The sequence below is a fragment of the Narcine bancroftii genome, chromosome 3, assembly GCF_036971445.1.
Source record: "Narcine bancroftii isolate sNarBan1 chromosome 3, sNarBan1.hap1, whole genome shotgun sequence".
Lineage (NCBI taxonomy): Eukaryota > Metazoa > Chordata > Chondrichthyes > Torpediniformes > Narcinidae > Narcine > Narcine bancroftii.
This window is the reverse complement of record NC_091471.1, coordinates 8,798,847-8,943,025: the sequence shown is the minus strand read 5'-3', so window position 1 is coordinate 8,943,025 and position 144,179 is coordinate 8,798,847. Positions and strand designations below refer to the sequence as shown.

Genomic DNA, 144,179 nt, shown 5'->3' with positions numbered 1-144,179 from the left:
ACACTGGCCCTGCATATGCATTGTCTGTATGTATGTGTGCTATGACTGGTTGTGTGTCTGCGTGTTTTGCACTGAGGACTGGAGAACACTGTTTTGTCGGGTTGTACCTGTATAATCAGCTGACCATAAACTTGACTTGAAAAAATTGCTTAAGTTCCATAAGAACAAAATGTACAGCCGATCTATATTCCTGAATTATCTCTTTTGTTTTGATCCCTCCAGCAAAGTCTTGGATCTCATGCTCTCTCTCATATAGTTTCATTCCTCATAGCTCTCTAAGCCATATTCACTTGTAGATCAACCAGGTGCACTTGCTTGAACCATATTCAGCATCTTGTTTACAGATGTCTTTAAGCAATGTGGGTTCTTGCTTTCATTGGTTGAAGAACTGAGTAGAAGCATAAAGAGGTCATATTGCAGTTATATAAAACTTTGTTTAGGCCACACTGTCTGGTAGGAGGTCACCAATGCCCCTGAGCGGAAAGCCCTGCAAAATGCAGTGGACACAGGACATCACAGGCAAAATCCTCCCTTCCACCTGAGAACATCTTTGTGTCCTGTTAGAGAGCAGCAGCAATCATCAAGGATCCACACCACCCAGCACACGCTCTGTTCTTGCTGCTGCCATCGGAAAAGAGGTCGAGGTGCCACAAGACTTGCACCACCAGGTTCAGGGGCAGCTACTCCCCCTCCACCATCAGACCCCCCCCAACGATGAACTGAATAAGGGACTTCAGCACTTTATTGATTTTTTTGTTCTCTTTGTACTGCACAGATTGTTTATGTTTCTTTATTTGATTACATGTATATGCATCTTCTTGTGTACAGTTTTTTAAACTACCAATACATGGTCATTCTGCCTCGCCGACAGAAAAAAGAATCTCAGGATTGTACGGACTCTGACTTTGAACTGGAAGAATTGCTAGCAAATCTGGTCACCCAATTACAGGTAACAGATGGAGGCTTTGGGCAGGGTGCAGCAGAGATTTACCAGGAAGAATCAGAATTTATCGCCATGAACATGTGTTATGAAATTCGTCGAAGGGACTCTTTCTCTGGGACCATAAAGGGCACCGGGCTACATTAATGGTGGCTCATTGTCTGCCTTACGGCAGGCAGAAGGCATTTGTGCGGAATATTACTTGTTTTGCACTATTACATGACAATAAAGGAATCTTAATTTTTAAAAATTGTAGTGCAGGCAGATTACCAAGTTTACACTGCAAATCAATCAATTGGGCATCCTGCCTTTGGTTTTGCACAGCTAACAGGACACACCAGCAAAGAGCCCAGTTGTGTCTTGAAGCAGTTAAAGAAAATGTAGAACTCCTGCAGGAACAGGATTTTAGGCTCAAGATGTCAGCACTGAACTAAACTAAACTAAAACTGCTGCTTGTAAATGATTCATTCCCCTTTATTTGCTGCATTTGTGTCTATGTAAAACACCTGTAAAACATCACTGACACATTTGCTTCCATCACCTCTCTCTTAAAAATAAGCCTGCCCTGCATATCTGTTAACTTAATCGAATGTCCTTTAACTGTAAAAGCATGGCTTCTGATATATGAAACACTACAGATGCTGGAAAACAGAGCAAAAATCAATCGGCTGGAGACTTCGAACCACAGAGCATTACAGCACCCAAACAGGCCACTTCAGCCCTTCTAGTCCGTGCTGAACCATTATTCTGCGTAGCCCTACTGACCCGCATCCAGTCCATAGCCCTCCATACCTCTCCCATCCACGTACTTGACCAAATGTTAAAATTAATCCCGCATTTACCACTTCAGATTGCAGCTCATTCCACACTCCCACCACTCTCTGTGTGAAGAAGTTCCCTCTAAACTTTTCCTCTTTCACCCTTAACCTATGTCCTCTGGTTTGAATCTCACCAAGACACACGCACAGTCGAGTCGAGGTTGAAGAGTGATTTGTTGCTCTGCCTGCTCTCTTTTTATTCACTCACTGCCTCCGATGACAGGAGTGACATCATCACAGTGCCAACCTCTGAATGGCCGGTGTTCCTGCCATTTCCCACTGAGTCCTGCCATGTGTGAGGTCACACAGGACAATGGCGTTCATGTGGGGCCCTCGCGATCTCTGCGTTTGCCAGCCATTTTGTGAGCCGAGTTGTGACTCAGTTCGCGGGCCACCTCATGACCCCTCCCCCCAAAATCCAGTGATTGGAGTGTCCATTGCCGCTTTGGGTGGCCTACCTTTGTGTTGCAAGGGCTGAATCTCAACTGGCTGGCTAATGTCTGCATGGGCCAGTTTCAGGTGGTCAAGGGTGAAGATTTCCTCTTTCTGGCAGTGTCCAATGCACCTGTTATGCCTGATGACTCTATACAGCCCCTCATATGGCCATTGGAGGGGTGCCTGGTGCACTCCTTTTCACACAAAAACATATTCATAGGGGTGCAAGTCCTTGGGGATGAAAGATTAAGGCTGGCTGTGAAGTGGGGGCTGAGGAGGGGCTAGGATCCCCATCTTTCCCCTCACTGTTTCAGTGCCACCATGGGGGTTTCTGGATCCTTGGCCTCGGCCAAGAACTCCCCTGGAATTACCAAGGGTGTGCCGTAGACCATTTCTGCTGTGGAGCCATTAAAGTCCTCTCAGTGCAGTGCATTTCCCAGAAGGACCCAAGGTAGTTCATCCACCCCTTCAGCCTGGCCATCAGAGCTGCTTTTAAATGTCTGTGGAACCGCTCCACCAACCCGTTAGCCTGCAGGTGATATGCCATGGTATGGTGGAGTTGGGTTCCAAACAGTTTGGCCAGCGCCGCCCAGAGCTCCGAGGAGTTCTCCTGTTGGAGGTGAGATGTTCTGGGACTCCGAACCTGGACACCCAGGTGTGGATTAGTGCGCTGGCACAGGTCTCTATGGTTGTGTCGGCCATCGGGACTGCCTCCGACCACGTCGTGGAGATATCTCGCCTGACGGGAAAACTGGTAGTGGCCCCACAACGTGGACGTGGATGTGGCTGAACCCGCACTGGCCAAAGGCAGGAATGCCGGCCCGTCGGAGACCAGCGTTGTGATGACGTCACTCCTGTCGTCAGAGTAATAAATCAGTCTTCGACCTCAACTTGACTGTGTGTGTCGCTCTTACTCCAACCTCACTGCTGTTTTCCTTACTTCCCTAGACTCTCTGCCAGTTTTTGAATAAATATGGATGCAAGAAAAAAATAATAATTTAAGATCTCCCCATCTCTTCTGGCTCTATAACATAGCCGACCACCCTGATCATCAAGGGGACCAGTTTTGTCCCTTACTATCCTTGATGAAGGGTTCCAACCTAAAGCATCAGCTTTTCTTTTACCTTCACGGATACTGCTTGACCCGCTGAGTTCATCCAGTAAAATGTTTTTTGCATGTCCTCACGTGTGTGACATTTAGACCCCAGGGAAAAATAAAAGAATCTGATTGTCCACCTAATATATGCCTCTCATTGTTTTCTACACTTTGATCGGGTCGGCCTCCAATGCTCTAGCGAAAATAATCCAACCCTAACGCTGGGAGAAATCATGAAGAAGGCTCACCCAGCAACTATTCTTTGTGGGAGGTTTAAGGAGATTGGACATGCCACTCTTGCAAATTTCTACAGGCGTACCATTCTGACTGTTTGCATCACTGTCAGGCATGGAGGTGCCGATGCTCAGGACCAGGAAGAGGTTGCAGAGATTTGTGAGCTTGGCCAACGCCACCATCAGCATTAATCTTCACTCCATCGAGGATATCTACGAGAGGCCATGTCTCAAGAAAGCAGCCTCTATCCTCAAGGACCCTCACCATCCAGGCCAGGCCCTTTTCTCACTGCTACCATCAGGAAGGAGGTGCAGGAGTCTGAAGACGAGCACTCAGCAGCGGTTAAAGAAACAACTTCTTCCCCCCACCGCCATCAGATTTCTCAATGGACAATGAACCACAGGCACTGCCTCACTTTCTTTTCATTTCCACTAGTTTATTTTTTTAAAATGTAATTTATAGCAATTTTTGGCACCTGTGATACTGCTGCAAAATGACAAATTACACGACACGTTCATGACAATAAATTCTGATTCGCAGAACCTACTCAGAATCCACTTTTGTTGTTAGCGAACTTGGAACATTTACACTGAGCTAAATTGCTGATAAATACCTGGATCGGGTGTACTCCAACGTCCCTGGTGGGTACAATGCTGCACCATGCTCCGACTTTGGTTACTTGGATCACACATCTGTCTGCGAACCTCAGTGTACAACCGCTGGCAAAGCAAACTAGGTCCGCTCGGAAAGAGATCAATTGGGGGGGGGGGGGGGGGGACCCATGGCAGTTCTACAAGACTGCTTTGACACCATGGACTGCAGCGATTTGGTCATGAAAACATCAAGGAATACCTGAGCTCACCTACATCACCAAGTGTTTTGAGAATGTCACCGAGGTGAAATGCTTCTCAAGCAGTGTTAACCAGAAACCATGGATGAACCCAAAGGTCCAGGCACATCTCAGAGCTCGTGATACTACCTTCTGAGTGGCACTAAGATCAGCCAGGGGCTGAACTCTCCCATACAATCTGGCAGGTAAAGTAGGGGTATGCACAGCAGATCCGCACCCAGCTGTGTGGTACCAGTGACACGAGGCACATGTGGCAAAGCATCAAGACTATAATGAATCACAAGTCACCGTGTGAGTTAAAGACAACAATGCCTCCCCTCTGGAATGGCAGGTATATTTTCTATGCATGATTTGACGAGAAGAATGGGTTGATGCCGGAGAAAGCTCCATGTTACCCTGATGAACATGACCCCACCCCGGCATAGCTGTCGCTGAGGTGAGGAAAACCTTATCCAAGGTGAACCCACACAAGGCAGCGGGAACCAGAGAACATACCTGGATGGGTAATCGAGGACTGTGCAGACCAATTAACAGAGGTCTTCACGGACATCTTCAACTCCTCACTGCAGCAGTCCATCATTCCCACAGGGTGCAAGATGGTCACCATCATCCTGGTACACAAGAGAGTGACAATAATAGGCCTCAATGACTATCACCCTATGGCACTGGCCTTCACCATTATGAAATGGAACACCTCCCAGAGATGCTCAACCCATTTCAATTCGCCTGAAGAAGAAACAATTCCACAGACACTGCTATAGCCTTGTCTCTTCACTCTGTCCTGACCCACCTGGAGAATGATGCCTCATACACCAAGATGTTGTTCATCAAGTTCAGCTCAGCATTTAATATGATCATTCCCCAAGGAGAAGCTGTCCTTACTGGGACTCATAGGAACATAGGAAGTAGGAACAGGAGTAGGTGAAAAATGGCCCATCGAGCCTGCTCCGCCATTCAATACGATCATGGCTGATCTAATTTATGACCTAACTCCACCTACCTGCTTTCTCCCCATATCCCCTAATTTCTCTATCATGTAAAAATTTATCTAACCGAATTTTAAATATGCTTAATGAAGCAGCCTCAACCACTTCCCTGGTGAGAGAATTCCAAACATTCACTACTCTCTGGGAAAAACTATTTTTCCTCATCTCTGTCCTAAATCTACTTCCCCGAATCTTGAGACTGTGTCCTCTCATTTTAGTTTCCCCGGCCAGCTCCAAAAACCTTCCTCCATCTATCCTATCCATACCCTTCATAATCCTATATGTTTCTATAAGATCTCCTCTCATTCTTCTGAACTCGAGCGAATACAATCCTAGACGATTTAATCTTTCATCATAAGTCAACCCCTTCATCCCAGGAATCAATCTAGTAAACCTCCTCTGGACCGTCTCCAAAGCCAGTATATCCTTCCTCAAATATGGAGACCAGAACTGGTCACAGTACTCCAGGTGTGGTCTCACCAGTACCTTATACAGTTGCAACATGACCTCCCTACTCCTGAATTCAATTCCTCTAGCGATGAAGGCCAACATTCCATTTGCCTTCTTAATAACCTGCTGCACCTGGAACCTAACGTTTTGCGATTCAAGCACAAGCCCTCCCAAGTCCCTCTGCACAACCGCATGCTGTAGTTTTTCACCCTTTAAATAATATTCAGCTCTTTTATTTTTATTGCCAAAGTGGATAACCTCACACTTACTAACATTGTACTCCATCTGCCAGACCTTTTCCCACTCATCCAGCTTAACTATATCCCTCTGCAGACTCTCCACATCCTCATTACAGTTTGCTCTTCCACTCAATTTGGTGTCATCCGCAAACTTGGCTACATCACATTTTGTCCCCTCCTCCAAGTCATCAATGTAAATGATGAACAGTTGTGGGCCTAACACTGACTCCTGCGGCACCCCACTTACCACTCTCTGCCAACCTGAAAAACTCCCATTTCTCCTGACTCTCTGCTTCCTGTCAGACAACACCTCTCTCTGTAACAGATCTGGACTTCCGAACAGAAAGTTTCCAATCCATCTGGATTGGTAGCAGAACATCGAGCACCGTCATGCTGAGCTCTCGCGCACCTCAGCACACTCCTGTTCAAGCTACTGACCAACGACTGCATCCCAACACTCAGCTCTAACAGTATCATCAAGTTAGCAGAGGACACAAGAGTCGTTGGCCTCATCAGCAACAACGAGTCGCACTACAGATATGGAAAATCTTGTGAAATGGTACGAGAGGGACAACCAGATTCTCAACATGAACAAGATGAAGGAAATGATCATGGACTTTATGAGGACCGAAAACAACCATCCTCCACTACACATCATCAATTCTGCAGTGGAGAAGTAGAGAGCACCAAGATCCTTGGAGTTCACTTAATTTGTGACCTACTGTGGACACTCAACATCTCCTCATGAGTCAGGAAGATGCGATAGTAATTGCACTTCCTGTGAAGATTGAAGTGGGCAAGGCTTCCGGCCACTATTAAGTCAACTTACTATAGGAGCTCTATCGAGAGCATTCTGGACGGCTGCATCACAGAGTGGTATGTTTGTTATAGAGAATGGGTCAGAGGTTAATCCACAGGAGTGGCAGAGAGTATCGCTGGAGTCTTCCTCCCTGCCTCCCCCCTCCCCATTGACGTGTTGTGCCAGGATCTGAAGAAGGCATGAAAAATCATATAAAATAGTGAACATAAAACATGACAGCATAGTTCAGGTCCTTCAGCCCTTGATGTTGTGCCAACCCATATATTCCTTAATAAAAAAAAAGTACTAAATCCTCCCTACCCCATAACCCTCTATTTTACTTCCAACCATGTGCCTGTCTAAAAGTCTCTTAAATCCCCCTAATATTCAGCCTCCACCACCATCCCTGGCAAGGCATTGCAGGCACCCACAACTTTCTGTGTAAATAAATCACCCCAATGTCTCTCTTAAACTTTCCTCCCTTCATCTTGTACATATGGTATTTGCTATTCTTGGCCTTGGAAACAGGTGCTGGCTGTCCACTCTATCTAACCCTCCCTTAATCTTGTAGACCTCTATCAAATCTCCTCTCATCCTTCTAAGCTCCAAAGTGAAAAGTCCCAGCTTTGCTAATCTTGCCTCACAAGACTTATTTTCCAATCTAGGCAACATCTTGGTAAATGTCCTCTGCACCCTCTCCATAACTTCCACATCCCTCCTGTAATAAGGTGACCAGAACTGAACTCAATACTCTAAATGTGGTCTTGTGGCAGCATATTCTCTCATGGCGTACCGGCCCCGCGTGTTGCACCATGTGGCAGGGCAGCCATGGGAAGATGGCGCTATCAGGGGTTCTTCCTGATTCAAACCTCCCTCTCAGCATGTGCCTCAGGCAGTGATTATGATGAAACCACACACATGGTGACTGAGCCCACGCTGCCTTTAAAGGGGCATGCGCTAAATTCAAATAAACAGTTCTTAATGACCCTAAACGTGCAGAGCGCAACAGTGGTGACGCCAACGTGATCTGAACATGCAGCCTTGGAGGACCCACAAGCCTCATCGGCAGAATTGGTATACGGCGCGCCACTTTCCCTGCCCGGTGAGTTCTTCGCCCCAGAAATGGGCACAGCACCTGAGGATGCGAACCTGCTGGTGGATATCCACAGGAAACTGGCCTCCCTGGCCCCTCCACCCCCATCATGCCATGGCATCAGGCCATACCACCGCCCCAAGGAACTGGACTCAGCACAGTTTGTGTTCGTTCGGAGAGGACCACAGCGGGCACCACTACAGCGCCCGTACAATGGTCCATATAAGGTCCTCCAGTGATCCGGCAGAACTTTCACTCTAGATGTGGGGGGAGGGGGGGGGGCAAGGAAGAACTTTTTACAGTGGACTGTTTGAAGGCGGCCCTCCTGGACTTGTCGCAGCTATGCGCAAGCGCCGAGGCCACCCGCCCAAGCAGCGGGATGCGTAGCCGGTTCTGGGGGTGATTGTGTGGCGGCACACTCTCTTGTGGCGAACCGGCCCCGCGTGTAATGCCACGTGGCGGGGAAGCCATGGGAAGATGGCGCCATCAGGGGTTCTTCCTGATTCAAACCTCCCTCTCAGCATGCGCCTCAGGCAGCGATTATGACATTACCACACAAGTGGTGACTGAGCCCGTGCTGCCCTTAAAGGGGCGCGTGATAAATTCAAATAAACAGTCATTAACGACCCTCAACGTGGTGGCTGTGCTTTCTTCAACTGTGCAGAGCGCCACAGCCTCACTAGAGATTTGTAGAGTTGCAACATGACCTCTCGACTCTTTAAATCAATACCCTTATTAATGAAGCCCAACATCCCATAGGCCTTCTTAACTATCCTATCGACCTGTCCGGCAACTCTGAGGAATGTATGGATTTGGATCCCAAGGTCCCTCTGTTAATACACATTCTTAAGTAACTGACCATTAACCCTGTACTCTGCTTTCTGGCTTGTCCTTCCAAAATGCATCACCTCACTCTTATCCAGATTGAACATTCCCTGCAGTACTCCACAAGTCACTGACCTCCAGGCAGAATACTTTCCTTCCATTACTACTCTCTGCTTTCTTCCTACAAGCCAATATTTTTTATCCACACGGCCAAGGTTCCACCGATCCTGTGCCTCATGACTTTCTGAACGAGTTTCTTGTGTTTCTCATCTACTGCCCCACCCTCATCAATTTCTTTTGTTACCTCCTCAAAAAACTCAATTTGGCTCACAAAGCCATGAAAACTATCCTTGAATAAACTGTACTTCTCCAAATGCTCAAAGATCGTACTCTTAAGAATCCTCTCCGAGAGGCCATAAGACAAGACTCACCAGTTTATAATTCCTAGGAGTTTCCCCTATTACCATTTTTAAACAAGGGGACTATATTTGCCATTCTCCAATCCTCTGGCACCTTCCCTGCAGCCAAAGAGGATTCAAGGATCATAGCTACTTATCCTGCTACTTCTTTCTTCACTTCCCAGAGCAGCCTGGGGTATATCGCATCCAGCCTCGGGGACTTAGCAATCTTGTTGTTTTTAAGAAGATCTAACACTTCCTCTTCCTCAATCTCCACATTCTTATGCACAAAAGCCTATTTTATTTTGAAGTCACCTTGATCAAGGTCCCTTCCTCTTTTGAGTACTGAAGTATTCATTTAGAACCTCCCCAACCTCCTCTATCCATTAGCATCCCCACCTTCAGTCTTCCCTCACCTTCAATGAGGACCCATTCCACCCCGAACATAGCACCTTTTAGCTGCTCCTGTCAGGAAAACGATACAGGGCCAGCACCACCAGGCTGAGGAACAGCTTCTTCCCACGGGCAGTGAGAATGCTGAACGACCAAAGGAACTGCTCTCACTGACTCTCCGAGATTCTCATAATCATGAAACAATATTTATTTATTTACTTGTACATATGAATCCTTGCCCTGCTTATGTATTGTTTGTCTGAGTGTTACGTCTGGTTGTGTGTCTGTGTGTTTTGCACCGAGGTCTGGAGAATGCTGTTTCGTTGGGTTGTACCTGTGCAATCTGATGACGATAAACTTTATTGGGAAAAAACTGGACAACTGACCCCTCATTTCCAATCCCAATGGCACCCCTCGGGCCACAATCTCCCAAACTACAAACACACTAAATTCTACCACTTTCTATTCATTAACTATTCCTCTATTATTATTTTATAAATTTCCTTACACTTCTTTATTAATAGACTATTTCATTTTCCAGCTGTCAGATTGTTATCCAACTGCACAAAAACCAACAAGGTCGGGTCAGATACAGCAATGAGCTCTCTGAACTCTTCTCCATTAACAATGGCGTGAAGCAAGGCTGCGTTCTCGCACCAACCCTCTTTTCAATCTTCTTCAGCATGATGCTGAACCAAGCCATGAAAGACCTCAACAATGAAGACGCTGTTTACATCCGGTACCGCACGGATGGCAGTCTTTTCAATCTGAGGCGCCTGCAAGCTCACACTAAGACACAACAGCAACTTGTCCATGAACTACTCTTTGCAGACGATGCCGCTTTAGTTGCCCATTCAGAGCCAGCTCTTCAGCGCTTGATGTCCTTTTTTGCGGAAACGGCCATAATGTTTGGCCTGGAAGTCAGCCTGAAGAAAACTGAGATCCTCCATCAGCCAGCTCCCCACTACGACTACCAGCCCCCCACATCTCCATCGGGCACACAAAACTCAAAACGGTCAACCAGTTTACCTATCTCAGCTGCACCATTTCATCGGATGCAAGGATTGACAACGAGATAGACAACAGACTTGCCAAGGCAAATAGCGCCTTTGGAAGACTACACAAGAGTCTGGAAAAACAACCAACTGAAAAACCTCACAAGATTAGCGTATACAGAGCCGTTGTGATACCCACACTCCTGTTCAGCTCCGAATCATGGGTCCTCTACCAGCATCACCTATGGCTCCTAGAACGCTTCCACCAGCGTTGTCTCCGCTCCAACCTCAACATTCATTGGATCAACTTCATCTCCAACATCGAAGTACTCGAGATGGCAGAGGCCAACAGCATCGAATCCATGCTGCTGAAGATCCAACTGCGCTGGGTAGGTCACATCTCCAGAATGGAGGACCATCGCCTTCCCAAGATCGTGTTACATGGCGAGCTCTCCACTGGCCACCGAGACAGAGGTGCACCAAAGAAGAGGTACAAGGACTGCCTAAAGAAATCTCTTGGTGCCTGCCACATTGACCACCGCCAGTGGGCTGATATCGCCTCAAACCGTGCATCTTGGCGCCTCACAGTTCGGTGGGCAGCAACCTCCTTTGAAGAAGACCGCAGAGCCCACCTCCCTGACAAAAAACAAAGGAGGAAAAACCCAACACCCAACCCCAACCAACCAATTTTCCCTTGCAACCGCTGCAACCGTGTCTGCCTGTCCCACATCGGACTTGTCAGCCACAAACGAGCCTGCAGCTGATGTCCGCGAAGCCAAGCCAAAGACATCAGAATGTTTAAATTTCAATTTTGAGATTTGCAGGAGACTGCAATATGGCCCACAATATTGACCATCCTTATTCGCCCACTGATGCTTGATCCACCAATTTTCACCATGCAATGTTTAGCTTCGTTTCCAGTTTATTGTCATATGTTCCCGGGGAGAGTAAGAACATTTCTTTTCTGAGCACCCCAGCTTGTCAATGCACATCCAGTGTAGCAGTAAAATTACAGTACATAGCAGAGAGTTACAAGAGACCGAGAAGTTAGTTATTATACAGCAAAGCCAACATTTTACCTGACAATGGGCTCAGGCCAAAAATGTTGGTTACCTTTTACTTCCTATGGCTGCCATGTATCCTGCTGAGTTTGAAGCTTAGGTGTTTGCTAATTCATTGCCTAATAATAAACAAGACGGTAATCAAAATTATCCTCTTCAACAATCTAAATTGAGTTAAGATAAGTCATGAGATGGATCTCAGATGTTGGAGCACTGAGAATCGATTGAGATTGAGATTAATGATGATCAAGTGAACAAAGATCTTGAAGAAGCTTATCAAACTTGATGGACTGATAAATATGTTTTTTATATTGTCGGGGGTTATTTGTTGGACTTTTTGTCCTCTTCTTCTGAAGTCGTGTGCCACTTACTGGCGAAGGCTGCTTCCCATATAATAGAGGGAAGTTGTACTGTTCTTTTAAAATCAGTACTTTTTTGGGTCTTTTTCCATTTCTTTTAAGGGGTTTCTTACTTTTCTTTATTAGGAGATACTAGTTACTCTTAGAAACTGCTGTGGAGCTGGGATCTGCTGGGACGGGTGGCAAGAGTTATATATTTTTAGATATGTAATATGGCGGTGAATAATTTGAACTTTGTAACTTATAATGTAAATGGGCTCAATAACACAATTAAAAAGAAGAATGTTTTAGCTTATATTAAAAAGTTGAAAGTTGATATTTCCTTTTTACAGGAGACTCATTACTGAGAAAGAAAATCAAAATTTAAAAAGGGAATGGATTGGTCAAGTTATAGTTTCATCTTTTAATTCTCAAGCAAAAAGACTTGCTATTTTAATTAATTAAATTGCCCCCTACTGTTATTGATTCTGCAGGAAGGTTTCTTTTAATGAATTGTCAAATTTAGATGGAAGTTTGAACTCTTATAAATATTTATGCACCTAATATAGATGATGAGAAATTTATTCAGGAATCTTTTCTTTATCTTGAAGAAGCATATAAGAATGTGATAGTTTATGTGATAAATACCACTTCTTTTTGAAAATATGGAGCCCACATCTACAACATATTGGTTTGAAAATTTAAACTCTCAGTAGTTCATCAATTTGAATCTATATATCCATTTGATAATCTCCTTTCCTTCTTTCTTAGGGGTACTTGGGAGGGAGGAGGTGGTTGGGAAGGAGGAAGAGATGAGCTTATATACATGTATTTTCTTATCTATATAATTCATTATTAATTGAATGTATTGTGGTTTTAAAATTTTAAATAAAATATTTTTTTAAAAGTGAGATATCTCCTTTGAGATGCTTGGTAATAATTCTTAAAGTTAGGAAGCTGAAGACCTCCCAATTCATATTTTCACGTTAATCTTCACATTAATCAAAATTGAAACTCTTGATATTTTTCCTTCCCAAAGAAATTTCCTTATGTTTTATTTAATTGTTTAAAAAACTTTGAGGTAATATTATAGGTACGGTTTGAAAAAGATATTGTATTCTTGGGAATATATTCACCTTAACCCTTCCTACCAACTTTATAGGTAAAATCATCCATTTTTTCAAATCTTCAATCTTTTTGATTAATGGCAAATAATTCAATTTATATAATTTAAAAAAATTATTACCTACATGAATCCTTAAATATTTAATCCCATCTTTTCGCCACTTAAATTGAGTATTTGTTTAACAATAACTGTAATCTTCCATAAGGGATGCAAATTCACTTTTGTTCCAATGTATTTTATAACCAGAAATCTTATCATATTCTTCTAAATTAAAATGTAATTTTTTGAAAGGAAGTGTCAGGTTCTGTCAAATATATTAGCATATCATATGCAAATAGACTAATGTTATCCTCTTCTTGACCAACCCTAAATTCATTAATTTCCAAATCACTCCTAATTGCCCCAGCTAGTGGCTCTATAGCTAATATAAACAAAGCTGGAGATAAAGGATATCCTTGTCTACTTGATCTCGTTTATTGGAATGGAGCAGATATTTGTACATTAGTCATTACTTTAACTTTGGGATCATTATATAATGCCTTAATCTAATTTACAAAAGTTTGACCAAATCCAAATTTGTCAAAATTTAAACAAAATTAAAAGTCCCACTCCAATCTATAAAATGCTTTTTCTGCATCTAAAGCCCTGCAACACTTAAATTTTTTGTGCTAAATTTATAATACTAATTAATCTAGCCACATTGTCAGATGATTGTCTCCTTAATAATAGATCTATGCAATGATGGTTTTAAAGGGTCCCAATCTTTTTGGTATCACTTTAATTACAGCAGTTGAAAAAAGATTCTGGGAGAATATGAGTAATTGCTGGTTGGCCTAACATTTCAATAAAGATAGGAATCAATAAATCTTTTAATTCTTTACAAAATTTAGGTGGAAAGCCATCTTCTCCCAGGGATTTAATACTTTGCAATGAACAGATTGTTTCCTTCACTTCTATCTAGGTAAAATGGGTACTCAATCCTGTTTGTTCTTTCATACTCAGATAAATATCTATCTGAATATAAATATCTATCTGTTTGTTCTTCCATATTTCCATACTCAAATAAATATCCATCTATTTTATTATCATTTTAAAAGACTCTGACCTATATAATTTAGAATAAAAACTCTTAAAGGATTCATTTATTTCTTGAGGTTTATAACTAAAAACATTAAACTCATTTTTAATGAGTCTAATTACATTAATTGTTCTTGAAACCGGTTTTACTTTTAATTGCCATACTTTATGTGATCATTCGCCAACTCATAATACCTCTGGTGGGGAATAAAATCACCAGTGCTCAGCCGCAGTAAATGAAGGGAGCTGAGACTTTCATATCCATTGTACCTTTCACTCTCTGAAGACACCAGAAAGTACCTGAATATGCTAATGAAACATTTGGGAAGTGTAGTCATAGTTATAATGTAGGGAAGACATAGCAGCTAAGATGATCACTGTTTCTACAGTGGGGGAGCCTGGGACCAGCGGGTCGAGCCTCAGAATACAAAAAAAATCCCTTCAGAACAAAGACAAAGAAGAATTACTTTACCCAGACAATGGTGAATTTGTGGAATTAATTGCCGCATTGGCTGTGGAGGCCAAGTCATTGGGGATATTTAAGGTGGAGGAAGATACACAAGAACATAAGAAATAGGAGCAACTGGCCCGTCAAGCCTGGTCAGCCATTCAACGAGATTATGGCTGATCTGATGATTGGCTCATTTCTACATACCTGCCTTTTCCCCAGATCCCTTAATTCCTCTATGTTCCTGATCAGATACAGGATAAGGGGGTTGAAGAGGATTGCAAATCAGCCAGGATGGAATGGCGGAGTAGACTAAATGGGCCGATTGGCCTAATTCCAAATCTATGTCCTATGGTTATAATGTTCAGATAAATTATTTAAAGCAGTGGTTCTCAACTTTTTCTTTCCATTCACATACCATACTTAATGTGGTATGGGGGTGGAAAGAAAAAGTTTGTTAACCACTGTTTTAATCGAACATAATAGACTCGTTATGAGCATGGTTTCATAACTCCAAAGGAAACAGGCCAGTGACAATTTTTCTCAAGCAAAATATTTCATTAACAATTGGGACTAGAGCAGTGATTCTCAACCTTCCCTTCCCATTCACATCCCACCTTAAGCAATCCCTTACTAATCACAGAGCACCTATGGCACAGGGATTACTTAAAGTGGTACGAGAGTGGAAAGAAAAAGGTTGAGAACCACTGGTATAAATTATAACCAGGATGTTGGATATCTTGTCTTCCAAATTGTGCTTTTGGATATGTTGAGGGTTTGACATCTCACCTGAAAGACATTACTATCAAACAGTGGCAGTGTGGATTAAGACCTTGGGTCTATGGGCCCAACCTGAATCCACAAACACAACAGTATTACTCACTGAGCTGCACCCATGCTCCATTCTTAAATTACAGGGAGATAACAGAATCAAGAAGGAAATTTAAAGTGATCTACAACTTAGCATTGATAGATAAAGAAGTATAAAAGATAAAGAGTTATTAGTTTGTGGTTTTAGAGGAAAACAGCAGGGTTGCAGGAAATGGAGAATGGATACAATGGTCCTCGCACTCAAGAGCAAGGTCAATTTGTAGATGAGGTAAATTCACAAGGTGGTCGAATGCTAACCACCTTATGGGAGCAGATGATGGTGTGTGGAACCAAGAGCAAGGAATGTGAAAGCAAAATGGATGCATGGCATCAGTGCTTTTGTACAATGTGCTTATGTGCCTGACAATAAATTCTCATCTCATTGGGGGAGGAGGTGACCACTGAGAAAGGAGCAAATAAGGAGTCAAGGTGTTATTGCTGAAATGGAAAGGTGCAACATACACAGTAAAATCCCTGTTATCAAGCAACCAGCAAAAAAAAATCATAGACAATAAATACAAAACTTTAAAATTGCCTCCCCTTAGCTGTCAGTTTTTCAATCCATGCAATACACAATCTCGAGCAACTGGAAAATTCACTTACCTGGCAATAACCAATCCCCATGGGTGCCAGATATAGGGTGTTTTATGGTATGGATAGGTTGGCAGGACTCAGAGTGCAGAACCAGCCCTTTGCTCCATCTCATTATGTCAACAGAGCCAGTATTTTTGGCTAGTCCTATTTGTCATCATTTAGTCCATATCCTTATAAATTGTCCTAATTGTGCCTGCTTCTCAATTCTTCTGGCAGTTCATTTCAGACACAGGCAAAAAAACCTGTGCTTCATAAATAAATCCCCTCTCACCTTAAGCAGTGGTTCTCAACCTTTTTCTTTCCACTCACATACCATTTAAAGTATTCCTTATGCCATTGTTGCTCTGTGATTAGTAAAGGATTGCTTAAGGTGGTATCTGGGTGGAAAGAAAAAAAGTTTGAAAACCACTGTTTTAATCAACCCCAATTGACTCGCTATGTGCACGATTTCAGAACTCCAAAGGAAATGGACCAATGACAAGTTTTCTCAAACATAACATTTCAATAACAATTGAAATGCTCAACCTTCCCTTCCTACTCACATACTACCTTAAGCAATCCCTTACTAATCAAAAATCACCGATGGCATAGGGATTACTTAAATGGTATACGAGTGGACAGAAAAAGGTGGAGAATCACTGCCCTAAACTCTTCCCCTTTCAGCTCTCGCATTTATCTCTAAGTGGAAAAAGCCTACTCGCATCCACTCTGTCTATACCTCTCATAATCTAATTTACCTGCATCAAATCTCCCCGCATTCTTCTCTGCTCCAGGGAATATAGTCCTAACCTGTTTAATCTTTCCCTGTAACTCAACTCATGAAGACTAGCAACATCAAAGTAAATCTTCTCTGCACTCTTTCAATCTTATTGATATCCTTCCTGAATTAGGCACACAATATTACAAATTTGACCTAATCGGTGTTTCAATGTAAAATCCAAACTCCTATACTCAATACTTTGATTTATAAAAGCTAAGAAGCCAAAAGCTTTCTTTCCACTCACATTCCACTTTAAGTATTCCCTATGCCATCAGGGCTCTGTGATTAGTAAGGAATTGCTTAAGGTGGTACGTGCATAGGAAGGGAAGGTTGAGAATCACTGCTCTCGACCCAATTGTTTCGGAAATATTATGTCCTTAATTAGCCCATGGCTGTCAAAATACCTCGGCATCCTATCTCTCAGAACTCCTTCCAATAAGTTACATACTACTGACGTCAGGCTCACCGACCTATAATTGCCTGGTTTATTTTTAGACCCTTTTTTTAAACAACAGGACAACATGAACTACTCTCCAATCCTCTGGGACCTCACCTATGGCTAAGGACATTTTAAATATATCAGCCAAGGCCCCTGAAATTTCTACAGTAGTCTCCCTCAAGGTCTGAGGGAGTATCAAATCCAGCCCAGGCAATTTGTCTACTTTTATTCACTGTAAGGCAGCAAGCACTGCCTCGTCTTTAATCTCCATATATTCCATGGCACTTCTGTTTGTTTCTGTTCCTTCCAAATGAGCTCCACCGGATGTGATCCTTCACCTCTGCCCCCCAATCTGTACATACAGGTGTTTCAAGATCAACCACTGACAATAACATAGGTTTTACACCAAGGCAAACTGCTGTGCTTAGCACATTTCAGTAAATTACAGGGAGCAGGAAAACATTCCCATTGCATTTCTGTCACCTCAATGTGGTAATCCAGATTCCAAAATCATGCTTTGTCAATCAAAAACATACTTGCACTAATAGGGTTAAATTATGAGGTCAGGTTGCAGTAATAATTGGAACTTAGAAGATTAAGGTCTAATTTAATTGAGATGTTTAAGATTGTTAAATAAATTAAAAGAATGAGTCATTTTTGCAAGTGTATGTGTGGGTGGTCGAGTAATTAGGATACAATTTTAAAATAGAGCAAAGTCAGTCTGGGGTAATTTTAATGAGGACTTCTTCAAAACAAAAGATGATGGAAGTCTGGTACCATTCCTGATCACCCCACCACAAAACTGTAAAAACAGGCTAATGGAATTGCAATTTATAGAACAATGACAGGTAAATAGAGTTAAGATTGATCAGATTGGAGATATATCCAATAGGCTGACAAGATTCAATGGCCTATTCCGAACTCCTACAATTAACATCCAACTTAATAAATTGTTCCTGTTCTGGTTCATGTTTTTATTTTAAAAAGAACAGGTTCAATCAAACCTGTGTGAGAGGGAAACAGGAAGAAATGCTTCAGAGGTTGAGTGAATGTTGGTAATGACTAGATAAAAAAAAACAAGAATGATTTGTTCCAAAATTATTTGCTGAATAAATTCTATTCTTCAGGGTAATGGAGATGTTCTATTCAAAGCTTTTAAGCTTCAATTGATTCACCCAAGGGGTCAGTTTTATCCAGATGATGTTTCTGCATTGATAAAAAATAATTTCTGACTTGAATGTTCTGCATGAGTTTATTGTCATATACACAGCAATTCTTGTTTTCTGTAGTCAGATAGGTAAGTAGGATGCATTAAGTACAATAGATAAGAAAAACTTCTTAATTTTTTTAAATGCTTTAAATATTTTAGACATACAGCATAGTAACAGGTCCTTTTGGCCCATGAGCTTGTACTGCCCAACTACACCCAATTGACCTACAACCCTAGTATGTCATGAAGTGTGGGAGGAAATGGAACCTGGAGGAAACCCATGTACAAAGTTACAGATAATGCCAGATTTGAACCCTGGTTGCTGTAATATTGTGCTATTGTTGTAACATTGTGCTAAACTTTTCTAACTGTACTGCCCAATTATTAATACAAATGGCAAAACTGAGAGAACTAATAAACAGAAGTATGGGTTTTACACTGCAGGCATGTAACAGCAACAATCAAAGAGTTTTGCTGCTACACGGGCAGTCTAAAAAAGGATGTGCAGGAATTTTGAGTCAATTCCTTCCCTGTGATTTATCCTGCAAGACCCTTTGCAACTTTTTGGAGGAAGCCTGCAGTGTAAATCTCCAGTCATCCACGTCTACTGCACGTCCAACCACCAAGACTGTTGTTCGCATGTACTTGCAGTCTAAAAAGGCACCCAGAGTGAATGACTACATGGGTAGTAATTTTTTTTCTGCAATTTTCCTGACATTGCAGTCTTAAAAAACAAAGGACTAATAAATATTCCCAGTTGCAGTTTTTCAAGAAAAAAAAGTTCTGCTTTAATAGTGCAGACAGATCTTTTGGTGTTGCTGGAATAGTTTATGGCTAGTGTAGGAAAGTTTGAGAGCCCAATAGCTTTTGGATAAAGCTGAACTTCAGGATTCAGTGAGAAGAGATTGTGATCAGGGTGACGGGAGGTACTTTATGCTGTTGCAGCCTCGAGAGAGCGACCACTTCACAAATGTTTTCAATGGATGGGAGATTGGTACCTGTTATTAACTTGACTAAGTTTGCCACAAGCAAATGTTAAAGCTCTGACACCACAGAGGACTATCTGCACATTTGCAAGCTGCCATGCTCAACAAGATTACTGTGAATATTTATTACCTTGTGTATTTGTAGTTCTTTTAGTTCAATTAAACTTACTATATTTTATTTACATAAACCTGTTTGGCTGCAGCAAGTAAGAATTTCAGTGCATACGCACATTGTTCAATGTATCTGACAATTAGATTATTATTTATTAAAAGTCCTGTTTGCACTATTGAAACTTTTATTCCTCTTCCACTAATTGTAACCTTTACGTTCATTATATTTCTGTTCTGGCAAGATTTTGTGCATTCTTTTGAGTTCTTAATATGCAGCAAGCAAGAATTTGGCTGCATATTTACATGAAATGTGTCTCTGTCAACAATCTCATTAGCCCCTTTTCCACTGGCATCCCAGTTAATTGGCCATGCAGTATCCCAGGGTAATCATAGAAGATAGGAGCAGGAGTAGGTCACTCGACCCTTCGAGCCTGCTCCGCCATTCAACGAGATCATGGCTGATCTTAAAGTTCAGTACCCCGTCCCCACCTTCTCTCCGTAACCTTTAATACCCTTATTCTGAAGAAAAGATCTATTTCCCTCTTAAATAGATTTAATGAACCTGCCTCTACTGCCCTCTGTGGCAATGAATTCCACAGATTCACCATCCTCTGGGTAAAGAAATTCCTCCTCATCTCGGTCCTAAATGGTTTGCCTATTATCCTCAAACCATGGCCCCGGGTTCTGGATTTTCCAATCCTTGGAAACATCCCATCTGCATCCATTCTGTCCAGTCCTGCCAGAATTTTATAGGTCTCTATGAGATCTCCTCTCAATCTTCTAAACTCCAGCGAGTACAATCCCAATTTGCGCAATCTTTCCTCATAAGTCATTCCTGCCATTCCAGGTATCAGCCTGGTGAATCGCCTCTGCACTCCCTCCATTGCAAGAACATCCTTCCTTAGATAAGGTGACCAAAACTGCACACAATACTCCAGGTGGGGTCTCACCAAGGCCCTGTACAGCTGCAGTAAGGTATCCTTGTTCCTAGACTCAAAACCTCTTGATATGAAGCCCAACATACCATTTGCCTTTTTAACCGCCTGCTGTACCTGCATGCTCACCTTCAGAGCATGTACAAGTACCCCTAGGTCTCTCTGCACTTCCCCATCTCTTAATCTATTGCCATTCAAATAATAATCTGCCCTCTGGTTTGTATCACCAAAGTGGATAACCTCACATTTATCCACATTGTAGTGCATTTGCCATGGATCTGCCCAGTCCCTCAATTTATCCAAATCACACTGGAGCTTCCTGACCCCCTCTTCCGTGCACACAACCCCTCCTAGCTTAGTGTCATCTGCAAATTTGGAGATATTACATCCAATCCCCTCATCCAGATCATTAATGTAAATTGTGAATAGCTGGGGTCCCAGTACAGATCCCTGTGGTACCCCACTGGTCACCGCCTGCCACTCAGAAAATGAGCCATTTATCCCAACTCTCTGTCTTCTACCTGCCAGCCAGTTCTCAATCCACATCAATACCTTGCCCCCAATCCCATGAGCCTTGATTTTGGAAGCCAGTCGTTTATGCGGGACCTTATCGAATGCCTTTTGGATGTCCAGGTACACCACATCCACTGGCTCTCCCCCATCTATTTTACCTGTCACCATCTCAAAGAATTCCAATAGATTTGTCAAGCACGATTTACCTTTTGTAAATCCATGTTGACTCCGTCCGATCCCTTCTCTGCTAGTCATATGCTCTGCTATTACATCCTTAATAATGGATCATTTTGCCCACTACTGATGTAAGGCTCACCGGCCGATAGTTCCCCGCTTTTTCTCTACCCCCCTTTTTAAATAGTGGGGTAGGAAGCCCTTTGTGCAGTTTCCACTTGGGCCACCCTTAACTGGGATACCAATTGCATTTCCACTGAACACAACTCATCCCCGGGAAATGGGTAGCTTTCTGCTGTCCCTTTCCCACTGGTTTTTATCAGCACGCCAGCGTCAGCAGACAACGGCGACATGTGTAGCGGTAGAGGCGGTTAATCCCTGGTGTGAAATAACATCATTTGATGCTGGCGTTCGGACAATATTCCTTTTCCATTGCACCCTGTCGCTCTAAATTCTCAGTTAATTCCTGGGGCAGGGCGCCAGTGCTCTTGACTATATACTGAGAATGCTTCCTCCTTCATTTCCCAACACTTGGTTTTAATTTCAGCTAATAAGACTAAGGAATTTTCTTTTTTCTAATTGAGTGCAAAGCCAAACTTTTGCATCTGCAAACTTTTTGGATTTGGTCATACTCCAAAGAACTCTCCTTCCACCTCCCCCCCCCCCACCCCCCACCCCCTTCAATTCCATTGTTCCTTCTCTCTCCCTTGGGTTTATCTAGTTCCCCTTAAGTACCTTAACTGCTCCATGCAATTGTGCATTTCACATTTCCAGATGGGATCTTCTGAATTTCCTAGTAGTTATTGATAACTGGTCAACATTTTAATGGAAAAAAAATCCTGTCAATTAGACAGCCTTTTCAGACCATACATTAGATTATGAATTGGCATATTAAATTCCAAATATTTTTGGGATGTGGGTATTGTGGTTAGGGCCATCCTGCCCATGAACTCCAGCAGTCAGGATGTTGAAGGACCTGCACACACATTGTAAGCTGAACTCCAGAAACTTGAATCTTGGGTAAATGATGCAAAGCAGGAAAGACTCTGCAAGTCAGACATCCATGGGTGGAAATCAATTTATTTCCCTAGCTACCACCTGACCCCTCCCTCCCCAAATTTCTTTAGCTCAGTGAGGATTGGAAGGAATGTTTTCTCCACAATCTCCGTCAGTACCAGAGCATCACAGAGCTATGTTTTAAGCCCCTTCCTCTCCCTCTATACACCTACGATTACGCGGCTCAGTGTGACACCATCTACAAATTTGCCAATGTTACCATGGTAGTGGGTTGTATAAAAAGGCGCAATGGGTCAGCATACAGGAGGGATATTGAAAACTTGGCTGAATAGTGTGCCAACAACAACCTCCCACTCAATGCCACCAAAACCAAGGAGCTGATTCACCAATGTCACCACATCTGGCTCGATCATCAGAAACAGACCAAAAGAACGCTGAGACCTATTCAGCAAACCACGCGGCCGCCAGATGGGGAGCACAGGCATCACCATCTTGGGACTTGGGGACCATGGATGTTGTTGCAGCTGCTGAGCATGTGAAGTGCATTTACTTCAGCCAAACCAAACTGCCCGGCCTGTGGCGCGACCTGTTTGAACTGCTGAAGGAAGGGGCACTGAACTAAGGTATGCCGCTCTAAATCTCCTTCCAGCAGTGCTGCGTGCGGGCCTCAACCTGCATCACTATCTTGGGTTGACCCTTTTCTGGCGTCATTTCTGGTAGCAGTGAACTAAACAGTGGGGAGACCGATGACACAGGATGACCTTGCGTCTGGTGTTTTTTCTGGATCACAGTGTGTGCAATCGATGGGGGCAGTCATCTTTGAGATCTCAAGGGTGGCCATCTTGGCGGCAGCATCGACTCCAACAACGAGTTGATATTAGCCTCCATCATGCTGCACCAGAACAGGCCACACCAACTGAGACAATCAATGATAGACATCGAGGCAAATGGTCACACCATGGGCTGCCTATTCGACGCGGGATTACTGAGAGCTTTATTCACCTGGGCATGGTCCAACGTTATTTGCTTGTAGAGTCCCCTGCCAAGTGTAGGATAGTGTTAGCATCTAAGTCCAAGTCCGTGGAAATTCACAGGTAACCCTAACTGTTAGGGCCACAAAGTATAAAAACTTCAAATTGCTAGTAATGCCCCATCTCTGCGCGCCAGTCATAATGGGGCTATGTTTTAAGTGTCAACTTAAGAGCATGCTGGTGCAGTTTGACAGGCCCCATCCCCCACTCACGATGGATGACAATAAATTAAAAGCCATGTTTCCCTATTTAGAAAATGTCACCATCTGTGCCCATACCCAAGAGGAAAATTATGAGAACCTACAGATGTTCATGGTCACCGATAAAACCCTGAATTTAACTTACAATCAGAAAAAGTGTGTATTCAGTACCAGGTGGTTGGCAATACTGGGGAATGTGGTAGAGCATGGTGTCATTGCCCCTGTACCCAAGCGCATGCACCCCATGCTGGAACTCCCACTGCCCCAAAATCCCAAGGCCTTGGGTTCTTCTCATACTATGCCCCGTCGATCCCCAACTATGCAGATGAAGCCCACCCCCTGGTAAAAACGGTAGAGGCATGTGAGGCATTTGAGGGCATTAAGGGTGAGATGGCCAAGGCGGCCATGCACACCATTGATGCACACCATTGATGAATCCATTCCTTTCCAAATAGAGAGCAACAGCTCTGACTTCACCCTGGCCGCCATGCAGAACCAAGCAGGCAGACCCGTAGCGTTCTTTTCCCGAACCTTCTGGCACTCTGCCATTGAGAAGGAGGCAAAAATGACAAGATCATGAGTTGGAGAATTGAGCTGTCCATTTTCAATTACTGGGATCTTGTATCAGCCAGGGAAGCTCAATGAGCCACCCGATTCTTTGTCTAGGGGAACCTGTGACAGAACACAACCCTCCATGAAAGCCTCTGCCATCCTGGGGTCAGCAGGCTCTACCACTTCATGAGGGCACGTAATCTCCCCTATTCAGTGGAGATCAGGGAGTTGATCCATAACTGCTTGGTCTGCGCAGAGTGCAAGACGCACTTCTACTGGCCAGAGAGAGCTCAGCTGATCAAGGCCACTTGCCCCTTGAACAACTTTGTATGGACTTCAAGGGTCCCCTCCCGTCTGCAAACAGAAACATGTACTCCACACATGTCAAACTCTGGCCCGCGATATAATTATATTTGGCCCGCAAGATCATTTCAAAAATGTATTAGAGGTGGCCCGCCCTGCAGCGAGAGCCGATGCTGTTTTTTGGTAATGTCACCCCCACCATCCTCCCCCTTCATTGCACATCCTTCCCCATTGTAACACGAGAAATTGTAACACGAGAAGTCTGTCGATGTCATCAGCCGGCAAGCCGGTTGGAAGGCTCCCCGCACAACCAGTCACTTCTCCCACCTGTCGAGCGGTGCGGCGGATTGGCGAGTGCCTGTGATTTCCTGTCGGCGCGACGGGCATGGCAGGCTGTGCACGGCCCCCAGGCAGCGCAAACCCCGCGCGACTGGCACCGGACGGCCCTTCCACAGCGCGAGCGCACTTCTCCCGGACGCCACGGCCTTCAGCGCTTGCACCCGCGCGGACCCCAGGGACGGTTGGTTCAGCCCTGCACGTGAAGAGAGAGATGGTGGCTGTCCGCAAAGGCTGATCGGCAGCGCGCTGCGCCTGAGTGGGTGGGTAAGCAGGGGTGGGCAGAGGGTGTAGGTGAGGAGTAATGGGCAGGGGAAGTTATGGTGGTGCGAGGGGCAGTTAGAGGGAGGGATGAGTAGAAGGAGGGGTGGATAGGGAAGAGGTAAAAGGGGAGGGGCAGGGCGAGTAGGGGAGGGGTGATTAGAGGGTGAGAGATGGGTAGAGGGAGGAACAGGTTGAGGGGAGAGGCAGTAGAGGGGCGTGTATAGGATGGGGTGGGTAGAGGCAGAGCAAGTGGAGTGAGGGGTGAGTAGAGGTTGGGTAAAGGACTGGTCAGGTAGAGGGATGGTGGGTCGAGGGTGAATAGAGGACACACCTTGTGAATGCTGACTACATCTCCACAGGGACCAAATATGTTTTGCTCAAGTCAAGCAAAGGGTGAACTTGAGCTACCTACTCTTGACCTGTAACATTATCCTCCTAAAGTTAGATCCTAAAGTTTAACATTACATATGTTGAAAGAAGAGAAAACATGCAGATGTTGTTGAAAAATTTCAATAAATATTTAGTTCGGCCCTCGACTTAGTCCAAGTTTTTAATTTTGGCCCTCCGTGAATTTGAGTTTGACACCCTTGATGTACTCCCTCAATACCATGGAGGAGTATTCCTGCTTCCCGTGTGTAAACCCCTCCCAGATATGACCACTTCCACAGTCATTAAAGCCCGCTGCAACCTCTTCACCTTGTTCAGATATCCCAGTTCCGTTCACAGTGACCAGTGGCCCTCATTCATGAGTGAGGAGTGGCGTCAGTACTTCCTGTCCTAGGGTATAGGCACAAGCAGAACCACCAGCTACAACTCCTGCAGGAATGGACAGGTGGAAAGGGAGAATGGCAATATCTGGAGGACAATCTTCTTGGCCCTCAAGTCAAAAGGAATGTCCATCTCCCAGTAGCAAAAGATCCTCCCTACTGTGTACGGCCACTAATGCCACCCCACAAGAGAAACTGTTCTCCTTCCCTAGGAGGTTGGCGTTAGGAACCACGCTGATGGTCTGGCTGACAACCCCTGGACTGGTGCTTCTCCAGACAGGTTAGGACTCACAAGGCAGACCTGCTGGTCAAGGAAGTGCATGCCAACCCCCAGTATGCCCACATATAGTACCTGGATGGGCTGGAAGACAGTGCCAATCCAGGACCTGGCTCGAGCAGGGGCCCTGGCAAGCCCTCATCAGCGATCAGCTGGTTCCAGGCATCATCCAGGTAAATGATCTCTTGCATCCACTACCATCGCGACCCCTCAGGCCCCCACCCCCAACACCCCTACAACCTCTAGCAGAACAACCGATGTTCCCACCCCCTTTGGGACCAGTTCACATTGCCACAGTTCAGCCCCCTGGACACTCAGCCCGCCAGATGGTTCACTGCGCCGCAGGAGCCAAAGCTGTGATTGCAGAGGCAGACAAAGCCACCAGACTGGCTGAACCTATGAACTGGTATAGACTACATGACTGGAGATAATGGACACTGTCCCTCTTCACTCTGCAGGACTTTATCCAAAAGGAAGGGGTGAATGTGGTGGAACACAGTAATGCAGGTGGAGCCCTCACTGGACTGCTCAGGCTGGCCCACCTCCAACCTGGGCCATAAAGTCCTGGATGTGAGGCATGGGGTAATGGTCAGGAACTGTTGCCTCATTGAGCTGTCGATAGTCTCCGTAGGGGCGCCGGAGGCTTTCAGGACCAGGTGGAGCGGTGAGGCCCACGGGCTGTCGGACCGCCGAATGATCCCCAGCTCCACCAGATGAGAAGACTCCTCCTTCGCAACTTGGAGCTTGTCAGGTGGGAGCCGGTGTGCCTTGGCATGAACTGGTGGACCCTGGGTGGGGATGTGGTGGAACACCCCATGATGTGGTGAGGCAGTGGAGAACTGTGTCTTGAGGAGGGTCGGAAACTTGTCCAGGATTCACTGAAACTTGTCTCTGGGCGTCCTGATTGTGGCCATCTGCGGCTTCACTGTGCAGGAGGTGTTGAGGCAAACATCCTGGAAAGTACAGGCATTCACCAGGCACCTACCCCGAATGTCCACCAGAAGCCCGTGGGCGATGAGGAAGTCAGCACCAAGGATGGCAGTCGGAAGGGATGAGACGGTGAACCTCCTTGAGAACTTTTGTCAGCCGATCTGGAAGTGGACTGTCTTGTCTCCATACGTCCGGATCTCTGTTGCATTGGTCACATGGAGGGGAGGTCCTCAAAGTCAGTTCCTGGACTTGATGGCCGTGGCCGTGATGACGCTGAACTGGGCTCCAGTGCCGACGAGGAACCGCCAGCCACTGACTGAGTCCCACAGGTAGAGAAGGCTGGGCCCTTGGCCAGCCACCGCAGCCATTAACAGCGGCCAGCTTGCTCATTTACCTGGAACGAGCAGGGCTGATGACACTTCCGAGCCTTGGCTTCCCAGCACTGTTGGTAGAAGCAGAGGCCTGGAGCGGATGCCGTGCCCCTGGTTGTGCTCTTGGTGGCCCCTGCAGGGGTCCAATGCTCTACTGCAGTACTAGGTGTGGGCTTGGCATGGTCACGCCCGTGCCTCATGACCTGCTGGAACGCTGAGGCCTCCGGGAATCGCTCGAGCCATAGCTCTTGGGCCTTCTGAGCAACCTTCCTCGGGTCAATAAAGTTCTCTTGGGCCAGCAACAGCCAAATGTCCTCCAGCAGATGGTCGAGAAAAATGCACTTGAAGAGTGGGCAGTTGGTGTGATCACCCATGAGCATCTCGTCCTTCAGCTCCATCGGGGACCTGTCCCCCAAGGCGTCGAGGTGCAGCATCCAAGCGGCACGCTGGCGCCTGGATAGTCCGAAGGATCCTGCTTGATGGTCTTGTGTTTGTCTTCAGCGGGTGGATGCTGAACGAGGTGCAGCACGGGTTTGGTAGTGGTCCAGGGCAGCGACCACATGGTAGAATTTGGTTGTGTCGGATGAAATCTGGCGGAGGTGAAACTGAGCCTCTGCGTGGTTGATCTCCGGCTCCTGAACCCAGAAGTCAGGCAGCTTGATAGCTATAGCACTGATCCCAGGTTCACTCATGATGGGTTCAAAGACGTTTGAACCAGTTGGGGGTCACCAATTGTAGCGGCAGCTACACAGCTACTGAAAGAACACACAACCAGACGGGTTGAGCTCAGTGAGCAGAACTGATTTATTGCAGTCTGCTGGGCTGGACTTAATCTCCCAGCCCAGACCTGGCTGAGAACCGCACTGGCGTCACCCAGGCGTCAAGTGGTCCCCCAGCACAGACTTCTGAGCCCTGTGCTGAGAAGGGGAAACCCTCGACGGCGCCATTTTGGCCAACTGCCCCACCGTGTGGATTACAAGCAGGGCCGGTTTGCCTACCTAGTGGTGAGCTGCCACACTGTTATCTTTTTACAGTAATAGGTTTACGTGATGGTCCGAGACTGTGTAGATGCTACTACAGACACTTGTGCTTGGGCATTCCGCAGTTCCTGGGTTTCTAGATTAGGTTTACCAGCACATGTTACTTTACCAGTACATGTTACTTTGGATAGAGGACCACAATTTACTTCCTTGCTGTAGACGGCCTTGTCTCGTTTGCTCGGTACAACAATTCATCATACGAATGCCTATCACCCCCAGGTTAATGGAAAGGTGGAAAGATTTCATCGACATCTCATGTCAGCATTGATGGCTCGGTTAGACGGCCCAAACTGGGTTGATGAGCTGCCCTGGGTATTACTGGGCATTAGAACAACACCAAAGAAGGACCTTCAAGCTTCACCTGCAAAGCTCATACTGTGCACCATTGGTGGTCCCAATGGAGTTCATCCCCCTACTATTCCAACTCCATTGATGATCCTAAGGAAATCTTGACCAGACTAGGGGCGGCCATAGGAAAATTTACCCCTATAGCACCATCTTCGCATGGAGAACACTCTTCCTTTCTGCCCGAAGTCTTCAGAAACTGAATATATCTTCGTCCATAGAGGAACACTTGGTCAACCTTTTCAGACACCTTATGAAGGACCTTATAGGATACTCAGACAAATTAGGTCGTTCTGTATTTTAGACATTGGAGGGAAGCCAGTGTTAATCATCGAAAAGACAAACTTTCTACTGGTTCTGGGGAGTGGCCATGTAGTGGCATTATAACTCTCAGAAGGCATCGAACCTGCTATGTGATGTCAGTGCAGGATGACATCAGTGTGTATCAGGTGCATGATTCGGGCTTTAAAAAGTTGCATGGGTTCTGAAGAGTAAATCCATTTGATTTACTCTAAAAATGCCTTGAGTGGTTATTTCATCATGTCTACTGTGATTCCAGTGACCACAATTTCATTGAGGCAGGTGCATGGAGAGGAATGGTTTCAGGGGATATGGGCCAAACACAGGCAAATGGGACTAGCACTGGAAGGCAAGTTGGCCGGCATGGAGGAGCTGGGCCAAAGGGCCTGTTCCCATGCTGTAGAACACTAAAAGCAAAAAATACCTGGAACACTAAACAGGTGTCTGTGCATATTTTTCATTTCTGTTTCAAATTGGATTTCAAAATTATTGTCAGAGTACATACATTGCATCACATACAACCATGAGATTCTTTTTTCCTGTGGGCAAGGCAGAATTACCACTTATTGGCAGTGCGAAAAAGTAACTGTACACAATGTGCATATTTAAACAGATAAAGAATTGTAAACAAATTGTGCAATGCAGAGAGGAAAAAGAAATCAAGTACAAAAGCCCCTGATTGAGTTTATTGTTGAGTCTAATGGAGGAGGGGTGGCAGCTATTCCTGAACCTGGTGGTGTGAGTCTTGTGGCACCTAGACCTCTTTCCTGATGGTGGCAGCGAGAACAGAGCAGGTGCTGGGATGGTGTGGATCCTTGATGATTGGTGCTACTCTCTGAAAGCAGAGTTCCTGGAAAATGTTCTCAGATTAATTACAAAAACAACTTAGATGCTGGAAAACCTCAAATTAAAAGGAACAGAAAAGGTTTGATGTTCACAGCTGGTCATGTCTTCAGTTATGTACCCTCTTCACCCACTGTGATGCTCTCATCCTTGCCTTCCACCACCAGATTATGCATTCAATTGATTGCTTTCCCTCATTACCCGACACCTCGAAGGAGTTATCATCAGACACATCTGCCCTTGGCTGCAAGTTTGGCATTCTGGAGGGAACATTCCTCTGATGCACTCTTCTGTCTCAACCCATCCCCAATGCCCTTCCCTTGGCAATTCCCCGTCCACTTGCAGGAGATGCCACACATTTACCCCGTTCTGCCCCCCTCCCCCCACCACCCCAAGAATTACACTCTTTACCTGGTAGAAGCAATGATTTACTGATGCACCAATGGATTGTGTAGCCCACAGTGTGGTCCACTCCGCATGGTCAGTGTGTGACCAATAGGAAGTCCTCTGGCTCTTCAGGGGACGTCACTTTAATTCCCCACCCCATTCCCAAGCTGAATTCTGCCCTTATCTTTCTGAATGTTAACAAGTCAACTCCACAAAGTTCGAGAAATTTGACACAATCTGGTTCAAACATTCATTCATTTTCGGCGAGGGACGTACCCCTGCAGCATCATGAATGACCACTATGTGCCCTGTGGTACCTGGGACTGAATGTTACTTCTCAATAAGGGTTCAGGCCACCTCAGAATCAGAATTTATTGTCCTGAACAATCACAAAATTCCTTGTTTTGTGGCAACATCACAGTGAAAGCATCCTTATAAACCACCTTACAACAATATTTTTTTGAAAAATAGTGCATGAGAAGTAAGACAGAGTCCGTGGTTCATTCTTCATTCAGGAATCTGATGGCAGCGGGGAAGAAGCTGTCCTTGAGCTGCTGAGTGCCTGTCTTTAGGCTCCTTTACCTATTTCCCCGATGGTAGCAGTATGAAGAAGGTGTGGCCTGGGTGGTGGGGTCCTTGATGATAGAAACTGCTTTTTTAAGACACTGCCTCTTGAAACCTCAATGCAGTGAACACCAATGCCCATGATGTCGCAGGCCAAGTTAACAACCCTCTATTTTTTTCTTGTTCTGAGCGTGGGCACCTCAGTACTAGACAGTGATGCAACCAGCCAGAATGCTCTCCATGGTGCACCTGTGGAGCCCAGGATCAGAAGAATGTCACCCTCATTCTCCTCTTTCTATCAAAAGCCACAAACACCTCCCCCCCCCCCCCCCCCCAGTTACAGATTCTGGTAAAAACACACAGAATGCCAGAGAAACTCAGCAGGTCTCGTAGCATTCATAGGAGGCAAAAATTTGTTATCAACATTTCAGGCTTGAACCCTTCAAGGTGTAAGCAAAGAACAGGAAGGTGTAAGCAAAGAACTTGGTTCGGCTGGGAGTCAGAGGAGGAGCTTGGAGAGAATCGGGCTGTGAATCAGAGGAGGAGGAGCTTGCTGAAAGTGACAGGGTTAATTGGTCAAGGGGCTAATAAAAGGAGTGAAAGGGGAGGGAGCAGCCAGCGAGGAGTGGCTCAGTGAGTGAGTGGAGCAGTGAGGGAGTGAGACTTCCTGGCTTGGCTTATCAGGCTTCGGCGAAAGCAGGCAGGGAGAAAAGGTAAGCTGAGTTATTTGCCTTCGTATTCAGAGTCATGCCAATGGGGTTAGTGCTCTGTACTGGGTGTCAGATGTGGGAACAATGGGTGACCTCCACCCTCCCAAATGGCCACATCTGCACCAGGTGTACCGAGATACAGTTACTAAGGGAGCGAATTAGGGATATGGAGTTGCAGATTGATGACTTGCGGCTTGTAAGGGAGAGTGAGGAGTTAATCAACTCAACTTTCAGGGTGATAAATACTCTAGAACCCATGTCAAGTAAGTGGGAAACCGTCAGGGGGGAAAGAAAAAAGCGAGAAAAACGGAGAGCACACCAGTGACTATCCCACTCAGCAACAGTTATGTTGTGTTGGATTCTGTTGAGGGAGATGACCAGAGAGAAGATGGCCACAGGCACCAGGTCAATGGCAATGAGCCTGGCAGAGTGGTGCAAAGGAAAAGGAGAAATGCAGTAGTTATTGGAGACTCCATTGTCAGGGGTACAGACAGGAGGTTCTGTGAGCCAGATAAGTATACCCACATGGTGTGCTGCCTCCCTGGTGTAAGGGTACGAGATATCACAAATCAGGTCCAAAATATTCTGAGAGGAGAGGGAAAGCAGCCTGATGTCTTGGTACATGTGGGTACAAACGACATTGACAAGAAAAGGGAGGAGGTAATGAAAAGGGATGACAGTGAGCTGGGACGAAAGCTGAAAGACAGGAACACTAGGGTGGTGATCTCGGGATTACTACCTGTTCCAAATGCAAGTGATGAAAAGAATGTAAGGATAAGAATGTAAGGGGCTGGTGTACAGGGCAAGGATTTGGCTTCTTGGATCATTGGGATCTCTTTTGGGGAAGGCATGATCTTTACAAGAGGGACCGATTGCACCTAAATCCAAAAGGTGTCAACATTTTGGCAAGTATGTTTGGTACAGCAGTGGGGCAAGGTTTAAACTAATTTGGCAGGGGTATGGGAACCAGAGTGATAGGGAAAAGGGGAGGGAAGATAAAATAATGGCCAAGAAAAGTAAAATAGGAAAAGTAATGTTGGGAGGAGAAAGTAAAAAAATCAAATGGTGCAGTGAGTTTTCGGGTCAATGATAGTGTTAAGAAAATTACAAAGAAAAATAGTGGGCAGAAAAATCAAAAAGGTTACAGAAGTCACTAGATATTAAAAGGACAAAGAGCATAAGGGCATTTTATCTGAATTCCCGCAGTATTATAAAAAAGGTTAGTGAACTTGAACCGCAAATCAGTACCCATGCCTATGATTTGGTCGCCATCACGGAAACATGGCTACAAGGTGACCCTAAATGGGAATTAAACTTTCAAGAGATAGACAGGATGGTAAGGGAGGTGGAGTTGCACTCTTAATCAAAGATGAGCTCCAGGCAGTAGTGAGGAATGATATAAGATCTAAAGAGCATAATGTTGAGTCCATTTGGGTAGAGATAAAGAATAACAAAGGGAAAAAATTATTGGTGGGTGTTATCTATCGCCCACCAAATAATAATAGTTTAGTGGCAAAGGAAATAAATAGAGAGATAAGTGAGACATGTAATAATGATACGGCAGTCGTCATGGGGGACTTTAACTTCCACATAGATTGGGAAAATCAAGTTGGTCGTGGGAGTCTGGAAGAGGACTTCATAGAATGCATCCGCGATAGCTTTCTTGAGCAGCATGTTAAGGAACCCACAAGAGAAAATGCTCTCCTGGATCTAGTGTTGTGCAATGAGATAGGTAGAGTAAATGATGTAATAGTCAGAGACCATCTGGGAAATAGCGATTATAGTATGATTGAATTTCTCATTCAGATGGAAGGGAAAATAGTTCGATCTAAAACTAATATATTATGCTTCAACAGGGGTGACTACCATAGGATGAGGGAGGAATTGGGCAGAGTGGACTGGGAGCACAGGCTAATTGATGAAACAGTTGAGGAACAGTGGAAGATTTACAAAGAAATATTTTGTAATGCTCAACAAAAATATATTCCGGTCAGGAAAAAGGGCAGCAAGGGAGGGAAAAATCAACCGTGGTTAACAAAGGAAATAAAGGAGAGTATAAAATTGAAGGCGCAGGTGTAAAAAGCTGGAAAGAGCAGAGGGAAACTGGAAGATTGGGAAAACTTTAAGAGACAACAAGGGGTTACAAAGCGGGTAATAAGAAATGGGGAAAAGGATTATATAAGTAAATTGGCACAAAATATAAAAACAGAAAGCAAAAAATTTTATAAATATATAAAAATGGAAGAGGGTGGCCAGAGTTAACATAGGACTCTTGGAGGATGAGAAAGGAAAACTGGTAGCAAAAAATGAGGAAATGGCCAAGGCATTAAACAAATATTTTGTGTCAGTCTTCATGGTGGAAGAAATGTGCAGCATGCCCAAGTGCGGAGTTAAGGATGCGAATGTTGGCAAGGACCTTGATAAAATAGTTGTTACAAAGGAAGTAGTGATGGAGAAACTAATGGGACTAAAGCCAGACAAATCACCTGGTCCTGATGATAGGCATCCAAGGGTTCTGAAGGAAATGGCAGAAGTTATAGTTGATGCATTGGTGGTCATATACCAAAATTCCTTGGATTCTGGGCAGGTCCGGGCAGACTGGAAGACAGCAAATGTCACGCCATTTTTTAAGAAGGGATGTAGGCAGAAGACTGGAAATTATCGGCCAATTAGCTTGACATCTGTGGTTGGAAAAATGCTTCAAGCCATCATTAAAGATGAAATAGTGAAACTTTTGGAACGTAAGGGTTCATTCAGGCAGACGCAGCATAGTTTTAGAAAGGGAAGATCTTGTTTGACAAACTTTTTAGGATTCTTTGAGGATATAATGGGTGCGGTGGATAGAGGGGAACAGGTTGATGTAGTATATTTGGATTTCCAGAAAGCGTTTGATAAGGTGCCGCACAAGAGACTTGTCAGTAAGTTACAGGAAAGTGGAGTCCGGGGAAATATATTGGCCTGGATTGAAAATTGGTTGTCTGACAGGAGGCAGAGAGTCTGGATAAATGGGAGTTTTTCAGGTTGGCAGAGAGTGGTAAGTGAGGTGCTGCAGGGGTCAGTGTTAGGCCCACAACTGTTCATCATTTACATTGATGACTTGGAGGAGGGGACAAAATGTGGTGTAGCCAAGTTTGCGGATGACACCAAATTGAGTGGAAGAGCAAATTGTAATGATCTGGAGAGTCTGCAGAAGGATAGAGTTAAGCTGGATGAGTGGGCAAAGGTCTGGCAGATGGAGTACAATGTTAGTAAGTGTGAGGTTATCCACTTTGGCAAGAAAAATAAAAGCTGAATATTATTTAAAGGGTGAAAAACTACAGCATGCTGTTGGGCAGAGGGACTTGGGAGTGCTTGTGCATGAATCATAAAACATTAGGTTGCAGGTGCAGCAGGTTATTAAGAAGGCGAATGGAATGTTGGCCTTCATCGCTCGAGAGAATTCAGGAGTAGGGAGGTCATGTTGTAACTGTATAAGGTACTGGTGAGACCGCACCTGGAGTACTGTGTCCAGTTTTGGTCTCCATATTTGAGGAAAGATATACTGGCTTTGGAGACGGTCCAGAGGAGGTTTATTAGGTTGATCCCTGGGATGAAGGGGTTGACTTATGACGAAAGATTCAATCATCTAGGATTGTATTTGCTCGAGTTAAGAAGAATTAGAGGAGATCTTATAGAAACATATAGGATTATGAAGGGTATGGATAGGATAGATGTAGGAAGGTTTTTTGAGCTGGCCGGGGAAACTAAAATGAGAGGACAGTCTCAAGATTCTGGGGAGTAGATTTAGGACAGAGATGAGGAAAAATAGTTTTTCCCAGAGAGTAGTGAATGTTTGGAATTCTCTAACCAGGGAAGTGGTTGAGGCTGCCTCATGAAACATATTTAAAATTCGGTTAGATAAATTTTTACACGATAGACGAATTAGGGGATATGGGGAGAAGGCAGGTAGGTGGAGTTAAGTCATAAATTAGAATAGCCATGATCATATTGAATGGCAGAGCAGGCTCAATGGGCCATTTTTAGCCTACTCCTGTTCCTACTTCTTATGTTCCTAAGAACAGGAAGGTGTCAGATAAGGATCACATGATGCACCAGAGCTAGGAGGATAGTGGCCCGGGGGCTCCCCAGAAGAATCTAATTTAAAGCCATTAAAAACACCCAGATTCACCTTCAATCTAGCTGAATAGCTACAATATGAGCAGAAATTGGAAAAAAAAAACAACTGTAGCAGCTACTATAGTAGATGCTACTAAATAAAGGCAAACACACACAAAGATAGTCAACTCAAGACTGGTTTATTGCAGACACACACAGACCTTTTATTCCTTGCTTGTTAATGAGCTTGTTAGTGAACAGCTGCTGGTTCACACGACCAGCAGGTTAAAGCTATGAGCCATTAGCACCCCATACCTTTAGGCAGGGGCTTCATCTGATTCACTTACTGTACTTTGGTGCTCAGCACTGCTAACCCGGGATGTGTCAGGTAAGTCTGTGAACTGACAGTGGCGGTTTGCAATACTACACAAGGTCACTTAGTCAGTGACCAAAATTTAGCTGAAACCATTTCAGGAATGGGCTGTTGAGAAAAAGGCAAAATGGCGGCCACACAAGCCTCAATGTCTGCGAACCATCCCTTGACAGGCCATCGGGAGATTGACAAAGTGGTTCCAGCCCAAGAGCAACAGTTTATCTTCCTCCAGGAAATAAGGAGAGGTATGAAGCTATTTCCAATATGCTGGACTCCAAAACTAAAGAAATTAATCAGTCTCTCTCAGGACCAGCTGAGCTCCTGTGTGGCTGATGCATAAGAACACGATGGCATGGTAGAGGATTGATTATCAGAGATGGATTCCTCTCTTAATGTGTTAAGGAAGGAAAATTACTTTTTAATGGGGAAAATTGACCAGTTAAAGAATCACAACCGGTATAATAACATTCATATTTTGAATCTTAAAGAAGGCTGTGAGGGAAATGACCCCATAAAATTCTTCACTAACTAGATCCCAGTCATTAGGACAAGAACACTTTAATGAGCCTATAATAATTGAGCTAGCCTATGGACCCAATCCATCTGCAGGTCAGAGACCGAGACATGTCGTGATACATTTACTCAAATATCAGGACCGGGAAAAAAATCTGACTGAGAGAAAACAAGGGCCCCATCACATACAATAATAGGCCAGTGCTATTTTCCCCAAATCTAAGTGCCAACTTAGTGAAGCACAGGAGGGAGTTTGATCAAATCAAGAAGAACTTAGATCTAAGGATGTTCCATTTGCCCTACTTCACCCTGCAACATTGAGGATCATACTCCCTGATGGAGGGAGATTGTTCAAAACTCCTGGGGAAGTGGCGACATTCCTGCATGATTGGCCAGGAAGAAGATAAAATAGTGACCGAGAGCAGACAGAGAAAAACTGGATAGGCTGTTGTAGTCCTCATGAGCTGTTGTGGAGATATGTTTTCCACTTACAATGGATGGACAAGTTCCAATTTAAACTGATTAGTCTCTATAGTAACTAATTTTTATTGTAATTATTTCTGAGTGGGGTGTTTTCAAATCTATTGTTGCATTAAAAAATGAATAATCCTGTAATTCATGTTTTTAGATAAGAGCTCTGGGCTGGCCAAATTTTTTACAAATTAGTCACACATGCTGATTTGATGCATCAGGCTGATATATATTATTTAATTGCCAGTTTTATTCAGAGCCCTGGACGCTTTTAAATTTATATGCACCTAATTATGATGATGAATCTTTTATTTAGGTTATCTTCCTTAAGGATTCAGGGGGGGGACAACAAAATATACTTGTAAGGGGCAATTTTAATTTCTGTTTGAATCCTGTTCTGTCTAAGTCCACACTGACAGTATCCAAAACAAAAGCTGCCAAAACAACTTTGGCTTTCATGAAAGATTTAAATTTGGCAGATGTGGGGAGGAAAACGCACCCTCGAACCAGGGAATACTCTTTTTATTCTTGTCCCCATTATTCCCATACTAAGATTGACCTTTTTAATGACGACACAGTCAATTCATAGAATATTAGAGTCTGAATACTTATCAAGAACACTGTTAGATCATTCGCCTTTGACCCTCTCCATTTTGATGTCAGAAAAACCAATTAACTCGTATAGATGATGTTTGAATCCTTCAAAAAACAGAATTTTATTGTTTACTAGAGACCAGATAAAGTTATTCTGTGAGATAAACTGTCCCTCTTCTCCTGAATTTTATTTTACAGGACTTGTTAAAAATCTAAGGGGACAGATAATCTCATATACAAAAGGTATTAAGAAGAAATACATGGCAGACAGAGAAGGACTAGAAACAGAATTTCTGAAATTGGAAAAGGAGTTTCAACACTCTGGTTCCAAAGTATATAAAGTGCTTGTAAACAAAAAGCTCAAGAATACACACTTCTAAAATTGAAAAAAAATTCCAAGAATTAAACAAAGATATTATGAATTGGGAAAGAAATCACAATTGTCCTGGCAATTGAGGAAAGTTCGAGAACGATTAATTTAATTCAGACTGAAATGAGTTCAGTCTCATATAATTCATCAGAAATCATGCCACAATTAAATAGTTCTACACAAATTTATATACATCAGAATCACCATAAGACCTGACCAAGATTGATGATTTTTTTTATCCACTGTTGAACTGCCCAAACTTAACCATGAAGATCAAGAAAATTTGTACTTCCTCTTTACCCCAAAAGAAATTGAAAAAGCAAATAAATCACCAGGGGAGGGTGGTTTCCCACCAGATTTTATAGAGAATTCAAGGATTTACTTATACCCCTTATCATGGATGTAATTAATTTAACGTCTAAAATCCAAACACTCCTTGAATCATTTTCTACTATCAAAATTACTGTGACTGATTACAAAAAAGAAACCCATTAAAATGCTCTTCATTTTGGCCCATTTCATTGTTAAACTCAGATTATAAATTGATTTCTAAGGCCTTAGGTTTGCCCAATTTTTGCCAAAATTAATAAATCCAGACCAGAGTAGCTTTATTTTGAAATGCTGTTCAGACAACAATCTGTGTAGGCTCTTTAATATTATCCACTATGCAAAGTCTAAGGCTGAACCAAGTGTTGTTGTGGCTCTGGATGCTGAGAAAGCCTTTGACAGGCTGGAATGGCCATATTTATTTTAGAGTCTTGGCTAAGCTTGGGTTTGGGCAACTGTTTATTAACTGTGTTAAAACTCTCCATCATCGACCGAGAGCCAGAGTTTACCACTAATGGACAGATCTCAGCAAAGTTTCCTTTGAGCAGGTCAAGTTGGCAGGGCTGTCCCTTTTGCCCCTGGCAGAAGAAATTAGACAAGACACAGATATAAAGGGTTTTAAAGTGGGTCAGATAAATCACAAAATTAACCTTATGGCTGATGATGCAATCCTGTACTTTTATTTGAATATTTTATTTATAGTTTTCAAAATTGAACTCAACAGTTTACACACGTCAATGCAATAATCAAAGGGATGTACAGGCTGGTGCAATGTAATTTTTTGCACCAGATGTACCTGACGCCACAAAAGATCAACAGGTCAAAACCTGAACTGTCGGATCATTGCTTTAGATGCGGCATTGAGAATAGGAACCTTTGTGCACGCGACCTGGACATGTACCATGATGAGGTCCTTCTGGACAGAACTAGGTGAAGTCCTAGGGAGAAGTATAGGTAAAGAATTCCCATAGGACCCTTGTTTGTTCCTGCTGGGGAATATAATGGAGTTAAGACTTAAAAGACTTAAAATGAAGCTGTCAAGTTCCAAATTCAATGTGTGATGATCGTGTTGGATGTGGCCAGGAAGTGCATAGCAGTTAACTGGAAATCTGACACTTGCATGAGTATTGCACAATGGAGCAGGGAGATGCAAGCCTGAGTTCCCCTGGAGAAAGTTACCTATAACTTGAGGGAAGGTACACAGCACCTTCCAAAAAGTTTGGCAGCCATATCTGAGACATATAGGAGAAAGGTTGTGAAAAATGACAACTTTGCCTCAGGGCCTGGCTCGCCCCGATTCCTCCCCAATCGCTGGGGGTGGGGGGGGGGGGGAACTGGGAGTCTACCTCAGACCAGCCAAGAAGTCAGGAAAACAAAGTAAAATCGGCACAATCTCTGGCTGTTGGGCCAGGCCAGACCCATAACTCCCCGATATGATTTACTCCCGTGTTTTGAACGTTTTGATGCAATTCTGGACTTAACAGACCAGGTAAATTCCCTTACTACATTACAGACTGTATTACCTTATGACAAAGTTTCAGGATAGAAGGTAAACAGCAGCGTTCACTGTGAATTTGCTGGATGAACTCAATAAAGGCTGAAGACTGGCAGGGGGAGGAATCCAGACCAACAAAAGCTGTTACATGATAGGATGCAGATGCTGTGCTTGTAGTAAAAACACTGAAACAATAAAAGGTCCTTATTGTATATGATAAAGGAAGAGGTGAGAATTAATTTTGGCTCTGTGAAAGGAGGCAGAGGGAAAAGGGGGGGGGGAAGGAGAGAGAGGGAGAGAGACAGAGAAAGATCAGAGAAAGGTGACGGGGGAAGAAGGGGGGTTTAAAGAAAGCCAGAGAAGTCGATGTTAATGCCATTTAGTTGGAAGGTGCCCAGACGGAAGATTTTTAAAATTTACATATAGCAGGGTAACAGGCCCTTCTGGCCCATGAACCCATGCTGCCCAATTGATCTATAACCCCTGTACGTTTTGAAGTATGGGAAGAAACTGGAGCACCCAGAGGAAACCCACGCAGACACAGGGAGAATGTACACACTCGTTACAGACTTTGCCAGCTCTGTAAGTGTTGTGCTAACCTCTACCCAGCGGTGGCCAACCTTTTAATTTTTAATTTAGATATACAGCATGATTACAGACCATTTCAGCCCACAAGTCCGTGCCAGCCAATTAATCTACATCTCCAGTAAGGACACGTGGGCTGAAAAGGCCTGTTACTGCGCAGAATAACTAAATAAAAAATTTGGCTACCTCTGTCTACACTAACCGTGCCGCTGCAGCCACAGCTCCTGAAAGAACACGCTCAACCAGACGGGTTGAGCTCAGTGAGCAGACTATTTTATTGTAGGTTCTTAGCCAGCCCGAACCTGGCTAAGAACAGTGTTGGAGGGCGCTGACATCAACCAGGCATCACGTGGTCCCCCAGCGCGGGGCTTCTGAGCCCCGTGCTGGGAGGGAAAAACCCCGACGGCACCATTTTGGCCGGCTGCCCTGCTGCATGGCTTACAAGCAGGGCCAGTTCACCTGCCTAGTAGTGAGCTGCGACACAGCGCCCCCCCCCCCCCCCCCCAAACCAGCGCCAATGTCATTTTTTGCCGGGGGGCCTCGCTTCTTGGGCTGGGCTACGACCACGGGCTCAGTGGGATCGAGGTGCGCTGGCTTCAACCTGTCTATGCTAAACAGCTCCCGCCTGCCGCCAATGTCCAGCGTGAACATAGAGTCAGAACGCTGTACAACCCTGTCTGGCCCCTCATACAGTCGCTGCAGAGGTGCCGCAGTCGGGCCTTGCTGAATGAAGACGTACTCTGCAGAAAGCAGTTCGCCGGGAACGTGAGACGGGCGGGTGCCATGCCTGGACGGCGGTGGGGGTTTGAACGAGTCCAAGCGTGCCCTGAGGTGAGGAAGTAGTTTGTGCGGTGACCGCTGGGGATTGTGAGGTGCGTTGACGAACTCACCAGGTAGTGCTAGCGGCGCATTGTAGACCAGCTCAGCTGATGACGCCTGCAGATCTTCCTTGGGAGTGGAGCGGATGCCCAGGAGCACCCAAGGCAGTTCGTCCACCCAGTTTGGACCGGTGAGGCGCGCCATGAGTGCTGACTTAAGGTGGCGGTGCAGACGTTCAACCAGTCCATTGGCCTGTGGGTGGTAGGCGTGGTGCGGTGTAGCTGGATCCCCAACCTGATTCGGGCCGTGCCCAGAGCGCAGATGTGAACTGGGTGCTCTGATCACGGTAAGGTGAACCGGGATACCGAAGCGGGTGACAGTGCTCTGGAGCAGGAGTCGGTGGAGACATCTGGCATCGTGATCGCCCCAGGCCAGCGAGTGGTGCTGTCCACCATCGTAAACAGGTAACGGTTGCCCCAGGAAACTGGTAAGGGCCCAACAATGTCCACGTGCCCTGGTGTGCCTGTGCACCTTGGACAGCTGGGAATGGGTGCATGTTCTGGCACAGCCCGCGATCTGCTTCTACAGCCCATTTCATACGAACTGTTCTGCCACCATCTGGACTGTGGACCTGATGGACGGATGTGAAAGGTCGTGGATGTGATGGAAGACCTGCCTGCGCCACTGCTGGGGAACTATTGGTCGCAGAGTGCCCACCATGGAGATATCACACAGGATGGTGCCTTCGCCGCTCGGAGTTGGAACCACAGGCCCATGATGGCCCGAAGGCCCTCATCTCCTCATCAGACTTCTGGTCCCAGGCGAGCTGGTCGAAGTCGAGGCCGGCATCAGTGCACAGATGGCCGGTCATGAGAGTGCATAGACAACCACATTGTCCTTCCCCGCCTTGTGCCGGATGTCGGTGGTAAATTCTGACACGACGAAGAGGTGATGCTGCTGGTAAGCTGACCAGGGATCCTCTGCCATCACGAGTGCCTGGGTGAGGGGTTTGTGGTCGGTGAAGCTGGTAAAAGTCCTCCCCTCCAAAAAAAGCAGAAATGCCGCACCGCCAGGTACATGCCCAGTAATTCGCAGTTGAAGGCACTATATTTGCGTTCCGGTGGGCGGAGCAGGCGGCTGAAGAATGCCAGCAGCTTCAATGTCCATTCACCTGCTGCTTCAGGACGGCACCAACGGCTGTAGCAGAGGCATTGTCAGAGAATGCCATATGCAGTTCGGTGTGCGGGTGGGCGAGCATGGTGGCCTTCGCGAGGGCATCCTTGGTGGCCTCGAATGCGGCGCAGGCTTCTGGGTTCCAAGTGAGTATTTTGTGCTTGGCTGCAATGAGGGCGAATAGCGGTTGCATGATACGTGCAGCTCCCGGGATGAAGTGGTTGTAAAAGTTGACCATACCCGCAAACTCCTGCAGCCCCTTGAGGCTGTCTGGGCGTGGGAATTCCCTGATAGCGGTGACCTTCATAGCAGCAGGCGTGGCTTCTTCGGCCATGATGGTATGGCCCAGAAACTGCATGGATTCTTTCCCGAACTGGCACTTGGCCTGGTTGATGGTAAGGCCGAAGTTGGCCAGCCGAAAGAAAAGGACGTGTAGGTGGGCCTTGTGTTGCGTCCAGTGCTTGCTGGTGACGAGGATGTCATCCAAATAAATAAAAACAAAATCCAAGTCCCTGCCCACAGAGTCCATGAGGTGCTGGAAGGTCTGAGCTGCTTTCTTGAGTCCGAATGGCATGCGCAGGAATTCAAACAAGCCTAAGGGGATGATGATGGCCGTCTTGGGTATGTCCTCAGGGTGCACTGGGATCTGGTGACATCCGCGCACCAGGTCAACCTTGGAGAAAACCCTTGCACTGTGCAGGTTGGCCGTAAAGTCTTGGATATGAGGGATGGGGTAACGGTCAGGAACTGTTGACTCATTGAGCCGTCGATAGTCTCCGCAGGGATGCCAGCCACTGGAGGCTTTTGGGACCAGGTGGAGCGGCGAGGCCCACGGGCTGTCAGACCGCCGAATGATCCCCAGTTCCAAAAGGTGCGAAAACTCCTCCTTTGCCACCTGGAGCTTGTCAGGTGGGAGCCAGCATGCCTTGGCATGAACCGGTGGGCCCTGGGTGGGGATGTGGTGGAACACCCCATGGCACAGTGAGGCAGTGGAGAACTGTGGCTACGAGGTTGGTTCCTGGACTCGACTGCCGTGGCTGGGATGACGCTGATGTGGGCTCCAGTGCAGGCGCGCGAGCACGCACTCACACACACACACACACACACACACACACACACACACACACACACACACACACACACACACACACACACACATCACTTAAAAAAATCACATAGATACTTACACATATAAGTTATATGTTTATGAGTTACAGGATACTGTTCAACAATTTTACATCCTGTAGGAAAAATATTTCCCATCTGCTGTCCAGAATTTGATGCTCCTATACCTCCTCATTGATGGTAGTGGGTCAAAGATGCACACAAAAATGCTGGAGGAACTCAGCCGGTATTGCAGCATCCTTGGGAGGCATTTTGGACCTGAGCCCTTGTTCAAGGTCTAAGCAAAGAACAGGAAGGTGTCTGGATAAAGTCTGGAGAGAGAAAGGGGGAAGAATATCAGGGGGAGGAATTCGGACCAAAAGACTGGATATGAGGTCAAGTTTATTGTCATCTGATTGTATGAGTACAACCCGATGAAAGTGTCCTCCGCTCCTCGGTGCAAAACATGTAGACATAAAACCAGACATAACTCACACAGACAAACAATAATTATGCAAGACATGATTAATCTATAGAAATTAATAAATAAATATTGTTTCAAAATTATGAGAGGCTCAGATGGTATGAGCAGTTCCTTCGATTTTTCAACATTCTCACTGCCCCGGGAAGAAGCTGTTCCTTAGCCTGGTGATACTGGCTTTAATCCTCCTGTATCTCTTCCCCAACGGGAGCAGCTGAAAGATGCTGTGTGGGGTTGGGGGGAGGGAAGGGGGTCTTGAATGATTTTACACACCGTCTTCCGACAATGATCCGGAAGATCATGTCGATTGGGGGGGGAGGGAGACTCCAGTGATCCTCTCTACTTCTTGTATGGTCCTGTGGACTGACATCTGATTCATTTCTCTGCAGGAAATGTAAGAGGAGAAAGGAGAATTGATTTTGGCTCTGGGAGTCAGAGGGAAAAGGGGAGAGAGACAGACAAAGCTGCAGAGAAAGGGGACAGGGGGAGAAAAAGGTGGGGTAGGGATGGTTTAACATTAAACCAGAGTCATGTTAATGCCATTTGGTTGGAGGCTGCCCAGATAGAAGATGAAGTGTGGTTCCTCCAATTTGTTTTAGTTTTAGTTTTAGTTTTAGTCTGGCTGTGCTTGAGACCATGGACAGACATGTAAGCAAAGAAATGGGATGTAGAAGTGAAATGGGTGGCCCCTGTGAGATCGACATGATTGCGGCAGACAGAGCAGAGGTGCTCAGCAAAGTGGTCTCCCAGTCTGCGTTCAGTCTCCCCGATTTAGTGGAGACCACAATGGGAGCACTGGATGCAATAGAGGACCCTTTCAGATTCACAAATGAAGAGTTGCTTCATTTGGAAAGACTGTTTGGGGTCCCTAATGATGGTGATGCTATGCTTCCACCATCAAATTCTCCAACAAACTCAATCAGAGACTTATTTAAGGACTCCCACCTTGCACATGATTATTGCATATTTATTTTCAGTATCGCACAGTTTGTTTGCACTTCCTTCTTGTTTACATTTCTCTCTTTTGTATATGCATCTTTTCTTCTGTACAGTTTTTACCAAACAGTACCAAAAAGCAGAAATTCTGCTTGGCCCGCACAAAAAAAAATCTCAGGGTTGTATGTGATGTCATGTATGTCTTCTTCTCTTCTGGCTCTCCATCCCATAGGATAATGATGGTTCCTTTTAGTCAATTTGTGGGGTTTGATATGAGGATAGCCCACTCCTCAGAAAGGAACAACATGTGCGTGAATGGATTTAGGTGAGTCGGGGTTGCAAAGGTCCAGACCCACCCTCTTGAAATCCCCTCCTGGATCCAGCGGCATGGTGAGGTCTAAGACAGCTGGAGGAAGTTCTGTTGCAGTGAATGGCCAGTCCAAGCTTCGATGCAAGGAATGCCCTTTCTGTGCTTCACAGCAAATGTTTGCTAGACAGCCATTTATCCTACAAGAGGGTTCGTCCACCCTTTGACAGGTCTTGTTTTTCATCCTGCATAGTGTCTGGCTATCCTCCGCACCAGGAAAACCTTTCAACATGTTTGTCACTGACTGTACCCTAACAATAAATCTGAACTTTGAACTTTGCTGAAGTAATGCCAGTTGTGGATATCTTCAATGGTAGATGAGAAGTTGTTGCCCCCATAGGATTGCCACTTCTGGAGTACTCAAGTTTCGAAACCAGGCTGTCATGCAACCATTGAACCATAGAACAATTGCAGCACTGAAACAGGCCACCTCAGCTGAGTCCGTGCTCAGCCATTTCCTTTCCTAGCCCCACTAGGTCTATAGCCCTCCATACCCCTCCCATCCCATGTACCTGTCCAAATTCTTCTTAAATGTTAAAATTGACCTGCATTTACCACTTCTGCTGGAAGCTCGTCTCTGTGTGAAGAAGTTTCCCCTAAACTTTTCCCCTTTCACCCTTAACTCGTGTCCTCTAGTTTGTATCCCACCTACTCTCAAAGGGAAAAAGCCTACCTACATTTACTCTGTCTATCCCCCTTACAATCTTAAATACCTTTATCAAATCTCTCCTCATTCTTTTATGCTGCAAGTAATAAAGTCCTAACCTGTTTAACCTTTCCCTGTAACTCAGTTCATGAAGTCCAGGCAACATCCAAGTAAATCTTCTCTGCACTCTTTCCATCTTACTGATATCTTTCCTGTAGTTTGGTGATCAAAACTGCACATCATACACCAAATTTGGCCTCATCAATGTCTTATACAACTTTAACATAACATCCCAACTCATGTACTCAATACTTTGATTTATGAAGGCCAATATGCCAAAGGCTCTCTTTACAACCCTATCCAGGGAATTATATATCTGTATTCCAGCCAGTAAACATTTAATAGTACATGTTCAATAAAGCATTGGACATTATCCAAAATCTTCTCCAATTTTTTAGAAAGTAGAGATATTGGTGTAAATACATAAACGTGTTGGAAAAACTCAGCAGGTGCAGTGGCCTCCAAAGGAGGCAAAGATTTCTAACTAATCCTTCTGGCCTGAGTACAAGGTATGAGCAAAAACCAGGCAGATGTCTGAAATAAAAAGGTAGGGCAGAGGTTCTCAATCTTCTTTCCACTCACATACCACCATAGGTGCTCTGTAGTTATTAAGGGATTATTTAAGGTGATATGTGAGTGGGTGGAAAGAAAAAGGTTGAGAACCACTAAAGTGGGGGAGAAGGAAAGAAGGCGCAGGTGGAGGAGCGCAGACCAACAAGCAAGGAAACATAGGGATCGGAGGGCAAGACAGAAAAAAGAGAGAATTGATTGGGGAAGGGGGGGCTCAGTGGAGGAAAGCTAAGGGACTTCATGGATGGCATAGTGACCAGTGCAACACCTTCACAGTGCCAGCAATCGGGGACTGGGTTTGAATCCCATGCAAGGGGCCTGTATGTTCTCCCTGTATCTGCATGGGTTTTCCTCGGGGTTTCCGGTTTCGTCCCACTGTTCAAAAAGGACTGGGGGTGTAAGTCAACTGGGTGCAAATTAGTCAGCACGGACTCGTGGGCTGAAATGGCCTGTTACTGTGCAGTATGTATAAAAGGAGACAAGAGAGTGAGACAAGGATTGGAGAGCTGGAGGAAAGGAGATTGGGATAGGTAGTGAGAGAGCTAATAGAAACCAGAGAATTTGATCTTGATGCCATTTAGAATTGCCATCTGGAGATGCTGGTATGTTCAAATGCTGGTATAAACTTCAAAGTTCCCTCAAGTGCTAGCCCCAGGATTGGTCCTCAGGTGTGTGAAGCGGCACAGGGGTCGGTGCTAGGCTAGGAATCGTTCACAAGATTCATTAATGATTTGGAAGAAGGGACCAATATATGCTTTCAAGATCGCTGGTGACACCAAATACAGTGGAAGAGCAAATAATGCTGAGGATGTGGAGAATCTGCAGAGAGATTGTGTGAGTGGGCGAGGGTCTGGCTAATCGAGTACAATGTTGGTAAATTGAGAGAAGAGAAAATTGACGATCAGATTACACTGGACAATTAAGATTTTGCTTCCTGAACACTTTTGGGTGTAATTTATGGATTTTGGACTGATGGTCATGAAAATCACTTTAGAATTTTTCTATCATGTAGCTTTTTTAAAAAAGATATAACCTATTCTTGTGATTTCCTGTCATATTTTAAGTTTACTAGTATATTGCCCACAAAGCAAGCTGTTTTGGTCAGTCCAAGCATGCCTGGGCATGCAGGTGCTCTGCAAATACTGTCTTAAATATGGAATGCATTTAAAGATGTTGCAGAAAATTTTCTTGGCATCTACAGAGCTGATTGACAATATGCTTCAATATACAAAACCATACAAAGTGTCATTGAAAATTCATTTTCTGCATTCACATTTGAACTTCATCCCTGCTGATCTTGGTGCAGTCAGTGATGAAAATGGTGAAAGGCTTCACCAGGACATTGCGACCATGGAAAAACAGTATCAGGCAACTGAAATCCATCAATGCTGGCCGACATTGTTGAACACTGACATGAGAGGCATCAAATGTTGAGTTCAAATGAAAATCAGTGGCGAAACATTTTTAGGTCAGTTGAACTAACACAATCATTATGCGATTAAACATGCCAAACTCAATAAGTTAATTTCATGTTTCTCTAACTTCCTATGTGATGCAGCAAATCTGAAATGATCAATTAATAAAATTTGTTGAACAGTGTCATTATTTAAAAGGGGAATGTTTACAGCATGCTATGATCCAAAGAGACTTGGGGTGCTTGTGCATGGGGGGGGAGATGCAAGAGAATAACAAGAAGGCAAGTAAAATGCAGGCCTTCATTGCCTGAAGGCTTACATTTAAGTGCAGGGAGTGTAGCCCTCAGACATTTTGGTGTTCAGTTTGGCATCAGATTTCGCATTTGGCGATGGACATGGCACGTAATTCATTATAATTTTCATTAAATATAATAAATATTAAGCATTGATTAAAATTGTTTCTTTGAGCAGAGAGATAAGCTACAACAATTTATTCACTTATTAAGCAGTGAGGAGTGGCACTTCGGGCTGTCTTGCAGGAGCCTGCACTCAGGACAGTGGCTGTTGCTCTATCATGTCAAGCTGCCAATATGGCACTATGGGCGCTGGAGGTTTACCAGCGATAACTGTGTAAATGAGTCAATGGGACCAGGAGTCAGGGGAAAACCGGGTAGAGGAGGCCAAGGCAGGTGGAGGGAAGGGAGTGTCAGAGGGGGACTGGGAGCAGAGGGTGATGGGAATTATGAGGGGATCAGTGTCTGGTCCCCAGACAACCTGCCTCTGCTACCCTGAAACAGTTCAGCAACAAGATCCTTCCCACTGTCCTCCCACCGTCCACTTACTCACTGCCAGGGTGCCCAACATACAGGTATGAGGGAGCGCGATTGAGTTTTCATTGCCGAATCTGATGGGAAAAATGGGACACGTGGTGGTGATTGACCTGGTGGTGGGTCAAAGTCGAGCATTAGTGGAAGATGGGGAGTGGGGATGAGTGGGCCGGCACTGTACGTGAAGATGTCATTACGGGAGATCATGTGGTTTAGTTGCCTTTTTAAGGCAGGTGAGATGGAACAGTGTCGGCACTGCTTTGCATTGTGGGTAAAATGCTGACATTTCTCTTGCTGTGCCCCATGTTAAGAATTCTGCTCCGGCAGCACTGCACCCTTGTCAGACTCATATCTTCCGGGCTCCGAGGTTTCAGCCGACTCAGCCTTAATCCATCACTGCACACCAGCCGGCACAAAGTTCTGCTCTCGCTGCTACCATCAGGAATGAGTGCCAAAAGACTCACCCCATCAGGTTCAGGAACAGCTGTCGCCCCCTGTCAAATATTGATATTTGTTCTCTCTGTCTAGGTTGTTCACATGTATATGTATCTTCCTGAGTACAGTTTTTGCATTCCCATTAAGTGATAATTCTGCCTGGTCCAAAAGGAAAAGAATCTCAAGGTTGTATGTAATCTGACAATAAATCCTAATTCCAACATTCCCACCTTCTTTCCTAACTTAGCTCCACAATAGGGACTTGCACCATTCGTGGCCTTGTATCAACCCTTTCTCCCTGTTCTGTTCCTTCCGGATTACCAGGTCATCAGTGCGCTTCACCTCCGACGCGAGCCCTGCGTGATGACGTAAGGGCTTGTGCACTGGGTGACGCAGCGCGATGGCGGTTGACGCTCCGATGGCGAACGCGATGCGGCTCCGGAACCAGCTACAAACCGTCTACAAGCTGGACCCGCTCCGAAACGAGGTACGGAATGTGGGGGAGGAGGCCGGACGGAGACGAGGCGGGTGTTCGGAATGAAACGCGGCCGGGGATTTACCTCGCCATCGGCCGAGGGTGGGGGGCGTTCATCGCGCTCCCTCCCGCCATGTTGGTGAACTGACGAGGTTGTGTTCGTCAAACTGCGCATGCGTCGTTACCATGGCTACGGAGAGCGTTCTGATGCGGAAGGGCCCTGCAAATGGGCGCATGCGTGTGGTGACCCACTTGGCACATTGTTTTATGGCCTGCTATCCTTGTAATTTGCCTGGTTTCAAACCTGCTGCACGTCTTGTTATAAATTAATTAAATATCCCTAAATGCAAGAAAATACCTCTAAAATGGTGGCCAACCTCATCACCTCTGGTCACCTTCCCTCCACAGCCACTGTTCATTCTCTCCCACCCCTGCTCCCATTGCCCTTTTCTACCTTCTACTCAAGATACATAAACCCAACCAGCAGGGCAGACCCATTGTTTCCATCTGCTCCTGCCCCATTGAACTAGTTTCATCCTACCTTGACTCTATCTGTTCTCTCCTGGTCCAATCCCTCCCCACCTACATCACGACAACTCATATGCCCTCCATCTCCTCAGTGACTTCAGATTCCCCAAACCAGACCACCTCATCTTCATGAAGGATGCCCAATCCCTTTATATCTCTATATCCCCCACCCCCCCCCCCACCCCCGCACAGAAGGTCTGAAAGCACTTCATTTCTTCCCGGACCAAAGACCCAAACAGTCACCCTCTACCACTACCCTCCTCTTCCTGGCAGAACGTCCTCACTCTAAACAACATCTCCTTTAACTCATCCCACTTCCTCCAAATCAAAGGAGTAGCCATGCATGCCCACATAGGTCCCAGCTACGCCTGCCTGTTTGTGGGCTTTGTGGAGTAATCCATGCTGTAAACCTACACGGGCAAGATGCCACAACTCTTTCTCTAGTATATTGATGTCTACATAGGAGCTACACATGTCTACACATGTACACATGTCTACACATCCAACACATTTTCTGCCAGAATTTCTGGCACTTACTGCACGATCCCACCAGCAGACACATTTTTCCTTCTCCCCTCTCGGCCTTCTGCAGGGATCACTGCAATTTCCCTCGTGCATTCATCCCTCCTCACCCATTGCACCCCCGGTACCTTCCCCTGTGCCCACAGGAGTACAACACTTGCGCCCACACCTCCTACCTTACCACGATTTGGGTCCTCAAACAGACCTTCTATGTTAAGCAACACTTAACTTGTACATCCAGAGGACTTATTTACTGCATCTAGTCCTCTGTGGCATTCTCAACTTTGGAGAGACCGGTCGCAGATTGGGACATTGCTTCAATCAGCACCCCTGCTCCATTTGCAACCACAGCGACCTCCCATTGGCCAAACATTTCAATTCTGAGTCACATTCTACCACCCCCCCCCCCCCCCCCCGACCACCTGCAGATTGGAGTAACAACAGCTTATTTTCCGCCTGCGCACACTCCAGTCAGATGGCATTAATGTTGTCTTTACTGGCTTCCACTAAACCTGCTTGCCTTTTCTTTCCCCTCCCCCTCTTCCTGTTTTTCCAGCTCCTCCATCCACCCTCCTACTCTTTTGTTCAGATGCTTGCCAGTGTAGTTTGATAAAGGGCTCAAGCCCGAAACATCGGTTATTTATCTTTAAATTTGCTCCATAAAGGACCCTGTTTGACCTGCTGAGCTCCTCCAGCATTTTGTGTTTTTACTTCAACAACAATGTCTACAGAATTTTGTGATTTACTTCTAAAATGGTGGGGGTTGATGCAGTTTTGGTCAAGAAAGACATCAATAAGATTGAAAGAGTGCAGAGGAGATTTACAAGGATGTTGTGAAACCCGAAAGCCTGCTTTGATTGTAGTCAAAACACAAAAATGCAAGAGAAACTCAGCCGGTCTTGCAGCATCCATAGTAGGTAAAGATATATTACCGACATTTTGGGACTGATTACTTACTCAAGGTATGAGGAAGGAAGTATAGGTTTACCCCATTTTACGAATGCGTGAATTACAAAAATTTGCTTTTTTGAAGAAAGGCCATGTTCGCTTTTACGAAAATAGCCCCCAATAGTAGTGAGTGGGTCTTTGCTTTACGCGATTTCGGTTTATGAAAGGTTTTATAGGAATGCTTTAGTTTCGTAAAGCAGGGTATATTCATACTGGCTTTGGAGGTGGTTCACAGGACAGGTTATGGACAGAGTGCAAGTCAGTGGAGCTAGGCTGAATAATAGTTTGGCACAGACTAGAAGGGCCTGTTTCTGTGCTGCAATGCGTTAATGTTTTTTTTATGCCATCCCCTGTCATTCCCCTCATTTCAAACCGGGTGTATGTCTTGTTATAAATTAATTTCAAAGTGCCTGGATGCAAGAAAATACCTCTAAAATAGTGGGAATTGGTGCAATTTTGGTTTGGGAAGATCAATAAGATTGAAAGTGCAGAGGAGATTTGCAAGGATGTTGTGAAACATGGAAGTCTGCAGATGCAGTGATTGTAATCAAAACTCAGCTGGTCTCATATTGTCCATAGGAGGTAAAGATGTATTACTGACATTTTGGGCCTGATCCTTCAAGGTAGTCAGAGATAAGAGGCTTACTTTATGAGGAGAGATTGAGCTGTCTGGGACTGTCATACATTAGTGACCAATATCTAGTAGGAACCCATAGATTAGCACAGTGGTTAGTTTAGTAAGTTAGCGCAATGTTTTTACAGCGCTAGAGACGCAGATTCTAATCTGGAACCGTCTAAGGAGTTATACGTTCTCCCATGTAGGTTTCCTCTAGGGGCTTAAGTTTCCTTCCACCCTTCAAAAAAAACACCAGGATTTTAAGAATATTTGGAGGGCACTGGTTCGTGGGCAGGAAGGCTCCGTTACTGAACTGTATGTCTAAAAGATACCCACACTTCATTCTCACACACATCATTGATAGGAATCCCTTGTCCTCACTTTCACTCCCAACTTCTTCCACACTCAATGGGCTATTCTCTTACAAAGTCACTACCAAATACATCTTCCCTCTAACTCTCAGGATTCTATACGGACTGTTAGCTTCGGTCTTATTGTTTTACTTTTCCATCTCCACCACAACACTCACTCTTCTTGATCAGTTGGGAAGGTGGGCCAAGGAGAGGCAAATGGAATTTAACTCTGAATTTGAACAGCTCTTCGACCCTTGATGTTCTGCCGACCTACATATTCCTACCAAAATAAAAGAAAAATAAATCCTTCCTTCCTTGTAGCCCTCTGTTTTTCTTTTATCCATATCCCTGTCTAAACACCTCCAATGTTTCGGCCTCCACCACCACCCACTGGGGGTGTTCCAGGCACCCACAACTCTGTTTTTTTAAATTACCCCAATGTCTCCCCTAAACATTCTTCCCTTCTCTTTGTACAGATGTCCTCTAGTGTTTGCTACCCCTGCCCTGGGAAAGAGGTGCTGGCTGTCTACCTCATCTCTGATTCATGTAGACCTCTATTAAGTCACCTCTTATTCTTCTTCACCCCAAAGAGAAACGTCCCAGCTTTGCTTACCTTATTTTCCAATCCAGGCAACATCCTGATAGATTGCTTCTGCACCCTCTCCATAGCTTCTACATCCTTCCTATAATGAGGTGACCAGAACTGAACACAATATTCTAAGTGTGGTCTCACCAGAGCTTGAACTCATGTGTGAAGTATTGCAATTTGCACCAGACCAAATTCACCTGGATGTTGCCAGGAATTAATATGTTGAGTTATAGGGAGAGGTTGAATATACTGGGTCTTTATTCCCTAAATGAAGGGGAGCTGAGGAAGGGTCTCAGAGGTTTATAAAATTATGAGTGGCATGGATAAACTGAATACAGTAAAGTCCCCATTATCCAGCACCTATGGGGATCGTGGGTGTCAGATATGTGAATTTTCCGGTTGACTGAGACTTACTCTTCCAATGCCTAACTAATACAATTGTATTAAGGATACTCCATTTAAAATTCAAAATATAGTGCAAAATGTGAAGTAAGTTGAGAAAAAATAAGTATTGTAATCTTTAATTATGTAAAGTTCTCCTTAAGCTAATTCTCGTATCTTACAAAATTTAAATTCTAAGCTCCATCGCTGGCACTATAACAGGATTGCGCTAGCTGCTATGCTGCTGTCTTAATTAACCCCTTCCATTTGCACTGACTCCCCTTGGTGCAACCTGACTTAACTCCACACCATTGACCCATTCAGGCCCTCGGTGGAACCCGACTCACCTCCACGCCAGTGTCTCAGTCAGGCCATGGGTGGAACCCAACTCACCTCCACACCGGTGTCTTGGTCAGACCCTCAGCTTAGCCCGATTTTCCTCCATGCCGGTTTCCTGGTCAGGCTCTCGGTGTATCCCTTCAGCCACTCGAGCCAATACCACCTAATTAACCTACATTGGGAGGAAACTGGAGTACCCAGAAGAATCTCACGCAAACACGGGAGAACTTATGAACTCCTTACAGATAGCAATGGATTTGAAACCTGGCCGCTGGCACTGCAATAACATTGCGCTAACCGCTATGCTAACTGTGCCACCACTATTGCAACATTTCAGAAAAATTTGATGGATACATGGATAGGATGAGCTTAGAGGAATATGGTTCAAAAACAGGTAGGTGGGTCTAGTGTGGGTGGGACATTTTGATAGGCATGTCCATGTTGGTCTAAAAGGTCTGTTTTCACACTTTAGTTCTTTGACGTGAATGTATGCCCTGTACTGCAGCTGACGTGGACTTACCCCCCTCCATAAATCTTCGTCCGCGAAGCCAAGCCAAAGATATACAATAATTGGGCAAAATAGTTTTTCTTTTTGGAATAGTACATAAACAGTGGGAATTGGTAGCCAAGGCAGGGGAATGCCCTTCTTGCAGAATGGGGGTTGTCAGGGAACCCAGCAGTATCCCTGATGACTTCTGAACTCCAGAGGCAGAGGAGGTGATAGACAGGAGTTACAGGGATACTATCACATCTAGGAGGCAGGAGGAGGGTAGATAGGTGACAATCAGGAGAGAGAAAGGGAACAGGCAGGCAATGCAGGGCACCACTCAATAACAAATATGCTATTTTGGATACTGTTGGTGGAGGTGGAGGGGGGGGAAACAACCTACCAGACACAAGCAACGGTGATCAGGTCTCTGGCATGGAGTCTGGTCCTGTAGCTAAGAAGGGAAGGGAGGAGAAGAGGTGAGCTGTAGTGATAGGGGATTCCATAGTTAGAGGGACAGAAAGGAGTTTCTGTGGAAGAGATCGAGTTCATGCCATTCTCGGGAGAAAGGATGAAGAGTCAGATGTCATGGTCCATGTAGGGACCAATAACGTGAGTAGGAAGGATGAGGAGGTCCTGAAAGGAGAGTTCAGGGAGTTAGGCGCTAGGTTGAAGAACAGGACCTCCAGTGTAGAGATCTCAGGTTTGCTACCCATGCCATGTGCTAGTGAAGTTAGAAATAGAAGGATAATGCAGCTTAACACATGGTTAAAGACATGGTGCAGGAGGAAAAAGTTTCAGGTTTCTGGTTCATTGGGCTCTCTTCCAGGGAAGGTGGGACTTGTTCGATGGGAGGGGGACTAATTTCCTTGCAGGAAAGTTTGCTAGTGCTGCTCCGGGAGTTTTATACTAGATTTGCAGAGGGATTGGAAGCAGAGTGCCAGAACAGATAGAGGAGTGGAGGAGGGAAAAGATGATGGTGAAAGTTGCCTGCTCCGTTAGAAGTCAACGGGTTGCACTTGCTGCAAATTTTCTAAAGTGCATCTATTTCAATGCAACGAGTATTGTAGGAAAGGCAGGTGAGCTTAGAGCATGGATTGGCATGTGGAATTATGACATTGTGGCTTTTAACGAAACTTAGTTTCAGGAAGGGTAGGTCTGGCAGCTCGATGTTCCAGGTTTCCATTGTTTTAGATGCATTGGTGGGGGGGTGGGGGGGTGGGAATGAAAGAGGGAGGAGTGGCATTGCTCATCAGGGAAAATATCACAGCTGTGCTCGGGCAGGACTGACCAGAGGACTCATCTACTCAGGCTATATGGGTGGAGCTGAGGAACGGAAAAGGTATGACCATTCTTATGTGGTTGTATTGTAGTGTGCCCAATAGTCAATGAGAATTGGAGGAGCAAATCAGTAGAGAGATAGCAGACCGCTGCAGGAAACATAAGGGTATGATAGTAGAGGATTTTAATTTTCCACATATTGACTGGGACTCCCATACTGGTAAAAGCTGGATGGCTTGGAGTTTGTCAAATGTGTTTGGGAAATCAATATTTCGAGGTACCAATAGGGAGAATGCAATACCGGATCTCCTTTTAGGGAACAAGACAGAACAGGTGACAGAAGTATGTGAAGGGGAGCATTTTGGGTCCAGTGATCATAATGCCATTAGTTTTAAGTTAATTATGGAGAAGGATAGGTCTGGGCCTCAGGGTGAGCTTCTAAATTGGAGAAAGGGTGATAGTGAAGAAATGAGAGCAGATCTAGAATGTGTGGATTGGGATCAGTTTTTTTCTGGAAAGGATGTGTGAGGTAAGTGGAGGGAGGACCTTCAAAAGTGAGATTTTGAGAGTACAGAGTTTGTATGTTCCTGTCAGGATTAAGGCAAAATTAACAGGCAGAGGGAACCTTGGTTTTCGAGAGATATTGGGGATCTGGTTTGGAAGAAGAAAGAGGTGTAGAGCAGGTAGAGGGAACACGGAGCAGATAAGGTACTTGAGGAGAATAAAATATGCAAGAAAAAAATGTGGAAACCTTTTAAAAAAACTACATGAAGTTGCTTTGGCAGAAAACATGAAGGAAAATTCTCAGGGTTTTTGCAGGTATATTAAGAGCAAAAGGATAGTAAAGGACAAAATTGGTCCCCTTGAAGATCAGAGTAGTCGGCTATGTATGGTGCCAAAATTGATGGGCAAGATCTTAAATGTGTTTTTTTTTCATCAGAATTCACTCAGGAAACAGGCACAGTTGTGGGAAGTAAGGAAAACAAGCAGTGATGTCATGGAACCTATACAGTTAAAATGCTTGCTGTCTTAAAGCAAATAAGAGTGGGTAAATCCCCAGGGCCTGACAAGATACTCCCTCAGATCTTGAGGGAGAAATTGCAAGGACTCTGGCAGAAATATTTAAAATGTCCTTAGCCATGAGTGTGGTGCCGGAGAATTGGAGGGTAGCTCATGTTCTTCCGTTATTTAAAAAAAAAGGCTCCAAAAGTAACCCTGGAAATTATAAGCTGGTGAGTAGTAGGTAAATTATTTGAAGGTGTTCTAAAAGATTAGATCTACATTTACTTGTGCGCAGTTTGGGTCACCTAACTGCAGGAAAGATATCAATAAGATAGAAAGAGTGCAGAGAAGATTTACTAGGATGTGGCCTGGACTTCAGGAACTGAGTTACAGGGAAAGATTAAACAGGTTAGGACTTTATTCCCTGGAGCGTAGAAGAATGAGGGGAGATTTGAAAGAGGTATTTAAACTTATGAGGGGAATAGACAGAGTAAATGCTGATAGGCTTTTTCCACTGAGGGTAGGTGAAAAACAAACCAGAGGACATGGGGAAACATGAGGGGAACTTCTTTACACAGAGAGTTGTGGGTGTGGAATGAGATGCCAGTTGAGGTGGTGAATGCAGGCTCAATTTTAACATTTAAGAAGGATTTGGACAGGTACATGGATGGGATATGTATGGATGGGTATGGAGTGAGTGCAGATTAGTGGGACTAGGCAAAAAGGCACAGACTAGAATGGGCAAAGGGGCCTGTTTCTGTGCTGTAGTGTTCTATAGTTTTATAAATATTATATCCACTTTTTAAAAATCAGCTGCAAGTTTGTTATGTTTGCAGATGTCAATGAAGTCATGTTGGGGAGCTGAACATCAGCAAGAGGTAGTGGTGGAAGCAGATTCAATAGCATTGAAGAGGCTTCCAGATGCATGAATAAACAAGCCATAGAAGGATGTGCAAGCAGCAGAGTTTTAGTTTAATTTGGGCATCATTCAGTGCAGACACTGTGGGCCAAAGGGCCTGTTCCTATGCGATATTCTCTATAAAGATTCTGTGCTCCATAAATGAAGCTGTTCGTCGTGGGTAATTTGTTCCTTTTTCAGAGCCACACATGTTTTTCTGTTCCCTTTTGGAAGATACAACTGAATTGGCACCATGTGTAAACTCCCCTGTTTAGGCAGTGCGGCCAGGATGCAATCTCTCACTGCAAACTTGAGTTTAAATCTCATCTCTCCATCTTTTTAATCAAAACTTGCATCTGTGCTTCCTGCCATCTGACCCTTCTGCCACAAAGATTTCTGGCATACATTTTCCCTATTTGTTGTTAAAAAAAAACTATTAACAATTAAGTATCATCGTGAGAAGGTGTTGACACCAGCCTCTGATACGATCGGTTGCGTGACTAGTGGGCCTGTGCTTTATCGTTGGCAGGAAGAAGTAAAAGTGAAGATTAAAGACCTGAACGAGCATATCGTTTGTTATCTCTGTGCTGGCTACTTCATAGATGCAACCACGATCACAGAGTGTTTACATACATGTGAGTTTTTTTTTGAAGAGCAATTTTCTTTCGTGCGCGATGCTGACTTGCAGGACCTCAACATTAAAGGGTGTATATCGAACTTTCATGGAATGTTGGCTGGAAATCCAAGAGACAGGGAGGAGTCGTAGATGCAAAGGATCCTTCTGCTCGGCTCTCCAATGAGGGTGACTATGACGGCACTTACCGGGCACATCACCTGGTCGATGTTAAGCTGTAGATCCTTGACTCCCGTTCTTGAGATGCTGGTCTGAATCCTCTCCTTGTGCAGAATAGAAATGTTCTTGTAGTCAACATTGTGCACCACACAACCTTTTTGATAATTTCTCCCCCTTTCCTTCTATTTTGTTTCTCTCTTGTGCCTTCATGCCTTCTCATTCCCCACCTGTGCTGACCAGATAACCTTTAGATTACGGAATTTATATGACATCATAGTCAGTAGTAGTGTAACACAAAAGTGCTGGTGACATCTCCGAGGATCCGTCCTGGAGCCTCCATGTTGATGCAATCACAAAGAAGGCTTGCCCACGGCTATAATTTGTGAGGTTCTCAGGAGGCTCGGTATGTCACCGAAGACCCTCGAAATTTCTGCAGGTGTACTGTGGAGAGCATTTTGGCTGGTTGCATCACTGCTTTGTATGGAAGCGCCAACTCTCAGGTCGAGACTAAACCCCAAAGGCTTGTTAACTCAGCCTGCGACATCACAGGCACTAGACCACTCCATCAATGACATCTACATGAGGCGGGGTCTTAAAAAAGCAGCCTCTATCCTCAAAGACCCCACCACCCAGGCCGTGCTCTCTTCACTCTGTTATCATCGGGAAAAAAGGTTCAGGAGCCTAAGGACGAGCCCTCAGCGGCACAAGGACGGCTTCTTCCCCACTGCCATTAGATTCCTGAATAATCAATGAACTGCAGTCACTGCCTGACATTTCATGCTCGATTATTGTTATTTTTGTTTTATTTTTCTAGTAATTTCGTAAGATCGTTTATAATATGAACGCTTACACTGTGAGGCTGTTGCAAAAAAATGAATCTCATGACTTGTTCATGACAATAAAATCCTGATTCTAATTCTGGTGAGACTCGGGAAGTCGCTCAACATCCATAGGAAGTGAAAAGCAGACGATGTGTCAGGCCTGAGCTCTGTTCCATTCCTGTTGAAGGGCTCAGGCCCGAAATGTTGTCTGCCTTTTATTTCCTGTAGATGCTGCGTTACCTGCTGAGTTTCTCCTGCACCAGACCCCAGCATCTGCAGATTTTCTTGTTTAACCCTACAGTCAGTGATAATTTTGTTGTTTTGTTCAGTTTGTCCTCTGAGATGTCCTGCTCTCAGCAGTCTTGGAGTTGACAATGAAGTTTTATAGTGCCTTGGATTCTGGGCAGGTCCCGGCAGACTTGAAGACAGCAATTGTCACGCCACTTTTTAAGAAGGGATGTAGGCAGAAGACTGGAAATTATCGACCAATTAGCTTGACGTCTGTAGTTGGAAAAATGCTTGAAGCCGTCATAAAGATGAAATAGTGAAACGTTTGGAACGTAAGGGTTCAATCAGGTAGACGCAGCGTGGTTTTAGAAAGGGAAGATCTTGTTTGACAAACTTGTTAGGATTCTTTGAGGATATAATGGGTGCGGTGGATAGAGGGGAACAGGTTGATGTTGTATATTTGGATTTCCAGGTGCCGCACAAGAGACTTCTCAGTAAGTTACAGGAAAGTGGAGTCCGGGGACTTATTGGCCTGGATTGAAAATTGGTTGTCTGACAGGAGGCAGAGAGTCGGGATAAATGGGAGTTTTTCAGGTTGGTAGAGAGTGGTAAGTGGGGTGCCGCAGGGGTGTTAGGCCCACAACTGTTCATCATTTACATTGATGACTTGGAGGAGAGGACAAAATGTGATGTAGCCAAGTTTGCGGATGACACCAAATTGAGTGGAAGAGCAAATTGTTATGAGGATGTGGAGAGTCTGCAGAGGGAGAGAGTTAAGCTGGATGAGTGGGCAAAGGTCTGGCAGATGGAGTACAATGTTAGTCAGTGTGAGGTGATCCACTTTGGCAAAAATAAAAGAGCTGAATATTATTGAAAGGGTGAAAAACTACAGCATGCTGTTGTGCAGAGGGACTTGGGAGGGCTTGTGCATGAATCGCAAAACGTTAGGTTGCAGGTGCAGCAGGTTATTAAGAAGGCAAATGGAATGTTGGCCTTCATCGCTCGAGGAATTGAATTCAGGAGTAGGGAGGTCATGTTGCAACTGTATAAGGTACTGGTGAGACCGCACCTGGAGTACTGTGTCCAGTTCTGGTCTCCATATTTGAGGAAGGATATACTGGCTTTGGAGATGGTCCAGAGGAGGTTTACTAGGTTGATCCCTGGGATGAAGGGGTTGACTTATGATGAAAGATTAAATCATCTTGGATTGTATTCGCTCGAGTTCAGAAGAATGAGAGGAGATCTTATAGAAACATATAGGATTATGAAGGGTATGGATAGGATAGATGGAGGAAGGTTTTTTGAGCTGGCCAGGGAAACTAAAATGAGAGGACACAGTCTCAAGATTCGGGGAAGTAGATTTAGGACAGAGATGAGGAAAAATAGTTTTTCCCAGAGAGTGGTGAATGTTTGGAATTCTCTAACCAGGGAAGTGGTTGAGGCTGCTTCATTAAACATATTTAAAATTCGGTTAGATAAATTTTTACATGATAAAGGAATTAGGGGATATGGGGAGAAGGCAGGTAGGTGGAGTTAGGTCATAAATTAGATTAGCCATGATCTTATTGAATGGCGGAGCAGGCTCGATGGGTCATTTTTGGCCTACTCCTGTTCCTACCTCCTATGTTCCTATGGCCTCCTGAGGATGTTTCTAAACCCAAACAACCTTGTCTCCCTTCATTTTACTTTACTTGGCACTGCAATCTGCAAATCTCTGGGATGTTCTTGATGTGAAATGTTAGTCAGTTGAGTAATTCCTTTCAAGCTAATGCCTCAACCTTAGTTATGACCATTCATACATACGACTGAAAAAAGTGTACTGTATGAATTAAAAAATAAATAAAGAAAGAAATACCCTTGGCCGTACATCCACCAGAGCTAACGGCTGCGTGCGTATGATATCCCAGCATTGTGTACATCACAACATCTCTCTCAGTTCTCAGGATAAAATAATGCTGTACAGGTATGGTGGGCTGTCAGGAGAACACGGGGCAGTGGGATCAATGTGGGATCTGATAGTGGGCTGTCAGGAGAACATGGGACGGTGGAATCAGTTTGTGGACATAGTGGGCTGTCAGGAGATCACGGGGTAGAGGGATCAGTGTGGGGACTGATAGTGGGCTGTCAGGAGAACACGGGGCAGTGGGATCAGTATGTGGACTGATAGTGGGCTGTCAGGAGAACAAGGGGCAGTGGGATCAGTATGTGGACTGATAGTGGGCTGTCAGGAGAACACGGGGCAGTGGGATCAGGGTGGGGATTGATAGTGGGCTGTCAGGAGAACACGGGGCAGTGGGATCAGTATGTGGACTGATAGTGGGCTGTCAGGAGAACATGGGGCAGTGGGATCAGGGTGGGGACTGATAGTGGGATGTCAGGAGAACACGGGGCAGTGGGATCAGTATGTGGACTGATAGTGGGCTGTCAGGAGAACATGGGGCAGTGGGATCAGGGTGGGGACTGATAGTGGGCTGTCAGGAGAACATGGGACAGTGGGATCAGTATGTGGACTGATAGTGGGCTGTCAGGAGAACACGGGGCAGTGGGATCAGGGTGGGGACTGATAGGACGGGACAGTGGGATCAGTGTGGGGGCTGATAGCGTGCTGTTGGAAGAGAGCAGGGCATTGGGATCAGTTGGGGACTATATGCCATGTGAACATACATCCAACTTGCATCCCTTTTGAAAATCTGACCAGTCGGTCAGAATGGAACTTTGACATATGTCAAGGAGTGTCTGTCTAATATAAAGCCTCTTTTCTAGTCCAAGGGTAAACCTGAGCTCCAATCATCCATCACCCTCCTTGGCCTCTGGTTCTGAAACCCCGAGGTGGTTAGGAAGCTGTCAGCACTTGAGGTCCTTTGTGAGTTCTGCCCACCATCAGCACCTTGATGAATCGCAGTTTCCACACCGGCTTCCTGGCAGCCAGCCACCAGTGGTTTGGTGTGAGGTCTTTGTCCATTTCTGTGGTCATTACCTTGTCGGTCCTGTTATGGAGGAAGGAGAAATGGGGCATTTCTCTGGTTCTGGTGCCATGCACCCGCCCATTGCCTCCCCAGAGCATTCAACCCTCTAGGTCTGGCCTGCTGAGTGTGAGTGCTGCCATTTCTGGCACAGACACCCCTTGGGTTCTCTGAGCTTTTCAAAGAAAAAGCCACCATCTGCCCAATTCTATAGGTAGTTTAAACCTGTACGGGGCCATTGGGCAGTAGGACCCTGCAGAGGAGCACTGAAATATCACCTTACCACTCCATTCTAGGGTCTGCAGCAGCGCTGCCATCTTGACCTCTATGTACATCAAGGGTGAATTAGGAAATAATGTCCAGTTGTGAGATAGTTGAAAATAATTGCTGTTGATTCAACCTGCAAGAGATGGAAGTGAATGTCCATGACGTTCCGTCATTGGCCTCCAATGTTAATATCCCTGTTGAGCACAAAACTTTCACACAGACCTTTTAAAGAAACTTTCTGTGAATTAATTAATATCTGCTCCATATGTGAACTTAACCTCATGCAATAAATACAGTTGGTATTTGTGTCTCAGCTGTAACATTGTAAATCTTAATGCAATTGTGACTTTTATTCCTGCACTTAAAACTCCATTTTTTTTGAAGAAGGGATGGCTGAAGCAGATTTTGGGAGTGTGGTTGTGAAATTTAATCAATGACTCCATGGTGGATTGTAAAAGTTCCTGTAGAGAGAGTGCTGGGCGATCAGACAAACGGAAATATGGAGGGGAGTGGGAGAGAAGAGGCGATGGTACATGACTTTGTATCAGGAGGAGAAAGCAGCTGGGATTCTTTACAGATGATATTCTAAACAGAACATTGCATGATCAAATTAAACACAGCACTTGCTAATGTAACGCATGCATCAGTATAGACTAGTACTACACAGGAACAGTTCACATGTCTGAACTGTACGTGATGCCAAATTAAGCTAAAATTCTGCTGCTTTCATGTGTCACACATCCCTCTTGGAAATTCTTGTAAGAAAAAGGGTTATCGGTGTAAGTTATAAAAGGGTTAGATTGTTGTGGTAAATACACAAGTGCTGGAGAAACTCAGCAGGTCCCGCAATTTCCATAGGAAGCAAAGATGTATATACAAGCAATCCCGGGTTACAAACGTCTGACTTATGGGCAACTCGTACTTACAGACAAATTGTGCCCCCAATTGGTACATGCGCATAATGTTATCTCACAAATGGCCCTTCCAGTTTGCAAGACATTGATGGAACGAGAGTAAGGGTTAACTTTTAATTATGATCTTTGTTTTTCTATCTAAACAGTTTTAAGAAGTTTCTTTAATTTTTTTTATAGTACATGCGTCGCTTCACGTCCACAATACATTCTGTGAAATATGACTTGAACATGTGTGAACACCATATCATATACAGTACTTTATTTTATTTGTAATAATCCCCACACTGGATCAGTGTGGGGACCAACACGGGGCTGTGGGCAGAGAATGGGGCAGTGGGATCAGTGTGGGGGCCAACATGAGGCTGTGGGCTGAAAGCAGGGCAGAGGGATGAGTGTGTGGATCATCACGGGGCTGTGGGGCGAGAGCAGGGTAGTGGGATCAGTGTGGGGGCCGACACGGGGCTGTGGGCAGAGAGCGACACAGTGAGATCAGTATGGCGGCTGACATGGGGCTGTGGGCAGAAAGCAGTGCAGTGGGATCAGAGCGGAGGCCAACACAGGGCTGTGGGCAGAAACCAGTGCAGTGGGATCAGAGAGGAGGCCAACACGGGGCTGTGGGCAGAAAGCAGTGCAGTGGGACTGATACAGGGAAGTGGGGAGAGAGTGGGGCAGTGGGATAAGTGTGGGGACTGACATGGGTTGGTGGGGGGTGGGGGGAGAGCAGGACAGAAGAATCAGTTTGGGTATGCAATTTCCTATAGCTAGCGATCACTTTTTTTTAAGTTGCTGCGGGCTTGCTCGCGGAAACTGAATAATTATGGGACCACAGACGTATATGCAATCGGACGTTACCCGAACGTACATTTGTCTAATTGACGCTAAATATTATAGACAGATGTAGGAACAGATCTCGTTTGTAACCCGTGGACTGCCTGTAACTAACGTTTTGAGCCGAAGAACTCTTAACTAAGGTATGAGCAAAAGATAGGAAGGTGCCTGAATAAAAAGGTGGGGGGAGGAAGGAGAAAAGGGCAGAGGGAAAAGCCCAGGGCACAGCCAAGTGCTATAAGTGGACATGGATTGGAGGGCAGGAGACAAAAAGCTGAGAATTGATTGGGGGAGGCTCTGAAAACAGGGCTGGAGGAAAAGAGAGATGGGGATAGAGAGAGAGTGGTGTTGGTGGGGGGGGGGGGGGGTAATAACAGAAACCAGAGAAGATGACGTTAATGTCATCTGGTTGGAGGGTCCCCAGACGGAAGATGAGGTTATGTTTTTCTCAAATGCTCTTAAACACTGCATTCCTACCTGTTTTACCCTGTTCCAGCTTCTATCACTCTGTGTGATTTTTAGAAAAAAAAACTCGCCTCACATGTACTCTAAACTCTTTCCCCCCCCCACCACCTTTAAGCACATGGCCTCTGGTGTTTGACAGTCGTACCTTGGGGATAAGGATTTGGACTGTCCACTCTATCCTTGATCCTTGTAGTTTTCTAATCTCCTTAAAGTCTGCTCGGGTTGAATGCAACACACATCGTTCTGAAAAAACTCAGCAGGTCACACAGCATCCATAGGAGGAAAAGGGGAACCAATGTTTAGAGCCTGATGCAGGGCCCAGGCCCGAAACGTTGTTTACCCTTTACTTGGTATGGATGCTGCGTGACCTGCTGAGTTTACTATCTCTGTCTGGTATCTCAATACAGATCGCCTTCTGTCACTATACCTGCTTCCTTGCATTCTCAGTGTAAAATGATTAGCCATAAAGCACCATTGCCGTGGCAACCATTCCTATGTGATGAGTACCTCCAGGATTATTGAGCTCTGAGTCCTGGCTCATGTCCAGTAGAACGAGGGTTTGGTTGAGGCTGCGAGGGGTCCTTATTAACCTAGCCCTGTACAAAGAACATTGTGGGCAGGGTGAAGAGGAAATCCTTGCTGGCTGAGGTTGTAGAGGTGCTGCAGTAACTCAGAAAGTGGGATACCTGTAGAGTCTTTACACCCATGCCACATTCATTGGAGATCTCCTCTCTTTCAGGCCAATAGAACATTTCCCTATAAAGAAGTTTACTGGGTATGCCTCCATGTTTGTGGCCCAGAATTAGACCTTTTGACCTCCCTTGGTTTAACAACTCTTTTCTCCAGCCTTGAACGCAGTGGCTGGGCCACCTCTTAATTAATGCAATCTCGCCCACTGTTCAGCGACTTTGTGCGAAGCTAGGAAGGGCAAAGACCATCAGTTCATCACCATTCCATCCCCTCCCTTCACCCTGTTTGCTGATGTGCCCTCCCTCCCTTATTACCTCTGGGCCTATGGGACTGTGCTCCTCCCTAGCTCCTTCCCCCTTGCATTATTTGCTTTGGGCGCCTGACTACATTTTGCTCATTCCTTCATGATAGACTCAAGCCGGAAACGTTGGTTTTGTATCTTTATCTTTGCTACACAAGGGCAGCATAGTTAGCGAGGCGGTTAGCGCAACGCTGTTTCAGTATCACTGACCGGGACTGGGGTTCAAATCTGGTGCTCTCTGTAAGGAGTTTGTACATTCTCCCCGTGTCTGCCTGAGTTTTCCCCAGATGCTCCAGTTTCCTCTCACTGTTCAAAAGCTCATTGTGGGTTGTTGGTCAATTGGGTGTAATTGGGCGGCACAGGTTGTGGTTCAAAGGGCCTATTACCGTGCTGTATGTCAAAATTAAATTGGTAAATGAGGTTTGACCTTCTGAATTTCCCCAGTTTTGTTTTTAATTCCCTTCCAATAACACCGATGGAGCAGTGATCTCTAGTCAATTGGTTGTAACAGAGCCCAGCATGAGGAAAGAGACCTTGTTTTTCCACTTTTCACACCACTGCTGGAATGCTCTGGGAGCTGGAGATCCAGGCAAGCCTGCTTGCCAAGTCAATTCCACTCTCTTGACACCAGAGATCAGATTACTCCTCCCACATTCCATGTATCTGGAGTTTGATTCTCCTTCACCTCCCAAATGTCCAGTTTAGTTTTCCTCCCTTTTTAAGAAAGTCTTCTGAAAATGTAAGGTGCATAAGTTCAAGGAAATACCAAGCTTTTTATTGGCAAATAGATAGGTTTATAAATGTACAAGATGATGAGAGATGTGGTAAACCTAGAACATTACAGCACTGTACAGGCCCTTTGGCCCACGATGTACCTGTGTAAATCTCCACAACAATCTTATTGTTCCCTACCTCACTCCCATAATCCTCTAAGTTTTCTTACATCTACATGCCTATCAAAGAGTCTTTTAAATGTCCTTATTGTACCAGCCTCCGCCACCATCCCTATCAATTCATTCCAGATATCCACCATTGTCTGTGATTTCAAATCAAAATATTACCTCTAATACAGAATAGGCTCTTCCAGAGAAGTCAGAGATGGTTGTAGATGGTTTGTATTCTGCTTGGACATCAGTGACCAGTAGTGATCCTCAGGGGTCCGTTCTAACCTGGATGAGGAAGTGGAAGAGCGGGATGATGTTTGCAGATGAATGTAAATGGGTAGCATTGTGGATGGTGTGGAGGGTCACCAGAAGTTATAAAACAGAGCTTGGCTGAGAAGTGACAGATGGTTTAACACAAAAGTGGGTAATTTATGTAGGTCAAATTTGAAGGCAGAATACAATGGGAAGACTCTGAGCATTGTGGAAGAACTGGGAGATCTTGGGGTCCATGTCCATAGGGCACTCAAAGCAGCTGCACAGGTTGATAGTGTTGTTAAGAAGGCGTACAGTGAATTCACTTTCATTAACCATGGGATGAAGAATAAGAACTATTAAATAATGTTGCAGCTGTACAAGACCTTAGATCCCACTTGGAATATTGTGTTCTATTCTGGTCACCTCACTACAGGAAGGATGTGGATGCAGAAGAGATTTACAAGGAAACTCCCTGGATTGGAGAGCATGCCTTATGAAGATAGGTCAAGTGAACTTAGTCTTTTCTTCTTGGAGCCACAAAGGATGAGCGGTAACCTGATAGATGTCACCTTATAGAAGCATTGATCATGTGGATGGCCAGAGACGTTTTCCCAGAGCTGAAATGGCTAATTATCCCAGGGGGGATAGTTTTAAGGTATTTGGGAGTGAGTACAAGGGGGGGATGTAAGAGGTACATTTTTCACACAGAGAGTGGTGGGTACATGGAAAGTGCTGTCGGTAACGTTGGTGGAGGCAAGTACAATAGGGTCTTTTAAGAGACTATTAGGTACATGGAACTGAGATAATGGAGGGTTATGTAGTAGGCAGTTGTTAGAGTTGGTTATTAGGTTGGCACAACACTGCGGCCCAAGGGCCTGTACTATCCTTTAGATTTCTATGCTCTATGATGGCTCCCTTAAACTTTCCTACACTCACCTTGAACAGATGTGCTGTTGTCACCCTGGGAAAAAGTTGCTGTCTGAATTTATGCTTCACATAACCTTGTATTCCTCTATTAAATTTCCTCTCTTCCTTTGGTGCTACAAAGAGAAAAGCCTGAGCTTGGTCAACCTTGCAGTCACGGTCTTTTTCCCAGGGCAGTGGAGTCTAAAACCTGAGGGCACAGGTTCAAGTTGAGATACAAAGGAGATTTGATTTTTCCACACGGCGGGTAAATATCTAGAATGAGCTGGTGGTGGGGGCAGATACAGTGAAAACATTTAAAGTTGTTTGAACAGGTACTGGGATATGGGCCTAGGCTATGGAATGAGAGTAGAGTTGGCATGGTCAAGATGGTCCAAAGGGTTTCTTTGTATATGGCTAAATGACTGTAAAACAAGCATTGATTAGAAGTTTATTGTCAGAGACAATGAATAATGCACATAGAACCAGAGAACATTATAGCGCAGAATAACCCCTTCTAGTCTGTGCCAAACTTTTATTCTGCCTAGTCCCACTGAGCTGCGCCCAGTCCATATCCCTCCATACCCCCCCATTCATGTACCTGCCCAAATTTTTCTTAAAGGATAAAATTAAGCCTGCATTCACCACTTCAGCTCATTTCACACTCCCACCACACTGTGTGAAGAAATTACTGCTAATGTTCCCCCAGAACTTATCCCCTTTCACCTGTAACCCATGTTCTCTCACCTAACTTCAGTGGAAAAAGCCTGCTTGCATTTACTCAATCTATACCACTCATAATTCTCTATGATATCTCCCCTCATTCTTCTCCGCTCCAGGGAATAAAGTCCTAATCTGATTAACCTTTCCCTGTATCTCAGTTCCTCAAATCCTGGCAACATTCTAGTAAATCTTCTCTGCACTCTTTAATCTTATTGATATCTTTCCTGTAGTCAGGAGACCACAACTGCGCACAATACTCCAAATTTGGCCTCACCGATATCTTGTACAACTTTACCATAACATCCCTATACTCAATATTTGATATACGAAGGCCAATGTGCGTAAAGCTATTTACGACCCTATCTACCTGTGACGCCACTTTCAAGGAATTCTTCTGTTCTACCAAACTCTGTGCCATACCATTTACCATATATGTTCTTTCTTGGTTTGTACTTCCAAAATGCAACACCTCATACTTGTCTGAATTAAGTTCCAGATACCATTTTTCAACCCAATTTTCTAGCTGGTCCAGATCCATCTGCAAGCTTTGAAAGCCTTCCTTGCTGTCCACTGCACCTAGTATCATCTGCAAATTTGCTGATCAAATTTATTACATTATCATCCAAAATATGGATATAGATGAGAAACAGCAATGGACCCAGCACATATCTTTGAGTTACACCACTAGTCAAAGGCCTCCAGTCTGAGAAGCTGAGAACCACTCTCTGGCCTCCCCCATATAGTCAATGTTAAATCCAAATTTACTACCTCACCATGAATACTAAGTAACTGAATCTTCCTGACTAACATCCCATTTGGAACCTTGTCAAAGACCTCACTAAAGTCCATGCAGACTTCACTTCAACTTTCCTGGGAACTTCCTCAAAAAGTGTTATGAGATTTTTTAAACACCACCTACCATGCACAAAGCTATGCTGACTATCCCAAATCAGTCCCTGGCTAGCCAAATACTTGAATATCCTATCTCATTGAACACCTTCCAATAACTTACCTATTACTGACCAACCTCTAATTTCCAGAGTTATTTTTGGAGTCTTTTTTTTTAAACAAGGGAACAATGTTTCCAATCCTCCGGCACCTTACCCCTGGCTCAGGACATTTTAAATATATCTGTCAGGGTCCCGCAATTTCTACACGTCTCCCTCAAGGTCGGAGGGAATAGTGGTATCCATCTTTATTTGCTTTAGGACAGGAAGCACTTCCTCCTCCTTGATCTGTATAGGTTCCATATGCACTGAAATTCTTGTTGCAGCTGAACAGGTACTTCATTTTTCAAAAAAAACCTACAATAGTAAGCATTAAATTAAATTGTAAAAGAGATCGTTAATACAAAAGATAGACTGATGTGCTGGTCTCTAATTTTTAACCGTTGGTGGTGATTATTTTACCATTGGCAGCCCAAGCCATGGTATCTGGAGCCCCTTCTAACCCCATCTGTCTCTCTATCTTGTCCTCCCACAATGGCTCATGAAATTGCTCCTGTTAACGAGTTTCCCTTGATGTTACAGAAATGCTGGATGGTGGATCTTTTTTAATAGAGATGGCATGATGCTGTGACCCATTTATGATTCCAATGGTTTAGTGCAAAAGATGTGTGGGCCTCAGAAGCCAAATCCACTGTTCTGGGGGGGGGGGGGGGGGTGGGGAGATGACACTCCCAAGCCTCTCATGACTGACATTTTAGAATGATGAGTTTATTTTCTTACACAGAAGTGCAATGCACATGTGCATGAAGTTCTTGCCTGCTGCAGCCACATAACGTATACGTATTAATTTTGTGGACCAATTTTTAAGGTAAAATTTAGGGGGGGGGTTGACTATTACACGCGTACTACTTTTGACCACGATAAGTGCCTACGTTGTTTGAGACATCAGCAGCTTAGATGGGCATGCGGCCAGCCTGGAACAGGTGGTAAGTCCATGTGAGGGTGTCAGGAGCTCGGATGGGTGGCGGCCGGGGCGAGAGTCCACCTTCGGGGCCCCGGAAGCTCTAGTGGGTGAGCATCCAGGGCCAAAAATGGAGCAGGGGGTAGTGGGGAAGGGGGGGGGGGGTGGGTGGTTCAATGTTTACGCACGATATATGGAAAATACCTGATTTTGGAGCCAAAAATAGGGCATCAACTTTTACATGGTATTGACTATTACATGCGTCGGTAGGTAAGATGCACCAACTACAATAGAGACGTTAAATTACCCCATATGGAAAGAGATTATAAACATAAAGGATTGATATGTGGTGGGCTGAACCACGCTATATAAATATGTCTATTTCAGTGCAAGATCAATTAGGAATGAGGGAGATGAACTTAGAGCATGGATTTGGAAGGTGTTATGGCTGTGACAGAAATTTGGCTGAATCAAGGATGTTGTTGTCATAGGAAACCAAGTGACCAGTGGAGTTTGGCAGGGATTTGTTCTGGGGCCCCTAATTTTTATAAATGATCTGGATGAAGAAGTAGAGGGATGGGTCAGTAAGTTTGCAGATGATACGAAGGTTGGAGGTGTAGACACTGTTGAAGTTTGTCGTAGGTTACAAGAGGATATAGACAGGATGCAGAGTTGTGCATAAAAGTGCCAGATGGAGTTCAATCTGGATAAATATGAGGTGATGGAATTTGGAAGGTCAAACTTGAAGGCAGAGTATTTGGTGAAAGTTAGAATACTTAATAGTGTGAGTGTGAAAGAACAGAGGGACCTTGGGGTCCAAATCTATAGATCTATCAAGGTCACCATGCAGGTTTATAGGACAGTTAAGAAAGCATGTGGGATGCTGGGCTTCATTAATCAGGAGTTGCAAGATAATGTTGCTCCTCTACAAATCTCTAGTGAGACCACATCTAATATATATTTGTGTATGTCTGTCTGTTTGTCTGTTCTCCATGCAAATCAATATGGAGCGCTCTAGAAATGTCCAAGGAGGTTCAGTAGGGGTAACATTTGATGCTGAGTGTCATGACCACATTGAAGGTCATGTGGAGTTCAAAAGTCTTTTTTGACCAGCTTGCACTGATGTGCATTCCTGTTTATTATACACGTATTTACTAGCATTGACTTGCATTACTGTTTTCTATAATTGATGCTTAAGGTCATATGAAGTTCAAAACAATTGAACTTGCACCAGGGACATCTCCATTAGTGCTGTGCATCAATGTACATTCAGAAACTAAATCCAGTTCAATATAGGCCCAAAAAAGCAAAGCAACATTGGCAGAAGCTCTTCACTCGCCCGTAGTGTTAGACAAAGGAGAAAGCAAGAGACAGCTGAGGGACATCAGTCTCATCTCACTCTTGATGCTTCCAGACAAACAAGGAGCAGGCAGCAAGAAACAGAAAAAAAGTATATTTATGCAGAATTACCATGAAGTTTTTGAGCTATTTTGTTTCAACCATGCAGTCGACAACTGAGCATTTTATTTCCCAGGCAACGTTGGTTATCCTGCTAGTTTAGAGTATTGTGTTACATTCTGGTCAGCTCATTACAGGAAGGATGTGGAAGCTATGGAGAGGGTGCAGAGGAGATTTACAGGATGCTGCGCCTTGATTGGAAAAATGTGTCTTGTGAGGCAAAGTTGGCAGAGCTGAGTCTTTTCTCTTTAGAGCGAAGAAGGATGAGAGGAGACTTGATAGAGGTCTACAAGATTATGAGAGGCATAGATAAAGTTGATAGGCAACACCTTTTTCTCAGCCCACGAGTAGGGAACTCCAGAGGATATCTGTACAAAGTGAAGAGAAGAAATTTTTGGGGAGACATCAGGGGTAGGTTTTTTTTAATAGGGTGTTTGGAATGCATTGCCAGGGATGGTGGTGGAGGCTGGAACAATAGTGGCTTTTAAAAGACTGATAGACAGGCACATGGATGGAAGAAAAATAGAGGGTTATGAAGTAGGGAGTGCTTAGTTGTTTTTTTTTTCGGCTAGGTATGTATAGGTTGGCACAACATCATGGGCCGAAGGGCTTGTACTGTGCAGTTAGTTCTATGTTAAATCAACCTGTTCTGCTTGCATGTAATGCTGCATCCTACCACCAGGTGATGCTGTTTCTCCATAAATCACTCTTTGAATGGTGTCTATTCCAGCTAATGTTATCAAATCGGTGTGGTGCTCAACTTGGGAAGGAAGTGCACCACAAAAATGCATTTGTTCAATTCACTATGCAGCCCGGAGTTGTTCACCATGGAAACATGCCCTTTGGCCCACCTTATCCATTCTGGTCATCGGTGCCTATCCTCATCTCATTCTCCAGCTCTTAAATCCCCAATGCACAGAACACTCCAGAATAAGTGCTCATGTAAATACCACTTCAATGTTGTGAGTGTCTCTGCTTGTCCAATCTTCTCGGGCTATGGATTCCAGATTACACTGCCCTTTAAGTGGAAAAGAATCTTCCTCTAATCCTCTACCACTTGCCCAAAACCTCTGCCAAACTCTATCTAGTGGATGAAGTCAGTGATTCGAGCAGCACCAGTGGGAGAGAATTAGTGGTTGATGTTATGGGGTGAACCCTTCATCCGGACACATTTTCTCCCACTGATGCTGAGTTCCTCCACCAGGTTGCACTTGACTTCAGAGTCTGGAATCTGCAGTCTCCCATGCCTTTGCATCCTGGTTATAGATATCCTGTTGGAAAGAGGGGTGGGGGTGGGGGGGGATCAGAATGCTCACTAGCTATTCTTTCTGTGCCCCTCATACTTTTAGATAACCTTCATCAGTTCCTCTCTCAGAATTCTCTGCTCCAAGGAAAAGGAGCCCAGTCTCCACCTTGCTTAAATTCTCCACTTTGGGCGACATCATCTGCGGTACAATTATGCCTTCTTGTAGTAGCACGGTGACCAGAACTGTACCAGAAATTTCAGCTGCGGCCTGTCACAGAAGGCATGGAGCAGCGATGAAGAGATTGGGAGGATGACCTTAGAGCAAAGAACCCAAGGACTGGTTTAACAGAAGCCAAAAACTTGGAAAGATTGTGATAAATAAGGAGAGGCTGTTCCTCTAACAGGAAGATGGGGAAGGTTGGGGCGAGAGGTAAGAGAAGGAATCTCCTTCCAGTGAATGTCCAATTTGTTGTGCTGATCTGGCAGAGTTTTCTGAAAGATACTGGAACTTAATTCATTTGTGACTTTCAAAAAGGAAGTGAACATTTAAGAAATAAAAGCGCTGAAGAGTTTAAAGAAGGAAAAGGAGTGGGTTGAAACTAATGAATAGACTTATTCAAAGGCAAATACAGACTCAAGAAATCCAAAATAAATACAGAATAATTCTGGAAATGCTCAGCAGGTTGGGCAACATCTGAGGTAGAGATACTGGGTTAACGTATCAGATCAAGATTTTTTGATATAGCTGCCTAACTTGCTGTTGTGACCATTCTTTGAATATTTTTCAGTGTGGTTGTCCAAGCAGGATGTTCCTACAGCTGATCAGCAAAAATTTACAGTGAAACACAAAACACTGAAGACACCTTGATTGTAGCAAAACAACAGGAATGCTGGAGAAACTCAGTAGGTCTCGCAGACTCCTTAGGTGGTAAAGATATATTATCGACGTTTCTGGCCTAAGCCCTTCTTCATCGTATGAGGGAAATGCTTTCAGACACTTGAAGTAAAAGGCTAGGGGGAAGGGATGAAAGAGCAAGGGGAGGAGAGCAGACCAACAGGGAAAAGATAATAATTGGACATGAACAGGACAGTAGAGTAAAGGTGAGAATTTATGGGGAGGGGGTGGTCCCTCTGAAGGAAAGGAGACGAAAGGAAAGTGGAAAGAGAGAGACAGAGCTAGACAAAAGCAGAAATCGGGGGGGGGGGGGTGGTGGTGGGATGCTAATAGAAACCGGAGAAGTAGATGTTAATGCCATCCAGTTGGAAGGTGGCCAGTCGGATATGAGGTGTTGTTCCTCCAACTTGCGGGTGGTCTCAGTCTGTTAGGGCATGTTGGCTTGGGAGTGGTGCAGGGAATTAAACATTTTCATCCATTTTTCCCATTATATCTGATACAATGAGAAAAGTTTTTTTGCGAGCAGTCTAGCAGGTCAGTCCTAACATTCATACACCCATACAAAGTCAAAGGGCAAGAGCACAGTAACAGAATATAGAGTTATAATGGAGAGGAAATAAAGATCAGTAGCACCAAGGATGCGAGCACTCATTGTGGGATTCATTCAGGAGCCTGATGGCTGCAGGAAAGAAACTATCTTTAAGACTTTTGTGTGTGCACTCTCGCTCGTGAACCTTTTCCCTGATGGGTTGGAAAGGTGCAGAGCAGAGGCACCAGGATGCCACTGTGATTGGAATGGTTGGGTTGCAGGAAGATCTCCGAAAGGCTCCCTGTAGGAGGCCTAGGGATGTCATGAGTGAATGCGCACAGTCCCTTTTTTTTGATTCTAGAACAAGAGGGCATAGGTTTAAGGTGAGAGGGAGAGATTAAAAGGGGCAATTTTTTCCACTCAGTGTGTAGTCTGTATCTGGAGCAAGCTGCCAAAATAACCATATCACTGTTTACAGCATGGAAACAGGCCATGTCGGCCCTTCAAGTCCGCACCGGTTCACTAGAACAACTCCACTAGCTCAACCCTCCCGCTCTCTGCCCATAACCCTCCGACCCCCTCACCTCCAGAACACATCCAACCTTCCCTTAAATGACAGAAGGGACCTTGCCACAATTATCTCATTCGGAAGATCATTCTATTCTGCCACCACTCACTGAGTGAAAAAGCATCCTCTAATATTTCTCCTAAAATTTTTCCCCCTTACCATTAACTTATGCCTTTTTGTTCCAACCTTCCCTGCCCTCAGGGGAAAGAGTCTGTTTATGTCTAGTCTATCTATTCCTTTCATAATTTTAAATACCTCTGTCAAGTCCCCTCTCAGCCGTCTTCGTTCCAATGAATAAAGTCCCAGTCTCCTTAATCTCTCCCTGTAATCCAGATGCTGTAAGCCAGGCAACATCCTTGTAAACCTTCTCTGCACCCTCTCCACCTTATCTATATCCTTTCTATAATTTGGAGACCAGAACTGAACACAGTACTCCAAACAAGGCCTCACCAATGCCTGAAACAGCTGCAGCATCACCTTCCAGCTCCTATACTCTACACTATGATTTATGAAGGCCAGCATACCATATGCCTTCTTAACCACCCTGTCTACATGGGAATCCACCTTCAGTGAACTCTGTACCATAACCCCCAGGTCCCTTTGCTCCTCTGTGAGCCTCAATGCCCTCCCCTTAACTGCGTATGTTCTATTCTGGTTATTTTTACCGAAATGTAACACCTCACACTTGTCTACATTGAATTCCATCTGCCATCTTTCAGCTTTCCAAGTTGGGTCCTTTGTGAAGTTAACACTGAATCTCGAGAGAATGCAGAACTCAAAATGCTTCTTGGACCCATGAGGCATTTCAGCTAAACTAGACGAGTTCCTCCAGTAGATCTTTGTCTGCTTGGGATCTGTTTAACTAGGAGGAGTGTAAGGCGCTGCATTTCGAGGGACCAATTGTAAGTGGAATGTAGACAGTTAATGGCAAAGCTCTTAAAAGCTTCGATGTGTCGAGAGATCTGGTGGTTTCAGATCCATAGCTCTCTGAAGTTGGCCACACAAGTAGGCGGGATGGAAAAGAAGGTAGAGTAGAAGTCCGAAAATCCGGACTGCTCGGGGATTGGGTCGGTTTGGACTTTCCTGATTCTCGGGCAGTACTTTTAAAATTCAAATTTAAGAAGGAATAAAGAAGAGATGAACAGGTAAAATTTGATAGTTTATTCATGAGCAAATACAGCATGCTTCATTGTCAAAACAAGCCATTTTAAAGAAAAATAAAGTTCACTCTTGACAAAAATGTAAACATAAAAATTTTTTCACCTCAAAAAAATATGTAATGCTTGAAGTTGTTTAAAATGAATATTATAAAAGAAAAATGCAGTATACAAATGAAAGCTGGTTAGTTTATACAAATTATTTTTAGTTTATTAGTAAAACATTTTCATATAAAATACAAAGTACAAAAATAAATTATTCATTCATTTCCACATCTTTCTCTTCACACCAAGAAATTTATCTACTTTAGGATCCATTATTATGGGTTTGTAGATACGTGTGCTCTATATGGTAAATGGAAAGAGTAGGATACAAAATTAGAGAGTTGTCACAGTTTGATTGCTCATTTCAAAATGGCCGCCACGTGGTCGCTTGTTGCTGCTGTGCATTTGTGCGCTTGCGCATGCACACACACACCTAAAAGCCTACTAAATTTAAAAAGGCTACATGTTTAGAAAAGTCCTGATTCTTGGATGGTCCAGATTTTTGGACTTTGTGTTTGGTATGTTTGGCTTCATTGGGCAGGGCATTGAGGATGAAAATAAGGAAGTCACATTGCAGCTTTTGACATGCCACATTCAGAGTGTTGTGTGCAATTCTGGTTGCCCCATTTACAGGGAGTGTGTGGAGCCTTTGGAAGGGTACAGAAGAGGTTTACAGAGTGCTGTCTGTGGAATGAATTGTGGGGAGACATTGAACAAACGTAGGTTGCTTTCTCTGGAGCATTGGAGGCGAAGGAGAGATCTTGCAGGTTTATAAAATTGTGCTTCGATAGAATGAACAGAATCTTTTCAGCATGTCACATTCTGAAAGTGTTAAATCAAACTCTTCACGCACTGTAATTGGAGTTCAATATATAAGTGCTGGAGAAACCCAGCAGGTCACCCAGCATTTTTTGTGTAGATATATAGATTTTTTTACATATAGATTTCTTGGTGTGAAGAGAAAGATGTGGAAATGAATGAATAATTTATTTTTGTACTTTGTATTTTATATGAAAATGTTTTATTAATAAACTAAAAATAAAGAATGTTCATGACCTGCTGAGTTTCTCCAGTGCTTTTGTATTGAACATACGAGAGGACATGTGTTTAAGAAGAGGGGGTAAGTTTAAGGGAGATGTGCGAGAAAGGTTTTTTCTACTCAGAGACAGGCGTCTGGAACAGGCGGCCAGGATAGTGACGGAAGCCAATACAATGGCTTGAGGCACTTGAGGCTTCTAATTAGCCGCTTAAATAGAGATGACCCAGTATGGAGAACTCATTAAAGATGGCCTGTGAACAGAATGATGCATGTCCCAGCAGGGCGTGGCTCAACCTAAGGCTCAAATGAAGGGGTGTGTGCAAGCAGCAGAGTTTTGGGCATCATATCAGATGTGGGCTGAAGGGCCTGTTCCTGGATAATGTTCTGAAATCTCTCTCTCCTTTCCAGTTTGCAAGAGCTGCATTGTGAAGTATCTGCAGACCAGCAAATACTGCCCAATGTGCAACATCAAAATCCACGAGACCCAACCGCTCCTCAACCTGAAGCTCGATCGAGTGATGCAAGACATTGTCTACAAGCTGGTGCCAGGTTTACAGGAGAGTAAGTATGTTCACCCCCCCCACCCCCCCAGTCCTGGGGGGCTCCTCAGAATCAGAATTTATGGTCATGAACATGTCACAAATCTGTTGATTTGTAGCAGCGTCACAGTGTCAACGTTCATATTACCCGCACTTCAAAATAAATAAAAATAGTGCAAGGAAAAGGCAAAGTGAGGTCGTGTCTGTAGTTCATTGTTCATTCAGAAATCTGACGGCAGAGGGGAAGAAGCCGTCCTTGTGCCACTGACTGTTCGTCTTCAGGCTCCTGTACCTCCTCCCGATGAAAGCAGAGTGAAGAGGGCATGGCCTGAAGGACGTGAGTCTTTGAGGATAAAGGCTCATTTCTTGCTACCTTGTCGCTTCACTCCATCCTGGCCCACCTGGAGAACGATGCCTCATACGCCAGGCTGCTGTTCGTTGACTTCAACTCGCCGTTTAATACGAGAGGCTGGTAGAGAAGCTGTCCTCGCTGGGACTCAACAGCCCTCTCTGTAACTGGATCCTGGACTTCCTAACAGAAAGGCCATAGTCTGTCTAGGTCAGAAGCAGAATATCAAGCACCGTCACGTTGAGCATTGGCATGCTTCAGAGGTGTGTGCTCAACTTGGTACTGACCCACTGCTGTGTCGCCAGACCCAGCTCCAACAGGGTCATCGAGTTGGCAGGTGACTCAGCAGTCATTGGCCTCATCAGCAACAATGATGAGTCGCACTACAGAGAAGAGGCGGGAAATCAGGTGATGTGGCCCGAGAGGAACAACCTGAGTCTCAGCGTGAACAAGACGAAAGAGATGATCGTGAACTTCAGGAGGACCAAGAACGACCACCCTCCACTACACATCAACAACTCTGTAGTGGAGAGTAGAGAGGACCATGTTTCTTGGAGTTCACTTAACTAGTGACCTATCGTGGACACTCAACGTTTCCTCACTTGTCGGGAAGGTACAACAGCGAATGCACTTCCTGAGAAGACTGAAGCGGGCAAGGCTACCGGCCACTATTATGTCAGTCTTCTTTAGGAGCTCTATCGTGAGCATCCTGGCCGGCTGCATCACAGTGTGGTACAGTTGTTGCAGAGAAATGGATCGGAGGTCAATCCACAGGACCACAAGAGTGGAGAGAGTCTCCCTCCTCCTGATCGACGTGATCTATCAGAACCGTTGTCTGAAGAGGGTGCACAACATCAATGAGGACCCCTTCCACCTCGCACACAACATCTTTCAGCTGGTCCTATCAGGGAAGAGATACAGAAGTACCAGAGCTGGCACCTCCAGGCTGAGGAACAACTTTTTCCCACAGGCAGTGAGAATGCTGAATGACCAAAGGAACTGCTCACACTGACCCTCCGAGATTCTCACCTTTATTAAACTATATTTATTTATTTTTATAGATATAATACTCGTCCTTTATTATTTGTCTGTATGTGTGTTATGTCTGGTTGTGTGTCTGCATGTTTTGCACCGAGGACCGGGGAACGCTGTTTTGGCGGGTTGTACTTGTACAATCAGATGACAATAAACCTGACTTGAGACACTGCATTTTGTAGATGTCCCAAGATTTGCTATGTCAAGTGTACCTGCGATGGGGAAGGGGGAAGCAGTGCAAAGGTTCACCAGACCAGGCTGCAGAATGTGCCCCCAATGAGCAGTGAATAAACCTAATTGGGCCCCAGCCTGCAGTGAAGAAATAAAAACTGTAGATGATCTGAAATTAAAACAGAACTCGTCCCTGCAAATGCAACCTGATCTGAGTATGTCCCCACATGAGGTCCTTGATGAGAAATGGTTGACCGGCAACAGGAAGGATATCATGAAGCTGGAAATGGTGATGAAAAGATTCACCGGATGTTGCTGAGACAGGGGTTTTTGTGAAATTTAGATATTAGCAACAGTAACAGGTACTTTAGGCATGTGAGCCCATGCCACCAAATTACACTTAATTGACCTACAACCCCTGTTTTTGAAGGGAGGGTTATTCAAGAGATCCCTCTGAACCCATCCTGTTCATGTTTCCACCAGCAGTCCGTTCCACCACCCTCTGGGGGAGGGGGGAGGGGTGCAGAAATTGACCGTTCTTTCTCTTTTTCTCACGCTGATGCTGCTTGACTGTGGAGTTCCTCAAGCAGATGGTTAAATATATGGGGTGATTGGGTCTGTGCACAAAAGAATTTTGAGGGCCACAAGGCGAGGGTATTGAAGTGGGGTTGGTTGGATTCACTTGCATTGTATCAGACTGGGCTAAATTGTCTGTGCATCAAGGTCAGATACAAGCCAGCGAAGAGCAAATTTGTCAGAGGTCAAGGTAAGGAATGGGGTTCAACAATGGTACTGCTTTCCAGTACGTCGCAGTATGGGCATTCTGGAGAGGTTTGCTGGTAATCTGGGGTTTGACATGGCCTATGAACAGGGAAGTGTCCCAGCAGGGGCTGATCCTAACCCAAAGCTCAAGTTCATTGTCATGTGTACAGAGGTACAGCAGTAAAAATAGAGGTTAGAGTGCAGAGTTACAGGGAGAGATCAGTTCATACATAGCAAAGGCAACGTTAATTTACTAGTCCAAGGACATGCAGCACAACCTTTAATTAAGACACCTGTCTTTGTTCACTCATACCCTGAGGAAGGGCTCAGGCCTGAATTGTTGGTAATGTATCTTTATCTACTAAGATCGCTGTGAGACCTGCTGAGTTCTTCCAATGTTTCTGTGTTTTGACTACAATTACAGCATCTGCAGACTTTTCGTATTTCACTACACAATGACACACTTTTGGGCTTTCTCCCCAATGGGATGTGAATGTCTGGGGTGTGATGTATCTTGCAATACACAAACATGCTGGAGAAACTCAACAGGTCAAGCAGGATCCTGATGAAATGCCCAGGCCAGAAACGTTGGTTACCTTTACTTCCTATGTGTATTGTACTCAACCCCAGCATCTGCAGATTTCCTTGTTTAACTTCTTGAGCACATTGGCTGCCTTCCCAAGCAGCAGGAGATGTAGATGGAGCTCAGGGAAATTTACTCACCACCTTCCACAGCTTCTTCTGATTTTTATCATCCCCTTTGTTTGATTAGATTAGCTTTGTTGATTTGTTCTTTTCATTATTTCAAGTTTGGGGTGGCACGGTTAGTATTAGCACGACGCTGTTACAGTCCCAGTGATTGGGACCAGGGTTCAGATCCTGCACTGTGTGTCAGGAATTTATATTGTCTCCCCGTGTCTACGTGGGTTTCCTCCGGGTGCTCCTGTTTCCTCCCACAGTTCAAAACATATCGTGATTTGTAAGTTAATTGGGCAGCATGACGTTATGGGCTGAAAGGGCATGTTGTGGTGCTGTATGTCTACATTTTAAAAAATAAAATGTAAAATGTGCATTTGTCACATGATGCTATCCAGCAGGTCTATCCATACCTAAGTACTGAAGAATAAAACTCTGTAAAGACTCAGGTTACAGTGAGAGATCAGTTTGAATGGAACAAGGGAAACTGTTTTACCAGTGTGAGGTTTGTTCAGGAGTCTGATAGTTAATCTGTGGCTGGTAGCATTGCAAACCATTGTTACAGATGTCCGCTTCCATCTGCAAGGATATGATTCCCTTGGGCAGAGATTTGGTTCCCGTGGCTATTGAATATCTTGTCTTATTTATTTATTTAGTTATTTATTTTTAAATTTGGAGATCCAGTATAGAGACCAATTCACCTATTAACCACATACATCTTTGGAATGCGGGAGGAAACCAGTGCACCTGGAGGAAACCCACACAGACACAGGGAGAACGTGCAACCTCCTTACAGACAGTGCCGGATTCAAACCCGAGACTGGCACTCTAATAATACTACTATATTTACATTCAGTTTAAAGAGTAATTAATCTCCCCCCTTTTTAATCCTTTCTCCCCACCCCACTTCCCATATTTTTCCACCTCCACTTAAACTGCGTTGGATGTGTTTCCTTTTGCAGGTGAGGAGAAGCGAATTCGAGAATTCTATCAGTCTCGAGGGTTGGACAGGGTCATCCAACCAGTTAATGAAGGTACAGGAGCTCTATGTGTCTGTCTATCTCTGTCTCGTTACGCAGGAGCATGTCATTTGTTACGGCACGACATCCAAAGCATTTGGGGCCAAGTGGAAGTTCCGGGCGATTAAAGTTTGTGTTGCTCAGACTGTTTGAGCTTCCCGGCATCATGTTGTGTGAGTGTACCTCTCTCTGTGCATCTGCTGGGGCGGTAACTTGGCAGCAGTCGGCAATTCTTAAGATGAATGCGAGGAGGGAGGGGGTTAAAATGTGCAGAACGGGCTTGCAGTCTAACTGTGTCTGCTGAAATGGGAGCCCAGTGGGAAATATTTGACCAGAGATTGCAAAACGCATTGGCAATAATTGCAATCTTTTTAATATTGAAGTCAGGCCCACGGGAGGGTTGAGAGGAACAGAATCCATTCATCCTTTTCTTTGAAAAATCAAATTGCAAGGGGCTCATGTTCTAAGGGGAGAGGTGTCCTCTCCCAGGACGGTCTCATTTAATCGCAGTCTGGAAGATTGAGGGGGAAAAGGCAGGAGGTTGAGCAGCTGTCAATAGCTGGACATTTTGATAAAGAATCCATGCCCAAATTTGTGCAGATTCCAGGATGTTTTCACAAGATCGCAAGATATAGGAGCAGAAGTAGGCCCATTGGACAATCGAGTACTCCGCCATTCTAATCATGAGCTGCTCCCACTCAGCCCCACTCTCTGGCTTTCTCCCTGTAACCCTTGATGCCCTGACTAATCAAATACCTGTCAATTTCTGTCTTGCTTCCACAACCGCCTGTGGCAACAAGTTCCAGACTCACGACCTTCTGAATAAAAATTTTCCGCATCTCTGTTTTAAATTGACGCTCTTCTATATTGAAATTTTGCCCTCTTGTCCTAGAATCCCCCCCCCCCCTCACCCTTCTTTATTCCAACGAGTCCAGTCCAAGAGCTGACAATCATTCCTCATATGCTAACCCTTTCATTCTTAGTATCTTTTTTGTAAATCTCTGAATTCTGTCCAATGTCAGCATGTCTTTTTTCAAATAAGGTGGCCAAAACTGTACACAGTACTCCAAGTGAGGTCTCACCAGTGCTTTGTAGATGCTCAATATTATATCCCTGTTCTGAAATTCTATTGCTCTTGCTCTAGAAATGAATGCCAACATTGCATTTGCCTTCTTCACCACCAACTCATTCTGGAGCTTAACCTTTCAGAGATCCTGCACAAGCTCCCATATTAAAGTTAAGTTCACCTGTACCATTTTGGGGCATATTGGAGTACTGTGTACAATTCTGGTGTTTCCCATTAGAGGGAGTCTTTGGAAAGGATACAGAAGAAGTTTACTGGATTGTTGCCAGGATTCGAGAGTGTGACCTACAGGGAGAGAATGGACAAACTTGGGTTGTTTCTTCTGAAGCATCAGAGCCTGAGAGGTGACTTGATCGAAGTTTATAAAGTCATGAGAATCCTAAAAGATGGCGACACTTCCGGAGACATAGTAGCAGCAGTGCTGCCGCTGGTGTGGGCTCAGGAAGTGAGGGAGCGGAGATGCAGTATTTTCGTGGGGTCCAGTCACCAGTTGACTGCCGTTGGCTTCACAGGGGTTTTGAATGGCCCGTTGAGGGAGCCGACGGTGGTTTTAGTTGAAATCCCACGACTACTGGTCTGCATCCAAGATGGCGGTCCCTATTAATTAACAGCAGTCATGAGGGGCTGCAGACTTCGGCGAAGTTGAGGACCGGGGCAGGGCACCACAAGACGGGAAGATCATGCCCCGTCTGAGAAAAAGAAGTGGAGGAGATGACTGTGGCGGCGAACCAGTGAGGGGGCTCTGCAGCTGACAGCCCAGTGCCTGCAGCGGGCTGCTGGTAGTTCAAATTGAGGAACCCACAGAAGCGGTGGGCCACTGGAGACTGCTATCAGGAGACTCGGACTACTGGAGATTGGCTCAAACTGGCTGGAGGGGTTCCAAGTATTGGAACCAGGATGCGAGGAGGTGCCAAGGCCCTGAAGGGTTCCTGATCGTGTCGGAGGTTCAGATCTGGAGCTCGGGTTGTCAATGGTTTGGACTGGACTCTGTGACTGTGGGGGCTGCGGAAGTGCTTGGGGCAAATCTACGGACACTTGACAACTCTGGGGGGACTCTTTTGCTTCTCTCTCTGACTGAAAGTCTGACTGTAAAAGGCACTTAGGCTGGTGGCAAATCTGTCCACCTTGCAGCAGGCAAAAATAAATTTCTTGTAATATGACAGTGTTTTATTGCTAGGATAATAAATTGAATCTTGACATTGACCTTGAATAGGGTCGACTGTCAGAACCTTTCCCCAGGATAAAAACATGGCAAACAGAAAAGCCTGTTTCTCTGTTCAAGTTTATTGTCACCTGTACCGAAGTACAGTGAGAAAGTTTGTTTTCTGTGAAATCCAGCTGTCAACCCACACAGCAAAAACACTGTCCAGAGTGCAGAGTGAGAGAGACGAGTTAGAATAGAGCAAAGCCCACATTCACTTACTGGTGTGAGGTTCATTCAGGAGTCTGAAGATAAGGGGACAGAAACTGCCCTTGAATCTGGCTGTACAGCCCAATCTGTGTCAGCATGCTGGTTGAAGTTAAAGCGAATGTTTGAGTTATGGGTGCCTGAAGTGCCTTGCCAGGGCTGGAACAATAGGGGCATTTAAGAGATTTCTAGATAGGCACATGGATAAAAGAAAAATGAAGGGTTATGCGGTAAGGAGGGTTTAATTTTTTGGATAGGTATATATAGGTCATCATGGGCCAAAGGGCCTATACTGTGCTGTAATGTTGAATGTTCAACACGATTGGGTCAATTGGAACCTGTAAGGAAAGAAGAATCATCATTTGTGGCTGAACTGAACAGTTTTGCTCAGATGCCAACCTGACATGAACATTTTCAGAAATGGATGCTTTTTTTAAAAATAAAAGCTCTTGTGTTGAATTTAAGTGGCTGCATGCCAATAAAACTCAGCCCACCCATGCACAATGCCCCTGTGTATTTAAAGCAGAAAGATTAGGCTTTGACTTTGAGGATAATTCTGAAGTGCATCTGATGATATGTAATTGTGGATGGGTTTGCCATTCTTCTATTTCCATTTTCCCTCCTCAGCTATGACAACGGATCTGACCAGTTCTCCATATACGACGTTTGATCACTCCAAAGCCCACTACTACCGATACGATGAACAGGTCTCGCTATGTTTGGAAAGGCACGGGTGAGCTCATAAACAGGATATCTGCATGTCTGCTTGTATCCACCACTTGTAAGCCAAGAGAGGGGAATAATAGAGTTGGTCTGCCTGCCTTGAGTGGTCTGGTAAACCTTGTAATGTCTTGGCTCACATATTTGGGAGATCCCCATTATACCATGCTGCAGCAGGGCCAATGGTCCAAAAGAAGCAGCATCTCCCTTGCCTAATACTGTTCTATGGTTTGGGATCTTGCTCCATTGCTGAGTTTGGAGATGAGAGAGGAGAGAGCCCACTCAAGGCATTGCGGGCATAAGATGAAATGGACATTTTCTGTTACCCTGTGTTGCAGAGAAATAGGTTAGAAATGTGCACATTGCGGGAGGATCTCAACAACTCCAGGCAACATCAGTGGTAGACAATAGACAGTCGATGTTTCTGGTTGAAATCCAAAAGCTGCCTGACCTGCTGAGTTCCTCCAGCATTTCATGTGTTTCTCCAGTTGTCCAGCATTTGCAGTCTGTCTCGTTTACAACCAGCCAGCAACTCCTGGTTCGAGTACGAATTGATTTGTTTATTGTGTTACACTCCCCAAGCAACAATTGAGAGACGCATAAGTAAATGGGTTAAGTTTAACACAAAATTTATTAACAAACTAACAATAATAGAATTAATCCAATAAACTTAACACTTATGTTCAGAAGCCTTAATGGCAACTCTATACAACTAACAGATTATTATACGGCATATGTGAGGAAAGAAAAACCCAGACCATTACAGACCAAGCTCAAATGCACGCAAAAATCAATAAAAATTCCCAAATCAAAACCCCCAAGACAGTGAAATCAAGTTAATTAGTCAAGAAGGAACAGCTCAGATCTGGTCTCCAGCCCACTGGTCTTTTAGAGGTTGTATCCAGATGACTGGGGTCCCTATAGACTTACAACTCTGTCAGGGGAACATGAGGCTGGCTTGAGTTTCAAATGTGGCAACGACCACCTTTACTTCCTTCGCCCGGGACTTTTCACAGTGACCTCTTAGTCACCACATGAGATACACTCTTCCAAAGCCCTACTTAGGGTTACCAAGTGACCCTCTGTCACACAATTCTTTCAAAGCCCTCGTTAGTCCCACACACACTCTGGGTATCAGAATTCCCCAAAGTGCTGTCAGAACAACAGTGCTGGCACCTGTGGACAAAGTAGCTCAGTCTTCCTTTTCCCACTGAATCTACTGGGTGAGCACACTGACATACAGCTCCCGACGGCAGTGCGAGCACCTGTGAACAAAGCAACTCAGCGTGTAGCTTGCTGAAGCTGCTGGGTGAGCACACACAGTCAGACCAACTATCTGACTGCCTGCAGTCCAATCTAGCAACTAATCTCTCCAAAACCAGCACGGTGGGTTTTTGAATTGCCCAGTGCATGCCTCCAGCTCTCCCCATTGGTGGAGAGAGGTTTACAGCCACAGGCTTGCTCTCCTGCAAGCCCATGGTCTTCTCGTGAATGGTTCCCATGCTTTGACAACACTCAAAGTTCTTTAGAGGTAGCCCAGCGCTACTACAGTTACTAAAAGCTGTAAAATCCCCTGCAGTAGGTTCAGTCCTATCCTCAGTCAAAAATAAAATTGTCGAAGGTCCATAACCAGTGTCATGTGTACTGAGATAGCCCTTGCCCTTGCAGGAAAGTCAACTCGTACTTACAGTTTGTAGTACAAAAATAAAATATAGTACAACTCCAGTTATCCGAAATCAGATTTTCTGAAATCCCCAGTTATCCAAACTTTTTTTGTAACCGGAAGTGACGTCTGTTCAACTCCAAAATGCTTTTCGAATAATTGAGGATTTCATAAAGATCAGAAATCTTCATTTATCCAAAAAATTTAGAAGCCGAAATGACGTCATTCACCTCCAAACAGCTTTGGATAAATAAAGATATCCAAAACGATCAGAAATCTTCAGTTATACCAAAAATCTTCGGAGCCAAACTGACATCATAGGTTGAAACAATTAGGGAATTTTGGAAAAACCTCTGGGTAGATTTTCGAGTTTTTGGTGTTGCATTTATCAGATTATTTTTTGGTGAGAATTAAACATTATTTCATGCTTAAAAAGTCTTCCCTTGTTGTTTGCTCATGGAACTTGTGGCTGTCAGATACAGACCATTTCATCTGCCACGGGAAGTCACTGTGGTCCGTATAGTCAGTGTATGCACCTCGCCCCCCCCCCCCCCCCCCCCCCCAACCACCAGCACAAACGCCAAGGAAGTTCTCACTGAACTGTAGGGGTCCATTAATGAACTACAGAACGCATCACAGCTGGGGATTTCAACCATGCGAACCTCAAAACTATCCTGTCAATATTCCAGCAGTATGTGGACATTGCGACGAGAGGGGTGAACGTGCTGGACCTTGTGTACATGAACATCCCTGATACATATCGGGTAGAGCACCGCCCCCACCTCGGCTTCTCAGATCACATCTCTGTAGTACTAATCCCAGTATGCAGACGCTCCTGACCAGTCACGAAGCAGGTGAAGACCTGGCCGGCAGAAGCCATCTCTCTCCTTCAGGCCTGCTTCGAGAGCACTGACTGGCACATGTTTAAGGACCCAGCAATGGACGGGGATCACATCAAGTTAGAGGAGTACACGGTATCAGTGATCAGCTCTATTAGCAAGTGCACTGATGACATCACCGTACCCAAGACCATCACTACTCGCCCCAACCAGAAGCCATGGATGACTGCAGAGGTGCAGGTGCTGTTGAAGAAACACGACTCTGCCTTCAGAATAAGTGACAAGGCAGTCTTGGCCAACGCAAGAGCTAAGCTGTCCAAGGTCATCAGGGAGGCAAAGAGGGCTCATACCTGGAGGATTCAGAGTTACTCCTGGGACGGCAGTGACACACAGCGCATTTGGGAAGGCATCTGTGCCAGCACCAACCACAAAGCCCCACCAGCTACCTGTGCTGGCAGCCTCAAGCCGGCAAAAAAATTTGTGGAAAATAAATAGGGAAATAAAACGGAAACTTAAAATTGGCACACCTCGCCATTAGTTTGCCAATCACGCAACCTCAATCAACCAGCAAATTCACTTATCTGGCACCTGCCAATTCCCATAGGAGCTGGATGCCAGGGTTTTGCTGTATACAGAAAAGTACAGTTAAACAGCAGAAGAGGATCATCTTTTAAGATGTGAGAGCTTATTTTCATGTGCAATGTACAGATGCACCAACATTCTTGCTTGCTGCAACCAGAGATATCCAAGATGCATCAGCAATTCTAGTTGCCACAATGTGCCATTAAATAAATCTTCACAGTTGAAGTTGGTGAAGAATAATGAAAACATTTAAGAGTCCAATGACAGCAGGAAGGAAACAGTCCTTGAATGTGAAGGGTTGTGTTTCCACACTAGCCTATCTTCTGCAGAGTGGAAAGTGTGGGGAGGGGCGTGAACAGAGAGTAACTGGGGTGGAACGGGAAGATTTAACCGTTTAATGGTAATGTGTTGTGGGTCAATCAGAGCCTTCAAATGAGGCCTTCTGCTTTCTCTGAGGGACAAGAAGCTGACACGTGCGTGGAACTTAATCCTGACACCAGGGAGTGTCTGGGAAGAGTGAAAATTGGATGATTTTTTAAGAAACGACGTTGTGAATCTTTTATGTCTCAATTTAAAGACCTCTTTTTTTATTTTGAAAACCAAGGCTGATTGCTAGCTTCCTTTTGGCTAATCTGGAAATTGTATTGTTCCCCCTGCCCTCCACCTCCCAGCCTCCATCTCAAACACTGCCTTCCTTCTCCCCTCACCTACGTGACTCCACCCCTCCCCAACCTAGTTCCCCATCACATAAGAAATAGGAGCAGGAGTCGGCCATCCGGCCCGTCGAGGCTGCTCCACCATTCAATGAGATCATGGTTGATCTGATGATGGGCTCATCTCCACCTAACTGTCTTTTCCTCATATCCTTTAATTTCCCCTACTATTTAAAAATTGATACAATCTTGTCTTAAATATATTCACTGAGGTCGCCTCCGCTGCTTCAATGGGCAGCAAATTCCGCAGATTCACCACCCTCTGGGTAAAGCAGTTCATCTCTGTCCTAAATTTACTACCCTGGAATTTGAGGCTATGTCCCATTCTTCTAGACTCCCCCACCAATGGAAACAACTTACCTATCCCTATCATATTGGTGCCTTTCATAATTTTATACGTTTCTATAAAAGATCCCCTCTCCTTTTAAATTCAAGCAAGTACAGCCCCACGCGACTTGATCTCTCCTCCGAGGCTACCACCCCTGGAACCTCTTCGAGACCACCTCCAAAGCCAGTACATCCTTCCTCAAGTCAGGAGACCAGAATTGCACGAGATACTCCAGATGCGGCCTCACCAGTACCTTGCCTCGCTGCTACCTCTTGTTTCAATATGTTTCCTCTACCCTCTCTGTCCTGATGCAGCATCTCGACCATCCCTCTGCCTCCACAGTTTCTGCCTGATCTGTTGTGTTCTTTCTTTGGCTCCAGCTTCCAGCATTCGCATACTCCTGCGATCACCAGATCAGCAGCTTTATGCTTTTGCCCTGCCATATAACCGTCTCCGACACCATGTATAATCTCCTCTTCCTCCCACTGCAAGGTGATTTGCTGTGGCCTTATTTTAATTACCGTGTGGGGTACCTGTTGAGTGTTACCTTGACAGCCGGGAAGGGATGGAAAAGGGAGAGTTTGCTTTGCACAGTGCAGAAGGCAGAGAGCATGTTCAATCAATACACCAAGGGGAAAATAAAGAAACATTCCTATCGAACGCCTTGTCTGAGTCGAGATTCATCACTCAATCTGGTGAATTTGGAGCAGCTGGGAGGCACTAAGGTCGATACTAATTTTAAAGCAATTAGTTTGGATATGTTGCTATCAGCGAAGCTCCTACACAGAACTGTTGGAAACTCTGATAAACAGATTACTACCAGTGTTTAAGGAGGCTAGTTCTTTTTGTGCTGGCCTGCCAATAACTTCAAATTTGATTCCTCCCCCCCTTCCCCCACTCCAACATTGGGTAAGAATGAATCAGACCTCCAATGAATGTCCATTTAAATGACACAGCCACTGGGCAGAGTGAAGAACAGCCAATTAACTAAGAAAGCCTGGAGACGACGGGGTCGAGTACCACATTGAAATGTTCTAGAGGCCCTCAGTGGGTCATGAAGCAGCCATTGGGTGGCCTGGGCCTTTCATCGGGAATATGCAGAGTGAAAACCTTTCACATTTCCTTCTGGCACCTCTTGTAGTTATTCAGCACAGGAACAGGTCCTTTAGCCCCATTCATTGATGCTGTCCAAAATTCCTGCCTGATCTGGTCTTATTTGCTATGTTTACCCCACATCCCTCCATAGCTTTCGTATTCATTTATCTGTCCATATGTCTTTTCAATGTCAGAATTGTACTTGCATCTAACACTTCCCTTCATTTACCCACCACCCTCCATATATTAAAATAATTGTCCCCTCCGTCCCCTTTAAATGTTTCGCCTAGTCTTAAATCAGAGCCTTCATCCAGACTGTGGCCATTCACTTTATTCATGCACCTCATGATTTTATGAACTTCCATAAGGTTCTTCCCTTTGTTCCAGGGAGTCTATCCAATTTTTGTTTTCATTTAAATTTAGATGGTAACAGACCATTTTGACCCGTAAGTCTGTGCCGCCCAATTTACATCCAATGAACCTACAATCCTGGTATGTTTCGAACAGTGGGAGGAAACTGGAGCCCCCCACTGAAAACCCACGTAGACACGGGGAGAACATACAAATTCCTTTCAGACAGTGTGGGATTCGAGCCCCGGTCTCTATCACTGGCACTGTAAAGCCGTTGCGCTAATGGCTACGCCAACCATGGCACCCAACTTCTTTTAACAAGCCTTCTAGTTCTGGTAACATCCTTGTGAGCGTGTTCAAGTTTATTTTCATCCGATTGTACATGTACAACCCAATGAAGTGCCGTACTCCAGTCCTCGGTGATGGGTGGCTCTTCAGGAGATTCAGAAAGGGTCCCACGACAAGCAGCAAAACCAGCTCTTTTCCTGGATTCTTTCAGTCCAGACCTGTTAGTTTTGCAACATGGCCCCCCAAAAAAACAGTCTCTGATGGAAATTCCTTCACTGCTTCGCTAAAAGTAGTTGTCCGTTTTAGTTGGTCAGAAGGTCGCACTCCCCTTCTTTGAAAGTTGGTGTGTGAATGCATCTTAATTGCATCCGGATGCAAACTTTTTAAAAGGTGGTGGGGAAACGAGGGAATAGCTCGGCAGTAAATTTCATCAGAAATATTGAGTTAACACCAGAATAATGAGAATTGATGTTGAGTGTTTAATTCATGAGATGGGGGTAACCTTGTTCTGACTCAGGCAGGCTGATGTAAATCAGCTTATTATTCAACCATTGCACAGGGGATAACATTTTGTGCAAAATAAAAAAAAAAGTACAATATGGGGTCACCACAATCTGGCTTTCATGTGATGCATTAATAAAAATAAATTGGTTTGTGACTGTTTGTGCTGCACCTCTACACCAGGAGGTGAATCTCATTTCAATTTTGCATTACCTCCCTCTTTCCCGGATGAGCCCAAGCTTGCCTTTCTCCACTTTGCCATTCTCAATACTGCCACTTTTTAATTTATAATTCTACAGCACAGAAAAAGGCCCTTCAGCCCATCTCCTCTATGCTGACCTAAATGTCCTGTTTCCCTGTGTTTGGCCCATAATCCCTCTAAACCTTTCCTGTCCATTTACCTACCTAATTGCCTTGTGAGCATTTGTCATTGTCCCACCTTTGCCAGTTTCTCTGGCAGCTCATCCTGTTTCTCCCTTCACCCTATGTGCAGGGGGAAATAAACCAGGCCCTCAGACCCTCTTTAAATCTTCACCTGCTCACTTTAAATATGTGCCTTCTAGTTTTAGACTTGACTATCATGGGAAAACGACTATGACTTTGTCTATGCCCTTCGTGATTTGGGGCAGCACCAACACCTTTACAACGCCAGCGATCTGGATTGGGGTTTGATTCCCGTGCTGTCTGTAAGGAGTTTGTACGTACTTCCTGCCTCTGCCTGGGGTTTTCCTTGGGGGTTTTAGTTTCCTCCACCGTTCGAAACGTACTAGGGGTGTAGGTTAATTGGGTGTAAATTGGGTGGCACGAGCTCAAGGGCCAAAATGGCCTGTTACTGTGCTGTATGTCTAAATTTAATTTTATAAACCATTACAAGGTTAACTCTCAGCCCCCTTCACTCCAGGGAAAACAATCTCAGCCGACAGTCTCTGCTAGTAACTCGAGCACTAGTCCCAGTGCATCCATCCAAATCTTTTCTGCACTCTTTCTTTCTTGGAACCTGCATTTTTGCATAAATATCTCCATGGAACACAAGGAGATAGGGGGAGGCCACTCAGCCTTTCAAGCCTGCCCTCCCATTCAATATAACCATAGCTGATCTGCCCCAGACCTACCTTCCTGTGCCGCCTTTCCTTAACCTTGCATCTCCTGATCTCTGAAAATGTAAAGACAACTTCAAGTAAGGGTGGTGTGATTACTGCACCAGCAACCTGAGTTCGAGTCAGCTGCTGTGTGTAAGATGTTTGTATGTTCTCCCCGTGTCTGTGTGGGTTTCCTCTGGTTTCCTCCCACCCTCCAAAACATTAGGGGGTTAATTGGGGTATTTGGGCAACACAGGCTCATGGGCCAGAAGGCTCTGTCTTAAAAATGTTTCCACAACACTCTAGGGTAGAGTTTCAGAGATTTACCACTCTCTGGAAAGGTTATATGTACTGTACTACCGCCTAAGCTTCTAACAGTGATCATTCTGTAGTTAAAAGGAACTGTGTGTGCTTCTTCATTCAAGACTGTGTCCCTTGTGGAAACAAAGAGTGACTGCAGATGCTGGAACACTGAAGAAACTCACAAAATGCTGGAGGAACTCCACAGGTCAGGGAGCAAACACTTCCTGATGAAGGGTTTCGGCCTGAAACGTTAACCATCTTTTGCCTTCCCTGGATTACTTGCGGAGTTCCTCTGGCATTTTATGAATATGACTCATGGGAACATGTCTGTCTGTTCTGCCATCTTGAGGCTCTTTCATTCTTCTAAATTTCAAACAAAACTCTTAATTTCTTTAGCTTTTTTTTAAACTTTATTTATTCGCTCAAAAAACAATTAATCATGAACATGAACATTTTTAAAATATATATATATATAGAAAAAAAAGAAAAGACCCCCCCCCCCTCAGCCAACTCTCCTAAGGAGAGCCATAAAAAGAAAAAAGAAAGAATTTAAAAAAAAGTTAAATATACATATTAAAATTTAATCACTATAACTTGAAATGAAAATATTCTGAGTATAACAGCCACTTATTAATAAAAAAATTATAATTATCATGCAAAACATACGTAATTTTTTCCATTATTAAACAATATTTCATCTCATTATGCCATCTATTAATATAAATCATATTTGTATCTTTCCACGTACTAGCAATACATTTTTTCGCTATGGTAAAGCTAAATATACAAAAGCAAGCTGGAACTTATCTAATCCCAAGCCTTTCAAAGGTTGCAAACTATCCAATAAAAATACTGTTGGATCTAAAACTATTTATTTCTTTAGCTTTTGATAGCGGTCTACTTTAATTCCAGGAATTAACCCTGTAAATCTTTATGAGGCTGCTTCAAGTGCCAGTATTACCTCCCTTAAATAAGGGAACCAAACTCCCCTGTACATTTGTAATAATGTTTTGGAAGTAAAATTCTGTAGACACCATGGTTGAAGTGAAAACACAATGCTGGAGAAACTCAGCTGGATAAACTGTGCACTTTATAGTAATATTTCCCTGTTTCTAAACTCAATTTTCTTGCAATAAATTAGTGGTTGTAAATGGTTAAAATTTTAGGCTTCTGTCTCTATACAGTATGTTATATCGTGGAAGATTCTGAGGAATTATAATCGACTTGTCTGCATTTTAATTTTATTTTGTTTTGGATCTGGCAGTTCTTCTTTGGGAAAAGAGAAAGGGAAACTGGTCTTGCAGGTAAGAGTGAGCTTGGCTTGCGTTGGTTACATGTGTCTTCACCCTGAATTTACTTTGCATCTCCTGCTCTCATTCTGTCGATCCCAACAGTAGATCAAAGGTGCTTTGTCAGATCTGCCGTTGCATTGGCTCTGTGAAGGGTCTTGACCTGAAAGATGGATTCTGTCTCTCGTTCCCCAGGTAGGGTGGCACGGTTGGCATAGAGGTTAGCACAACATCTTTACAGCACCACCACTCGGGACTGGACTGGGGTTCGAATCTCTCGCTGTCTGTAAGTAGTCTGGATGTTCTCTCTGTGTCTGCGTGGGTTTTCTTTGGGGGTTCTGGTTTCCTTCCACTGTTCAAAATGTACCGGGGGTGTAGGTTAGTGGGATGTAAAATGGGCGGCACAGTTCAAATAAAATTCGAAGTACCGTTTGACCTCTTGGGTGTTTGGAGTATTCTGTTTCTTTGAGCTTTTGTAAGGCCTGGTGTCAGGCTTTGTTTGAATAGTGAAGCATCTTGACCGCAATTTACTAGGCTACAGGCTGTGTGCCAACATTAGCTCAGCCAGAAACACCATTGCCCTGGGATAAATGCAGAGGTGAAAGTAATTGAATTTTTCAATATTTAATTTTGATCTTAAATTTGGAGGTACAGTACGGTAACAGCCCCCTTCAGTCCACAAGCCTGTGCTGTCCGAATACACCAATTAACCTACAATTTTGGAACGTGGGAGGAAACCGAAGCACCTGGAGGAAACCCAGGTGGTCACAGGGAAAACGTACAAACTTCTTCCAACAGCGGATTTTCTGGTGCTATATAATAGCAATGCATGAAGTGCCCATATCTTGCGATTCTCACCATCATTCTCACTAGTTATCCAGTGCTTCATATCGGTGGGTGGACGAGGAACACTTTAATGAGCTGGCTTGCGAGGAACCACCCTAATATGGCTATTCAAGGTTTGACCAGTCTTACTGTGCAATAAAAGTGCTGTTGGATTAAACCACTAAACTTAACAATGTGCTGAGGGTTGGGGGGGGGGGGGAGTATACTCGGCAGATCTCCATTATCTTCAACTCAGTGTCTGGTATGGGGACCTGCAAAAGGTAGTGGACACAGCCCAAGATGTCACAAGTAAAACCCTCCCCATCTACAGGGAACACTGCTGTTGGAGAGCAAGAGCAATCATCAAGCAGGCTCTGTTCCCACTGCTGCCATCACAAGACTTGCACCACCAAGTTCAGGAACAGCTGCTGCCCCCCCACCGTCAGACTCAACTCAATCAGGAACTCATTTAAGGACGCTTACTTTTTGCACTTTATTGTTTTATTTTTTTCCTCCCTGTAATTGTACAGTCAGTTGTTTACATTTCTTTACTTGATTACATATGTATAGTTTTTGCACTACAAATAGGTGGTCATTCTGCCTGGTCCACAGGAAAAAGAATCTCAGGGTTGTATGTGATGTCATGTATGTACTCTGACAATAAATCCGAAATCTAGCTGAGGAGAACCAAATTAGTTCTTTGTGTTGAATGAGAATGGTGAGCAAGACATCAAAGTCTGAAGATGCTGAAAATATGAAATAAAGTTCTGGCAAAGGGTCTGTGGCTTGAAGCTGCTGAGTGTTTCCAGCCTTTTCTGTCCTCGTCTCCTTTCCATGCTAGGCCGACCCTGGCCCTCTTAATTTTCAAGATTCAAGATTATTTTATTGTTATGTATTTCTGGGAATATAGATACATAGTTCCCTGAAAGTAATGTCACAGGTAGATAGGATTATAAAGAGAGCTTTTTAGCTCATTGGCTTTCATAAATCAAAGTATTGAGTGAGGAGTTGGGATGTCATGGTGAAGTTGCATCAGACATTGGTGAGGCCAAATTTGGAGTATTGTGTGCAGTTTTGGTCACCGAACAACAGGTAAGATGTCAATAAAATGGAAAGAGTGCAGAGATGATTTGCTAGGATGTTGCCTAGACTTCAGGAACTGAGTTACAGGGAAAGGTTAAACAGATTAGGGCTTTATTCCCTGGAACGTAGAAGAATGAGGGGAGATTTCATAGAGGTATTTAAAATTGAGTGGTGTAGACAGAGTAAACATAGATAGGCTTTTTTCACCGGGGGTAGGTGTGATACATGGGTGAAGGGTGAAAGGAGAAACGTTCAGGGAGAACTTCTTCACACAGGAAGTGGAGTGTGGAACGAGTTGCCAGCTGAAGTGGTAAATGTGGACTCGATTTTACATTTTAGAAGAATTTGGATAGTTAGATGAATGGGAGGATATGGAGCAGGGTGCAGGTCAGTGGGACTAGGCAGAATAATACTTTGGCATAGGCTAATGTTTCTAATAAAACTGAAAATGTAATATTACATGTAATTTCCTTTTGTCTAGCCTCAGGCTATCAGCAGGTGTCTAGTGCACCTTACATCCTGAGAAAGAGAAGCAATAGAGTGTTTCCTTCCCCACCCCACCACTTGGGGCACGTAACACATCATTTCAGCCCTAGTTACTCTCCAACCCTTATGGATCTGAGAAGGTAGCATGGCAGGTAACTCTCCTTCACACACTCCTCAACAAGGCTTTAGCCAGTTCCATTTCCCTGCAGTTGGAGCTTTACTAAGAATCCAACAGGATTATTAAATCCCTGTTGGATTTGAACTCTGAGGGTTTAGTGCAGTATCATCAAGGCCAAACTGCAGTGTGTGGCATTGAGGTGTGTGGGCACAGAGGTGATGTTGATGTTTAACCAGAATAAATACTGAGATTTGTCAGGTTACCTTCTCTCTCTCTGCGTGTGTGTGTAATTCTCTGGCTGTCTCTCCCCTCCGTCCATGTCGCTCTCTCCCCCCTCTGTCAGTCTTTCTCTCTCTGCCTCTCTTCCTCTCCAATCATCTCTGTCTCTCTTTCTCTCTGTGTGTCTCTCTTTGTTCTCTGTCTATATCTCTCTGTCTCCCTGAATCTACTTCTCTCTCTCTCCCCCTCCATCCGTGTGTTCCAATGCTTCTTTTTTTTTTGCTCACTCTCTCTAATGTGTGTGTGCGTTCGCCTGCTCCACTAGCCAGTCTCCCAGTAAATCCAAGACATATTTAACATGAAGTAGATACAAAGCTTGCAGTTAATATGAAGGCTCAAGGGTCACGAATCATTTCACATCACTACACTGCAGCAGATGGGGTCTATTGATTTTTCTTTTCCATCCTGTGTTTTCAGATCATTGAAGTGAAATTCAATTATTCCCACTCTTGTCAGGAGCCAGTCTGAGCAACCGTGCGCCCCCCTCCCCGCATTCCCCATCAAGTGAGCACGTGCGTGGAGTAAATAATATTGGAGCTGTAAAAATCCTGCATTGCTGCATAGGGTCAGATTCAAGCATCACCTCCTCCTGGTCGGAGATAACCAATGTAATAAATCCCTACTCCTCACGTCCTGTTCCCCCCCCCCCCCCCCACCTCCTCTCTCTCTCTCTCCCCTCACATCTGTAATACTATCAGATTTCTGGGATATAAATTAGTATTACTGCCACATTAGCAGTTTAAGAAAGAAATAATGACTGCGCTCTCTTCTCTATTTCCCTCCCTGCACCAATACTGTGGCTTAATGAGCAGTATTGTTGCCTCAATCAGATCTTTTTGATTTCAAGTTTCATTGCAGAAAACTTGAGAGCTGTAATCTTGGGTGGGACTGTCCACAGGACACCTTTTCAGATCTTCACCATCTATGTAGAATGAAAATGATCCCTCAGCCGACTGACTGGTGCTCAATCCTCAATCAACATCCCCAAAATAGACTCCATAATTTATTAGAGTTCACATTGTGTCCTTTTTGAGATGTTCTGAAGGCAAAAAAGAATTTTATACTCTTGTGTCTATTTTGGATATAGAATTGCTTCTTCACATTTCTAATTACAGTAAACCCCTGATATCCAGCTCATCTGGGGGTTGGTGGATGCGGAATAAGTAAATTTGCTGGTTGCTTGAAATTGCGTGTTGGAAAACTGACCACTAAGGTCCACCAATTTTAAACTTTGATATTTCATTAACCTATTTCTTTTCTGCAAATAGTTCTTTTTTGCCAGTTGCTTTAATTCTGAGTAATGGGGATTTTACTATATTTTGAAATTAAAGGCCCCCTTGTTCATTCTCTGTGTCTTAGCATCTCTCCCAAGTCTTCTGGTAAACACCTTCTGGCATTTCAGCCTCTCCCTTTTCTTTTTTAAGGAGTGGCTTCTCCATTTCCTACTTTAATTCCAGAGCAGAGAATCTGGAATTCTCCGCCTAAGGAAGCAGCAGGAATGCTGCCTCATTCAACATTTTTAAGACTGAGTTAGATAGACTTTTGCATAAGTGGGGGAATTAATTGTTACAGATGGGTAGATGGAGCTGAGTCCACAGTCAGATCAGTCATGATCTTATTGAGTAGCGGAGCAGTTCAGATGGCTGACTTATGCCCCCTTGTGTTCTCATCCCCATTTCTAACTAAATTTTAAAGCGTTTTGGACTTTTAAAGCATTTGTGGGCACTGTCACTGCCTTGTGCTCCCCACATTGAGATCTGCTGCTGCGGTTGGTTAGTTTGAGTTTGGCTTTTACGGTCTGAAAGAACCCATTAAACCGCCTCCCCCACCCCCATCTGCTTCATTGTGACATCCACTGCTACAGTGGTCCATCTCTGAAACCTGGGATTGTCCGACTCAGCACATGCATCCCTGACAGGGTTGTCGCCTACTTGTTCCGTGCTGAGGTGAGGAAGACCCACTTCGGAACTCGGTGGTTACCCTTTCTATGGACAATGCTGACCTGATGAGTTTCTCCAGCACTGTTTGTGTGTGGCCCTCTTTTGTAAAACATTGTTTTGACTATTGCAGCAAAAGTATGTGCGATGCTCCGTCCGGGCAGAGATCAGACACTTGAGGAGAGTCCTGTGCCACAGAATTAATGTCTTGGATCAACAGCAGGTATGTTTCAGATGGTGGGCAGTGGGAGATGGATAAATATTTGTTGCTAGACAAATATTATGGGATATATAATGGATTTTATTCCTGCAGGTACAAATACTTTTCGACAATGAGCCTCTGCCAGAGCATATGACCATGAAACAACTTTGGCTCTCAAAATGGTATGGCAAGGTGAGTGTTGGGTGGATGAGGAGGGAACTCTGAAGGATGGAAGGGAGTGGCATGGATTTATAACAGATCTGTTGCTCTGAATGGCCAATATTTCTGCTGTAGTAGTTTGTAACTTGGCTCTATTTATTGTACAGTAAAACCCCTGGTATCTGGCTATGAGGATTGGTAGATGCCGGATAAGTGAATTTTCCATTTGCTTGAGATTGTGTGTTGTGCAGATTGGCTAGGAGGGCACCAATTCTAAATTTTCATATTTTATTACCTATTTATTTTCTGCACTATTTTTGCAGTTTCTTGAGGCTGCCAGTTGTTTGAATTCCGAGTAAAGGTGATTTTACTGCATCCGATCTTCTTCAGGAGACCAAATTGACTCATCAGCCTTGTCCTGGCTCTTTGGAGGACATCCAATCTCTTTTTGGCTTTCTCTGTAACCCTGTAGATTAGTCTATAAGGAACAGGCCCTTCAGCCTAAACCCTCCATGCTGACCAAATCGGCCTTCTGTTTTTGTCCCGTTTCCAGCTGGAGAAATTCAGCAGGTCCGGAAGTATCAATGAATTGTTCCTACTTTCGACCATCTGCAGTCTTCACAGTTATCGTCCCCATTGTCTGCATTTGCTCCATATCCTTCCAGGCCCTTGCTATCCGTAACCAGTCTTTGTTTTGAATGTCAAAACTGTGGCTGCTTCTACAGTTCCTCTGGAGATTACGCGAGCATTCAATTCCTTACCTAAAGCACTTCCACTTGAAATGAAATGTAGAAAATGTAGCTGCTAAAACATTCACAGATCCATTGTGGAAAAGGCCAGATGATCTGTTTTTGTTGAGGCTGTAGCGGCCCGCGACCCACGCCTCGGGCCAACATCCGAAATGGCTGTCGAACACGGTGACTGGCAAAACCTCGCATAGGCTGAAATACCCATTTCCATAAGCCGCCAGTGAAACTGGGCAACCACCGCTGGTGGATTGCATGGGACCCAATCAGTCCGAACCAATCAGTGGATGGCCCGTTCAAGCCATGCCCTGGTGGTGATGTGGCTAAGCTCACTATAAAAGGCAGAGCTGCCCCTGAATAAACTCAGTGTCAAATACAGTGTGCATGTCTTCCTTCTTCTGCGCGTCTCGACCTACAGTCCAGCAGCTATAACCGTGAGGTATAACCTGGCTGTAGCAGTGGTGACCCCGCTACAAGGCATTAATATTCGCTCCATCATTATCCTACTTCCCTTCCTCTTGCTCCAGTCCCATAAAATCTTTTAGACCTACTTGAGAAGAAAATCATCTCATCCAAAAGCAAAGGAGCATTGCAGGGAAAAGTTGACTGTATTTTTGTCCCCCAGACATTTTTCTGAATGCCCTCAGGTTGAAACTAGGTAATTGAACATGGCATAAATCAGTACAAAAGGGTACGATTTAGTGTCTGTTAAGAAACTTGTTTGAAGGCTGGAGACGGTTGGGAATTAAATATCCCAAGAGTATCAGATAATTTGGAAGGATATGGGTCCTGGAAGATCAGGGAATTGGAATAGCTCCCTTGTGCATGAGATTGGAGTGAAAGTGAGAAACGATCCAAGGAGCAGATTCAGTTGAATATCTCTTGGAAGAGTTTAGGATTAGTATAGGAGGTGGGGGGGGGGGGGGTAAAGAGCACTGGTGGGAGTAGTCTATAGGCCACCAAAAATATTACATTGCCACAGACACAAAAGCAAGAAATATCAAAAGCAGTGGTTCTCAATCTTTTTCTTTCCATTCACATACCACTTTAAGTAATCCCTATGCCATTGGTGATCTTTGATTAATAAGGGATTACTTAAGGTGGTATGTGAGTGGAAAAGGAAAGTTGAGAATTCCTGTTCTAGACCCAATTGTTACTGAATTATTTTGCTTGAGAAAAATTGTCATTGGCCCATTTCCTTTGGAGTTCTGAAACCGTGCACATAACGAGTCAATTAAGTACGATTAATATAGTGGTTTTCAAACTTTTTCTTTCCACCTTAACCAATCCCTTGCTAATCACAGAGCACTGATTGTATAGGGAATACTTAAAGTGGTATGTGAATGGAAAGAAAAAAGTTGAGAACCACTGGGTAAATATTTGTTGTTAGACAAATACACTAATGTATGTAAGAATGGAACAGTAGTTGTGATGGTGACTTTAACTTGCACAGGGATTATTGGAATTGAGGCAGTCATCAGGAGGACTTCAGAGAGAATCTGTGATAGCTTTCTCAAATAGCATTTAATCCTGTGTAATGAGGCAGGTAAAATTAATAATCTTGTACTGGAATCCTCTCAGTAAGAGTGATCACAGTATAATTGAATTTCTCAGACAAATGGAGAGTGCAATAGTTTAATATAAAACCAGTATTATATCAAAACAAAGGAGACCACAATGGGATAAGGGAGGAGTTATGATGGGATAGTTGCAGAACAGTGGAAGACTTTCAGAGACTTTTCCTGGTGCTCCAGTTAAAAATAAGGACAGAAAGGGTGGGGATAGCCAGCAATGGATAACTAAAGCATCAAATTTAAAGCTCGTGTACAAAGTTGCCAAGAGTAATGAGAAAGTGGAAAACTGGGAAAGGTTTTAAAAGTAACAAAAAAACCACTGAGCAAACAAGAAAGTAAACTCGTGCAAAATATAAAACCGATAGCAAAAGGATTTTGTAATGGTGTAAAGCAGAAAAGGGTGGTTAAGGTGGTTGTTGGTCCCTTGGAAGATGAGAAGGGAGAATTAATATTGGGTAATGCAGAAATGGCAGAGAATTTGACTAGACAGAAACATGAATATGGAGGGATTGTATCAGGTATAAGCAGCAGATTTCTAGTTTGATTTGGACTTTGCATTGGGCCCAGACATGCGCGCGGTACTGTTTTATATTGTTAAATTAGAATGCAACAGGTTGGTGAGATTGTAGTGTGACTAGGGTTTGGAGGAGCTGAATTGTAGAGTGTTTGTTCCAGGGGATGGGACACATGATCGAAGCCTGCACCGTCACGCTCTCTAACAGCGAGCTGTGTTTTTGGAACACTATAATCTGCAGAGTCTAGATGCAGACATTGATGAATAGCTTTAGAAGTTGTTCGCTGCTGTTCTGTATAGTATTGGGGCATGGATTCCAGAGAGCAAGTGCAGTTGCTGTCAAAATGGAACTTACTCCGACTTCTATTTTCTGCCCTCTTGGGAAGTGTGGCTTCAGTTACCAGAATCATGTTGCAAAAGGACTCTGCCTAGAAATACTGCAACTCTCTGCAGCTTCTCCCAATGCACTGCCAGAGAGGGTGGGTGGGGGAGGGGGGGGGGTGGTGGTGGTGGTGGTGCAACAGGCACTCTTTAGATTAGTGCTTGATGAACTGCATCCAAAAGGACAATGAACTGTGGGTTCAAAAGATGAAATTAAACTCAGTAGCATTTTGGTTGTCACAAGTGGCTCTTGTGCTATTAATTTGTATGATAAATGGGAGCTAGAATCACTCTATTCCTGACATAGCATCTGCTTCTGGGTGTTTTTTGTATCCTTATCTCACCATACTGCTGCCGCACTCTGCAGATGAAAATGTCCCAAGGGGCTTCACAAACAAGTCAATGTTTGACTGAGGCATGTGAGGAGAGCCAGTTCAGAGGTTTTCCAGCACCACGTAGAGAAAGATTTTGGATTCCTTTATTGTCATGTTCATGTATACACAAAGTCTGTTAACTTTTGTTCGCCCTAAAGGCACAGAGAGACTCCACCCCCAGCACAGAGCTATAGAATATTACAGCTCAGAAGCAGGCCCTTCAGCCCTTCTGTTCTTTGCCGAACTATTAATCTGCCTAGTTCCATTGATCTGCATGCAGTCCATAGCTCTCTACACCCCTCCCATCCATATGCCTGTTCAAATTCTTCATAAATGTTAACATTGAGCCCGCATTCACCACCTCAGCTGGCAGCTCATTCCACACTCCTACCCATATCTGCGCGAAGAAATTCCCCTTATTGTTTCTCCTAAACTTTTCCCCTTCACCCTTAACCCATGTCCTCAGGTTTATATCTCACCTACCCACAGGGGAAAAAAGCCGACTGTCTATCTCCCTCATAATTTTAAATACCTCTTTCAAATCTCCCCTCATTCTTCTACTTTGCAGGGAATAAAGTCCTAACATGTATAACTTTACCCTGTAACTCAGATCCTGAAGTCTAGGAAACATACTAGTAAATCTCTGCACTCTTTCTATCTTATTGACACCTTTCCTGTAGTTAGGTGACTGAAACTGCACACAATACTCCAAATTTGGCCTTACCTATGTCTTGTACAACTTGACAATAACATCTCAATCCGATACTCAATACTTTGATTTATTAAGGCTAATATGCCAAAAGCCCTCTTTACAACCATATCTACCTGTGATGCCACTTTCAGGGAACTATGTACAGTATGTGTATTCCCAGATCCCTCTGTTCTACCTTACACCTCAGTGCCTTACCATTTACCGTGTATGTCCTTTCTTGGCTTTTCCATCCAAAATGCAACACCTCACACTTGTCTACATTAAATTCCATCTGCCATTTTTCAACTGGTCCAGATCCCTCTGCAAACTTTCAAAACCTTCTTCATTGCCCACAACACCTCCAATTTTAGTGTGTCTGCAAACTTGCTTATCCAGTTTACCACGTTATAATCCAGATCAATGATGTAGATGACAAACAACAATGGCCCCAGCATGGATCCCCGAGGCACACCCCTAGTCACAGCCTCCAGTCTGAAAAGCAATTATCCACCACTACTCTCTGGCTTCTCTCGGGTAATGAATATCAAATCCAGTTCACTACATCACCATGAATACCTAGCATTTGAACCTTCCTGACTAAGCTCCCATTTGGGACCTTGTCAAAGGTCTTGATAAAGTCCATGAAGACAAAATCTGCAGTCTTTCCTTCATCATCTTTCCTGGTAACTCCTTAAAAATCTCATCAGATTGGTTAAACAGAACCTACCATGCACCGAGCCATGTTGACTATCCCTGATCAGTTCTTGGCTATCTAATCTCTCAGAACACCTTCCAATAGTTTAACTATTGCTGAAGTCAGGCTCACCAGCCTATAAATTCCAGGGTTTCTTTTGGAGCCTATTTTAAACAATGGAACAATATGAGCTACCCCCCAATCCTCCGGCATCACACCCGTGGGTAAGGACTTTTTAAATATTTGTGCCAAACCAGTAAGAAGAAGTGATACCTCCTATGCTCCTGTAACCTCTGCAGCTGTACGGCCATCAGCCTCCCATCCTTTCCAGGAGTGAACTCGAGCTCCTGGATCCGATGCGAGTTGGTTAGGGGTGGTCTCAACACCCAAGGCCCACATGGAGCCCTGTAGTGGCTGAAGGAAAAAGGTTTGCATCTTGGGACATTGTCGATAGTGGCACGGTCAGCTGTAGTTGGGATGAACGCTATGCGATGTGCAGGAGGCAGGAATTGGGGCTCCAGGAGGGATAGACCAACTTTTAAGATTCAAGCTTTAGGGTTATGGGGGGGATTTTTGATTCATCTTGGTGGTGACGATGGTAGAGTTATCAAGGTAACATAATTTCAATGAATGCAAAACCCTCGAGAATTTTATCTGTTCAAGATCAGGCGGATCCATAATGTTCGCGCTGTCTCAAGTCCTTCTTGGTCTCAAGGAACATTGCAGCACAATACAGGCCCTTCAGCCCAGGATGCTGTGCCAACCTATGTAAACCTACTCCACAACAATCTAATTTTTCCCTACCTCAAACCTATAACCCTCTACTTGTAGCCATGCACCCATCTCAGTCTTTTGAATGACCCTATTGTACCAGCCTCCACCACCATCCCCAGCAATGCATTCCAGGCACCCATCATTCTCTGAGTTTAAAAAAAAACTTGCCTCTGATGTCTCCCCTAAACTTTCCTCCACTCACCTTAAACAGATGTCCCTCGGTATTTGCCATTGTTGCCCTGGGAAAAACGTGCAAACTGTCCACCTCTTAATCTTGTAGACCTCTATTAAGACAGCCATGAATTTATTTTTCTATTCCTTTCTCATGTTCATTTGCCAATTTTAACTTAAAATGCTATTCCATGCCACCATTCCTGTGGATTTGAATTCCTTGGTCTCCCACTTTCTAGGTAAAGAAATGTCTCCTGAATCGCCATTTGGACTACTTAATGACTGTTTTGTGTCTATACCTTTGTATCTCTTACATGGTGGAAACATTGAACCTATTTGATTATTGAACCCTTTTGTAATTTTGGAGAGCTCGGCTGTCTCCAAGGAGGAGTCATGGTGTTCTGCATCACAAAAATGGACCCTTTGACCCAACTTGTCCAAGCTGACCAAGTTGGATCCAATTGCCTGCACGTGGCCCATACTCCTGTAATCCACGCACCTGCCTAAACCTCTTGGTAATTGTCCCCACCTCCACCAATTCCTCTGGCAGCTTGTCCCATATGAAGATGACCTTTTAAATCTTTCAACTCAACTCTCTCCTTAATTCTAAGCCTTTTGGTTTTAGAGTTTCCTACCTAGGGAAAAAGGCTCTGACTATATACCTTGTCGATCCCTGCCTCATAGTTTTATAAGGTGTTTACCCCCACCACCCCCACATTAACCTGACAAATGCAGTGAGGCTTTAATGTTGAAGGGATTTTGGATGCTCTTTGCTGGCAAGTGCATTTTTTGTGAAAGAATTCTGATTTTCTCCCTGCATTCAAGATTTAAGATTCCTTTATTGTCGTGTAATATTATACGAAATTGGCTTTAGTATGCTGTAAGATTTGCTGTCAGCAGAAATTGCCCAATGCCCTCCCCCCAAAACAGTCAGAAAAAAAGAAAGAAAAAAGACTTCCCCCGTGAATTCGCCTCCAGCATTCTCACAGCCACACCGCCTTCAATCCAAATCATCTGCAACCAAAGCTCCAGATCCAAACGTCTGGCAGGACCAGGAAGCCTCCAGCACCCTCTCGCATCCCAGATCTGATATCTGGTCATCAGTCAGTCTCGAGCCAGTCTCCAGAAGCCTGGTGTGCGTCCTTTGACTGCAGTTGCCAGCAGCCTGAAGCATGTGCGGGTTCCTTGAATCAACAACAGTCTTCCACCTCTCTTCTTCAGCCTGAAAGTCCCTCACTGGTCCACCACCATGGTCACTGTTCCTTAGGGTTGTCTCCTCTGCTTCTCCTTCTCAAACAGGGTCTGATCTTCCCATTTCTGGTGCCCTGAGCCAGTCCTCTACTCCCCCAGAGTCTGTAACCCTCAAGGCCGCTGCCAAACGCGGCACCACAATCTTGGCCCAGACCTTGTGGTTGCAGGATTTTAAAATGAACTACCGTCGACTCCTCTAACAGGCAGTTTTAAGCCTGTACAGACCCATTGGTGGTTGGTCTGGGCGGTAGAACCCTGCGGAGGAGTGCTCTGTCTCTGCTCTCTGCAGGTCCACACCAGCACTACCATTTTTTACAATTCTGTTTTCATTCTAAATCTAATTCTGATTTGGGACCCTACTCAGGGAGTGATGTGGAATGCATGACCACTTGATCACACTGAGGCAAGGAACACTACTAGGCTTGTTGGCTGAAGAGAGGATGGAAGAAGGAGGAGGATGGGGAGGGCTTGCAGGCTACACGGGAGGGGAGAGTTTGCCAATTACATGAGGGGGAAGGGTGAATCACAGGCTACATGAGGGCGTTCACCAGCTATTAGGGGGGAAGGGGGGAGCTTACATGCAATACAGGGGTAGGAGAGGGCAGCTTGACTGTTACAGGAGGTGATGGGAGAAAGTACGCAAGCTTCACAGGAGGGTGAGGGAGAACTCAATGGAAGGATGTGGAGAGGGGCTGGTGGAGAACAAACACCCTGACAGCAGCTGCTTGCTCCATCTGAACAAATTCCCCTACAGAAGCTGCATCCTTCACGTACCCTCCACTGTAAAGACATTCCAAACCCTTCACATCCCACAATCTACTTTTGAAGCTCATCCAATCCGCAGCCAATAGGTTAGCACAAGCAATAACGCTAGTGAGGTCCTTCATTTCTCAACCAATATCACTGACAGAGCAAGGCCCGGAGGCCTTGGGAGGCACACACTGAAGTAGTGTCATCTACAAGTCTGCGGAGGCGCGAGTGCAAACCACTGAAGCAAGTCTTGCTGAGTTAGATGAGGGTGCGTGTGAGATAGGTGCGCATGAGGGGGTTGTGTGTGTGTGTGTGTGTGTGTGTGTGTGTGTGTGTGGTGTCAGAACTGGATGAGTAATGGTTCTGTCCAGCGTCTTGTTCCCACCTACCCAGTTCTAACCCTCTCCTCTCTTCTACTCTCTCCTCAGCCCACACCGATGGTCCTGCAGTACAGCATGAGGGAGAAGCGAGGAAGATGAGGTGCGCGGCGGATTTGCCTGTCATCGGGCAGATGCAGCAGAGGGTGTGAGATAGGCTGGGGGTCAGCGCGACTGGCCTGGGGACCTGAAACTTCCTCCTGCAATGACACGGTCCTGGAGCATCTCCACTCACCAATGAGACTTGAGTCTGCGCGGAGCTGCAGCAACGCTCCATGTTCCAGCAATGCCTTCTCTGCACCCGGCGGGTGACTGAACTGATGCTGCGCCCTCCCGACTTACTCCTCCTGTTGGTGCTGAGTTCTTCCTGGCCACTCACCTCCCTCCAATTGGCAGCGAACGTTGACCAGCCTTTGGAGCTCCTGTTACAGCCAAATGTAAAGACTCCATGTTCCACCCCCCCTCCCCCTCAACAAATACAATCACTCCTCATGCCAGAAGTCCGGGCCAACCACAGTCCCAAAATACCAGGCACAACGCCCGCAGTCGGGGTCCTGGAGTGTCTGGGCCCTGCCATTGGCCGAAGAATCTTTCACCACAACCACTCGATAGGGATGAGAGGGTGTCTGAGATGGACCGAGAGAACTCTTCACCTTCATCCATCTCGATGGGGAGCCCAAGATCCACATTATTTGCTTATTTATTTCCTTGTTTTATTTTTCATTTCTTCCTCCTAGTTTCCCCCCTCCCCAAACCAGGAAACTTGCACTGACGTGAAGCATAGTTGTTGCTGTTCATGTGCACAAACCCCCTCCGCGAGGCAGAATCCCAGAAGGGAAACAGGTCAGTGCCTTTGATAAATAACATCAGTGTTTGGTTGGGTGGAATCCTCTCGTGCGGGACGTTTGATCTTTTCCACCTCATTAATTTTTCCGCTCCTACATCGCTCCTTCATTTGAGAAGGTGGTTGAGGAGTAATTGTGCATAAAGTTTGAGTACCATTAAAACTTTTAACTGTGTTAAGATCATTATTTCCTTCAGCTCTAGGTGGGGAACTGACTGCAATAAGAGAGCAGAGTGGAGACACTGGGTGCCTGAGCAGAGTGGTTATTCTTCTTGCCATCAAACACAGAATAGTGCAGCACAGCACAGACCATTCAGCCCACAATGTTTGTGCTAAACATGTCCATATTCTCTTCTGCTTGCACATGATATTTTCCTCTCTGTTCCCTGTTTTGTCATGTGTCTGTAGAAGCCTTTTAAAATCCCATTGTCGTATATGCTTCCACGAGTCCTGGCAACATGCCGCCACTTTGGTTTGTGTGTGTTTATTTTTACACAGTCTGATCGGCGACCTGTCAGTGCTGGAGGGCCTTAGGGACTCCTGTTTGCCATCGGCATCATCACAAATCTCTGTACCCATCCTTTGTTCGCATGAGCCAGTTGCTGGTGGCCTCCGATGGACAGTGGATGGTGGTGCAGGGCCTTTGTCCGATCCCACACAGGTCCGCCACAGTACAGTACAACTTAGGATTGGGTTACGTTCAGGCAAACCCGTTGTAAGTAAAAAAAAATCGTAATTACACTGTATAATTTTGATTATACTACACTTAAAAAACCATTAATGTACACAGCTGAAAACACACTGGGAGGGGTGAGGGGGAGCATCACATGATGCGCTGGGGTTAGGACGTAGATCCTAACTTCTGGAAAATCATCCAAAATCATTTAGTTAAGAAATGCTTTCATCAATTAAAACCTGTTTAAAACACATTTAAGCACCTGTATAGTGCTTTACAACATGCCTCGTATAGAAGTTAACGTGGCTGCTGCCGCTATGGGAGCCCGACACGAAGGGAGAACAAAAGAAGAAACAAGGCTTACCGGATCTGAGAAGCAGGGAGCTAGCATCCCCGTTGCTCCCCAGGTGAGTGTTCCTCTTGAAGGCACTTCTTTCAACGTTGCTCTCCCTCTTATGGGAGAAGGGATACAGATTTGTCCTGTGACATCCAGCAACGTTGAAAATTTTTATATCGGGTATAGGAAACCAATATTTTATGAATGTGAAGGAAGCAGAAGAGTTCACTCAGAGTCTCCTAATTATTTCAAGAGAAGAATATGAAGACCATTAATTGTCCTGATTGTTTTTTGATGAACTGATCTCTGTGTTCTATCACACAGTGAGAAATGACTTAAAATGTTTTATACTGATTTTCTTCTTTTCTATTTTTACATCACTATTATTAATGTGATATGCTTTTTTTCTTTCTTTTTCATTATAGTTTGATGAAAGATTTGAAGGTTTAATGTAACAGTACCAGGAGGGTTGCGGAGAGTAGGAGGTTCTGACCTCCAGTGTATCGTGGGTAGCTGTGACTCTGGTCATGCCCTGCAAAATAGAGGGTAATGGTGTTGGTAATTTTTATATTTTATGTTGATAATTGCTAAAATAGAGGGTAATTTTTATCAATACCTATTAGGAGGGATCTTTTCTACTTTTTGTTATATAAATTTTTAAATATTTTCTTTGAAGTTACGTCTTTTTTTCTCTTTTACGTTATCTGGATTGCCAGAGGAGAGGGAGTTGGCTTTTTCCACAAAGGCATTAAGGGGGGAAGATTTACAGGCAGAGGCGGAAGGAATATTGAAACAAGAGGATGAGTAATATGCTTAAAATTGTAAATTATAATGTTAATGGTTTAAACGGAACCATGAAGAGGAAAAGGGTCTTGACATACTTAAAAAAATTAGGTGTTGATATATTTTTTATTTAACAGAGAAAGAACATTTTAAGTTAAAAAGAGACTGGGTTGGACATGTAGTAGAGGAGTAGCTATTTTGGTTCAAAAGAACATACCAATTAAAATACAGGATGTAGTAGTATACCCAGCAGGAAGATATGTAATAGCTCATTGCCAAATATTTTCAGAATTATGGACATTTCTTAATCTCTGTGCACCAAATATCGACAATGAGAGATTTATTCAAGAGACCTTTTAAAATTTAGCAGAAGCACAATGATAACATTTTGATAGGAGAAGATTTTAATTTTTGTTTAGATCCAATTTTAGATAGAACTACAAGGGGAACATGAAGAACAGAAGCAGCAAAAGCGAATTTGGTTTTGATTAAGGATTTGAATTTGATAGATGGGAGAAGAATTAATCCTAGAGAAAGAGACTACTCTTTTTATTCGAACAGACATGATTCATATTCTAGAATAGATTTGTTCTTAATATCTGCTCAATTACACGGCGGGATATCGGATGTGGAATATAAAATGAGAATATTGTTGGATGATGTTAATGATAATCACAATGTTGGATAAAGAAAAATCGGTATATAGATGGAGACTAAATTCAACATTATCAAAAAGGAAAGATTTTTGTGTTTGTTAGAAAGCAAATACAATCTTTTGTGATGAGGACTTAAATTTGATTGAGAATAAATTTCTAATTTGAGCTGAGCTAAAAAGCATATTTGAGAGGTCAAATTATATATTTTACAACTAAGATTAAGAAGGACTACATGAAAGAAGTAGAACAGTTGGAGCATGAAATATTAATACTATATAAAAGTTCTTCAGAAGCATACCTAAGCAGATAAGCATGGGAAATTAATTAATAAAAAGCTCCAGTATAATACATCACAAATATTTAGAACTGAAAAAATGAGTACAAGAACTAAACAGAGATATTATGAATTATAGGAATATGCATTTAAAGTATTTGCACAGCAATTGAAATCTGAACAGGCCTTAAGAATGAGTAAGCAATTTAAAATGATTTTCATACTGTGACCTCTAAGCTTCAAGAAATAAATGAAACTTTTAGGAATTTCTATGCAAAACTGTACAGTTCAGAATTTTTAAAAGATGAAGATAAATGAGAAGATATTTATCAAATATAAATTTATCTATCTTTAGTTTGGAAGAGCAGACAGAATTAAGTGCCCGATTCTCACAATTAGAGGTAAAAAAAAAAGCAATACGTTCATTGCAAAGTAACAAATCACTGGTGGAAGATGGCTTTCCACCTGAGTTTTATAAAGAATTTAAAAAGGAATTGATCCCTATTTTTATGGAAATGCTGGATCAAGCTTCAAGAACTCATACCTTACCAGATTCATTTTCAATAGCAATAATTATAGCGATATCAAAAAAGGGTCCATTTAAAACCTTCTTATAGACCAATTTCATCATTGAATGCAGATTATAAAATATTAGCCAAAAATTTTAGCAAATAGAGTTACTAAATTACTGCCCAAATTAATAAATATAGATCAGACAGGATTCAACAAGCAAAGACTTTTGGCAGACAATGGAGCTAGATTAATTAGTATTATACATGCAGCTCAAAAAAAAAGAAAGATTTGAGTGTAGCAGTGGTTTTCAATGCTGAAAAAGTTTTTGATATATTAGAATGGGATTTTTTTGTTTGAAGTTCTGGATGAATTTTGGTTTGACCAAATTTTTATAAATTGAATTATGGCATATATAATAAACCGAAAGAAAAAGTGGTAACTAATGAACAAATGTTTAATCCTTCCCTTTTGGTGAGATCTAGTAGACAAGGCTATCCCTTTTCTCCAGCTTTATTTATCTTAGCCATAGAGCCATTAGCTGAGGTAATTTGGAGTGAAGTGGAAATAAAATGTTTTAAGTTAGTCCAGAAGAGTATAAAATAAGCTTATTTGCAGATGATGTTTTGATTTATTTGAACTGGAAACCTTGTTACGTAAATTGCTTCCAAATTTGGAAGAATATTGTAAAATTTCTGGTTATAAGATAAATTTGGATAAAAGTGAAGTTAGGCCTCTTACTCAAGGTGATTACATTCTTTTTCAAAGGTATACTCAATTTTAATGGCCAAAAGAGGCAATTTAATATTTGGGAATATAGATAGATAATAGTTTAAATAGTTTATACAAATTGAATTATTTACCAATGCTTTAAAAAGTCAAAGAGGATTTAAAAAATTGATTACCTTTCCAATACCATTAGTACACTGAGTCAATTGTAATAAGATGAATATTTTCCCACAGATACAATACTTTTATCAAACCTTACCAATATTGTTACCACAAAAATTCTTTCAAGAATTAAATAAACATTAGAAAATTTATTTGGAAAGGAAAGATGTCAAGGGTATCTATAGAAAAATTAATTTGGAAATATGAACTGGGAGGTTTGCAACACCCTAATTTTAAGAATTACTATCAGGTAGCTCAACTGAGATTTCTTACTTTTCTATTTGAGGGATCCAGAAAGCCTGCAGGGGTTAAAATAGAATTGGATAAAATTGGAGAGAATTTAGCAGAAGAATTGATGTATAAATGGAACTAAAAATTAATAACTGGTGTGAAGGAAGCACCCTTGCTTAAACAATATTTGGAACAAGTTGAATAATGAAATTGGATCAAAAGGTAGTATTTTGCCAAAAACGCCTGTTTCAAATATATATTTTACTAAAGACAATCAATGTATGAATATTTGGTTTCATAAGGGAATTAAAACTGTAGAGGATTGTTTTGAACAAGACCAGTTGATGTCATTTCAACAATTAAAAAATAATATGGAATTTCATGAAACACACCTTTTGGTTATTTACAGTTGAGAGGATATTTGCGGGAAATGTTAGATGCAACTATGCTTTTACTGGTTTGTAGTGAATTGGAGACTCTTATGGTTATATTAAGAAATTTATTTCTGTAATGCACCTTTTACTGCAATAATTCACTATTAAAAAGGGAGTTCATAAATCAAGACAGATGGGAGGTTGATTTGAAAATTGCCACAGCTGAGAAAAAGTGGGCAGAACTCTGCCATGACTGTATGACCAACATTATAAATACTAGATTGTAGCCGACTGCTACAAAGACACACAGAAAATTCTTGCACGCGAATGCCCTTCTTCCCCAGCCTGTTAGCAGGGCAGCTTGGCCAGCACCATTTTAGGGCTGTTGGTCTTCATGCCGGTTCGCTGTGTTAAAGGATGTGTTACTGTGTGTTATGCTGCTGTTTACTACCATGCGATGTGCCAGCTAGATCTCCGCGGTGGTGGGCCGCCACATGAGACCCCCTTCCAGAACCCACGCTACAGTTCATAGTGTCCTTGGATGCTGTCCCCCAATGTCTTTGGCAGTCTGACTCTGTGTCAGACTGGCATCTCCACGGGTTGTGTCAGGTCCATGCGTGCCGGCTTGAGCCTGTCTGCAGTGAAGACCTCTAGTTTGCCACCGAGGTCCAGTTTGAAGGTGGCCCCGTTGTTCTGGATGACTTGGAAGGGGCCTTCATAGTGCTTCTGGAGTGGTGGACGGTGTGGTCCTCTGTGCACGAACACATACTCACAGTCTTGGAGTTCTTTAGGGATGTTGAACTTGGCTTGCCTGTATCTGGAGGGTGGGATCGGAGCCAGGTTTCCAACATTTTCCAACAGCCTGTCCAGGAAGGTGGTTGTATCCTCCTGTTGACCTCTGGCCAGTGGGATGAAATTCCCAAGAACCATGAGTGGAGTTCCGTAGATGAGCTCAGCAGAGGGTGTGCAGGTCTTCCTTCGAGGCTGTATGAGTCCCCAGCAGTGCCCATGGCAGTTCATCCACGCAGTTGGGGCCCTTAAGTCTGGTCATAAGGGCAGCCTTGAGGTGCTTGTGGAAGCGCTCAACCAGCCCATTAGACTGCAGATGGTATGCTGTCGTGTGGTGTAGCTGAATGCCCCACGGGTTGGCAACATCAGTCCATTGGCTGGAGGTAAATTGTGTGCCTCTTTCAGAGGTTGTGTGGCCTGGTAGCCCGAACCTTACAACCCAGGATGAGATGAGTGCCTTGGCACAGGACCTGGTGGATGTGTCGGCCAGGGGGATTATTTCTGGCCACCGGATGAAATGGTTGACCATCGTGAACAGATAGCGGAAACCCTTTGAGACTGGTATGACTCCCACTATGTCCATGTGAATGTAGGCAAACCATCGTTCCGTTGGCTTAAAAGGCTGCAGGGGCACCTTGGTGTGCCGCCCTACCTTGGCTGTTTGGCATTGCGTGCACATCTTGGCTCACCCACTGACTTGTTTCCGCAACCCATCCCTTGCATATTTGCTGGCCACCAACCAGACTGTGGTCCTGATTAATGGATGTGCCAGCCCGTAGAAGGAGTCAAAGACTTGCCGCCTCCATGCCATTGGGATGATAGGTTGAACCTGCCTGGTGGCCATGTCGCACAGGAGGGTGGTGTTACCTCTGCCGATTGGGATGTCCTGAAGCTGCAGCCCTGTGACAATGGTCCTGTACTGAGGTATCTCATCGTCCTGTTGCTGTGCCTCCAGCAATGCCACAAAGTCCAGTCTTAGCCAGAGAGTGGATGCTCTGTCTTGACCATGTTGTCTTTGCCCGAGATATGTTTCATGTCGGTGGTGAACACCAAGACATAAGACAAGTATCTCTGCTGACGGGCTGACCAGGGATCAGAGGTCTTGACCAGGGTGAACGTCAGTGGCTTGTGGTCCGTGAAAGTTGTGAAAGCCATTCCCTCTAGGACACACATATCAAACTCAGGCCCGCGGGCCAAATTTAGCCCGTGATATAATTATATTTGGCCCGCGAGATCATATCAAATATGTATTAGAGCTGGCCACCGCGCCAGTATAGCGCATGTACAGCTAATACTACAAATCCCAGAATGCTTTGCAAATGCATTGGCGCCGGCCCGTCAGCCCGCTAATCGCCCCCACCTCCTCTCTTTACTTTCATTAGCACCTGCGACCTGTCGCCGAACTCACATGTAATAAACCCCTTACGAAAAATGGCCAAACGAAAGACAGAAAACAGGACCTTTCAAGACAGGTGGGAGGCAGACTATATGTTCATCATTTTAAAAGACAAACCTGTTTGTCATTGAAGCAAGTTGTTATTTTTTTGACTTGTTGGCTTGTGAAAAAAAAAACATTTAAATGGAGCTTAAAGGCTATAGAGAAATATTATTTATTGAATATTTTATTTCTCATTTGTTAATGCTTCTTCTGGAAAGAGTTGAATCCAAACTATTATTAAACATTTATTTTAATAAGAAAAAGTTTAACATTAGATATGTTGAAAGAAGAGAAAACATGCAGATGTTGTTGAAAATTTTCAATCAATATTTAGTTTGGCCCACGACTAAGTCCAAGTTTTTAATTTTGGCCCTCTGTGAATTTGAGTTTGACACCCCTGCTCTAGGAAGTACCGGAAGAGATAGATGGCTAAGTACAGCGCCAGTAGCTCTCTGTCAAAAGCACTGTACTTTAGCTCAGCGGGCCGCAGATGTTTGCTGAAGAAAGCTAGTGGACACCAACTTCTTTCTATCTGCTGCTCCAGAACTCCACCCACTGCCATTCCTGAGGCACCACCTCAAGGTATAGTTTAGTTCAATATAATTATTTACATCAACTATATTTAACACCTCAAAAATTGCATAAAATGAAATCAGATCTATCAGATCAATGTTTTAGATGTAGTTATGAAATACGTACCTTTTTACTCTACTTGGTCATGTTCTAAGGTTAGAATTTTTTAGGAAGTGAGGTGTTGCACTTTGGAAGAGCCAGTAAGGAGTGTGGAGGAGCAAAGAGATCTGGGACTACATATACAGTGTTCCCCGAAGGTGGTGTTACATGTGGACAAGGTTGTAAAGAAAGCTTTTGGCATCTTAGCTTTTATAAATCCAAGTATTAGTATAGAAGTTGGGATGTTATGTTGAAATTAAGTTATTGGTGAGGCCACACTAAGAATATTGTGTACAGTCTGGTCGCCCAGCAGCAGGAAAGATATCAATAAGATTGAAAGAGTGCAGAGAAGATTTACGAAGATGTTGCTGAGTTTTCAGGAGTTGAGTTACCAGGAACGATTAAACAGATTGGAATGAAGAAGAATGAGTAAAGACTTGATAGAGGTTTATAAGATTATGAGGGGTTATAGGCAAAGTAGATATAAGTAGGATGTTTCCACTTAGAATGGGAGCGATTAATACGAGAGGCCATGGCTTTAGGCTAAAAGGGGAGAAGTGTGAGGGGAACATTAGGGGAAGTTTTTCACTGAGTGGTAGAAATGTGGAATGAGCTGCCATCTGATGTAGTTAATGCAGATTCAATCTTGAGTTTTAAAAATAAATTGGATAGGAGAGGACTGGAGGGTTATGGAATGAGAGGAGGTCAGTGGGACTGACTAGTTTTATTGGTCAGCACAAACCAGAAGTGGCCTGTTTTTCTGTGCTGTAATGTTCTATGGTTCTATGGATCTGGGAATTTGGGGGGGGGGGGGGGCGGGGTGGGGAGGGGACAAATTACTGGTATCGCTTTTCCACAAAATCCAGATCTATTTTTGATGGAGAACATTGAAGGAACAAGACCTAAACTAAATTTACTAAATCAAAAAAATTGTTAAAATTGCTTTAGCAGTGGCAAGGAAGTGTATTGCAGTGACTTGAAAATGGGATGTGTATTTAGGTATGGAAAGATGGCATTCGGAGATACAAAGTTGTATTCCCTTAGAGAAAATTAGTTATAACTTAAGAAATAAATAGTCACTTTTTGTGCAGGTCTGGAGCCCGTATATGCAAAGGTTAGGGATAAATATGTAAAAATGTACTTCCAGCCTCTAAAGTCCTGCATTAATCTTCTTCCCTAAAAGTTGCCTACATATAAAGTCTGTGAGAGTCCAGCGTGCAAGTGAGCCTCTGTACAATCCAGAACGACACTATTTTTCGATCTTAGTTTTTCTTTTCTGTATCTTCAGTTAATTATATATTTATTATATTATATATTTCATAGAGTGGGTGGGGGATAGGGGTTTTAAACACTGTGCAATCACTGTATCTTAAGTTTGTTTATTTTTTATATATATTGTATAATTACACAGTTGAAATTTTTAAATAAAATATTAAAAAAACACAATGGGCATGAAGAATATTTGAAGCATTGAACTAAAATTAATTGCTGGAGGGTGGGAATGCTAAAGTGACAGGGTCATCAATTTGACTTGTTCACATGATCGCTACAGAGACTGCAAGCATGGTTGAGTCAGCATCGCAAGAGAGGATACTGTGCAATACTCTTGTGCGCTGCCATCGCCCAGCATCGCGTGAGAAGTAGTGAACGACATATTGTAAGTGTGTGAACAGATTGGAATTCAAAATTGAAAGTACGGATTCGAACCATCGTAACTTTGAAAAATCGTAAGTAGGGGAGTGTGATAGTACAGATCTATCACCAATGTATATAGTGTATATAGTTACAGTATCTAGACTGTGCTTACAGCGGTTGGCTGAGAGCTTAGCCACGCCTACTGCTGGGTTTTAAAGGGTTGTGTCCCTAGCCAGGTCGGATCATTCCGGACTGGTCGGCCACCTGTGAAGAGCACCTGTCTTTTGCTAATAAAAGCCTTGGTTTGGATCAACAAGTCTTTGATTCTTTCAATGAACTCTACAGGGAGCACCTGTAGTCTCCTATCCTGGAGGGAGAGAGTTACCTGGGCACTGCTTCTGAAATGGGGTGGGGAGCTGGAGAATGGAAAGTGTGGGTGATGGGCAGGAGAAAGGGAAGGTAAAGAGTTAGAGGGCCAAGGTAAAGTGGGGGAAGAAAAAGGTGAGAGGGGGTGACCAGAAATTGGAGGTCTATATTGATGCTGTCTATCTGGAGACGGCTGAGACAATATAAGGTGGTGGTCCTCTCCTTTACATGTGGCATATAATAAAACAGAAGTAAAATTACTCCAAATCGCCTTTAGGTCTGTCTTAAGGGAGACAAAGATTCACAATCAACAAAAATTGCCTAGTGCTCTTTGCAGTCAGGGAAACGGAACCAAAAGACAATTCCTACAGAGAGACCGTGTCCATGGATTCACCTCCAGCTCTCCCACAACCTCTGCAGCCGCACAGATTCCTGTTCGATCCGTCAGCAACCTGAGCTCCAGATCCAAACTCCCGACACGATCAGGAAACCTTCAGTGCCTGAGGACCCTTGGGAGCCCCTCCCACCCTTGGGACTCTCTCACATCCCTCTTCCAATAGCTGGTTCCTCTTCAGCTGTCCACAGACTGATGTGAGTCCTTTGAAGTCATGGGTTTCCCTCCAATCACAGCTCTCTCTGCCTGTGTGTTCTTCAGCTGCAGAGCCCCTCTCACTGGCCCGCTGACACAGTCACCGTTCCACGGGACATCTCTGCTTCACCTCAATGGAAAATGGTTTCCCTGTTTCTGGTGCCCTGTGCCAATCCGCTGCTCCCCCAGCATCTTCAACCCTTCAAAGCTGCTGCCAAACAGGTGTAACCATTTTGGGGCCAGACCCCATGGGATTTTAAAATAAAACACCTCTCACAGGCCAGTTAAAGCCTGTACAGAGTTGTTGGTTGCTGAACTGGGCAGTAGAACCTTGCAAAGGAGGAGTGCTGTGGCTTCCCACTGCCATATAATCATATAACCACTTACAGCACAGAACAGGCCAGTTCAGCCCTACTAGTCCATGCCGTAACAAATCCCCACCCTCCTAGTCCCACCGACCAGCGCCCGGTCCATACCCCTCCAGTCCTCTCCTATCCATGTAACTATATAGTCTTTCCTTAAATGTAACCAATGATCCCGCCTCGACCACGTCTGCCGGAAGCTCATTCCACATCCCCACCACCCTTTGCGTAAAGAAATTTCCCCTCATGTTCCCCTTATAATTTTCCCCCTTCAATCTTAAACCATGCCCATTAGTTTGAATCTCCCCCACTCATAATTGAAAAAGCCTATCCACGTTTACTCTGTCTGTCCCTTTTAAAATCTTAAACACCTCTATCAAGTCCTCTCTCAATCTTCTACGCTCCAGAGAAAAAAAGCCCCAGTCTGCACAACCTTTCCCTGTAACTCAAACCTTGAAATCCTGTCAATATTCTCGTGAACCTTCTCTGCACTCTCTCTATTTTGTTTATATCTTTCCTATAATTTGGTGACCAAAACTGTACACAGAACTCCAAATTTGGCCTCACCAATGCCTTGTACAATTTCATCATATCCTTCCTACTCTTGAATTCAATACTCCGATTTATGAAGGCCAACATTCCAAATGCCTTCTTCACCACACCATTTACCTGAGTATCAGCCTTGAGGGTACTATTTACCACAACTCCTAAATCCCTTTGTTGCTCTGCACATCTCAATAGCCGACCATTTAATGCATATGACCTATTTAGATTTGCCTTTCCAAAATGTAACACCTCACACTTATCTGTATTAAATTCCATCAGCCATTTCTCAGCCCACACCTCCAGCCTTTCTAAATCACCTTTTAATCTACGGTAATCTTCCTCACTGTCCACAACACCACCATTCTTTGTATCATCCGCAAACTTGCTTATCCATTCTTCACCCCTACTTCCAGATCGTTAATATATATAACAAACAATAGTGGACCCAGGACCGATCCCTGAGGAACTCCACTAGTCACTGGCCTCCAATTGGACAAACAATTTTCTACCACTACTCTCTGACGCTTCCCATCCAACCATTGCTGAATCCATTTCACTACCTCCTCATTTATACCTAATGCCTCCACCTTTTTTCCTAACCTCCTGTGGGGAACTTTGTCAAAAGCTTTACTAAAGTCTAAATAGACGACATCCACAGCTTTCCCTTCATCAACCTTTTTTGTAACCCCCTCGAAAAACTTAATCAGGTTTGTCAAGCATGATCTACCCCTGAAAAAACCATGCTGATTACTCCCTATCAATCCCTGTACCTCCAAATAATTGTAAATACCATCCCTCAGAACACTTTCCATCAACTTGCCCACCACAGACGTCAGACTCACGGACCTATAATTCCCAGGTTTACATTTAGACCCTTTCTTAAACAGCGGAACCACATGCGCCACCCTCCAATCCTTTGGCACTACCCCCGTGGCGAGTGACATCCTAAATGTCTCTGTTAATGACCCCACTATCTGTCCACTAGCCTCCCTGAGTGTCCTTGGGAATATTTTGTCAGGTCCTGGAGATTTATCCACCTTTATCTTTTTTAACACAGCCATCACTACCTCCTCGGTTATCCTTATATGCTTCAGGACCTCCCCACGATTCTTCTTTACTTCAACTGGTTCAATATTTTTTTCCCTAGTGAATACCGAGGCAAAGAAATCATTCAAAATTTCCCCCATTTCCTCTGACTTCTCACTCAGCCTACCCTCACTATCTACAAGGGGTCCAATTTTATCCCTCACTAATCTTTTACTTTTAATGTACTTATAGAAACCCTTTGGATTTATTTTTACTCTGTCAGCCAAAGCCTCTTCATGCCTTTTTTTGGCCTTTCTAATTTCTTTCTTAAGATTCCTTCTCCAGATCCGGATGCAGCAGCTCCAGCATCTATCCCAGAGCACCTTTTTCAGGCCTCTTCCCCTCGCCCTCACGTTGCCTTAGCTGTCCTTCCCTATCCCCACCCTCCACCTTATTCAGTCATTCGCCTGATCTTTGACATCCCCAATGAAGGGATCAGGCCTGAACCATCAACTGCTATTCATTTCCATGGATACTGTGCAACCTGCTGAGTTCCTACAGCATCCTTGTGCGCCATTCCAGTGCTTCAGGGTCTGTGGACTTACCACAACTCTGCAGTGACTATCGAGAGTCCCGAGGCTGTGTTGCATGCACGGTGCCTGGGACAGGATCATCTAATCTGACAAGCAGAGGAACTTGGAGTGGAAGGGAGTGGCGAAGATCCAGTTGTGGTCCATCAATGTCAGAGGTGGAACTTGGAAAGAGATTCTGCTGAGTGGATGTGAGCATCTGGGGACTAATCCCTGGATTGCTACCTGAGCCATGTGCAAGTTGGCACAGGGTTATAACGATTAGGCAGTTAAATGTGTGGCTCAAGGACTGGTGTGGGAGAAGTGGGATTGAATTGATGGGTCGTTAGCATCAGTTTTGGAGAAGGAAGGAGGTGTTCCTATGGGACAGGCTCCACCTGAACCATGCTGGGACCAGGATCCAGGTGCATCACATAACTTTGGCTGCATATTGGGCTTTAAGCTATATAGCAGGGGGGTTGAGTTCAACAGATTGATAATGTATGGATAAAGTTAAAGAGAAGGAGAGTTCAGAACAGGTTATTGAAGTCTCCAAAATAAAAAAATGTCTAGAAGGGAATAAGAATTTAGCATCCATCAACAGGGACACAAATATGTGGAGGGATGTGAACATGGGACTGATTTAAATTTATTTGAATTGTATTTAAATGCATGCAATGTACAGAATAAGGTAGACAAGTTTAAAGCACAGTTGGAAATGGGCAGGTATGATGTTTTGGACATAATGGACATGTGGCTGAAGGAGCTAAGCATCCAAGGATAACAAGTAAAACATGAATGTCTGCAAAAGCACATTGCTGGAGACAATCAGCAGATCACACAATGTTGTTAATATATCAAAGATAAAGATGCATAACCAAAGTTTCGGGCTTGAGCCCTTCATTAAAGATCACATCCTATTGGAATGACAAGCAGGTGGGCAGAGGGGGTAAGGATGGCTCGGTTTGTAAAGATGAAATCAAATTCTCAGTGAGAAGGGATGTAGGATTAGAGGTCCTCTACCGGCACCACCTACGGCTCCTAGAACGCTTCCACCAGCGTTGTCTCCGCTCCATCCTCAACATCCATTGGAGCGCTCACACCCCTAACGTCGAGGTACTCGAGATGGCAGAGGTCGACAGCATCGAGTCCACGCTGCTGAAGATCCAGCTGCGCTGGATGGGTCACGTCTCCAGAATGGAGGACCATCGCCTTCCCAAGATCCTGTTATATGGCGAGCTCTCCACTGGCCACCGTGACAGAGGTGCACCAAAGAAAAGGTACAAGGACTGCCTAAAGAAATCTCTTGGTGCCTGCCACATTGACCACCGCCAGTGGGCTGATAACGCCTCAAACCGTGCATCTTGGCGCCTCACAGTTTGGCGGGCAGCAACCTCCTTTGAAGAAGACCGCAGAGCCCACCTCACTGACAAAAGGCAAAGGAGGAAAAACCCAACACCCAACCCCAACCCACCAATTTTCCCCTGCAACCGCTGCAATCGTGTCTGCCTGTCCCGCATCGGACTGGTCAGCCACAAACGAGCCTGCAGCTGACGTGGACTTTTTACCCCCTCCGTAAATCTTCGTCCGCGAAGCCAAGCCAAAGAATCCTTGTGGGGAGAATTGGTAATAGAAAACTGAGAAATGGCGGATCTTCTCTTCAGTGACGTGATGGAAATTTGAGAGAGCCAGGGCAGAAGTGTTGCTAAGGAGAAGGTGCTTGGGAAGCTGAAGTGGACAATTCACCTGGACTGGATGGACTATGGCCCAGAGTTTTGGACAAGGAAGCTGAAAAGATTGTGAACACATCAGTAGTGATCTTTCAGGAACCACTGGAATCGGAATGGTTCGATAGGACCGGAAAATTGCAAATGTCACACCACTGTTTTAAGATATTTTTATTGAAGTTTGCAATAATAAAAAAAATTTACAAGACAATTGTTTATTGAAAAACAAATTACAAGATAAAGAAAAACAAAACCATTAATTCAAAACCCCGACCACTATACAAGGTTAGAAAAAAAACTAATATGTGGGTATCAAGTCTTGACAACCTGGAAATAGCACATTACAGCCCCATGTCTTTTGGAAATAAATTAGTATTTGAATCTTTAATGGCATATCTAATTTTTTATAAACATAAGACATAATATCATTTAACTGTTATGTATGTGTCGCTGGAGTATCAATCAAAATTGGGTGTTTGGCTATCAATGAGAAGTAAAATTCGATTTTGAGTTGAAGTCAACAAAACTGTTGTTGACTAGGGTGTAGACTGGATTAGTGATGGGGAGAGATGGCATTGAAGTCCGAGGGGTGTCCTTGTGGAAGATGATCAGGTGCATAGGTAAAACCTTTTTTTTCCTGTGGGAGATATGTCAAAGACAAGAACATTTGTTTAATATGAGAGGAAGAAGATTTAAAGGGGAGGTGAGTGATAAGCTTTTTATAAAGACATCTGGAACTCACTACCAGAAGAGATGGTGGAGTCAGATATGATTGCTATATTTAAGAAGTATTTAAACAGACACTCAATAGGAAAAGCAAAGAAAGATGCCATCCTAATGAACCATTAAACATTATAGGACAGAAACAGGCCCTTCTAGGGGTGGCACATTTGGCGTAGCAGTTAGCGCAAAACCTTTACAGCGCCAGCGATTGGGATCCAGGTTTGAATCTTGCACTGTCTGTAAAGAGTTTGTGCATTCTCCCTGTGTCTGTGTGGGTTTTCCCTGGGGACTCCAGTTTTCTCCCACAATTCAAACAATATCAGGGCTATAGGTTAATTGGGTGTAAATTCAGCGGCATGGACTCGTGGGCCGAAATGGCCTGTTACCGTGCTGTATGTCTAAATTTTTAATAATTATTCCATACTGAACTGTTCTTCCTAGTCCCACTGACCTGCACTGGAACCATATCCCTCCCAACCATGTCCAAATTTTTTTTAATTTCAAAATATTTCACTTCAGCTGACATTCCACACTCTCTGCGAAGAAGGTCCCTTTTCTCCTTTCACCCTGGACCCATGTCCTCTAGTTTTTAACCTCTCATAACCTCAGTGAGAAAAGCCTGCTTGCATTTACTCTAATATACCCCTCACAATTAGTGTAGATGGACAGAAATTCCAGTATGGATCTGGGCCTAGGGCCTGTTCCTGTACTCTACAAAGAGGCAACACATTAGCCCCTTTCACACTTGCCAGTGATCCCAGGCATCAAGTGCCAATTGGCCTTTAAAGTGGCAAGTGTGAAAGCAAAACCTGCTCAACACCGGCATCAGTTGGCGTCATCTCACACCAGGGATTGCCGGCCTCGGCCCCTAGTACAATCCCCGGCATCTGCAGGCGTCGGCGTTGAGACCAGGCAAGTGTGAAACAGAAAATTGCATTGCAGGCACTTCCTATTAAAGGTAGAACAGACCAAACGCCAGGGATAAACCCTTGCAAGTGTGACTCTTACTAAGCAGGGATAAGGAGACACTTTAAGAGAGTCGCCCCAACAGCGAGCAGCATCAACCAGCTCTTCTTCATGAGGGACCCCATTGCTGTTTCACATAACTGCTACGAGCAAAGCCCAATCAAGGCTCTCCGCTGGCTGAATACTCACTCCCATCTTCACCAAAGGTTTATGTGTTACTTCAGAGAACATTTGCAATTTTAAACTTGTGTATATTTGACCTATTATTCTCTTTTATTTATTTTCCTTAATTTTTTTTGCTGGTTGTTTGAGACTGTCAGTTGCTTGAATTCTGGATAACGGGTTTTACAGCAAAAGCCTTGTTTTCTTTTCACCTCACGTAGCATAACTATCTTTTATGTACGGAAATATAGAAGAAACTAACATTTGACTGATTCCCAGGGAAAAGGGCCCATAAACTTTGAGCTGAGTCCTAAGGTAGCTGAAAACAGATTGAGACTGGCTGTTATAAACTACACATGATATACATTTTTAAGTTGAAATTGTACTGGTACTATTTATGATCCCCTGGGGGGACGCTGTTCCCAAAACTTGGCTGCTATCCCCTCGGATAATGCTTGCTGCCGCAATAATGACACATGGGCCCGGATGTAACCCCGAAAGAGGGACAGGCAGTTGGGCTCAATTACTAGAAGCATTCATTGTGAAAGCCAGCAGTGTGTGCCATTGCCATCTGGTGGCCATGAACAGTTCCACCTGAGACACATGGCTCCCTCTGCACTAGAGAGTCAGCAAACCAAGGAACTGAGAGAAAACACTCTGCTTCATCTTAAATTATTTTCTTAAATTTTAAACATACAATATGGTAGCAGGCCATTTTGGCCCACAAGTCCGTGCCACCCAATTTAAACCCAATTAACCTACAACCCCCGGTACGTTTCAACTGCTAAAAAGAAACAGGACCCCCCAGAGAAAACCCAGGCAGACACAGGAAGAACCCACAAACTCCTGACAGACAGCACGGGATTCTAATCCGGACCCGATCATTGGGGCTGTAAAGGTATTGCTCTAACTGCTACACCAACCGTGCCACCCCACCTGACCCCCAATGTTTAATGGAAGCACAAAATAAGGCTCAAGGTATTGTAGAAGACCCTTTCCATCAAGCGCACAGGATCTTCAACCCACTACCATCAAGAAGGAGGTACAGGAGTATCAAAATGAGCACTGCCTGGCTGGGAAATACACAGGCTGTGAGATGGATGAATGGCATCCTGCAACCGAGTAAATCATCCCAAATATTTATCTATATGCAGCAGTGGTTCTGAAACCTTTTTCTTTCTACTCAGATACCACTTTAAGTAATCCCTAGGCCATCGGTGCTCTGTGATTAGTAAGGGATAACTTAAGGTGGTCCGTGGGTGGAAAGAAAAAGTTTGAAAAGCACTGTTTTAATCGTCCCTCATGGACTCGTTATGTGCACAGTTTCCTAACTCCGAGGGAAATGGGCCAGTGACAATTTTTCTCAAGCAAAATATTTCAGTAATAATTGGGTCTAGAGCAGTGGTTCTCAGCCTTTCCTTCCCACTCACATCCCACCTTAAGCAACTCCTATGCTATAGATGCTCTGTGATTAGTAAGGAATTGCTTAAGGCGGGATGTGAGTGGGAAGGAACAGTTTGAAAACCTCTGTTTTAATCATCCCTCATGGACTCGTTATGTGCACAGATTCATAACTCCGAAGGAAATGGGCCAGTGACAATTTTTCTCAAGCAAAATATTTCAGTAATAATTGGGTCTAGAGCAGTGGTCCTCAGCCTTTCCTTCCCACTCACATCCCACCTTAAGCAACTCCTATGCTATAGATGCCCTGTGATTAGTAAGGGATTGCTTAAGGCGGGATGTGAGTGGGAAGGAACAGTTTGAAAACCTCTGTTTTAATCATCCCTCATGGACTCGTTATGTGCACAGATTCATAACTCCGAAGGAAATGGGCCAGTGACAATTTTTCTCAAGCAAAATATTTCAGTAACAATTGGGTCTAGAGCAGTGGTTCTCAACCTTCCCTTCCCACTCACATCCCACCTTAAGTAATCCCTTACTAATCACAGAGCACAGTTGGCCTAGGGATTACTTAAAGTGGGGTGTGAGTGGAAAGAAAAAGGTTGAGAACCATTGATATGCAGCTATGCCCGATCGAGTAACTTCTGACCGCAGATATGTTTGAGGTCACCATAAGAGGTTAATTTAAAAAATTTAAAATTTACGCTCGGACTGGCGTTGGTGGGTGTTCATGAGACTCTTTTGTTTTTATTGATTTTGTTGAAGATAATATTGTACCCTGTACTGTACAGTCCCTCAACACTGCAGCTGCCATCATATCGCACAACACTTCAGACATGATAAGTGCAGCACACATAAAGTCTTAATACTCTTATTACTTGTGTACGTATATTGTTATAGGTACTGTGCAGTATTTACATTTTATTAACTAGACATGTGTAGGTATTATATAGAAGTTTAGGTAAATATGTGCAGGTATGTGTGTCACGGTATCTTACGTTGTACAGCAGATTTCACCTATAATGATCACTTATGCCCAAATCGATTTGCGTCCCCAGTTCCAGAACTTAACCCGGATGCAAGTCGATGCATGGCTGTATTAGTTTGGGTGGCAGGAGTTATCATAGCAGTTGGCGCAACACTATTACAGGGCCAATGAGCCCAGTTCGCATCCGAGGCCGTTTCGGAGAAGTTGATACATTTGTGTGGGTTTACCCCGGGGACTCTGGTTTCCTCCCACCTGTATAGGGGTCGTAGGTTCATTGAAGTGTTTGAGCCGGAAGGGCCTGTTCCCGTGCTGTATGTTTAAATTTAAAGTATAAAATGATTTATACCATATGGCTCCTGTTGAAAATGGGCGCTCTAATTGACTGGCCTGTGGCTTCGTGCTTTCTCTCTCCTCCCCTTTCTGAAAGAAGGAGGTGTGGCAGCTCACCACAAGGCAGGCGAACCGGCCCCGCTTGTAAGCCACGCAGCAGGGCAGCTGGTCAAAATGGCACTGTCGGGGTTTCCCTTCCAGCTCGGGGCTCAGAAACCCGCACTTGGGGACTACGTGACACCCAGGTGACGTCAACGCCCTCCTGCGCGATTCTCAGCCAGGTCCGGGCTGGGAGTATAAGTGCAGCTCAGCAGCATGCAATAAACTAGTCTGCTCACTGAGCTCAACCCGTCTGGTTGTGTGTGTGTTATTGCAGGAGCAGAGTAGCCGCCGCTACAATTGGTGACCCCGACTGGTTCAAATGTCTTTGAACCCATCATGAGCGAGCCTGGGATCAGCGGTATAGCTATGAAACTGCCTGAATTCTGGGTTCAGGAGCCGGATACCTGGTTCGGCCACGCGGAGGCCCACTTTCACCTCCGCCAGATTTAGTCCGACACGACCAAATTCTACCATGTGGTCGCTGCCCTAGACCAGGCCACCACTAGACGCATGCTGCACCTCGTTCAGCACCCACCCACCGAGGACAAGTACGAGACCATCAAGCGTGTGCTTACTGGGTCCCTCAGACTATCCAGGCACCAGCATGCTGCTCAGGTGCTGCACCTCGACGCCCTGGAGGACAGGTCCTCGATGGAACTGATGGACGAGATGCTCACGCTCATGGGTGAGCACACCAACTGCCCACTTTTCAAGCGCATCTTCCTCAACCATATGCCCGGGGACATCCACCTGCTGCTGGTTCAGGAGAGCTTCACTGACCCAAGGAAGGTTGCCCAGAAGGCCCAAGAGTTATGGCTCTCATGATTCTCGGAAGGATCAGTGGTCCAGCAGGTCACAAGGCACGGGCACCACCATGCCATGCCCGCCCCTAGCACTGCGGTAGAGCACCCGGCCCCTTCAGGGGCCCACAAGAGCATAACCAAGGCCACAGCATTCACTTCAGGCCTCTGCTTCTACCATCAGCGCTAGGGAGCCAAGGCTCGGAAGTGTTATCAGCCCTGCTCGTTTCAGGGCAATGACCAGGCTGACCGCTGTTAATGGCTGTGGCGGCTGGCCAAGGACACAACCTTCTCTACCTGTGGGACTCAGTCAGCGGCCGGCAGTTCCTCATTGACACTGGAGCCCAGATCAGTGTCATTCCTGCCACAGCCATTGAATCCAGGAACTGACCTCATGGACCTCCCCTCCGTGCAGCCAACGCAATGGCAATCCGGATGTATTGAGACAAGACAGTCCACTTCCAGATCAGCCAACAGAATTTTGCATGGAGGTTCATCATCTTGTCCCTCCTGACTGCCATCCTTGGTGCAGACTTCCTCCTCACGCACGGGCTTCTGGTGGACATTCGAGTTAGGCGCCTGGTGGACATCCATACCTTCCAGGATGTTTGCCTCGATATCTCCTGTTCGGAGAAACCACAGATGGCCACGATCAGCAGGCCCAGAGACGAGTTCCAGCAGATCCTGGATGAGTTCCCGACACTCCTCAAGCCACAGTTTTCCACTGCCTCGCCACGCCACGGGGTGTTCCACCACATCCCCACCCAGGGCCACAGGTTTACACCAATGCATGCCGGCTCCCTCCTGACAAGCTCCAGGTAGCAAAGGAGGAGTTTTCGCACCTGTTGGAGCTGGGGATCATTCAGCAGTCTGACAGCCCGTGGGCCTCGCCGCTCCTCCTGGTCCCAAAAGCCTCCGGTGGCTGGCATCCCTGCGGAGACTATCGACAGCTCAACGAGGCAACCGTTCCTGACTGTTGCCCCATACCTCACATCCAGGACTTTATGGCCAACCTGTATGGCATGAGAGTCTTCTCCAATGTTGACCTGGTGTGCGGATATCACCAGATCCCATTGCACTCTGAGGACATACACAAGACGGCCATCATCATCCCCTTTAGCCTGTTCGAATTCCTGCACACGCCATTCGGGTTCAAGAACGCCGCTCAGACCTTCCAGCACCTCATGGACTCTGTAGGCAGGGACTTGGATTTTGTCTTTATTTATTTGGACGACATCCTTGTCGCCACCAAGGACCGGGCGCAACACAAGGCCCTTTTTCCAGGCTGACCAACTTTGGCCTTACCATCATCCTGGCCAAGTGCCAGTTCGGGAAAGAGTCCATGCAGTTCCTGGGTCATAACATCACGACAGAAGGAGCCATGCCCGCTGCTGCTAAGGTCGCTATGCTCATCCACCCTCACACCGACCTGCATATGGCACTCTCTGTCGATGCCTCTGCCACAGCCGTCGGTGCTGACCTGGAGCAGCAGGTAAATGGACATTGAAGCCGTTGGCATTCTTCAGCCGCCTACTCCGCCCGCTGGAGCAATGCGGCTTATCCGCTATTTTTTGGAGGGGAGGACTTTTACCATCTTCACCGACCACAAACCCCTCACCCAGGCGCTTGCGATGGCAAAGGATCCCTGATCAGCCCGCCAGCAGTGTCACCTCTCCTTGGTATCGGAATTTACCACTGACAATCGGCACAAGGCGGGGAAGGACAATGTGGTTGCCGATGCACTCTTGCGACTGGCCATCTGCACGCTGACACCCGGCCTCGACTTCAACCAGCTCGCCCGAGACCAGGAAGCTGACGAGGAGACGAGGGCCTTCAAGACCACCATCACCGGCCTGCGGTTCCGAGACCTCCCGACTCCGAACGGCGAAGGCACTTTCCTGTGCGATATCTCCTTGGGCACCTTGCAGCCAGTGGTTCCACAGCAGTGGCGCAGGCAGGTCTTCAGTCACATTCATGACCTTGCACATCCATCCATCAGGTCCACAGTCTGGATGGTGGCAGAATGGTTCGTATGGCATGGGCTGCGGAAGCAGATCGCGGGCTGGGCCAGAACATGCACCCATTGCCAGACGTCCAAGGTGCACAGGCATACCAGGGCGAGTGTACAGGAGTTTGAGCACGTCCGGGAACGGTTCAGCCACATTCACGTGAACATCGTCGGGCCCTTACCCATTTCCCGGGGCAACCATTACCTGTTTACGGTGGTGGACCGCACCACTCGCTGACCCGAGGTGATCCTGATGCCAAACGCTTCCACCGACTTCTGCTCCCAAGCCCTGTTGCATGGTTGGTCACCTGGTTCGGCGTCCGGCTCATTTTACCGCGATCAGGGCACCCAGTTCACATCTGCACTCTGGGCACAGCTCACCAACAGGTTGGGGATACAGCTACACCACACCACGGCCTACCACCCGCAGGCCAATGGACTGGTCGAACATCTGCACCGCAACCTTAAGTTGGCACTCATGGTCCGCCTCACCAGTCCTGACTGGATGGACGAACTGCCTTGGGTACTCCTGGGCATCTGCTCCACTCTCAAGGAAGATCTGCAGGCATCATCAGCTGAACAGGTCTACGGTGCGCCGCAGGCACTTCCTTGTGAGTTCGTCAACGCACCTCACAATCCCCAGCGGTCACCGCATGAACTACTTCTTCACCTTAGGGCATGTTTGGACTCCTTTGAACCCCCACCACCACCCAGGCATGGCACTCACCTGACTCACATTCCTGGAGCGCTGCTTTCCACAGAGTTCGTTTTCGTTCGGTGTGGCCCAACCATGGCACCTCTGCAGCAACCATATAAGGGGCCGTACAGGGTTATACAGCATTCCAGCTCAGCGTTCACGCTGGACTTGGGTGGCAGGCATGAACTGTTTACCATGGACAGGCTGAAGCCAGCGCACCTCGATCCCACCGAGCCCGTGGTCGTTGCCCAGCCCAGGAAGTGAGGCCGTCCGGCAAAAATGGACATTGGCGCCAGTTCTGGGGGGGGGGGGAGGGCTGTGTGGCGGCTCACCACAAGGCAGATGAACCGGCCCCGCTTGTAAGCCATGCAGTGGGGCAGGAGGCTAAAATGGCGCCATTGGGGGTTTCCCTTCCTTCCAGCTCGGGGCTCAGAAACCCGCGTTTGTGGACCACGTGATGCCTGGGTGATGACATCACTCTCCAGCGCGGTTCTCAGCCAGGTTCGGGCTGAGAGTATAAGTGCAGCCCAGCAGCCTGCAATAATCTAGTCTGCTCACTGAGCTCAACCCGTCTTGTTGCATATGTTATTGCAGGAGCAATGTAGCAGCCGCTCCATTGCCAATGTAACGGAACCTTCATCAAATCTAAGGAATTTTAGAAAATTAAATCCAGCAATGATCCCATGTGACTTCTTTTAAAGCGGCAAGTGAGCAGTTCTGGGCTCCTCATTTCAGAAAGGATGTGCTGACATTGGAAAGGGTTTAGAGGAGGTTCACAGGATGATTCTGGGAATGAAACGGTTATCAAATGAGGAGCGTTTGACAGCTCTTGGTCTGTATTCATTGGAATTTAGGAGAATGAGGGAGATCTCATTGAAACATTTCAAATGTTCAAAGGTAGATGTAGAAAAGTTGTTTTCCATGGTGGGGGAGCCAAGGACAAGAGGGCACAACTTCAAGATGGATGGGCGTCTGCTTAGATCAGTGATAAGAAACAATTCCTTCAGCCAGAGGATGGTGAATCTCTAGAATTTGTTGCCACAGGTGGTTCTGAAGGCCAGGTCACTGGGTGTAAACCTGGACCTCTGCATCCCACCCTGCACTTGGATTCTTGACTTCCACATCAGAAGATCATTATCAGTAAAATTGGAAACAACATCTCCTCCTCACTGAAAATCAACACAGGGGCACCTCAAGGATGTGTGCTTAGCCCACTACTCTACTTGTTGTACACCCATGACTGTGTGGCCAGGCACAAGTCCAATGCTATCTACAAGTTTTATGATGACATCACAGTTGTCGGCAGAATCACAAACCGCAATGAGGAAGTGTACAGGAGGGAGATAGATCAGCTCGTTGAGTGGTGTCACATTCAAAATGCTTCTATGAGATTCCCCCTCATTCTCCTCAATCCTAATGAGTACAGGCTAAGAGCTGTCAAATGCTCCTCACGTGGACGTCTTCAAGGCACGAGAGGCCGGAGCCTGTGATGGACCTGGCTATGTTTGCAATGTTTAGTGGAGGGTGGATGAATGGGATCAGTGTTGCGCTCACCGCTACACTAAGCAATGCCTCTCTTTGATGGAAGGCCTTCCCCAACACCGTTCTTCCCCAACACCGTATACTGGCAAGTCTGATCACCTGACTGTGCTTCTGCCATCATAGGGGTAGAACCTAAAAGATCATGGGAGATTTTAACTTCCCTCACATTGATTGGGATACCCATACAGTTAGAGGGCTGGATGGGCTAGAGTTCATTAAATGTGTTCAAGATTGTTTTCTGAATCAATTAGTAGAAGAACTGACTCGGGACTACTGGATCTCCTGTTAGGGAACGAGCTAGGTCAGGTATCAGACATTAATGTTGGAGATCCAATTGGGTCTAGTGATCATAATTCTGTTAGTTTTAAGGTAGTTTTAGGGAGGAGCAAGGAGGGGCCTAAAGTTGAGGTTCTGGATTGGAGAAGAGCAAATTTCGAAGGAATAAAAAGGGATTTGGGGAGTATTGAGTGGGACAGGATATTTTCAGGTGAGGGTGTAAATGAGAAATGGAGGATATTCAAAAAAGAAATTTTGAGGGTACAGAGTAGTTATGTCCCAGTGAGGATCAAAGGAAAGGCTGGAAGTCAAAGGGAGGCTTGGTTTTTGAGGAATATTGGAAATTTGGTTAGGAGAAAAAGGGAGGTGTACAAGAGGTATAAAGAACAGAGAGCTGACAATTTGAAGGAGGACTACAAGGAGTGTAGAAGGAATCTTAAGAAAGAAATTAGAAAGGCCAAAAAAAGGCATGAAGAGGCTTTGGCTGACAGAGTAAAAATAAATCCAAAGGGTTTCTATAAGTACATTAAAAGTAAAAGATTAGTGAGGGATAAAATTGGACCCCTTGTAGATAGCGAGGGTAGGCTGAGTGAGAAGTCAAAGGAAATGGAAATTTTGAATGATTTCTTTGCCTCGGTATTCACTAGGGAAAAAAATATTGAACCAGTTGAGGTAAAGAAAAATAATGGGGGGGGGGGTGGGTAATGAAGCATATAAGGATAACCGAGAAGGTAGTGATGGCTCTGTTGAAAAAGATAAAGGTGGATAAATCTCTGGGACCTGACAAAATATTCCCTAGGACACTCAGGGAGGCTAGTAGACAGATAGTGGGGCCATTAACAGAGATATTTAGGATGTCACTGGCCACGGGGGTAGTGCCAAAGGATTGGAGGGTGGTGCATGTGGTTCCGCTGTTTAAGAAAGGGTCTAAATGTAAACCTGGGAATTATAGGCCCATGAGTCTGACGTCTGTGGTAGGCAAGTTGATGGAAAGTGTTCTGAGGGATGGTATTTACAAATATTTGGAGGTACACGGATTGCTAGGGAGTAAGCAGCATGGTTTTGTCAGGGGTAGATCATGCTTGACAAACCTGATTGAGTTTTTCGAGGGGGTTACAAAAAAGGTTGGTGAAGGGAAAGCTGTAGATGTTGTCTATTTAGACTTTAGTAAAGCTTTTGACAAAGTTCCCCACAGGAGGTTAGGAAAAAAGGTGGAGGCATTAGGTATAAATGAGGAGGTAGTGAAATGGATTCAGCAATGGTTGGATGGGAGGTGTCAGAGAGTAGTGGTAGAAAATTGTTTGACCAATTGGAGGCTGATGACTAATGGAGTTCCTCAGGGATCGGTCCTGGGTCCACTATTGTTTGTTATATATATTAACGATCTGGAAGTAGGGGTGGAGAATTGGATAAGCAAGTTTGCGGATGATACAAAGATTGGTGGTGTTGTGGACAGTGAGGAAGATTACCGTAGATTAAAAGGTGATTTAGGAAGGCTGGAGGTCTGGGCTGAGAAATGGCTGACGGAATTTAATACAGATAAGTGTGAGGTGTTACATTTTGGAAAGGCAAATCTAAATAGGTCATATGCATTAAATGGTCGGCTATTGAGATGTGCAGAGCAACAAAGGGATTTAGGAGTTGTGGTAAATAATACCTTCAAGGCTGATACTCAGGTAGATGGTGTGGTGAAGAAGGCATTTGGAATGTTGGCCTTCATAAATCGGAGTATTGAATTCAAGAGTAGGGAGGTTATGATGAAATTGTACAAGGCATTGGTGAGGCCAAATTTGGAGTACTGTGTACAGTTTTGGTCAGCGAATTATAGGAAGGATATAAACAAAATAGAGAGAGTGCAGAGAAGGTTCACGAGAATGTTGGCAGGATTTCAAGGTTTGAGTTACAGGGAAAGGTTGTGCAGACTTGGGCTTTTTTCTCTGGAGCGTAGAAGATTGAGGGGGGACTTGATAGAGGTGTTTAAGATTTTAAAAGGGAGAGACAGAGTAAACGTGGATAGGCTTTTTCAATTAAGAGTGGGGGAGAATCAAACTAGAGGGCATGGTTTAAGATTGAAGGGGAAAAATTATAAGGGGAACATGAGGTGAAATTTCTTTACGCAAAAGGTGGTGGGGATGTGGAATGAGCTTCCGACAGACGTGGTTGAGGCGGGATCATTGGTTACATTTAAGACTATATAGTTACATGGATAGGAGAGGACTGGAGGGATATGGACCGGGCGCTGGTCAGTGGGACTAGGAGGGTGGGGATTTGCTACGGCATGGACTAGTAGGGGCGAACTGGCCTGTTCTGTGCTGTAAGTGGTTATATGGTTATATGGTTATAGGCTCCAGAGGTCAGGATAGCTAGGAAGTGGTCGCAGGAGACTGAAGAACGATTGCAGGACTTCCTCGAGTCAATGGGTTGGGTGGTGTTCAAGGACTCAGCTGAAAATCTGAACGATTACACCAGGGCCGTCACAGACTTTATCAAAACAGCTGTGGATGAGGGTGTCCCTATTGTTCAGGGCGAACCAGAAGCCCTGGATGAACAATAACGGCTGGAGCCCAGGTCACAGGTATTTAAGTCCGGAGAATGAGATTAATGCAGACGGAGCAGGTATGACCGGCAGAAAGCTATCTCCCGGGCCAAGTGGAGATTCAGGATGAAAATGGAAACAACAAGGGACACCGGACAGCTGTGGCAGGGCCTAAATGCCATAACAAAATCCGGTGAAATAGCAGAAGGCAAAGCATTGCTCCCAGAGGAACTCAATGCCTTCTATGCCCGATTTGAGGTCAGTATCAGTGAAGAACGACCCCTCCACAACTCCACCTCCCCTGATGATTCCATATAGATCCCTGTCCGTATCTGAGGACAATGTGCGCGCTGCTTTCAGAAGAGTGAATCCGAGGAAAGCCTCTGGCCCGGACGGAGAACCTGGTCGAGTATTAAAAATCTGTGCTGACCAATTTACTGACGTATTCATGGATATCTTCAATATCTCACTCAAGTCGGATGTGGTACCCACCTGTTTCAAACAGGCGTCAATCAAACTAGTGGCCAAGAAGAGTTTAGTAACCTGCCTTAATGACTATCGATGAGTAGCGCTTACATCAACGGTGATGATATATTTTGAAAGGCTGGTGTTGAAGCATATCAGCTCCCCCTATCATAGCAAGAGGTCTACAGTGGATGCCACCTCACTGGCTCTATATAAAGCCCTGGAACACCAGTCAAGATGCATTCATCAGGATACTTTTTATTGACCACTGTTCGGTATTTAGCACCATCATCTCCTCCAAACTGATCAGCAAACTCTATGACCTGGGACTCAACACCCCATTGTGTAATTGGATCCTGGATTTCCTCACCTCCAGACCACAATCAGTGAAGATTGGTAAGAACGTCTCCTCCACAAGCTCCATCAGTTCCAAAGCACCACAAGACTGCGTTCTTAGCCCCTGTTCCACTTATTTTACGCCTACGACTGTATGGCTTGGTACGACAATAACACCATCTACAAATTTGCCGGAAATACCATGGTAGTGGGTTGTATAAAGGTAAGTGAAGAGTCAGCGTTCAGGAGAGAGATTGAAAATTTAGCTGAATGGTGCACCAACAACAACCTTGCACTCAATGTCACCAAAAGCAAAGAGCTGATTGTTGACTTCAGGAAGGAGAGGGGTACGATCCAGTGATCATTGGGGGATCAGAGGTGGAGAGAGTGAGGAAATTTAAGTCCTTGGGAGTCACAATCTCAGAGGATCTTTTCTGGACCCAACAGACTAACAGCATCGTGAAGAAAACACGTCAGCGCCTCTACTTCCTCAGGAGTTTGCAGGGGTTCGGTATGACACCAGAAACCCTGGCAAATTTCTACAGAGGTGCGGTGGAAAGTGTGCCAACCAGCTGCATCACATTCTAGTATGTGGACACCAATACCCCTGAGTGTAAAGCCCTCCAAAAGGTAGTGGACATCACAGGCAAAACCCTCCCGACCATTGAGAACATCTACAGGGAAAGCTGCTGTCGGAGGGCAGCAGCAATCATCAAGGATCCACCCACCCAGCACACGCTCTGTTCTCGCAGCTGCCATCAGGAAAGAGGTCTAGGTGCTACAGGACTCACACCACCCGGTTCAGGAACAGCTGCTCTCCCTCCACCATCAGACTCCTCAACAACAAATTCAATCAAAGACTCATTTAAGGACTCTGACTTGTCCACTTTATTTATTTTTTATTATCTCTGTTTTGCACAGTCAGTTTGTTTACATTCGTTATCGGATTACAGTTCTTTATTTATTTACATGTCTTTACAGTATTTTTTGCACTGCCAATTAGTGGTAATTCTGCCATGCCCACAGGAAAAAGAATTGTAGGGTTGTATGTGATGTCATGTATGTATTCTGACAAATCTGAATCTTTTATTCTATTTAGGGCTACACAGTTAGAGTAGCAGTTCGCGCCAACTTCCTGTGGTATCTGCAACCCAAGTTCAAATCCAGTGATGTCTGTAAGGAGTTTGTACGTTCTCCCTGTGTCTGCTTGGGTTTCCTCTGGGTGCTCCGGTTTCCTCCCACCCTTCAAAATCGTACAGGGGATGTAGGTCAATTGGGTGTAATTGGGTGGCATGGACTCTTGGTGTGTGTTATGTGTTATGCAAGGACCTTTTATTTTATGAGTTAATTCAATTTTTGTTGGAGTGTGTCATGTACCTGGAATGCTACAGCAAACAAGACTTGCATCTGTATCTTGTACTTGTGTGTATGACAATAAACGTCATTTGTTGATCTGGGGATGAAAGGCATTGCGGCTAGGTGCTATGCCCCAGTACCACCAGCAGAGGGGTGAGTTGAGCCATGTATGGACAAGCTCTGCCTTACTGGGTTTAAAAGTTTGTTTTCAATGACTCCTGTGTTATTTGCTGATGCAAATTTGGACGATGTCGCCGTGGAGACAGAGGTGCTGAGTTGCATGAAGAGAGAACTAGATGTCCTTTCCCTTTGAGCTGCTCGGAGCAGCATTATTGTGGAGTCATCATGTCACATGGCACAGATCTGCAGCCAAACTGCCCAAGTCTGGTGACTGAATGTGTTGTTGTCAGGAGCCATTGCTGAGGTGTGCAGGATGGTACCTGACCCAAGCACAGGAGCCCCATTCCCCTGCCGACATGTCTGTCCATGGCCTCGTGCACTGCCAGACTGAGACCACCCACAAATTGGAGGAACACCACCTCATCTTCCCTCTGGGCACCCTCCAACCGGATGGCATTAACATTAACACATACTGGGAGATCCCTTTGTTGAGCACCTGTCCCATTCCTTTGACACATCTGCCCATTGTTAGACTGAGACCGCATACAAATTGGAGGAACAACACCTCATCTTCTGCCTGGGCACCCTCCAACTGGATGGCATTAACATTTGGTTTTTGTTAGCCTATTGGTTTTCAAACTGTTTTTCTACTCACATGCCATTTAAGTAATCCCTATGCCATTGGTGCTCTGTGATTAGTAAGGAATTACTTAAGGTGGAATGAGGGTAGGAAGAAAAATTTAAAAAAACACTGTTTTAATCGTCCCTAATTGACTCGTTATGTGCACGGTTTCATAACTCCAAAGGAAATGGGCTAATGACAATTTTTCTCAAGCAAAATATTTCAGTAACAATTGGATCTAGAGCAGTGATTCTCCACCTTCCCTTCTCACTCACATCCCACCTTAAGCAATCCCTGACTAATCACAGAGCCCTGATGGCACAGGGATTTGAGTGGGAAGAAAAAGGCTGAAAACCAGTGTTAGCTTCTCCTCAGTGTCTCCATTCCTGTAGTCTGTCTCCCTCTCTCTTCCCTTTTCCTCTCTCTCCTTTACTCCCAGCTCTGCATTCACAGAACCACACCCCCCCCCCCCCCCCCCCCCGCCTTCTCACCTTTCCTTTCTCGCCCTCGCCCATATCCAATTAACACCTTTTGACTATTGGCCTGTACTCCTCCCCTGCCATTTCATTTATTCAGACAACAGCCTGCTTTTTCCATTACCTTGAAGATGGACTCGGGGCCGAAATGTCAGTAGTATATCTTTACCTCCTAAGGACACTGCGAGACCTGCTGAGCTCCTCCAGCATTTCTGTCTTTTGAACTAAAATCAGACTTTCACATTTCACTCCATTTGGCCATTCGGCTGTGAAATCACTTCAAGGGACGCCTACCAAGAAGAACTTCTTCTCTCTTCGAAGGGAGTTCTGTGAGAGTCTCTTGTCACCATTCCCACTTTGCACTCCCTGCCGCTCTCAAGCTCTATGACCGTGTACTTGCCTTGCAGATGAGCTCAGTCCCGAGATGTTGGTAATATATCTTTACCTCCAATGGATGCTACAAGACTGGCTGAGTTCCTCTGGCATCTCTGTGGTTTTACCAGAGAGACCTGGAATTAGCTGGGTGAAACGCAAGGGGATTCTGCACCAGTGCAGTCTTGGATGAATTGTGTTAAGCAGTTCAGACCATCACACAAAGCGCCCCACCCCTCCATCGACTCCATCTCCCATTGCCTCAGGAAAGCAGCTAACACTTTCAAAGTCTCATCCCACCCCAGCCACATCCTTTCTGCACCCACCTCTAGAACTCCATCAACGGATACAGAAAGGAGGAAAGGGACTCTTTTGGCACAGCGATGGGACAACATCTCTCTCGCTGGTAGCTGGACGAAAGAGAATTGAGTAGAACATGAAAATCACCAGTTGACTTCAGCAAGCAGGAATCAGTTCACTTTTCCTGTCCGCATCAATGGTGCTGGGGTGGTGATAGTTCCTGGGACTAAATATCTCCAACAACCTGTCTTGGACCAAGTGTTGAAGGATGTTGAATCAATGCCTCTTTCTCAGGAGCTGCAGGAGGTGTGACATGGTACCGGCATCGCTCGACAACTTCTACACATCCTCCAACCCAGACCAGACCATCACACACCTCTCCCGACCCTCCATCCAGATGCCTGAGGGAAGCAGCGAACATACAGAAGGGCTGGTCCCATTGCGACTCCCCTCCTGCTGGCAAGAAGATATGAAGTCAAACTCCATGGGATTCAAGGACAGTTAATATCAGTCTCCTGAATGAACCTCACTCTCATAAAACAATTTTGCCCTTGCCCCTTTCAAACTGGTCCCTCACTGTAACCCCACACTCTGTTCTGTGTTTTATTCTGCTATAGTAAAACACAGAAGTGTGCAGACACCGTGATTCTGGAGAACAACACACTGAAATGCTGGAGGAACTCAGCAGGCTTTGCAGCATCCACAGGAGATGATGTTTTGGCCCAAAATGGATGCTGAAAATCCAGCTGAGTTCCTGCAGCATTTCAATGTGTTTTTGGTCAACTCAAGTTTACTGACATCTGATTGTACAATTCAACCCAACGAAACAGCGTTCTCCGGTCCTCAGTGCAAAAGCAGGTAGACACGCAACCGGACATAACATCCATACCGATGAATAATACATATTCAGGACAAGTATTTTATCTATAAAAATAAATTTTGTTTTCTACAAATAAAAGTCTCAAAGGTGAGCAGTTCCTTTGGTCGTTCAGCACTCTCGCTGCCTTTGGGAAGAAGCTGTTCCACAGCCTTGTGGTGCTGGCTCTCATAGTCTCCAGGAACAGCTGAAAGATGCTGTGTGCGGGGAGGTGGTGGTCCTCAACAATTTTACATGGCCTCTTCAGTCAACAATCCCGGTAGATCACTTCAATGGGGGCCGAGGTGGGGGTGGGGTGGGGGAAAGGAATCTCCAGTGATCCTCTGCCACTCTTATGGTCCTGTGGATTTTCCCCGGATCCATTTCTCTGCAGCAACCATACCACAGTGTGATGCAGCCGGCCAGAATGCTTTGATAGAGCTCCAATAGAAGATTACATAATAGTAGCCGGTCGCCTTGCCCACTTCAGTCCTCTCAGGCAGTGCAGTCACAGTTGCACCTTCCTGACAAGTGAGGAGATGTTGAGTGTCCACGATAGGTCACTAGTTAAGTGAACTCCATTCTCTCTACTACAGAGTTGTTGATGTTTAGTGGAGGGTGGTCGTTCCTGGTCCTCCTGAAGTCCACAATCATCTCCTTTGTCTTGTCCAAGTTGAGACACAGGTTGTTTCTCATACCCTATCACGAGATTTTCCGCCACTTCTCTGTAGTTCGACTCATCGTTGTTGCTGACGAGGCCACTGACTGTTGTATCTTCTGCAAATTTGAAGACCCTGTTGGAGGTGGGTCTGGCAATGCAGTCATGGGTCTATAGTGTGAACAGGAGCGAGCTCAGCACCAGTGGCCTAGCTACCGGGATGCAGAGGGAGCAAAGTTTTTCAAAAGTACCGCCTTTCCTCTCCCTCCCCCACCCCCCCCAAATCTGACACTGCCGCCCCCTCCCCAGACTGACACTGCCACCACCCCCAGTCCGCTGCCGCCAAAAAATCAATACGCCCCACCATTCAACCACTGACTCACTATCTGGTATGTGTCGAGGCGCCTTTTTTACCTGCTCACTCCCCTAACTTTCGAACCTGGCTATGCCCCTGTTCAGCACACGCCCCTGAGGTGCGCCAGGGCTCAGCGGGATGGTCCTTGAATTTCTGCTACAATCACAGTATCTGCAGACTTTTGTGTTTCTCTCAACACTGGAGACACTCAGCAAGTCAAAGAGTGTACTTTATATTGCAAAGATAATGATACATTCCCGACTTTATCCTCCTTTTATAAAGTACATTCTTTGACCTGCTGAGTGTCTCCAGCGCTGGGTTTTTATTCTGCTGCACTTAGTGCATGGATTGTGCATGAACGACACTTCATCGTCCATCTGGGTTCCCTCAACCAGATGGCATTAACATTGGCTTCTCCAGTTTCCATAAACCCTCCCCCCTACTTCTTCCCCCATCTCTCTTTCGCTTTCTCTTTCTCTCTCTCTCTCTCCCTCCCTTTCTCTTTCCCTCTGCTATTCTCTTCCTCACCCTCTCTTTCCTTCCCTCTCCCTTTCCCTCTCCCTCTCTCCATCTCTCTCCCTCTTTCTCTCTCCCCATCTCTCTCTCCCTCCCTTTCTCTTTCCCTCTGCTATTCTCTTCCTCACCCTCTCTTTCCTTCCCTCTCCCTTTCCCTCTCCCTCTCTCCATCTCTCTCCCTCTTTCTCTCTCCCCATCTCTCTCTCCCTCCCTCTCCATCTCTCTTTCTCTCTCCCTCTCTTTCTCCCTCTCCTTCTCTCCCTCCCTCTCCTTTTCCATCTCCCTCTCCCTCGCTCTCCCTCCCTCTCCCCCTCTTTCCCTCTTCCTCTCTCCCTTTTCCTCTCTCTCCCTCCCTTCCTCTCTATCTCTTCCCTTTTCCCTCTGCCTCCTTTCCCAGAGTCAAAATCAAATCTCACCTTTCCTCTTGTCATATCCAATTAACACCTTCTGTCTGTTGGTCTGGACTTCTCCCCCTCCTGCTCTTCCCTCTTTTTTCCCCAGACTTTAATTCAACCACCTGACTCTTTTCACTCATTCTTGATGAAGGGCTCAGGCCCATTACGTCGGTTCTTTTACCTCCTACGGGCGCTGCGAGACCGGCTGAATTCCTCCAGCATCCCTCTGTGTGTTTTTGTGTCCTGATGAACCTCCTAGAAAAGATGCAACACAAACCGTTGTACTGTACCTCAGTGACAACAAACTTGAAGACTGAAGGCAGCTGTTTACAATGCAGGGAGATTGTTCAGCTCAAGGCAGTGAGGCACACTCAACATGCCATTCTCATCGGGGGCCATACAGCCACACCCCCCTCCCCCGTCGGAAACCACAGCATATTTAAGTGGGGGGGGGGGGTGGGGGGGACTGAAATCATCACTTTTTATTATGTAGTCGGTCAGAGAGAAGTACAGAAGAAACCAATTGAATTTCACTGCTTTACGGGGAAGGGGGCCCATAAACATTGAGCAGAGTCCTAAGGGGGTCATAGCCAAAATAAATGGTTGAGACTGGCTGATCAAAACCACACTGAGCTGAAGACAAATAGACAGGGGATAGGAGTTGCAGAGAAGTAGATTTTGAGGATTAGCCGGAGAATCCAGGTGAGGAAGATGGACCGGCTGATCAAATCTTTGGATAATTATCATCAAGGAGATCTGTGGTTAAAACAGAAGTGTGTCCAAGTGCAATTAAAGTCCAAATTAATGTTAATTTCAGCAACTCTCCTCACATTTTAGATGTTATCTTTTCTGAACGTAGTACTCTCCAACAACACCTTCATCAGGAGTGCAAGCCATCAACTAGAATTTGATTAATATGCAAATCCAGGCAACAGCAACTTGCGAGGAGGGTAATTAATCACTAGTTAAAACAAATTAATACATACATCAGTTTTGTCAGAAACACTCTTTGGGTTAATCGTCCGTAAAATTGGAAGTCCAAAGGATGAGGTGTGGGATAATGTTGTGAATAAAGGATTCAACTCCTGCCCTCCTCTTTCCCCCGTCACTGATCAGCCGCATGTCAGCTGTGCACTTACTGCAGGTTCACACATGCACTGCCTCTCCCTCTCCCCTCTCCCTCTCCCTCTTCCCTCTCCTCTCCCCTCTCCCCCTTCCTCTCCATCTCTGTCTCCGTCCCTCTCCCCCCTCCCTCTCCCCCTCCCTCTCCCCTCTCCCTCTTCCTCTCTCCCTCTCCTCTCCCTCTCATCTATCTCTGTCCCTCCCTCTACCTTTCCCTTCTTCCTCCCCCTCTCCTCTCTCCCTCTCCTCTCTCCTCTCCCTCTCCCCTCTGCCTTTTCCCTCTCCCTCCCCTTTCCCCTCTCCCTCTCCCCTCCTCTCTTCTCCCTCCCCTCTCCCTCTCACCCCATCTTCCTCTCCCTCCACCTCTCCTCCCCTCTCCCTCTCCATCTCCATCTCTGTCCCTCTCTCCCCTCCCTTTCTCCCTCTTTCTCTCTCTCCCTTCCCCTCTCCTTCTCTCCCACCCTTCTCCCTCTCCTTCTACCTCTCTCCCTCTCTCTTTCTCTCTCCCCTCTCCCTTCCCCTTCCTCTCTCTCCACTTCCCCCTCCTCTCTCCTTCTCCCTCTCCACTTTCCCTCTCCCCTCTTCCTCTCCCTCCACCTTTCCTTCCTCTCCCTCTCCCCACTCCCCCTCTCTCCTCCTCTACCCCCTATCTCTTCTCCTCTCTCCCTATCCCTCTTCCTCACTCAGACATAAATAAAGGATCAGAATTCTCTCAGATATGCATACACACACACACAGAGGCATGAAGGCTGAGGGATGAATTTTCTCCAGACGCCGTGGGTAGAGGCAACCCTCTGTCACCATGATCCCTGAACTCTT

At 44.9% G+C, this 144,179-nt stretch overlaps 1 protein-coding gene across 1 annotated transcript; it reads left to right on the top strand.

The window, feature by feature from the left end:
• The first annotated feature begins 49,465 nt into the window (after nucleotides 1–49,465).
• pcgf1 (polycomb group ring finger 1) lies at nucleotides 49,466–108,604 on the top strand. The gene is made up of 9 exons (XM_069923485.1): nucleotides 49,466–49,573; nucleotides 58,035–58,140; nucleotides 77,794–77,946; nucleotides 81,900–81,971; nucleotides 85,076–85,181; nucleotides 94,175–94,214; nucleotides 99,061–99,150; nucleotides 99,241–99,321; nucleotides 107,637–108,604. Exons 1-9 carry the CDS (start codon nucleotides 49,487–49,489, stop codon nucleotides 107,685–107,687), a joined length of 786 nt encoding a protein of 261 aa, XP_069779586.1. The 5' UTR covers nucleotides 49,466–49,486; the 3' UTR covers nucleotides 107,688–108,604.
• The last annotated feature ends 35,575 nt before the right edge of the window (nucleotides 108,605–144,179 follow it).

Excerpts from the sequence above, each read along its gene's own strand:
- pcgf1 (XM_069923485.1), top strand. The coding sequence starts at position 49,487 with ATGGCGGTTGACGCTCCGATGGCGAACGCGATGCGGCTCCGGAACCAG. Across the intron at positions 58,141-77,793 it reads CACAGAGTGTTTACATACAT|TTTGCAAGAGCTGCATTGTG; the intron begins GTGAGTTTTTTT and ends TCTCCTTTCCAG. Across the intron at positions 81,972-85,075 it reads CATCCAACCAGTTAATGAAG|CTATGACAACGGATCTGACC; the intron begins GTACAGGAGCTC and ends TTCCCTCCTCAG.